Raw genomic sequence first — 144,179 nt, 5'->3', positions numbered from 1 at the left:
GTACTAGGTCAGTTCATTAAAAAAACAATGTTATAATACCTCAGTCAACAGTAACTCATCGGTAAAAACGACTTCTCCAGCAGATGACTTCAATGAGCAGCGCTACGTCAAACCTGAATCGCGAAAAAACGTTCAATTTGAAACCGGTGTTAGCTTTACTAAACGGTGTACTGAACATATCTATTTATAAATTACAAAATGTATTTGATAATATTTATTACCTTGGTATTTTTTTATTGTTACTTGTAATTGTATAATTAATGGACAAAGTGATGGAAGAAATCACGCAAATTTTCGTTTGTTCAAATCGGTCATAAATGTATTTCATACGTAAAACAACTTGATTTTATCTAGTGAGCTGAAAATTGTCAAAAGAAAGCGTATGGCTTTGGTAAGAAAGCCAATACGTTTCGTTTTGTTTTTGGGAAAAGTATGATGTATTTTTGCCGAGGCGGACTCGCTGGGATTTTACTACGGTTAAAAGCTGTCGGTTTTCCAGTGGCGCCTCGGAAGGAGTTCTTCGCTAATTCATCATTCCTACTAGAGCCGTCGCTGATCCTTTTCATAAAAATAAATTCGCCGTAAACGTGTGCGTGAGCGCCTCGAAATTTGGGTTGAAATCTCCCCCTCCCTTTGGTCCTCCGCGAATCCTTTGCTTCTCATGGCCCATCGCCTCTAACCCTAGCTTTACATTTCTCGTACCTGCAACGCGTATCGGGAAAAATCCCGTTTCCATGGAAACTAAAGTCATCAATCACCCACGCTTTAGCGAGCTGTGACAGTTTCGGTTTTGTTTATTTGCTAGGATATCTCGCACCCGGGGTTTAGTCACTCGCGAAAATGGCCCGCTGACCTTTAAAAAAAGGACTATAAATAATTGGTATCGTTTAAAAGAGTTGATTTAATACGGGTTTTTTTTGAGTGAATTCGGTACATCTGACTGTAATTCACAACTCTCTTAAATAGGTTTTACTCGAGGGGCGTCAAAATATGAAGAATTATACATTTTTAGAATTTTTATAGTTAATTAATTATTAATCGAGTATTTTGGGTTGACCTTTCTCGTGATATTAAATTAACTTTATTTCATCACACTGTCAATAGAATTCTATGAAATCTTAAACAAACATAGTCAAAGTCAAAAATTGCGATTCAATTTTATTATATAATTTTCTTTTTAAATGTGTATCTTCTGTGGACTGAATAAATTTTATTAATTGTAGTTCATGCATAGAAGTTTAAATTCCGCTGAGCAACTTTCATAAAACTAAGGTAAATTTATCTTTATTCTCTAATCTATCAAGTTATCTTAATTTTAGATTAAATTACAATCCCTAAATTAACTGTCTTGTCAAAATCAAAGGAAACACTGGAAAATTCGAATGCACGAATAATATAAAACATTCTTCCCTATTATTGGGAAATTTAATACTATTTTGAATAACTATGAATATTATCTATAAAGAACACTAGTTACAAGTCATTCCGGAATACATAAAAAAATAACCTTGCAGTCAGATATGACGACTCTACCCTTGCTATGTTACAGGTGAAATATGTTACCAAAAGACGAAGAAGCTTATAATTAAATTGAAAATGTTTTATATAAAATAATATTTTTAGTACAAATTACTTCAGTTTTATTTACGTTTCTCTAAATTTTTGTCCCAGAGTTATACAAAAATCTTTGTAACTGTATAACTTGATGACCTGCAGTGTCTAAGAATTTTATCCACCGAGTTGATGGCTTAATCTATTAAAGTAAAAAAATCGGTTAGTTTTTTGTAGTGTTGTTTATCTTCCGGAAAAATAAAATGCGGAAAAATTTCCGTGAATCGGAAAAATAAAAATTGAAACATAAATTACTTTTTAAGGGTTTTTAATGTCTTAAACTTTTTATGCGATATAAAATGTCTAATATCAGTAAATTTACTGCAAAACATTAATAGTGTTACATTCGAGGTTACATTGTTAATCCGTTTAAACAAGTCTAGAGGTTTAGATTTACTTTTAGATTTGAAAAAATTAGGCGAAAATTAAATTTGCCAACAATGTTAGACTAATTATGGAGTGAATTTTTTTTTTCTAAAAAAATACTTACAACACTAGTTTTTGAGTTTAAGTACTTACAAGTAAGTAGCGTGAACGGAAGGTAGTTAACTTAGTCAACCGTTTGTCTAACACCATACTATTTCGATAATTACAGCCGAACCATACCGGATTCAAGCTCTTCCAGTGGCGAGTATTCTGTGTCTATCATCGCGAGGTCCTTCAGTCGTGACATACTGGAACGATTACCTTCAGAATCAGTTTTTAACGTCTTTTTCTTTACCTCCAATCTGAAATACAAAATGCGGGCATCAATTACTACGTTGTTAGCAAATGCAGTAGATAAAATCGTCGTCAAAGTGAAATATAGAGTCAGTTTGGGTTACCATCACAAGACATACAACCGTTTTGTCTATGGCTTCTGAGAGTGTTATCTTTTCAAAGTTCTGACTGCTCGTAAGTGGTGCAAGACAATCGAGGATTATTTTACTGTAATGTGGGGTGGTGGAGTGGTTAGCACTTTCGCCTCGCAGCAAGAGGAGCCGGGTTCGATCCCAGCTTGTGTCACTGGATGAAAACTCGGAACAACTCCTTCTGCGTAGAGTTTGCAAGTTATCTCCCCCACTGGTTTAAGGGGGTTTCCCCCGAGACCTTCGGTTTCCCCTTCCACAAAAACTTATTGAGGTTAACGGTAATATTTAGTGTAGGGAGCTGTTGGCTCGAACGCGTGGCTTGCAGGGCTTGCCACCACCCTCCTGCGCATTGTAACCCGGCCACCTGAATTAATGGCTTCAAAAGTCACATGATGACTTAGGCCTATGGTATTGCCTTATTATTATTATTATTTTTATTAATGTCCATTAACGGAATTTTAAATTGATCTATCTATTGGACAAAAAAAATTAAGCCAAAAAGGCTAATAGATTGATCGATTATAGATTCGCTAATCCTTATGAGGTTGAATCCGAAATCAGTAGGAGGAAATTTCTTTCCTCTAATAGGAGGAAGGGGAATTTCACCCACTGGTCTTACGGAATAAACCTCTTCTGCCAATGGTCAGTAACGAAGAAAGGTTCGTAATAACCTGTAGGAACAACGTAACAAGTGTCAAACTTATAATTATTCTGGTACTAGTTTTGGAGTAATTTTTAGGAAATAGCGACCAACTTCAATATACAGTTTGGCTGTTATTGTATGGAAGAAGTTGGTAGTTTGGGGTAAAAGGTGTACTCTTTTCGTCCCAAAGCGAGCGAATAGTTTTGGCCTAATATTAACTTTACCTCGAGTCAGTTTAAGTTGGTAAAAAGCACTTTGAAATTAGATATGTTAGCGACATACTAAACAAACATGGAATATTTAATTTTTAGATAACGCAGCCATTACAGATAATTATTCCCAAAAATTTGAAATAATTAAAAATAATCTATATTTTTTAATATAAATTAGTTAATTTTTAAGATTAATATGCTACCTTTAAATTCGAACCAATTTGTTTTGAAGCAATGAAAAAATTTAGGGACCATGGCCCTAATGCAAACGTATCGTTATTTCTTTAAAGTGTACTATAAATATCAACGTAATATTTAAAACTGAAACTGACTTTACGGAGTAGTGGTAAATATTTTTTCTTATATTTTAAAATGACCACAATTTTAACACAAATAATATCATAAATACTAAAGGAATTACAAATACAATTTGGAAATTGAACAACCAAGCTTTTACAAAAATCATTTGCAGTACCTTACCTAATTCTATAATTTTTTTTAAAATGGGTGTGAATGAATTCTTCAGACATTTTAAACCCTTTTCCTATTTGATTTCGATTACTGTTTTATAGAAACGTTTAGTAAGAGAGTTAACATTTTAAAAACGTTAGCAATTATCAATTTAACATTCTAAAACTGTGAGGGGCTATCTTCATTTAACATTTCAATTTAACATTTAAATTTAATTAATTTTATTTTATTTCATTCCTTTTATTTTAATTAATTTGTTTTTACAGTTTGAAATTTTCCGCGAGGTGGTGTCGTAAACAACAAAATATTTGAAAAGGTTACGAGTAAAGAGTCAGCCTTCATTAGAGTTAATTTCGGTGCTTTTCCAACAGAAAATTATTCTCTGATGCTAATTTTTGAATAAATTTGGAGCTTGTTATTTTTTTGGGCAGATTTTGGGAGGGGTAAACTTTACGACGATGAATTTAAGAGTGTAAGGTCAGCGACGGGGCAGTCCCCGAGCATCGGTATGTCAGTTATGTCTCTATGGGTACATTTTTTCCCGTTAAGACTATTTATTGTAATTTTTTTTGGGTCGTGGCAAAAAATATCTGACCTAAGGGCTAACGTATAATTTCCATTAATTTACAAATAAGTAGATCTCGGTGAATTTATTAAGGGCGAGAGTCTCATCTACGGGTTTATTTCGAGTGTATTTGTTGTTTGTGTCTCTCGTTTTTGAAGGTGGAATTTCGGTATGGGACAAGCACCCGTTCCTAGTGAGGATTTGAAAAGAAGAATAATTTGTTTTCCCTCTCTGGTACCATTTACTCAAATTCCTGGCTCCTTAAACGGGACATTTATCCTTCTCGCGGAACTATTTTCGTCCCCTTTAAGTACTGTTAAACGCGCGGAACGATCAGAACCCGAAAACTCCAAATCATAGGACAGACAAAACGCCTAAGTTTAGGCTCAATTTTCTGTCATTAGAAGATGTTTTCTCTCTTTTTTTGGTGGTGGTGGATTGATGCTTAAGGTACTTCTCTGCCCCCTCATTCTAGGCCCGCTTTTACTAATTTACTCTCCCCCTCCGCGTTCCCCCCTCCCCCCGTGGGCGCGAAGGTAAAAGAGCGTAAAGCACCGAAGACAGCGCCCTTGGCTGACCCTCATGGAGGAGTCTGTTGCTTATAGAGTATCACCGGCGTATAACGAACGAGAATCAACTTAGCAGACTTTACCGGTGGCCCATTTCGTTTGACTTAACTACTAGGTGATGTCGTAGCTAGTTTAACGCTGTTATACGAAGTCTACGGATGGTAGATCTAATGTTTTTCAGCCCGGCCTTTACTAGGCTGTATTTTTTCCCGTCGATTTGGGAGAGAATTGTCTGGCAAATTCGCTCGCACCCGCATCATTTCCCTCAGGTGTTTTCTGGGAGCGGCCGCGCATCTATTGAAGGTACCCTCCCATTCCTCGAAGCTACGACTACGATATTTCTCCGACTAGTTTTAACTTCACCCCCCCCTCCACGTGACCCCCACTGGACTGAGTTCTCAGCGTCTTCCAGTAATTGTGGCCAAATTTTGTAATGGGTGCTTTTGCACTACGAAATAACAGAAATCGAAATTAAAAAATATACCAGATAATATTGTTATTAGTGAAGTAATATTAATTACCGAGTTTAATTTCCATTGACGTTTCGAGATTCGATAGAGATTATTTTCAGAATTTAGGTTTTCTTAAAAGAATATTTCCATTAAATAGATTAATTGGAGGAATTAGATTAATTGGAGGAATTAGTAATTGAAAATGGTATAGTAATTAGAAAAGGGTTGTTTAAAATTTTCCGGAAGTGATAATTTTTCTATAGAACTGTAATTAAAATCCCATTGAAAAATTTGCCACTATTTCCATAGAAAAATATGGAAATTTTCTGTACAATCTTAATCTATTTTTAGGTGTTAGGAAAAATTATAGAGAGCAGTTAATGATATACACATCCTTAGACATTATTTAAACTTCAATAAGAAAGTGTAAAGAAACCCAAAAATGCATCGCACAATCATCTAAATAAATTGCTTAGTTGTTTCTGAAGACATAAATTATCTACAGTCATTTTGTAAAGATATTTGCCATTAAGATTACGTAAACTCTATGAATAATATAATAAAATTAAGCCTAAGAAATTATTTGTAAAGCTCTAAAGGAGTGTTTAAAGATTATAAGAATCAAATAAATAAATGTTATTAAATTGTAAAAAAATATCTTAATAACTATTATTACTTTTTTTATAATTTTAAATTTTTTTAAAAAATAGTTTAAAAACCTGCGCTCACATCAGTGCATTGAGGAAATCACCTAGAAATCTTATTTTGTTATTTAATTTTTACAGTAACTATTCATTTTGTCATTTCGATATAAATGACGTCCGTGGTTTTAGAGAATAGGCAAGCTTCAAATGAAGTAAACGTTTATTAGCTTTAGCTATAGCAACAAGGCGCAGCAAGGTGGCTGGTATAGTTTTATTTTATAATTCGCCAAAGAGAAAGAATTAAAAAGAAATGTAGAAAGCATTATTAGATTAACCCTGGCGCTTATTATTTTCTCGTTAGCCCGGCAAAAATGTGTATAAAGTACAGCGCTGGAATGAATCAATTTTTTGGTCGCTTATTTTGAAACCGGCCCAGCGTAGAGTCGTTATAGCGAACGTGATCGGAAAACGCAAATTTCTATCTCCCTCTTTTGAAACCAGTCGCTATTGTTATCTGCCGAAACCAGAGGAGGGGGAAGAGCTTTTTTTCTTCCCAACTTGACATTAAGAACCAATCGGCTCTCATTTCTCTTTTATAATTTATGAAACCGGCTCCTCAACCATTCGATGGGCCAAATACGCCAGTTGAGGAGGTTTGATCAGGATAAACGACGATGTGCTTTAGTAGCTAATTTTGCGAATATAACGTAACCTTACTTTATTTTATTCCGTACAAAAAATACTCTATAGAAAAAAATCTATAGAATTGCTATCAAACATTTTTGTGCGGGTTCAAGGTGTTAAAAAACGTTCAATACAATATTTTTTAATGTAGAAAAAATTTATGAAATAACTTTATAATTTGTAGCATGTTCAAGGTGGCACAGCACTTTTCTAATAAACAACTTGCAATATTCTAAAGTTTTTTATTTGGACAATCTCTTTACAGAAAAACTATTTTATAAATGTATTTGTTTTAGAATACCTTCATTTCAATTATACTCTACAGAATAACTTTTAATATGAGCCAGGGAAACTCTTTATTTAATGAATTTCCTTTAGGGATATTTATTATTATTATTTTAAATTAATATTGTACTTATGATCCAAAATCAGGAATAAAACCGGGAGATCAAAAAATGTTGATTGACAGTGACCAAATATAATTTGACGTCACCTACAGCACTAACAAGCTTCCTCGTCCTAACGAAGGTTCAATTTTGGTTTTCGAATTCTAATCTGAGATATTCGAGGTCAACGTTCATAATGTAATAAGTCTACAGCAATTTAAGTCTACCAGTATTAAAAATAGCGTCTCAGGTTTTCGAATAAGATCCAACAGTAGTATTTGCAAAGGGAAAGTTGGTATAATATATTTTACCATATTTCAAAAAGCATTTACTTCCAAAAAATTAAATAGACCAAGCTTTAGTCGACTGAAATACTGAACTTTTCGGATTTGTTGATAATTCCAAAGGCAATTTAACCCAATTCACCGTTAATTTTTTTTTAATATTTGTATCCTTTTCTATAAATTTACAACAGTTAAATCTGTAATTTACTTTAATTTAATTAATTATTGAATTATCTATTTAGAAAATATTCCGTTACATTTACTTAGTTTCGTAAAACCTGCTGTTAATTTAGAAATTGTTAGCTTTATCTTTTGAAATATCGTGTAGGTAACACTTGTTTAATTTATGCAAAACGTATTTCGATAAAAAGCTCACGATAAATTCTACATTTCATCTGTTAATAATCGTTAATGAATTAAACATGTAGATATTTCCGCTACAATGTAGGGTTTCGTCCAAGCTATACAATTTTTATTAAAAATACATATTATTTTAATTAGAATACTAAAATGAAATATTGACGCATTTCGTTTTGGCGCATACCCTTCAGATGGCACTGGACTACGAAACGAGGGATTCCCAATTTAGTATTCGCCGTGTACGCGGCAAGCTGTGGCTTTTCGCCTTGTCTGCTAAATTTGAATTTCGTATGAGCATCGACCTCTCTTTCGAGTGTGTCTCGTTACGTAAAGATATTCATTTCCCCGAAACAAAATTAGAACTCAACCTTGAAATATTCGTCATACTTGAAGCCAAACAAATACTTTCTGGCCATTTACATATATCGTTTAAAGAGATAACCGCGTGATACGAATTGCGACACATTTTTGTTACGCTAACTTTGATTAAGAACAAAACGACGATAAAGTTTCTAATATTTAGTAGTCTAATTAAATCACGGAAGTTAACCGTTAACTGGTCATTAAAGGTGACTAGCAACGTGAAAACTAATTCAGTTTATTCACGGAAGCGATATTCCACTTGTACAAAGTAATAATTAGTACAACATATAATTTAATTTACGGATATTAAGTAGTTAATATGCCGCCTTCTTTTAATAACTAAACCTTACAAAAGATTCTATAGAATTTCAGTAGAATTTATTGAAATTTGGGACATATTCCTGAAGCTTTCAACGAAATATAAAAAAATGAGGTAGTTGCTGTAGAAATGTTTCTATAGAACTATCCCTTACCAAAGATTCTGTAGAATTTCTATTGAATTGATTGAAGTATGTTCCATTTTTCTAAAGACTGCTTAAACCTAGAGATTTCGAGGTATTTTCTGTAGACGTTTATATAATTTTCCATAGAAAGTCTATAGAAAATATTTTAAAGTTATTAGCTATAAAGGTAATTATACCCGGTTGAGTTAATTTCTACAATTAAATATTCTTTGATTACTCAAGAGTTTAGGTTTTAAGAAATGTGTGGTTAGAACTTTATCAGAAGTATGCATTCAGTCTACAATAATGAAACATCCCGTAAAACACTTCGTATCCAATCTCTACGCGATCGTTTAGAGCTCTATAGAGGGTGAATGGGGTTCTATAGTCTATAGAGTGCTCTATAGAAAAACTGGTTGTAAGGTCGGTAACAAATTTTACTAAGAATAGGTGATTATGAAAAAGAATTGCGCGGAGAGGCTCACGGGAGTTGGTTATTTTTTGACAAAGCGTCGGCTGCTTAAATTCGTCTGCCCCTACCGAGGCCCGCGGCCGTCCGCGTTTAGTAAAAAGCACCAACCATGGATTGATTGTTTGAAAAGTTAGTATTTTTTAAAATTATTTAAAATACATTAAGTTAACAAATTTATTATATATTTTTTTTATTTCTTATAGTTCTAGACCAAGTATTGATAAAGAAACAAGCCCAATTTTAATAGAAGACACAAGGTTATATTTACATACATGTTTCCATTATTCCTGAAAATGAATTAAAATCAATTTGGATAGAATTTAAAAATATTTCATTTAATAAATCAATTACCTTAATTTAACGACTTTGCAAACTTCTCTCAAAACGAAAAAGGAAAACTTGAACAATGAAACCCTTGCCCAACTAGCCAGACAAATTTACAAAAAGGGCCAATTTTGATACTTTCAACTTGGTAGTACTTAACCAAATCACGTGACCACCGATATTTTTCATAATCACCTATTAGCTTAAATTTTAAATAAAAAATCCGAAATTCTGAAAAAAGAGACTTTAAGAAAATATTACTTTAGAAATTAAGAAAAACCTACAAAAAATTAAAATAAAATGGCCTAAATGTTTATAGAAACTGTTCATTGCGGCCTAAATGTTTATAGAAACTGTTCTTTACGGCCTAAATGTTTATAGAAACTGTTCTTTACGGCCTAAATGTTTATAGAAACTGTTCTTTATGGCCTAAATGTTTATAGAAACTGTTCTTTATGGCCTAAATGTTTATAGAAACTGTTCTTTACGACCTATAGAAAACTTTCTAGATTTTAGAGAAACTATTTTTGGAATCTATACAAATATCTTAAGCTGTTCTAAAGAAATTCTAAAGTCATATTTCGGAAAAATGATACATATGCTAAAGACAATCTATGAAATCTTTACTAAATATTCTAAAGCCTTTTTTCACAATTTATATACTAATATTCTATAAAACCGCTTTATAGAAATCTCTAAAGAAAGGGTTTGTAAGGGATGTGCCTTCGTATAAGCCATCTTTTCCCGAAAGCCTGCGAAGTTATACACGTTTCGAGCTAATAAAATTAGCAGTAGAGGGAGATGGTTACTCTTAGTAAATAATATACGATTTACTTCTGTTTCTACGTAATACGGGTTTACAACGGGTCTTTGAACCGATAGCAGCCATTACCATAAGCCCTTAAAGGACAGAATGATCAAAAAATAGTCTTCAATTTAAAGCAAGAACTTGAAATTTGTTTTGGAAAGGGGCAGAAGACCTTCGTACGGCGCAAAAGGCTAAATTAGAAAGCTTGGATATTCCACAAAAAATGAATTAATAGAATCGTGATCGTGGCCATAAAGCACCCGAGACACTATCATAACCCGGACGATCTTTCGCCAAGTTCTCGAAACCATCCGCGATCTTTTAACTTCGCGCGTCGAACCTATAAACAGCAAAATTCCTGCACGATTATTGGACTCAACGTCTTCCTTCGCGTACACCTGCTAATTTCCAACTAAATTGAAAAGTATCGTTCGAAAACCGATCTTCGTTCAACACAATTAAGGGTTTAAGAAAAAGAAGTTCCTCCTTTTATGACTAACCAAACTACAATTATTTGTTCTTTCGATTCGAACTGAAAATGCAAATAATTTCCTTACCAAAATAACTTACAGAAATATTCTATAGAAATTAAAAAAAGATTCCTATTTTAAGATTCCTATATAATTTATAGAATTTTGCTTAATTTTTCTATAGACATTGAAAAATACCTAGAAATTCTATAAAACTGTGATCGAAATTCTAAAGATAAATGTACCAAATTGCTATAGAATCTAAAGAAGATATAATTATTTTACTAAAGACATTGAAAACACACAAATTCTATAGAAATAATCCTACATAATATTGTAAACTTTAAACAAAATGACAGTCAGATTAAGTTGATGTGGCTAAATGGAAGTAAAAACTCAAATTTCAAAATAATTATCTTTAGTCATTATTATGTTCCCGTTAAATTATTTATCATTATTTCATGAACTCCTGATTCTCGTTAGTTATACACAGCTCCAATTTCATTTTGCGTGTGTGTGAAATAGAAAATTCATGGTTTAGAGTCCCTTTAAAATGATCACCTTTTCGGGCGTTTATTTTTGTCGAAATTTTACAATAATTCAATATTAATGTAAAAGTATTTTCGACTTAAGCGTGTAAAGACCATTTAGGCACGTGTTTCTACATAATCTCACTTGGCAACATCAATTTTAAAATTATCATTCGGCAGCTTTGCGAATAAATTTTTTGCATGTCTTAACGTTCGTTTTATTGCCAAGTCTTGTTGATGACAGAATTTACCGTCCCAGGCTCCCGTTGATATTTGAGAAGGTATTTCGATAGATAAAATACTATGATTCATCACAAAAGTCATTACATCTTGAAAATATGATTGATAAATAAGTACAATCCCTAATAATAATCAGCTAGGCTAATACCCAAGGCACCACCTTAGGCCTAAGTCATCGAGCCACTTTTAAAGCCTTTAATTCAGGTGGCCGGGTTACAATGCGAGGAGGGTGGTGGCAAGCCCTGCAAGCCACGTGAGCCCACAGCTCCCTACACTAACTATTACTGTTAACCTCAACAAGTTTTTATGGAAGGTGAAACTGAAGAGCTCGGGGGAAAACCCCTTGAACCATTGGGGAGAGAACTTGCAAACTCAACGCGGAAGGAGTTGTTCCGAGCCACAAGCTAGCTGCGAGGTGAAAGTGCTAACCACTTCGCCACCCCACCTTATGTGTACTGGTTAAATTTTGCAACGTTAGCGTAGAATTAAAATACATACTAAGTTGCTCCTTCGAAAAATGGCCTAGATAGATACTTATTATATAGTATGCTATATACTTCTGTTGACATTGACTATTGAAACGGGTCATACATCAAAATATTTATTTTTTTATTCTCAATAATGTTTAGGTCTTATTTCCCTCGAAATATTAGATTTCCAAGTCATACGGATACCTATAAGACATGATTTGGCTGTCGTAAGGGCCTTTACCATCTATCAACTATACAGCGCGCCCTATCGATCAGATTCTGATTGACAGATTCGCGCGCAGAGCCAGAATTTTGCTGAGCGCGCTGAAACTATCCGCAAAGAAAAGCGATTCTGCGAAAGAGCCCAACAAAAGGTCATCGTCGATTCAGCACCATCCAAACACCCGGCCGCCTTTTTTCTATACTTAGCATTACGGTGACGTCGTTATTCAACTCTTTTCTATTTCATTTAGGATAATAATCAATTGCGCCTTTTCAAATATTTATGAAAAATCTTCAAATTTTTTTTATTTTTTAAACAAAAAAATTAGGTTAAAAGCTTATAGATGCTGATGTTATTGTAATCAAAGTTTGTACCATAAGTTACGTATGTAACACGTTCGTAACATAATTATTAGTATAACCATAAGTCTACAATATTGTTCCATTAGATTGTCACTTTGGGGAATATTTTATAATAATAATGATAATAATCAGCTATAGGCACCACCTTAGGCCTAAGTCATCATGAGACTTTAAAACCATTAATTCAGATGGCCGGGTTACAATGCGTAGGAGGGTGGTGACAAGCCCTTCATGTGAACAGCTCCCTACACTAACTATTACCGTTAACCTTTTTATGAAAGTGGAAACCGAAGAACTCGAGGGAAAACCCCTCGAACCAGTGGGGATAGAACTTGCAAACTCAACGCGGAAGGAGTTGTTCCGAGTTTTCACCCAGGGCCACAAGCTGGGATTGAATCCGGCTCTTCTTACTGCAAGGCGAAAGGGCTAACAACTCCGCACCCCACTATTACTGAGAGCTAGTAACGGACTGACGTCATCACAAGAAGAAAATCGCCCTCTAGTGAGGCGCTGTCAAGGGCAACGTGTGACGCAGAACGGCGACGAAGCCCGTAATGCAGTTTGTCTTGTGAATAGCTCTCAGTGAAACTTTTGCATGTGAAGAATAGGAAGTGTCACACTTATATATTACAAATTTTTACCCTTATAGTGTAACACGTTCTATTATGCAAACGATAATTTTTTTTTAACAATGAGAACGTATCATATCATATTTCAGTACGTACCATAAGTAACATAGTAAACATAAGTATGGCATTTTTTATTCTCCCAACGCTAACGTTTTAATGACGACCAAATCTCCAAAAAAAATTAATTTAGTTGAAATATTACAAATATTATTCCACAATACTTTTAAAAAAAATGGTAAAAACAATTATAGATTAGAAACTATCAAAACAAGTTGGAATTTTTTTTAGCTTTTGGAACTACTAGGTAACGATGCCTCGATAAATCTTCACTGTCACTGACGTAATCACTCTGCGACAGAGCACCATTAATTGAGTACTTTCATTGTCATACTTAGGTCTACTTACGTAAATTATGGTAATATTAAGATGAATGCTGAAATTTTTATATTCTTAAAGTGTACAACCACAGTTAAAAAAACTCCTGTAAAATGTACACTATTTGAAATTAAGGGTTTTGTAGAAACTCAAGATAAATGTGTCAAGACTTAAGTTTTAATTTTAATTAAAATTACAAAAACGGAAATTGCTATTCGGATATCACAAGGGTTTCATAAAATTAATTGAGACGTACCTTTCCTCGAGCGAAGTATGTACTGTTCACAGATCAAATATTGAGTTTCTTTGTTTTCAATAAAGTGCTTATCAATTATTAATAATATAATAATAATCACCTTTTCGTTCGTTAATTTTTGTTGAAATTTTTCATTTCAGGTTTTATTTAGTCAGATTCAATAATGTAAAAGTATTTTCAAGTTACGAGTGTACCACATAATCTCACGTGGCAACGGCAACATGAATTTTAAACTAACAATAAAATTATCATTTCGCCGCTTTGTGCACAAATATTATCCGTTCTATTGCCATGTCAAAAATTTAAACAAAATCCATTTTTATCTTCTAATATTCTTAATTAATTAATGTAATATTAAAACTGAAAGTTTTCAAATATTTTCCCTCTTAATATCGAAACTATCGGTTTCCCCAAATTTAGAATAATTTATTTGTAAATCTCATATTATTAAAGAACTTTATGAAATGGATTGATTATTTAGACCTTATAAAACATTAAAGAGGTTTTTCTATAAAAAGTTAGAAATTCCCATTTCGAATTTTCAGAGACTATTGAAACAACACCGTCGGAATTTTAATCGTTTTGCAAATTAATTTATTAAGTACCTAATTAATTGGCAAAGCGACTACTTAATAAGTAAAATTAAGGATTTTGAAAAAAAAATGATGTGTTGAGACCACTAGCCGTCGCTGGCTACTAGATCAACTACAAAAGAATGATTATGCAATTCTTTTTTAAGTTTTACACGAAAATTGCGATAAAAAATGTTTTCGGAGGGGGGAGGGTAAAAACAATTTTTTTCTTCCGTAGCGGCTATACTTCAACTTTGAAATGAAGACAGATGACCACCAATAAAACCCATGATAAACATTGGAGAAATTCCGCGGGGAACAGCAGGTGGTCAGATCGGACTTAGCACTCAAGCTCGCAAAGAAAAATGAAGCGTTGGCATACTCGTTGAATTGTCGAATCGGCTGTTGTAAAAGTCGATACTTTAAACTTCAAATTTGAAATTCAATAAAATGTTCTTAATATTTCAAAAATGCATTTAAGGTTTTAGTTCATAATAGTCTATCACAGTGTCAGATTAAAAAATAGGCTGATAGGCTTAAGTCTATGGGCCCTAAACTTGCCAAAAGGTAGGGGGCCACAGGCGAGGTGAGGGGCACCCTAACAAAGCTCATGCCTAGGGACCCAGAACTTGCCAAGAGGCAGGGGCCACATTCGAGGTGAGGGGCACCCTAACAAAGCTCATGCCTAGGGACCCAGAACTTGTCAAGAGGTAGGGGGCCACATTCGAGGTGAGGGGCGCCCTAACAAAGCTCATGCCGAGGGACCCAGAACAAGCCAAGAGGTAGAAGGCCACCGGCGATGTCAGGGGCACCCTAACAAAACTCATGCCTAGGGGCCCAGAACAAGCCAAGAGGTAGAGGGCCACCGGCGATGTCAGGGGCACCCTAACAAAACTCATGCCTAGGGGCCCAGAACAAGCCAAGAGGTAGAGGGCCACCGGCGATGTTAGGGGCACCCTAACAAAACTCATGCCTAGGGGCCCAGAACAAGCCAAGAGGTAGAGGGCCACCGGCGATGTCAGGGGCACCCTAACAAAACTCATGCCTAGGGGCCCAGAACAAGCCAAGAGGTAGAGGGCCACCGGCGAGGTCAGGGGCACCGTAACAAAGCTCATGCCTAGGGGCCCAGAACAAGCCAAGAGGTAGAGGGTCACCGGCGAGGTCAGGGGCACCCTAACAAAACTCATGCATAGGGGCCCAAGTTAAAGTTAATTAGCCACTAATCTCAGACAATAGACAGGTTAAGTCAGCACCACAAAACCTGTAAGGTCAAACTTATAGGGGGTGCAGGCTGTACACACAGAGGTACGTCTACACTCTTACAAGTTCACCCTACACGAATTCGGGGGCCGGCTTCACCTGTATCTCTAATCTAATATTACTTTAAGAACGTCCACTTTATTTAACGAAGGTCCAAAACATCGTTCTTTTGAAAGTAGTCGCGAGCACACTGATTTCGATCTCAAAGAAAATTTCCGCTCTGCGTCAAAATTTTTGCCGTTCGCCGTCATATTTTGTCGTCGAGTGCGAATCCAACTACGGAGAGTCCGAGAGGCGAAAAGCGTTATAAGGTAAAATAAGAAAATGTAAAAGTCCGCGAAAAGAAGCGACCAAAAGACCGATTAGTGATAATTATCGAAAAACGGAGGGACCGCGTCACGTGGTGTCAGAAGTACAGAAAACCAAAACGCAGGGGGGGGGGGGGAGGCTGCACACGGTTTGTGCCCGGAGGGGGGGGGGACTAAGTTTTACAGTTGTATCGTCGAAAAATTGTCGATTCCGAGCACGTATTTTCTAGCTACACCACCCGGCCGTCGCTCGCTATAGCGTGTGATTTTTCCTCCAATAAATCTACCCCAAAAAAATAAAGGCGGGGAGGGGGGGGGCGTCCGAATCTATCTACCCCCCCCCTTTACGATTTACACCGCGAAAGGCATCCGACTTATATAGAAGAAATACGTGGGGACTTAAATTGGGGCTCTAGAACCACGCGCGGGTGTGGTACCCCCCTCCCACTTCCATTTAATCTACCGCCCCCCCCCTTAGGCAGAGGTTGTAGGAGTTAATACGGGGTGAAAAAGGAAGGGGAGGGGAGAACTGGACTTTGGTCTTGGAACGGACACATCATGAAGCATTGGGGTCCTCCGACTGGCACGTACCTGGATCCCACTGAGACCAAAATCGCTAAAGACCTCCCCCCCCCCCCCACCCCGACCCCCGGGTAATCAAATATAAGGCTTGTGTGTCCCTTCAATCTATACGAGATTTACGATGCCCGTTTGTAAGCTGTTTATATTTATCGCAATTTAAACAATCTTTGGGTGTCATTAACGAATAAAATATGCAAATTTTATTTGGTCGAATGGGAAGGGATTAAAAAATCCAAGGTGGATGAGGTCAAGTATTCTTTGAAACGGAGTGTAACACGGAGAAAAAATTGCAATAGCGACGAAATGGTCTAATACACATTTTCATAGTTTCACTAAGAACGTATGCTTCTACCCTTTAAACACAATCAAAGCACCCAGGTAACTCGTTGGTTCCCTAAAACCGACGTCAACCGACTCGATTGAAGAGCATTCCGGTGCAGTTTTTACTTCCCCCCTCACTCGCGCCGGGGAGGGGGGGGGGGAATTCGACACTGTGGATCGTCCTAAATTTTTTTTCGAAGTTGCTAAACTTACATTAATGCACTTAAAACTTTATGCAAAATAAATATTATCATTTGAAATGTAGCCCTTTAAGGATCCAGTTAAAAAGTCGACCATCAAATTATGACGTAGAGTTAGTTAACGTACCATAAAATTTTGCTCATTGGTTTTCAAGGGTTTTCAAATTTAATTTTTGCCCAATATATCTACTAGTACTTGAGTATAAAAATAACGATTTAAAATGTGGAACCTAGCTTTGGTTGAAGCTTGTAAGAAATTCCAAATTCGGTAGTCCAACATAAACATGCAATTTTATACTCCCTTTCATACTCAGACCAATAAATATCATTGTTTTATTTTTATTATATTTTGCACAACAAATATAGTTGTATTAAAATGATTTTAATATTGTACACAACAAATACTGTGGTTTTTACATGTATATACATTTTGCACAACATAAACCATTGTTTTGGAATGTTTCTTATATTGTGCACAATAAAAATCATAGTTTTTGGATGTTTCTAATATTGTGAACAACAAAAACCCTTGTTTTTGTATTAAAATGCTTTTAATATTGTGCGCAACAAATTACATGTTTATAATATTTTGCACAACATAAACCATTGTTTAGGGATATTTTTAATATTGTGCACAATAAAAACCATAGTTTTTAGATGTTTCTAATATTGTGCACAATAAAAACCCTTGTTTTTGGATGTTTCTAATATATTGCACAACAAATACAGAGGTTTTTAGACTTTTAATTTTTATAATATTTTGTACAAAAATAACTATGGTTTTAAAATGTTTCTAATATTGTGCCCAATAAACACCATTGTTTTTGGATGTTTCTAATGTTGTGCACAACAAAAATCATTGTATCCAAACGTATTTAACATTGTGCGCAAAATATATCGTTATTTTCAAATATGTATAATATTGTGCACAACAAAAACAAATGTTTTCAAATGCTTCTAATATTGTGCACAACAAAATAATTGTTTTCAGATGTTTTTAATACTGTGCACGCTAGATATCGTTATGTTTAAGAATTTGTAAGCGTAATATCCAAATATAATTCCACTAAACCCGTTAAATTTTAGGAAAAGCTGGAAATGAGTGCTATTGACGTGATTGTGTAGGGATTCGGGAGAGCTCGGTTGTTATTATTATAGGCGTGCTGTACTTGTTGAATATATTCTTTCTGGGCTCAAGATGTGGCGCTGAATAAAAATCAGAAAAACCACACGTACGGAGAAAAACTTTTATTTTTTTTCTGTAATTTTCGAGCTAGCTAGAGAGAAAGTCGACGAGAGAAAAGTAAGCGTATTTTTGATCGCAAATTCCACTCACGTCGTCTTTGTGTCGCCTCCTTCGACGCCACCCCCCCCCAGACCCCCCCCCCTTTTTCTCATTTCAAATCCGTCAGCCCCCCCTGCCCGAAACCTTCCTCTTTTTTACCTTTTTGGCTTTTATCTTTATCGTATTTTAGGCCTATGCAGAGATCACCAGCCACCAATTACTGGCCGCTTTTCGTCTCAGCCATTTCACTTCGTGGATAATGTACATGAGAAAGCTGACCAAATCGGGATCATAATAACTGCTTCCGTTAGCTTTTGATTGGTTAGTATTGTCGATGATCTGTAAGACCGCCGAGATACAAGATGATATTGCTATTTTTTTTTCGTGCCGAAGCTAGTGGATTACGCATTTCAAAACTTTGATTTCTTATAGTTCTTCCATGTTTGGGATAGACTCGCGACCAATACTACAAAATTTTAAATTATTGACTAAAGACTTGATTTGCTCTGAATTTATTTCTAATTTGGGAGAATTACTATGTTGACACGATCCGAGGGCATCATGATCTTAAATATCATGAAAGTTGAAGGAAAAACGTCATCAACGAGTGCTTTACAAGCGTCCAATGAGATTATTGGATTTTGTTTAGGCGGAAGTAGCTTACTGTTATACATGTAGAGCATGAGGTGGTTTACGATCAACGCTAAAAATCATCTCAACATAGTAATTCTCTTTATTAAACATAATAAGAACAATAAATTTAACCTCCGTTACCAATGTCATGCACTAAAAGATATTTCAAATAAAATATCTATCATTGGATAGTTATATTGAAGGCTCAATTTAAAATGTTACCACTTATTTAACATTGCTTAGGAAATTGAACGGTACAGCGCGTGACGATACGAGGTAAAATCTAACTTCTTGCTTCTATTATTTTTGATCGGTTAATTTCTCTGTGATCGATTCCATTCTATGTGATCGGTTCTTTTCTCTCTGATTGATTCTATTATCTATGAGCGGTTCAATCCACGAAGAGAAATACAACTGGTGAATCTGTAATTAAATGAATTGTAATGTAATGTTTATCAATCGATAAGATCAGTATAGGAGTTAAATGACATTTTCTGATCGGTTTAATCGGCCATTTCAGGCTGGTAGTAATCAAGGATTGTATTTAATAATAATAATAATAATAATAATAGTAATAATAATAATCAGCTAGGCACCCTCTTAGAGGCCCAAGTCATCAGGCGAATTTTGAAGCCATTAATTCATGTGGCCGGGTTACAATGCGTAGGAGGGTGTTGGCAACCCTACATGCCACGCGAGCCAGTAGCTCCCTACACTAACTAATAAGAAAAATACCACCAACTCAAATTTACCATTATATCTTTGTATTATCGTAAAGGTAAAGGGTACTAAAGACGGACGGCCCTCAGAAATATTTACTACTTAGAAATTCCATAGAACTGCAATTGGAATAACAAAAATATTCCATAGAAGTGCAATTGGAATACCATAAATATTCCATAGAACTGCAATTGGAATACCATTAATATTCCATATATGTGCAATTGGAATCCTATAAATAAATTCCATATAAGGGCAATTGGAATCCAATAGAATTCCATAAAACTGAAATTGGAATCGTGTTGAAAAATCTCTTCTATAAAACCTTTCGAAATTAGCAAACATTTTATATAGCTGAAGAAGTCAACAGACTTTTATTAAATTCGAGAATATCCTTAAAAAACTATTCTTTAAACTTCCTAAAAAACGCTTATAGACAGTTTCAAGAACAGTTTAGAAATAGCCCCTCTATCGAAAGAAAATGGAGCTCTATAGCATACGTTAAACAATAATAGAGTTCTATTAAACCTTTTTGATACATTAAATAATCTATTAACGAAAGATAATTAGGGTGAAAAAAGTATATTGGTATTAGCGTTGCTACAGAGTCCCATGCATTTCAGTCAAATACGATACTTTAAAAATGCACTATAATAACTATAACTGTCCTTATATGGTTTAATTATGTATATGATGTAACCATTTGTATACTAATTGTACTTTTATTAAAATTGGTTGAGTAATAATATAGCTTAAAACAAATTTTTCGTCTTAAAATCAATTATAGTTATTTATACACGCTATGTTTTGGAGCGAAATCTGATTAACTCTTTAATTCGTCTTTTACCTTTTTTATCTTTTTACTAAATGGAATTGCATCGTTTTTGGGCGTTCCATTAGGCTGAATAAACATTATTTTCGGAATAAATCTTGATACATATAAAGCTGGTTTTTGTTTTCGTTCTCATTTCCATAAAGGTGGCATTAGAACGATCATTTGTAAATATGACGTTTGTAATTGAGTGACCATAAACGTCAACTGTGTGTTAAATACTTTGTAAATTTGATATTATTATTAAAATGACGAAATAACAAAAACGTATGTTGCAGTTGTTCATGACACTTTCACACGCGATTGATGCTGATTTGAAATATGATCAAAGTGATGTCTATAAAGCGTTATTTACATATAGTGCTAAGATTTTAACGAAACAACCGTCACACTTTGAGTAAGTACGTTAATGTTAAAACGCGAAATCTGTCTAACAACGACTACACGAAACCAATTTCACGTGAATTGATATAGAAAAATCTGTATTTTTCAGTCCAATTTAGAGTCATTATTGTAGTTTGCAGAATTTACACCGGCAAGCAATAACGCGTAACTCAGACTAAAATTTGAAATCTTCTGCAATTAAAATTAACATAGCGATATTCGGTCACTAAGTTTCTAATGAGATCTTTGTTAAACAAAAACAAGACGTACGACGGTCGGAATACACACAATCCTTCTAATGTGTTAAGTTTGTTTGAGCTATTCACAGCAACCTGCAACGCCGGTATCGCAACCAAAATATATCCACGGTCACACATATAAACATATTTACACTTATTTGTTACTTCTAGTCATACTTTGAAAGCATCGAAAATTTCTTCGATCAGTGTCACTTTTATTTTTTACTTCTGATCACACTTATTTGTTACTACTAGTCAGCCGTTGAGTGTCACACTTATTTCTTCTAGTAACTTATTAGTTACTTCTGATCACACTTAATTGTTACTTCTGATCACACTTAATTGTTACTTCTGATCACACTTATTTGTTACTTCTGGTCATACGCCGAAGACTAGTCCGTTCAGTGTCATACTTAATTGTTACTTCTGCTCATATGTTGAAAGCGCCTTGAAAAACGCCAGAGGGAAACGGGCGCGTAGACCTCTATAAACACGCGGATTTACAATGTTGGAAATTGCGGGGGTCCGTATACGCTGCCCAAAAAACCTTACTTAGAATTAAATTTAAGGAACGTATTTGCAATTCTAGGTTAAGTGTAAACCACAGCTATTCAAAAATATAACTTTCATGAAAATCGGACTTCAATTAAGGAACGTTATGTCGACTTTCAGGCGGAAATATAAAACCACGAACATTGGGGTCCGGTAAATAACCCCGAAAACTATACTTAAATTTAATATTTACTGATATAACCGAAGTTGTATTTCAAGTGAATCCTAACCTATCCAATAATATTTTTTTTAACGTTATCGGACTTAATTTTAAAGAAAATATCTACCACATAAAGGAAATCACCGAAAATAGTAAATTGGGCAAATGCCCAACTTCTTGGGCTCCGATTTGAAAACTTTATGAAAGGCTATCAATGGCGATGTCGGTAGATTCGAACGAGATATCATTGACTCTTCTAGCCCTAACCGTTGAAGAGGTAGGCGTGACACGGCGGCATCGGCGGCATCGGCAACGGCTACACTAATACACACAAATCCTTAGGATTGTGTGTAAAAAACGGTCTGCTTACACCAGATGGGCTATTCCCTTGAATGTTTGTTTACCTGCTATACAAATAGGGTAAAGGCCTCTAAGATAAAACTAGGATGCAGTTCTAAGGCTGAGCAAGGTTAGATGCAAACTACTTCAGTTATTCTTATATTTATCGTTAATTACCGTTTGATTGATACAAAAATTTCCAGGGACTCGTCTACATCTTGTTCAGAAACTACGTTGAAAATTTCAAAGCTTTATAGGTGAAACTACGAAGACTCACATAGTAACTCGGCCACCTCAAATAATAGGCACCAAAAGTCACTATAGGATAATCAAGTAGTAATCTGTTGATCTGTTACGTTTCTCTCACCCTGTAATCTGACCTTCAATTGTATCTGATTCATTATCCCAACTAATAAATCTGAATTGATCTGTTGTAATTAATCTCATCACATTCAGTTAGCTGAAAGGCTATCTGAACAGGCGAATCAGGTAGTGATTTTCAGATATCTGAAGATAATCAGTGCATCTGATCTTAGATTGTATCTTATTCATTACCCCAAGTAATCGATCTGAACTGATGGGCTATAATTAATTAAGCTGAACAGCTATCTGGGAGAATTACTATGTTGACACGATCCGAGGGCATCATGATCTTAAATATCATGAAAGTTGAAGGAAAAACGTCATCAACGAGTGCTTTACAAGCGGCCAATGAGATTATTGGATTTTGTTTAAGCGGAAGGTGCTTACTTTTATAGAGCATGAGGTGGTTTACCATCAACGCTAAAAATCATCTCAACATAGTAATTCTCTTTATTAAACATAATAAGAACAATAAATTTAACCTCCGTTACCAATGTCATCCACTAAAAGATATTTCAAATAAAATATCTATCATTGGAGAGTTATATTGAAGGCTGAATTTAAAATTTTACCACTTATTTAACATTGCTTAGGAAATTGAACCGTACAGCTGAAAAACAAATTAAAATTTCGAAAGGAATTTATTCGGCGGACATGTAAAATCTATTTTATAGGTGGAAAGCTGAGGTCCAGCAATAGAAAAGTCTGAGTTATTACAAGGCCAAAAAACAGCCAGCGAAAGAGGCTTGTTATGATGGTTCCTGGGGTACTGGCTTGGCTCTCCAGGCCCGTACAGGAGCTCTCCTTACAGGTGTCCGTAAGACTGAATTGTTGGGGCCTGATTCTCGTTCTCCGCTTTGCAAACTTTGTGGCCAGGTCGATGATGTACTGTTAGAATGCAGCAGCAGAATGAGAGCAGAGCATTTTGGTGAGCCAATCGAAAAGGTACTCGTTCTTACTGGTGAAAAGTGGCGTATCGATGATGTTAAGAAAACCCTTGACACTTGGCAAATAAAGAAAAAGCGCTGCAATATTAACTAGTCTAATATTTTGTACCTGAAAACTGAAATATCTGGAAGTATTTCCCAAAAGTGTCTTACCAACATTACCTTTATTATTTGTGATTTTGTATTTATTTTATCTTATTTTGTTTTATTTGATCATTACGAACTCGTTTTAAAATTGTAAACTATATCTGCTGTGCGCCTTTTGGAGCCGCCCTGTTCCAAAAGGTGTACATTTGTACGGCTTAATAATTAACCTTTAAACCTTTAAATAGTGATGCATCTAAATCTGTTCACATTCTATCTGTCAGCTTACAATGAATTTAGAGAAGTTTTGGGCGAAACTATCTGGTTGGCATTTTAACCCATAATAATAATAATAATAATCAGCTAAGCTAATACTCAAGGCACCACCATAATAATATCTGATAATATCTTAGCGTCAATGGGGATAATTTAATATTTGATTTATAGCAATAATTTCATCGGTTCAGATAACGCAACGGTTATATGAAAATCGGTTTGAAAGGACTAATTAAAGGTCACTCGCTGATTTCGGTACAAGGTGGGGTCTTGGGTATTTAGCCTAGCTGATTATAGCCTCCCTCGATTGATTTTAAATAAAACATTTTGTTGAGTCCTGGTTTAGATTTATCTAACTTGATCCTATGAAATTAAAAGTTCGGGTAATATGAACTATTTAGGCGTTCGTATTTAGAAAGAGATGACTAACAACTAGTGACGACTTTTCTTTTAGACACGGTGGAGCGTAAATTTTGTGTATAAAAATCAATAAACTATACAAGTAAGTCTTATTTCATACGTCAAAATAACAGCCACGATCACAGCTACAACGCCCTAGCTAGTTCGTAACCGATATCTGTCGTCGTGGGATCAAAACCAATGGTCAAGTTGCATGGTACAAACCGACCTGGTTCTCGAAGCAACTTGAAGAATGGTTAGCTACTATAGTTCTGCCAGATAAAGCCCTAACTCGCTAGCTTTTGTGACAAACCGGGACACACGAAGAAGAAAAAGGGGATTGAACGATACTACAGCAAAGGAAAAAGCCCGTGGGACTGTAGTCGACGCTTACTATTTCGTCGTCGTGTACCCTGCTGTAGTTAACAAATATTAAAAGGCCATCTCAAAGAATACTACTGGTTTTCTAAGGCTCTTGTTAACTACTTTGAATAAATTCATATTAACTAGTACAAACTAGTTATTCAATCGTTTAAAATAGCAATATCGAAACGTTAACCGCTCGTTGCTATCCCCTTAAGCTTAAATTCATCTTTAAACACGGTAGATGGTTTTTCGTATAACAAGTATTTCAAACTTATTTACTCAGCCTAAATTGCACCGTGACGAAATTGTTTAAAACATTGATATAGAAAGTGACGAAAACAAGAATACACAGTTTGAGCTTCAGCACCTGCACGCCACCAAAACATCGAAATTTTAAAGAGAGAGTTCTTTCAATCTGTTCCACGGTCTATTATACATTATTATTAGTCTGGGTAACGTGGAACTGCCGTGGCACAATGTAGACTGAAGTAGGCCCGTTCAGGGAGCGCTGGTTTCGTTGAAAATCCGCGCATTAATGCTAACCCGGGAGCACCTTCTATGCAAATGTCTATTTTTTTGGGAGGGCAACCTCTCGGTTACCATTTCGGCACCCCCAAAAAACGTCTCGATGGTTCGTTTTCTTCTGTCTTGAGAGGGCCCCATTTCGGAATAAATTTCGTCACGTAATCGCCCGTAACTAGAGAGGGGCCTTTCACGAGTGATAAGCAGGTAGGGCCTACTTTGCATTTTTGGGCTCTTCAGCCAGGTGTAACCCGCGCGGAAAGATTCCCCTCGTAGGGGTTTTGCCCCGGCCAACTCTAGTCTGGTATACTCTGCGCGCGTCTATATTTAGAGGTTTTGCTTAATATAATAAAAAATGTGTATATAATACCGCGCGGGAGCCCCTGTTAAGCTACCGTGGTTCTTTTAAATTCGTCGAGGTACATGTATAGCGTGCCTAAGGACTGCCAATTTGCTTCGTGATAATGCTTCGGCTCCTTTATACGACACACCTTTTTTTACCTCCGGAGGAAGTTTAATATTATGGACTTTTAAAAAATATTTTTGATCCGTTTGAAGTTTAATTTTGTTTGCACTATATCTCTAGGCCTATTTCTCCACGTGGACTTTATATATTGTTAAATTTTACCAGAGAAAATGATCTATCTAGGCTATTAAAATGTAATTCAATGGGAGATAATTTCCCGCAAAACCGCGAGTTTGTACGCGCTTCATGGGTCAAAATATACCGCCCGTATTTAGGGATGTTTACTAATTTATCAATCATATTTTTCATGTGTAATAGTTTAGATTAGATTATTTTAGTGGGAAAATCGTATTCTGTAATAGTTTAGATAGTTATGATGTAATCCCCGCTTTTTTTTCGATTCTTCAAACTATAACTTCAAAAGGTTATATTAGTTGATTCGCTTTCAATACTGTACGCATATTTTTAATTAGCAATTTATTTTTTGATAGCTTTATAAATCTTAACTTAGTTTAACTTAGCTTAAAAATAAATCCGCTTTAAATGAATAAGCTCATTTAATAGTTAAATTTAATATTTAGAAAATGGCTAAATTGTCAAATATATATTAATAAAAAATGAATTTTACGTTGTTTAAAAACCAAACCTATTTTGCCAGAAAGTAAATAGATTTTAATCATTAATTTTAAAGGTTTGATAAACCATGGCGTTAGAATTTAAAAATAAAAACAACAGTATTTTAAAAGACAAGATACTTCATGGTTAATTTTTTTTTGTTTATTTACATTGGCGAGCTTTCGGACCGCGGTCCCTTTTCAAGCCGAGAGTTACAAGTTATTTATTGTAACTCTCGACTTGAAAAGGGACCGCGGTCCGAAAGCTCGCCAATGTAAATAAACAAAAAAAATTTTAACCATGAAGTATCTTCGCTTTTAAAATACTGTTGTTTTTATTTTTAAATAGATTTTAAATGTTATATTTAAGATTGCGCTAGTTGATAGTTCAATTTACTATGTTTAAAAGTTAAGAAATTTCCAGGCATATATTAATTTTCTATATAATTTAAAAACCAAAGCTCTACTGACAATTCTTTAAAATTAAATAATGAGCGTAATTTTTCAATAAGCAATATAAGTAATTAATATTTAAATACAATATTTTCCAAGAAAGTAAATAAATTTTCAAATAATATATTTAAACACTAATTGATAATTAAATCTAATATTTATAAATTCCAAGATATTTAAGTTATTATTTGTTAAATCAATATATTTCAAAGAAAGTAAATTAATTTTCTAATAATATATTTAAACATTAATTGATAAGTTAAATCTAATGTTTATAAATTCGATGCATATTTTAATTTTCTATATAATTTAAAACCAAAGCCGTACATTTTAAATTAAAGAGTTAAGTTATTTTAGTAATTAATAGTTAAACGTAAACGAATACTGTATTTCAAAATAAAGTCTATAGCATATTCTTTCGAGCAATTTGTCAAATATGAGGTTCCTCTGGAACAAGTGCGAATACATTCTTTAGCCTAAAGGTCCATTCTCCGATTCTTCAGAGCCCCGCGATGTTTAATGGTATCGTTATGGCGTTTTTTCTATCATCCTTATAATGTATTCAAGAATAAATTATTCCGAGGGTTGTTCGTTATACGTCCATAAAGTATAGAGTATCTAGAGGGGTTCGGAAGCCGGCGGCCTTATACGCTGGCTCTAAATCTGCCGGCACAAAGCCGAAAATAATAATCATGAAATAGTTTGAGACAAGGCCAAGTTTACTCCGATGATAGAAAGTCGCTTTTGGCTCGTCGAAGAGCGGACACGCAAATAAGTATTTTTTCTTAATAAGTACTCCAGAAGAAAATAAGAACTACCGCGGTAATTGCGTGGTATCTTTCAAATTGCTAAACTAAAAGGTCCGCTTAAATTTAGCCTACATTTATTCTCGAAACTTGAGCGCTTTCTTATGCTAATACCTCGGAAAATGCCATTTATGGCGTAAAAAAACTTACGTTTGAGTTGAGTTGTTGTTGATGGTTCGAGATGGCGTGAGATAGGTCTACCATGAAGAATCCTGTTTATGGTTGTCAGTTTCTGAATCAACAAAGATCGTTTTCTGTCAATTTAAACATCCATTTTAAAAACGTAATATTATACTTTATTGAAAAAATGGGATTTAAATTTGTCTAACAATTGCTAATGGCGTTTTTATGTTACTCTCTCGAAGAATTGACAGATAACATTTCCCTTTTTAGTTTGTGATCTGAGACTGAGTTAAATTCGACGTTGATCGAATAGTGAGGTGCTATAACCACTGCCCAAAATTTTTTAATCCGATTAGAGTAATAGTTATTCTAAATCTGTAATCAGTTACTTAGTCACTTTAGTACGATCAAAACTTTTAGCTTGTTCATAAATTACTAGAAGTGATCAGCATCTCATTGGACAATTTCCTTTACAAAAAATATCTATAAACACTATAAATTCTTTTAAAAGTCTATAAAATATCTAAGATTTTCTATAACCTGTAGATTGTACTATAAATATTTATATTGAAAAATTATCAATGTCTACGTGAAAGTTATCACAAATTTCTAACTACAATTCTAAGTTTATATCCCTAACGTTTAAGCTATCCATAAAAGGAATGAATAAAAAATCAACAGATATCTAATTGAATATATATTTAAATAAACACTCACAGTAAACTCCTTTTCAAATGACAGTTCTTTTACCAAACGGTTGGAATTAAAGTTATCCATCAAGCACTTTATTTCGTTATCAGCATAGTTTCCAAATTAGTTGAGCGAATTACTTTGGGATAGCGTTCGCTGCCTGAAGACAAGATACCTAAAACACAAATATCTTTAATTACAAACATTGTGATGGGATAAAAACACCTGAACTTCTAAATGTCGTTTAATAACGCCATTATCAAAACTAATTTTAACTTCGAAAACTTCGCCAATTGCGGCGAACGAAATTCGGTATTTTGTGGTAAAATTCTCAAAACTATTTCAATTACACGGACGGACATTTTCCGTAACAAGAATGGACAAAGAATGAACTTCGAAAACAGAAAGACAAAGACTTTGTATATATACTCAATTATAAAAGTTTCTTACGTATTTTCTATTTAGTTTTATACGAGAAAGTCACCTAGGCCTAAGAGCTATAAGGTGCTGCTGGGTAGAAGAGTAGCTTCGCGAATGAGATTGAACTAGAAGAAAAGTCGTCAAAGTATTAAAATTACCATAAAACTATTTTCGCCGAGTTCTTCGGATTCCTCAAACCCTGGCAACTCTTCTCGGGTCGGGTTGCGCGAATATGGACGCCTCGCCAATGGATGGAGAGTTCGCGGTATTTCTCGACAAAGTGTTTCCGTAGTCATTTTGGGAACTCTCTGAGAGTCTACGGAGAACTTCTGGGTATCATTCACCGACACCTTGACATCTTACTTTGGCGGCACGCGCTGTAAAAGGTCGTACCTGAATATACATGAGAAAGAGACAATCTCGGAGCGATATAAAAGTTTCGTCGGTGGCGGACGCCGAAACGGTAAAATAAAAGTCGGTGGTCCAACGCGCATTTGGACGTGGCGGCAACGCGAAGATAAGAGCCTCAAATGGAAATCTTCTCATTTGAGTATTTCACCGAGAAAACCAGTTCGCGTTTACATACATACGTAATTGGTTTCTCTCGGCGAGGCTACCAGCATTAATATTCAAAACGCCATTCCCAGACTAAGTATTTTTGACGAATCTCCCGCCTAATATTATACGCGTATGCGTGGCTTCTTCTACGGCTGAAATAGAACGGCTGCCCATGGGCGATTACGAACGTTACCTATATAATGATACCCGAAAAATGCATTATGCGAAGAATTATTTCGAGTATACTCAAAATGACATTAATATTCCGGAATATCATTGCCACGATTTTTATTCGCGTACCTAATGCGCGAAGAATTCTACTACAAACGTGTTTCGCTTTTAAAAGATAACGCTTTCGCCCATTATAATAAAGGAAATATTTTTATTATTATTTGTCAGTTGTCAAATCGCGATTTCGATAACGATAAATCTATGACATTCAACGCTTAATTTGCTTGTTTATGGGACGATTTTCAGAAGAGACTGTTTATTTTCTAGAAATTTAAAATAACGTCGTAACGTTTATATTTCGACATCACTTTTTATATTTTATTTCATAAGGAAATTCTACACATTTTCCGAAGTAATGCTCGTCAAAATCGTGCCTGGTTTTTATATCGGCTGAAAGAATTAAGATTTGCATACGATATATTTCAAAATATTTACTATAATAGACAGGTCCAGCCAGTGCAATTGTAAAAAATATCTTAGAGTAGTAAATATTTCAGAGATTTAAGTGCGTATAGAAAATGCTTGGCGCGCTAGAAAATAGATGGATGTTGTTGTTCTGATTGCTCCTTTATTCGTTATGATATGAGACTATTTTAAGTGCCACCTTCAAAATGTAGAAGAAGTTAGCTTTGATTAAAAAATTTCTACGGACTTTCTATAAAATCTTATAAAAGTTTGAAGTAAATCTAAAGTTTTCTATATTCCTATAAAAGATCTAAATATTTCTATGATCCTCGTACCTTTTTCAATTAAAAATAAAATATAAAAATGTTTTATAGATTCTTTAGAAAAATGTGTTTTTTAATATACGATTCCGATTTCAATTATATTGAATGTCTATAGAAATATTTTATAAGGTGTATTGTTCGTGTTCGGTTAATCTCTCTAAAATACGGTGTCAAAACTATCTATTGGGTAAATATTTTTAATGGAAAGTTAATTGTACCACGACAAATAGTCGTCCTAAAACAGGAAGTTTAAATTTTGACTATAATTCAGTGGTTCACAAACGCACGCGTACAATTAAACGGAGAATATATTATAAACACGGGGGAAAAACGCGTATATTGGTATTTGACGTTTTACAAGGTTACAGCTGTTTATGCGAAATAAATTGCCCTATGAATATTCTATTTCAATATTTTGTCCCGTATAAATTACACTTAACAAATATTATACACATTTATTTACAGATAAATATTTATTTAGTGGAGCTTCGAATTATAAATTAATTACGTAAAAAATCACATATAAGTTAAAAAACATTAACCTGGTATCTATACAGTTTAATCACATTTATTATTTATTCCATTTTACTTATCAAACTTTGATCTCAACCTCTATAACCTCAATAAATACTTTATTCACGCAAGTTTAATAAAAGTGAACTTTATTATGGAACAAAATCTTAAAATATAAAATAAGTACGAAATCGGTAGATTGTTACGCCTTGGATTAGAATAAAAGCAGCTATTTCGAACGAATTTAACACGGCCAAAATTTTCAAACAATTTTCGACTCAATATCGCAAAAAAAAGAATATTACAAGTAACTATTAAAAGCAAATCACATAATACAACAAAATATGTCAATTTGCATTAAATAAAGATATTTAATTTTAAAATTGTCATTTAGTTTTGCTTAACAAAAGGATTTGTACGAAAAATATTTTATTTAAATATTCGAAGCTAAGCCTCGGTCATAAAAAAGACCGCTATTAAAAACATGACCAACAAAAGTGTTCGTGTGGTCCACACATTTTTTTCTCGGATCAATAGTGAACTAATAATAACAAAGGCCTAAAAGGTAAGAATCTAAATAAGGTATAACTCTTCTCTAAAAAATTATATTTTTATAACCTTCCAAACCACTAAAACTTTGTAAAAAATTATTTTGTGCATCCCTAATAGCGACTAATCGACAAATCGCCTTAATGATGTCTTGTTATTAGCATTTAGCAATAATATATTTCTTCACGCCATTGTCAGTAACCACCAACTTGTACTAAGTTCAAACTTTCTACAATAAATGGCGACTAAGATCCACCCATAAAATAAAAACAAAGCAATATTTAATTAGTGGCAAGTTATAACTTGCCACTAATTAAATATTGCTTGTTCTTATAAAACCTTATATTAGTTCTTGGTAAAAGGGTGAATAAAACAAATACATTTTGGAATTGTTTGTAAAAATCCAATTATAAGCGCAAAAATCAAAAGCTAGCCAAATTTAACAGGCAATGTTTTTATAGCTAATTCGTTCGTTATCCAGCATGAAGTTGTAAAAGAGGTAAATTAAATTACTCTCGGTAGACCGGTATATAATTTTTAACTCCGCACACTGTTATTTGCATACATAAAGCGAATTTTTCATACCCATAATTAAGTTTCATTTTAATAACAGCGTAAAACGCGATGTTTCTGTTTTTATATATAGGCAGTGTAATCTTTGTTGTTTCAATTTAGCGACGGTTTCAAATCTGTTACTCTTCACCCGTTTTAGAAATTGTTAACAATACTAGAACAATTTGTTTGGTATCTTTTCAATTGCATTTATGTACATATTTTGTTTAATTTTAATTTTAATGGTTAATAAAACTAGAACAAATTGTTTCAAATATTTTCTATTGTATTTATGTACATGTTTTGTTTAACTGTAAAATTTTATTTATTAATAAGATTAGAACTATTTGTTTGATATCTTTCATTAGTAACGATTTTTGATCGTTTTGACGCATGCTTTGTTCAAGACTAAAATCTTAATGTAAACTTGTAATTCTACGAAAATCTGTTGTATAACCTGTATTTACAGGTCAGGAAAACACAATTGAACAGAATCGAATTAGGGATGACAAGTTCCCGTTACTAAATCGTGTACGTCAATTTTCTTGTGCTTCGTGTCTCGATTGTCCTGATTATTAAAGTCCTGTTTTGGCTCATGATAAATCCATTGTATGGTATACGTTTGTGCATTAGCCTATAGTCTCACACTCGACGAAATTTTATTTTTGCAACTGACGATCAACATTGCACTTCTAATAACGAAACAGCTAACCATTGAACCTGATTCACTAACTATTCAATTGATATACTTTATGTATCGCTTTCCCGTAAGATAAAATATTATTCCAAAACTATAGCTATAGAATACCTTTAGAATAGGTTATTTTTTCCAAAATCATTGGCATGACAATATGAATACTTTTTAAAATAACAGATGTTATTTAAGAAACCCTTTTGGAGTGACTTTCTCTATAGATTATTCTAAAGTCTCTAGAGCCCCATAAACTCTCTTTAGAAATCTAAAGGATTCTATAGAATTTATATAAGAAAAAGGTTTTGTACGGGTTATACTTCCTAAAAGTTCGATCTTTTACAATTGTAATTACTTAAAATACCAACCAACACCCGTAGATTATTTAGATACTAGACTATCTGACTAGAGCTAGGCTGAAAGTTATATTCTAAGGATACCCGTAACTTAACTAATTTTAACTTTAAAAGTCTTCAATGTTAGTAAATTACGGCAACATTTTGTATTTTTGACGCCTTTTGACAAAAGCTTACGAAGGCCTTAAAAAGATCTTACCCAGAATCTATTTAGCTTTATAAAACTATCAAAGAATCAAACCTCAAGTCCAGCAGGTTGAGTAATATGTTCATCAACAAGCCCTCACCATTAAATTATGTTGCGGGACCATGACACTTTGACGAACAACCCGTTATCCGTTCCGTACGCAGACTTAAAGCAAAACGAACGTAATTTTTAAGAAGGTGTGAACACCGTTCTGGCCCAGTAATGCTCAGAGACGCAAATTGGAAAATTACCTTAATTCGTCGACGATATATCATTCACTTAACGTCAAACATTTGTCGCAAATATGATGCATCTTGTCTGGGCTAATGTTTAATTCATATACTGTATGAAAGCAGCGCAGTTGCCGGAATACCAAATGAACGCGTACCGTTTACAGTTGGTACCACGTCTTCCAACCGTCGAAAGGTTTTTCCGCATATATATAGTCCAATGGTCAGAGTTTGAATGCCAAAAATTTGAACGTATTCGCTGAAGCGCGACTTGAGCAGCCGTTGAATTCCAGGCTGCAGGCCGCCATTTTCTCCTGATAAACATCTCTTCACGAGTGTTTAAATTGGCGGCTGCCTTCGCTTCGTGAGTAACCATCTTTAATTCGGAAACCTACTAAGTGTATTATATCTATATTATTCATCGCGCATGATAACCAAATATACCATAATCTATTCGCTCATCAAATTTAAAGAGGGCTTTAGCGTACAACCGTGAAAGTAAAACACCCTTAATCTTATTAATTTAGGGAGCGCCTCCTATAGACGATTTATCAGCAATTTTGCCAAATTTATCGCGTATTCTATTTCCGTTATACAGTTAATTTGCTTGCGTCGAATTTTTCAACATGAACACTTGTCTATTTTTTGATCCCAAAACCGACTTTTATAAATCTGAGACTTATACGATTTCGTGGTTCTATTTTAAATTTTACAAATGGTTTTTTGAGATAACGTATTTTTTAATTATTAATTTAAGTTAAAGATTTCAAGATAGATTTTACATTTAATATCTTTTATTATTGGATAATTTATGAGCATGTACGACTTTTAGATTTATACTAAAATAATCACCCTTATGAAAATAACTTGATCCATTTTATGTCCAAATTTGGATCCAAATGGAATAAAGATACTCGAAATTCTGTTTGGAATCAAATATTTTTGATCAATTCAAAGTTGAAATCTACGCATTGTAATTGAATGAAATATAAAATATTTTTTGGATCCAAATGCCGATCAAAGACTAAATTGAATTTTTTTTTTCAAATTCAAATTATTTTATTATCTTTAGATAGTGCTTTAAACAAATTCATAGCGCGGTGACGCTTTATACTCGTTGGGGAAATTATTTTAAACGATTGATATTCACTATAGGGTCTAAATAATAATTCAGCAGGTGAAAAAAATCTATTGGTTTGTTCTGTCACAGCTGTATCCGAACCCGAAACCAGCTCTCCGTTTCAAAGGGTTACTACAGAAATCCACAGAAAGGGTTCAACAGAAGAATTTATGACTGTTAAAATGGATGGTTTCGCGCGGAAGGTGCCATCGCTGGCTAAAATCTAAAACAAAAAAAGCATATTTCATCTGGATATTTATAAAGTGGAATGACGCGCGCGGAAAATATATTCCACGTGGCTGATTGAGACGTTTCCAGTGATGGCTATATATTTATTTATACATAGGCGTAAATGACAACCTTCGCAGAATGAGCAAACATGGAATTTACATATATATCGCGAGTGGTAGCTATACGAATTTCAATTTCTCCTAACACCATTTGCTCTAATAACACATTCCACTTTTAAAACTGTAAGCTACTCGTTTCTTTTGTTTAGTGGTATAACGAATCGCTGTACATAAAGTTGGTTAACCACAATTGTCACCTAAATTGTATACAATATGGAAAGCAGACAATTGAGGCTCATTATTTGCATAGACTACCAACTGTACTAATACATCAAATAATATCAATTTGTTTGCAATATCAAACGCTTTCTATAGACTTCTATAACTACAATACAGTAAATACGAATCGAATATAGCCTTACAAACCTCTAAAATGCTTTTAAATGTTGTCATTAATTATTACCAGAAGTGCATAACATACTTCCTACGTGATAATTTTCCATTTAGGCTATGAAAATTTAAGTGGGATACATTTCCTCAGTAAATATCGGAATTTATCACTTGTATTAACAACCCCGTCTTACGATGTGAAATGTAAACAATGCACTGTATATGTATATTTTCTTAATTATATTTAACTTTTGGAAATGATTTTTCTGAAACATATTTTGAAAAATGACGGATACTTATCTCCTATGCGATTAATTATATAATTCTGCTATTACTTAAAATTTAAAACATTACGAGGAGTTTCTTAAAAGGAAAACGTTCTTAAGGTTTATATTCTAGAAATTCCCTCGTAAAAAGTTTCATTATAGATTTTCTATAAAACCATATAGAAAAATATAGAAAATATAAGATGTTTATACCCTTTACCTATTTCTATTGAAAACCCTAAAAATCTGTAACCTTTTCCAAAGTCTGTAGAAAAATTACACCAAATTGGCTATAGATTCAATTGAAATTTGCGTCTTTATTTTACGGGATTCCAATTAAAACTATAAAGAATATCTTTAGGGACATTTTGTCAGGGCTACAACCGAAAAACCCGTTACACGCTTTCATAATTTACCCTTTATGATACAATAAAAAATATTTCGACTTTCATCGTCCACCTCTCACAGATGGCGCCATATAAATTAAGCCCTCCAATCTCACCATTTTAACAATTTAATATTTTAGTGAAAAAATAATACAATCATACCTTCGCAACTTTCCTCTCCTTTTATTGGAACACACTATTTTTTTTTCTCCGCGTCGAAATGAACTGCTAGTTAAGCCTTGTCCGCCATCGCATTATCACCCCGTAAAGTCACGTGCACCGAACACCACGGCCTCGCGCGCGACAAAAAAATCCATCTCTCCAAGTCCCAACGTGGCTCGGGACCATACATCAACTCTCTCTCTCTCTCTCTCTCTCTCTCTCTCTCTCTCTCTCTCTCTCTCTCTCTCTCTCTCTCTCTCTCTCTCTCTCTCTCTCTCTCTAGATCTGTCTGCATACATTCAAAGGGTTACAGTCACGATTCTCGTTGGGGACACTCCCCGCGCTCGTAACGACAGTCGCCACTTTCGGTTCTCCTTTCTGCAGCGAAAAATGATCACCCGTAGCTTCCGGAACATGGTATTTCGATAGTATTAATACACTGACTTCGACAATCGTTAAATTTAACGATAATTAACGGTATATGGACGAACCCACGTTCGGTTTAAACGTTGTGAAAATTTCTTTCGTCCGGTATTTTTGGGGAACGAGTCAGCGTACGACGACCGTCTCCGACGAAATGCTGGTCGCTCTCTGGTGAAAAGGATAGCGGCGCGGTGGTCGTGGTGGTGGTAGTGGTGGTGGTTGGGCAGAGAGGAGGCAAATGTGTTCACTGCTTGCATGTTAACGAGGTAAAAACCTCGAGTCGAGCCGTATGTAAATGTTGTCCTATTCTATTATGCAAGCGCGCCTTTTTTAAGGATATCGCTTCAGCCCGCTGAGCTCTTCCCAAACGGGACACGGCGAAAGGGACGCGCTACGCTGAACAATGGGGCTTCTACGAATAAATTTTGACGCTCTTCCACTAACGGAGCCTTAAACCTAAAGACGGAGCGAGATAGAGAGAAAAAAATCCTCAATAACGAAATACACTATACCACCACCACCACCACCACCACCACCACCGCCTTTACAAATGTATATTAGCCATTCCTACTAAAGCGTATTTTTAAAACCCTACTTCATCTTTTTCCATCATTTCTATTCCTGGCTAGCTTCGCCAAAGGGAGGGGGCATAATCCCCTCGAACCGGCACCACTAGGAGGACATATCTTGCCCGGGATGGTACCGTGGGTAAGGCGACGGTGTTGTAAAAATATTGCCGCCGCGTCCCGAAGTTTTATGTAGATATGAAACGGCGGCGAGGAAGGGTCCCGGGCTACTTTGAAATTGTAATGCGAACGCGGGTTTCCGAAGCGGCCCGGTCAAGTATTAAAGCAGCGAAGCTCTTAATGCTTCTCGTCCCCATCCTCTCTCTCTCTCCGTGAATAAATGAATAATAGCTGCCGTATAATATTAACGATATATCCAGCCCCAATTTTAACCAATACAACCAGGCAGCGTATACCCCAGCCTGTCTCGGGTTTCGTCGGACCAAAAGACATCGCTTTCGTATTTCGGAATATCCCCAAGACCAAAAAAACCCACGAAATTTAAAATTTCCGTTTATATATTATCAGAAGTTAATAATATAACTCTAACGTGTGAAGTGGCCATCCGCGCCGTACAAATGAAATGGGAGAATATACCAGCATTACGGTTGAAATTTTACGGCAAAATAAACGATAAAAATCAACTGACTAAAAATATTTATATATTTAAAAATCATATTTTCATTCTCTAATAGTTTTGGAAAATCACAAGTTTGTTTTTTCCAAAAAATAAACGGGAACTAACGAAAGGGGCTTGTTTTAAGAAAATTAAATACTTATTTTGTAGGGTAAATAAATAAATAAATAAATAATAATCAGCTAGGCTAATACCCAAGGCACCACCTTAAGCCTAAGTCATCAAGTGACTTTTAAGGCCATTAATTCAGATGGCTGGGTTACATTGCGTAGGAGGGTGGTGGCAATCCTTTCATGCCACGCGAGCCAACAGCACCCTACACTAACTATTAACGTTATATCCTTCTGATATAAATAATGATACTATGATCTCAATTTCCTAACGGCAAAATTTCACTTTATTCTCCTTTATCTTTTTAAAGGTAAAGATTTCAATATGATACATGGTCATCAATAAAATTAGGACGCTCATTGCTGTTTAAAAGTAGCGAGTCTACGGCAGACATTGGAAGATCTAGAAACGGCCGATAAATTATGCTAAAGAATTCTATTAAGCTATACGAAAAAAAAGGGGCGGAATGCATTACGCAAATCCGGATAAATTTCTTCTCCGAAGCGTCAAGCAAGCAGCGCTACCACGTGTTGCTCCCCCATGCGGAAGATGTAAATATTATTTTATATATATAAAAAAAAACGTTATCCGTATCGTCAGAACTACCAAGTTCAATTCCATAAGTTACCCGCGCACCCCACTCAGCTAGTTTTGAAGAAAAAAATCTAAAAAACTGGGCGTATTTTATAAAATGATAATATACCGTATACTTAATCATCTCAATGATTTTTTAATGATTTGTTAAATTACGAATATAACTACGAGTCAGAAACGCTTTTGTGATGAAATTTAATTGTATGTGTGTGTATATTTCAAATAAAATAAAACAATTTAGTTTATTATTAGTCAACTATGTTATGTAAATATTGAAGAAACGAATTTGATCAATTTCTTTGTCGTTTTTTACCTGAGTTGTGTGGTCTCCTGCCACGCTTTTGTGTTCTCACGCAACGAGCTGTGAGTGGAATTAAAATTTTGGTCTATCCTTTCGTAAAGGAAAAAGCTCTTATTTTTTTTTCATTTTCCGCATCTCTGTGGTTTGATATTATATGTAAACTTACAAACTGGTGTTATGATGAGTTCTGGACTGTTCTCAATACCATATATTCTGATAAATATTTGGATTGTGCCTCAAAAGTTCACAATCTTTCTACTAAGGCTCAAAACATTTAAAACAGCCATAAAAATCCCAATTATTTTAATAGAATAGACAGTTTAAAATGTCTTTTATTAAGTAGTATACAGAAAGAGTAGAGTAAAGTTGACTATTTTCTATATGTTCTATAAATACCTCAAAATATTTAGATTTTTCATATTTATAGGAAAATCGCAAAATCTCTATAGCTTCTATGCAATTTTTGTATTAATAATCAGCTAGGCTTATACCCAAGGCACCAGCTTAGGCCTAAGTCATCAAGCGACTTTTATAGCCATTAATTTTTCTATAGGATTGCGATTGAATTTCTACAATATTCCTATAGAAATAGAATTTCTATATTTTTGTAAAGTTCGGCCTCTAGAATGAAAGAGAAAACACATCAGGAATTGAAACTGTTGCTAGCGTGAAAATTGTTAACGTAATTGTTTGGATGGGCCATTTGCATATTTTGTTCTCGGATAACACATATGGTGGAACCATCTGGAAGTCAAGCTGGGAGTAAATGTGATAAAAACCACCCAAAACAATACATAATGGTAAATGATAAGGACTTATTATTATTTTATTTTAGAATACAGGAAATGTAATATAAAAAAATATAATACAAGTATGACCTCGGATAAGATTAGCCACCAAAAAGAGAAATAACCTGTGTGGAAATTTAATTTTTAATCGTAAAACTAACAATTCGAGTACGCGGAAGATACGATTCGATTGGAACATATATTCACTACAAACCAATCCATATTCAAAGATCGTTTAACGTATTACAAAGTTTTTGAGATGGAGGAATGTATATGTTATAAAATAAATATTTGCTTGCAAATGTGTTTTTATTTCTTAATTAAAAAAAACTTTCATTACTTTAAAAATCCTGGAATTAAATTAAATTTTGATGGAAAATTAAATTTTGAAGAGATTCCATTGTTATTAATAATAATAATAATAATACCACCTTAGGCCTAAGTCATCAAGCGACTTTTAAAGCCATTAATTCAGGTGGCCGGGTTACAACCGATATAAATCGCTCCTTTTTGGTAGAACAAACGAGAATCTCATTTGAATACAACATCATACAGTTCTTAAAAAGACTTAGGGTTTAGCAAACCTTGAATATAATTTTCGAAACCTAATTCTGGTTGATGATTCCCGTTTGAACACTCGGATACAGCGGCGACCCTGAAAATATTTGTACCTCTCAGTGTCCCCCTTGACGAGAAGTCTCCCAAATAAAGCCGAGATTTTTCTTATGGTTCTTGCAGCGAGGAAAATTGCGGCCGGCGTCTAACCATGCGGCTCTACGTTGCGTGACCACTTTCTCTATTAGCCATCGCAGCGAGCCCAACCGACCGTGACCGGCTCTTATAGAAGGAGCGCTTACCAACTACCTCGACTTTCACCCTCTCTTTCAAAATTGACGGCCAAATACCCTAAAGACATAAATTCAAGATATAACTGAGACTTACCTTCAGTTTGCAGGCGTTCCGTGAGTCCGGCCGGAGTTGCTGGTCCGAGTACCTACTTTACCACGTGTCTTCACCCGACCGCCGAAACTAAAGGCGTAGAGATGCATTGTGTTTTCATTGCATTCGAAGGCAGGCATACGCCGTGTGTGTGATTGATATTTGACGGTAAAATCTGTTATTTTATTTTAACAATTTAAGGAATTTTACTTTAGAGTAAGCTCTTTGAACGTATATTTTAAATAATTTAATTTGAAATGGAAAATTACATGCAGGGAAGAGGCTAATGGACATCGATAGAAAATTGCAGGGAAGAGGCAAATAGACTTCGATAGAAAATTGCAGGGAAGAGGCAAATGGACTTCGACAGAAAATTGCAGGGAAAAGGCAAATGGACATCGACAGAAAATTGCAGGGAAAAGGCAAATGGACATCGACAGAAAAATGCAGAGAAGAGGCTAATGAACATCGATAGAAAATTGCAGGGAAGAGGCTAATAGACACCGTGAGAAAATTGCAGGGAAGAGGCTAATGGACATCGATAGAAAAATGCAGGGAAGAGGCAAATAGACATCGATAGAAAATTGCAGGGAAGAGGCTAATAGACACCGTGAGAAAATTGCAGGGAAGAGGCTAATGGACATCGATAGAAAAATGCAGGGAAGAGGCAAATAGACATCGATAGAAAAATGCAGGGAAGAGGCTAATGGACATCGATAGAAAATTGCAGGGAAGAGGCTAATGGACATCGATAGAAAAATGCAGGGAAGAGGCAAATAGACATCGATAGAAAAATGCAGGGAAGAGGCTAATGGACATCGATAGAAAATTGCAGGGAAGAGGCAAATGGACTTCGATAGAAAATTGCGGGGAAGAGGCAAATGGACTTCGATAGAAAATTAAAGGGAAGAGGCAAATGGACTTCGATAGAAAATTAAAGGGAAGAGGTAAATGGACAGCGATTGCAGGGAAGTAGCTAATGGACATCGAAAGAAAATTACAGGGAAGAAACTAACGACCATTGTTAAATCATTCTCGGAGTGACGTAATTTAATTAACAGCCAATGTATTAATTTAAGATTTAATTCCTTTGTATTTTATTATAATTCGTATGTAGTTTTACACCTAACCCTTTAATGATTATATTTTATTTCCTTGCCAAAAGAAACCTCCCTTATACATTGTTAAAATAATAATTTTCCATCGTGGCCCATATTGTGAAACTCCTGTAGGAATTCAACGCGGACCCTAACCATTTACGAGTTGACCACTTGTCACCCCGAATTGCAATTACAAATCTGAGGTATTAAAGGCCCGAGCTTTGTATTTTGTCATCTGTCCTTCAAGCGTCGTTTCTTTAAATTTCTTAAGTCTTGTTTATTTTAATTAGCGAGTGCAACTACACTTCGATTTTAGCTACGTAGTTCGGAAGTTCGTGATTTTAGAGAACTATTTTTTAAGTCAGTAGCCCCGTTTCTGCCACCCCCAGTTCTCCCAAGCTATTTACTGCACACCATCGATACAAAAATTCAGGGAAGAAACTAATGATCATCGATACAAAATTATTATGGAGAAAGCTAATGGTCATCGATAGAAAATTAGCATGGATAAACCTAACGGCCATCGATAGCAATTAGCATGGATAAACCTAATGGTCATCGATAGCAATTAGCATGGATAAACCTAATGGTCATCAATTGCAATTAGCATGGATAAACCTAATGGTCATCGATAGCAATTAGCATGGATAAACCTAATGGTCATCGATAGAAATTAGCATGGATAAACCTAATGGTCATCGATAGCAATTAGCATGGATAAACCTGATGGTCATCAATTGCAATTAGCATGGATAAACCTAATGGTCATCGATATCAATTAGCATGGATAAACCAAATGGTCATCGATAGCAATTAGCATGGATAAACCTAATGGTCATCGATAGCAATTAGCATGGATAAACCTAATGGTCATCGATAGCAATTATCATGGATAAACCTAATGGTCATCGATACCAATTAGCATGGATAAACCTAATGGTAATCGATACCAATTAGCATGGATAAACCTAATGGCAATCGATAGCAATTAGCATGGATAAACCTAATGGCAATCGACAGTAATTAGCATAGACAATCCTACTGACCATGGATGAAATTTTGCATGGGAAAAAATAGCTATAGCAGGGGAATAGCAAGAATAAAAACGCATGAACATCAAGCTCTGCACAAAATTAACGTTATTCACGAAAATGTATCTATTATGTTCAAATAGACCAAAATAAAAAATACATATTTTTCTGAAATATTTTAAAAACTGTTTTCGGGGTATACCCAAAACTTAATTAGAAATGTAAGTGCAATTAAAAAGATGGAACTATTTTTAATACACGTATGAAGTGGCATGTTTATTTCTCTTTCTGTACAAATTTGACCAAATATACGAAGAAATGATGTTTAGACAGAACTAAAATGAAATGTTTGAGCCGCGGGGAGTGCCGTTTTTAGTTTCTAAACAACGAATGAGGTTAAAAGCTGACCCCTCTCTGCGGCGTCCATTTTGATTTTTGTACTCTCACTTGATGAAAAACACCTCTTCCATCTTTGTCACCTGCAACGATAAAAGATAAATGTTTATTTACAAATGTTCAGTTCTTGGTGTGGGTAATAAAAAATATTTTTAATTAATTATTTTTCTTTTTAAACCAATCACATTTTCTACTCAATCTAAGTCTACCGAACTCCACTGCAAAAATACTTTATGTAAACAGAATCACTTAGAAAAAATTACCCAAATTACTGTAGTCTATAGAAATGTTATCATATTTATATAGATATTGAAAAAACCTAAAACGATATTTGATCTATAGATTAATAGAATATAGAACTTTATTGAATATTATGAACTATAGATATTCTATAGATTTCCATGCAAGTCTTTAAACGGTTTCCATTGGAAATCGTAGTACTTAATAACAAGTTTTATTTAATATTCTAGTTTAATTTTTGGAAAAGGTGCAGAATATTTTCTGCCTGTTTCGCTGCATTTTTCGGCTTGTTTATTGTGTCCAACTGCTGCATATTTCTCACCCGTTTTATTGAATAATAATTAACTGTTGCATATTTTTGCCCTGTTTTACTGAGTCTTAATAAACTGGCATATATTTGTCCTTGTTTATTGAATCCTAATAATATGCGGCATATTTCCGGCCGGTTTTATTGCGTCTAACGAAACAGCTGCATATATTAGCCGTGTTAAATTGAGTGCTACTAAACTGCTTCATATTTTCGACCTGTTTCAGTGAGTCCAGAAGTTCATAATAAACCCCTTCGGGGGAAGTATTCCACTTCGGTTTATTCATGATAAATCATTCCGCGGCACTCACGGGCTCTACTTTAACGCCGCGTAATACAAACGAGTCCTACTCGCGGATGGTAATAATCCTACACCATACGCGGGTTCGCCGCCCGTTGTCTGCGGTCGGCATACGTAAAGAGCTTTAAATAACGTGTCTTGGATGACGTTTAACATCGCTGATAAAATTATGAAAGGTATACTTTTTAATAAGTTAAAATAATAGAGGAAATTAAATATTTAATATCTTTGAAAATAAAAAAGAGTGTGAATGGAAAATGTATTTCAAAATATTGTTGAAATAATTTGGTTGTTTTTCTGAAAACTTCACCTTATGATGACATACAGTTTATAGGAATTCTACAAAGAATCATAAGTGAAAGAATTGACAAGGTAAATAATTCCAAGATTTCTAATGTGAATAAGTAACATCCAGGATTGAAAATGCATCTGAGAAAATTATATTAAATACGAGTTGAATTATATATTTAAAACTTAGTGTGTACAAACGTTTATTATCTTACTAGAACAACTGTGATAAAGATATAAACCTTAAATTTATTGGTTTATCTATTTGTTTAATAAAAATATTAAATTTATGTAACATAAAACAATGAAAAAAATGCCCATGGAAGTAACTTTAAACATAGGATTTCATGCCTTACATTAGTTGTTTTCTAATAAATTAGAAGTTATATTAAAAAATAAATTTTGGTTTTAAATAATTGTATTGAAAGTAAAATAGACTTAAATCATATACACTTCAAAATTATTTCCTATTTATTTTTAATTGGCTAGAGCTTCAGCATGATAATATCTATTTTTGTTCTTTACAGTTATGACTAAAATTTTCATAGCCTTCAAAAACAGCTCTATCATGATTATATTTTATAGAAAAACATTATCTAAAGCTTCACAATATTATACAATTAACTTATCATTTATGTGTTCAACATTTTTCCAACAAAATAACACTCCAATCATGGATTAATTAATCCATGCTCCAAATAATCGCTACATGAGAGGAAGGTAAGTGACTTTTGGAAAAAATTTGAAGAATACTTAAGTGTTTAGTTATTGACTTCATGCCATGTATAATATTTATACTATTTTAATTAATGTTTTTAAATATATATCCACTATTAGAGTATTATTGTCATTATTCTGGATAGAAAACAGAAACAGGTCTTAGTCAGACAGAAGACTTAGTCTCAGGTTGTGCAATATTGTTAATTTATTTCTCTTCAGTTGATGGTACTTTTTCGAAACAGTCTTCAACAATAATATTTATTTCTTAGACAATAAATTTATCGAATTTTATAATGAAAACCAATTAAAATTAGTAATATAATACATGCAGCCAAAGCTAAAAAATTACAAACTTTATCCTCAAGACTGCAGACTCAAGTTTATTTCTTACAAAGATTCCTGTCATTGTTTCATATTTATTTTTTAACTTAATTAGTTAAACAGCCTTTAACGTAAAAATTATATTACATTAAATTTAATTTATAAGGAAAAACAGTAAATCAATTTATAATTGTCGCCTCCAGCTCGGTCTAAAGACGCCATTTTATTTTTAAAGCCCTGAAGCCACCCGGTGACTACCTCTGGTACTACTTTTTTTTTTTTTACAAAATACGTCATAATACTAAGAACCAATGGAAAGCGCCCGCGGTTTTTGAACTGTCGCAGAATGATCTATCATCAAAGTAACATGCAGGGTTCAATGAGAAATGGAATACTTCCCCCGAAGGAGTTTATTATGAACCTCTGGTGAGTCTTAATAAATTGCGGCATATTTTCAACCTGTTTCAGTGAGTCTTAATAAACTGCGGCATGTTTCCAGCCTATTTTATAGCGTCTAACTAAACAGTTGTTTTAGGCCTGTTTAATTGAGTGCTACTAAACTGTGGCATATATCCGGCCTGTTTTATTGAGTGTTATTAAACTGTGGCATATATTCAACCTGTTTCATTGAGTCTTAACTAAGCTGCAAACATAAAAATACTGTAGCCAAAAAGCATAATTTTTCCCGTATCATTTGTTTGAGTAGATTTACGTACATATAAATTCGAAACTATGACGTAAGTATCACTTTAATCGTGCTAGTAAACCTTAAGCCGTTTAAAAGTTGTCCGAATTGGCTAATTTGTTATTTCTGCGGATGCGTTACTTCGTATACAAGGCGATATCATCTCATAAATTCGGGAGTCGAGGGTGTTTTTCCTCTTTCTCGCAAAGGTGGCCTGGGAGGTAGCCTGGGAGCTCGCCTGGGAACTCATCTGTCAGCCTGTCACTGAACCTGACAGCTTTTGGCGCTTCAACAGAAGCGTATAGCGGTAAATGGATCCTTCACGTGGAAAGTGAATCCAAATTGATGAGGTTTCTAGCTCCGAGTAAACAGTAAATATCTCTGCCGGTAATATTTCTCCTATTGTGACTGAGTGAGAAGCTAGCTCCGTTCCTCACCCACATACGACTCAATTTGGGCCCTGTATATCCGGAACCGAGTCAAACGGGTCTTATTTTAAATCCAAACTTCAAACAGGCTTTTTCTCTTTTATATTTATTTTTTTCACGGAAACGAATATTTACAACCGTAAGTCATTGTATAATCAGCTGCCTGGCGCGATAAAAATCTATAAAGTCGACGGATTTTGCACTTTATAATTTTCAAACTATTTTCAGGTAGGATATTCCAACTTTTTTGTAGTTGTGGGGCTAAATAATAAAACCATTGGTCAGAGGGAATAGGGAAAATTTAATACATCTCTTTCGACAGAAGCATTAATCTCCCTATTTTATTAACTAAATTTCGAAAGAAAAAATACTGCTCAACATATCACGTAATTATTTTCTAAAACTACTACAGAGGAAAAAATATGGTTTATAAATAAAAATACTAATGTTTAAAATTTTTTAGTTTATTAGACTAGTTTGGCGATAATCAAGTTTTAAAGCTTATGGGGTTTACTTTAATACTATTGAACTGTTCAATTTAAAATTGTCATTATTTTAAGCAATAGGGTCAATGGAGGTAAGTGTGATCACCCCTTATTATTTCCCCAAATATTATTATAACAAAATATTTGATGAATGGATATTGAAATATACTTAATTATACACATTTTGTATATTTACAATATGAATTTAAATTAAATTTAGTTTTTAAAAATTTTAGTTAAAAAAATGTCATACTCTTCTACTCGTGTTTAGAGATTTTATGCCCAAAGAAAAGTTCTGTAATTTTTTTTCTAAATGACGAACCGGTTTTACATTTTGGTATTTTGTAGCCTGCTTAACCTTTTACCTGCTAGGAAACTTTGGTGCTTTTGCTAATATTTTGAGCTTTTCAAAATTTAATCTGAAAAAGTCTTTCAAAATTTGCAGTGCGGGGTAAGTGTGACCACACGAAGATATTATTTTACAGCTACGAAAAAAATTAAGCTTTATTGGGACACCATTTTTAACCTCTGTATGCAAATTCATTGCGATTGGTCAAGGATTTCAAGTGATCACAATGACCCCACCCCCCTATCACACTGGCCCCGCATTTTAGGGGTAAGTGTGATCACTAACAGAGTTACATGAAATAATTAATATTTATATCACTATTTAATTGATAGTATATTTGATTGCGTGGTTGTGTAGGATAAAGTGGCCGTATTAATGGTACCAATTCTTAAGCGGGTGCTATTTTTAGTTTAAGAGTAATTTCAAGTAAACTCCCAAAGAAATATTTTGATCACACTTATACCTCCATTGACCCTATATTAAATACGTCCAAATAAGTTTTTAGAATTTAAAATATATTTTAAAAACACGAAAACGCGGTACTCGTACTGCAAATACAATAACCCCGTTTCAAAGAATATAAGTTCTCGTACGCCTGGCACCAATACGAACAACTTGGTTGATTGTCGCGGGTTCATTTGAAGCGTTTCCCTTGGCCGTTTCGCTTAGACTGAAATCAGATTTATCGCATATTTTCCAGATGAAAGCATTCGATAAATAAATTTAATCTTGATGAACATATTAACATTTTTTTCTTACACTCCTATCGTTAAAACGTAACGATAGCAAACAATCGATAACTTCATTTGAAATTTCGTAGTTTTCACCAATCTATTCCGATCGTTCATAAATGTAACGTCGTAAAACGATCAATGAAAGTTAAATACATTTAGTTAAAGATAAATTCCGGTTCTAAAGATAATTATACCATTATCCGCTAAACCAGGATCAACGAAACGGTACAAATGTTTTGGGCCCGTGCAGGCGGAGGGGCCCGGGATTTAAACCAATATCACCCCAATACGTATAGTTATCTTAAATAATGATCGCTCTCCTGGAGCCTGGAATTATTTTTAACCGGGGTTGCGCTACCTTTCATTCATATCACAGAACCCTTCTATCTTAACAGCGTTTCAAACCCATAAAAATTATAACTCATATCATAGTACTCTACTATCTTAAAAGCGTTTCATAGCCACGAACAGATCAACTCATATCACAGGTACCCTCCATTGTTAAAAGCGTGTCGAAGTCATAAAAAGATCAACTCATATCACAGTACTATCTTAACAGCGTTTCATAGCCACGAACAGATCAACTCATATCGCAGGTACCCTCCATTGTTAAAAGCGTTTCGAAGTCATAAAACGATTAACTCATATCACAGTACTGTACTATCTGAAAAGCGTTTCATAGCCACGAAATGTTCAACTCATATCACAGGTAAAAGCATTTCGAAGTCATATCACAGGTACCCTTCTATCTAAACAGCGTATCGAAACCACGAACAGATCAACCCTTATCAGAGTACACTTCTATCTTAACACAATTTCAAAATCACAAAAAGATCAGTTTATATCACCGGTACCCTCCACTTTAAAAAGCGTTTCGAAGTCATAAAAAGCTGAACTCATATCACAGGTACCCTCCTATCTTAACAGTGTTTTGAAACCCCGAATGGAAAAACCCTTTTCAGAGTACACTTCTATCTTAACACAATTTCAAACTCACAAAACGATCAATTCATATCACAGGTACTTTCCACTTTAAAAAGCGTTTCGAAGTCCTAAAAAGCTTAACTCATATCACAGGTACCCTCCACTTTTAACAACGTTTCGATGTCATAAAAAGCTGAACTCAGGTGACAGGTACCCTTCTATCTTAACAGCGTTTCGAAACCACAAAAAGATCAACTCAGATTCGGGCCAAAATAAGCGAAGTTTCTTAATAATTACGAGATAATAATCAGCAGAGCTAGTATTCGGGTGGATTGATTGGTCTTTGATATCAGGGGTTCTTTATCAATACAGGGAGGGGACACGGCGCGCAGATTAATAACGAGAGAGGGAGAATAGAAAAGGTGGTGGCCTGAATTGAATATTATTTTGGACCCTATCGGGAGCGAAGGACCCTCCAGGCGACCAAATGAATTATGATTTTTTAAACCCGCGAATTTCGTGGATAAAACTATTTATTTATGATTAGGCCCGCTGCGAGTTGCAGTCCCTTATCTCTGTCAGCGGTGCTTTGAACTTTACTCCTTCGAAATATAAATCAAAAGAAAAATGATTTGGTTCTCCTTAAAAATATACCTATATAGATAGCCATCTATAGATATAAAAGCTAGGCCTCGCGAAGCCTTTGCCGGTAAAGGGGGGGGGGGGCGGTGGGCCCCTACCTCACTGTATAATTATATTAGACATATTAATGTTTTTATCATTTTCCCCCCATCTTCGTGGAAATCTCAGATTTACCAAAAAGAAATGTCCAAAGGTTAAACCGCAAATCCGATTCGAGAATATTAGCGACTGATATCGAGGACTGTTTCGATATTTAGAAGACTAAATTGAGTTATTTCCGAAATGACTTCCAGATTCAATTAGCTCAGAATATACGTTTCAACTAGAGGTATTTAAGCTAGGTTGACAAGTGAAATGACTATAGTCTAAGCTAGCACTATATACATCGAAATGTACTCGTAACGTCACACTACTGTGGATTCATTTTGGTGGCGCCATCATTTGTCCGTTAACGTAAACTTTTAAGGGACCTTTTAAATATTATTATTATATTATAATATTATAGTAATAATTCATAATAATTCGTAAAATATTTAATATTTTAACTAAATATTAATTTAATATGAATCATCAAAAATCTTATTAACAAAAATTCCTAAATAGACTTATTTTTTAATTTCAAAGGTTTATTTACTATTCGTCAGTATGACGAATAGTAAATAAAAAAATGGGCTACTTACGTAACAATTTTTTTATATAAATGTTCCTTTAATTTATTATTTTAACTAATTACTACAATTCCTCTAAATAAAAATGTAATTTAATTTACAGTGATTAAATTCTCTCAATGAAATATCGATCTATAAACGTCGATAAACCAGCTAAATATCTATAAGAAAGCACTCTGCCTTTTGATGTAAGCCAACTATTAATTTTCAAAGCCAATATCTCTTTGTTCTATGTTACCTTTATGACCTTTTTTCGACCTTTACATAAAACCAATTTCCTACACTGTTTGTACCTAGATTTATTCCATCTTAAACTATATTACTTTTTTTATTTACCATATGTTTGCGAAAAAGCCCTGCGTGACTAACAAGGAAAGTACCCGAGGCGTTTCTCCCCGATTTTGTTTAAACTCGGGGGTTAAGTAGATCTTCATTTACCTTGAAAGCTCCTAAAGGGAAAAGTTTCAATGGTCATTCGTTTTGACCACCAAAAATGTTTTTCAAACTTTCTCTACGTAAAATAGCATGGCAAAATCACGAATTGTAATTTTAAAAAAAATATATTAAAATTTTTGGGAAAAACAATTGGGTAAAATCGATAAATTTGGGTAATTGATTTTACCCATATTTATCGATTTTGAAAAAGGAGCCTTACAAGCCGTGATTTTCCCATGCTATTTTACGTAGAGAAAGTTTAAATTGGAGTTGTGATAAACATTTTTGGTTGTCATGGCAAAACGAATGGCCATTGAAACTTTTCCCTTTATGAACATTCAAGGTAAATGAAGATCTACTTAACCCTCGAGTTTGAAAAAAATCGGGGATAAACAACTCGGGATGTCTCCTTGTAAGTAAACTTTATAAACCAACTAAATAAAATAAAAATATAAGTTGGACGAGATAAGGTCACCTTTTTTCAAAGCTAAAAAACAACTTAAAATTAAATATTTTACTATTTGGAAATTTTAAGAAAGTTAAGATAAAAAAATACAATAAATTAAGGTAAATTTCAGTAAATCTCAAGTATAGTTTTACATAAATGGTTATTCTAAAGACGCGCAGGAAGATCAAACTTTCGTAGTATGATTTGAACTCGTCAATTTGAAAATTTGTATGACCAAAATTTGGAGGGAGCAATTAGATCAGTCAATATTTTCCTACGCCCCTGCTTCACGCGTAAACCCGATTAATTTTGATTTTTTCCTTATCTCGCTAGTTGGGATAGACATTTGAAAAGTACCGGATACTCCGAAGTTTGACCCACTAAGACCAATTACGAAGCACGCTCGGCCATTAGGTAGAAGAAATAAGATTGGCTGATCCCATAATGAAGTAATTCGAAGCTATACAGAAATCTCAATTGTACCGTTCTTCCTATATTTACAACCAAACGAAATCTTTTTTTCCCCGTACGTCAAACTCGCCAAGCAACAGTTTCGCCTGTCTTCATATAAATGTAAATTGAGTTTTATTTTCCATGTAAATGCTTTATCCTCATTGAAATTCATTTTTCTAAATTGCAAAACTGTTCTGCCGTTCCTAACAAAAGAAGCCATATTCGGCGTTATAATAATAATGATTTTGTCCATTTTAAATTGCATTATCTAGTTTGTTAAACCAACCGATCGTTAGACCCTAATTAAGTTAGGGCCCCGATTAGGAAGTAATAATAATAATGAAAAAAATCTTAATAAACCGGGAAATAACGTAACAATCAAAATGGCCTTTATACTGAAATATGCAAGTTGATACGAATAAAGAAATGTAACAAATTATTTATTGTCTGTTAAGATATATTTTATGGTTTTTAAAGGTAAGATTTCGGATAAATGAAGTTGCCTCAATAAGCCTGAAAATCAGATTTTGGCAATAAAATTTCAATATTTTTTGAAAGCTTGAAATCTTACAAAGGAGACTACCCGAGGTGTAACACACCGATTTTGTTCAAACTCGGGGGTTAAGTAGGCCATAATGAATCGTGAAAATTCCCAAAAGGAAAAGTTTCAACGGGCAATAGTTTTGCCATGGCAACTGAAAATGTTTTTGACAACACAAAATGGAAAATTCCTTACCGAAAATAACATGGGATTTCCCAAAAAATTAAAAAATTTAAAATGCGAAAACTAGAAAAGATTTATCAAAATTGACGAAAAAATTAAATTGATCAAATTATCAAAATCCCATGGTTTTTTCGGTAAGGAATTTTCCATTTTGTGTTGTCAAAAACATTTTCGGTTTCCATGGCAAAACTAATGCTCGTTGAAACTTTTCCTTTTGGGAATTTTCATGATTCATTAAGGCCTACTTAAAAACCGAGTTTTAACAAAATCGGTGTGTTACACCTCGGATAGTCTCCTTGTTAGTTATATCCAGTAATAAACAGCTAGCTCTTATAGGGCCCGCGCTATCGGCGGTCTCGCGCTTTATTAACGGTCGGCTTGCATTTTCTTTTAAATTTTCGGGAAACAAACTTTAACCGAATTTTTAAAAAATGAAATATATTTTAGCTGGTTTTTTAAAAAAACAAAAAAAGTAAGTTTTCATGTACGAAGGAGTCAAGGTTCGTTTAAATAGATTTGTTAAATGGTTCCAGTAAATTTTCCTTCCTGGACGGTTATAAAATATGATAGTACGCGGTATTGCAACACAAAGAAACTATAGCGACTATACCAAAAGATATTTTTTTTTGCCTTTTATAGTCGGGAGAGTAATTCTTCACGAATTAAAGTGTATATAGTTCGTTTAGGGAATTTAATAGCGGCCACGCCTCGCTTCAACTTTAAATTTAGTTCTTTTCTCATGGCGAAATTCTCCTTTTTAATAATGCCATCCCTACCTACCGTCTGAACGATTTAAATATATTGTGGGTTTGCTCGATTGTGCGCTGTTCAGATTTCACCGCATAAATTTGCACACCAACATTCGGCTATTATCGCGCCATTGTTCGGCATATATGAATGAAAGGTATAAAAATTAGTCCAGATTGCCAATGAAAAAATTTCTCTTCGCGCATAAAGAAGGTTTTTTAAAGGTCATTTTTGCTTGCAAGCGGAATAATAGAAGCGAGATAATATTATTAACGTTTAGTTAATGCCGACATGCAAATTAAATCCGAGAAATAAATTAAAACTAAACCAAATGGGAATATAGAAAATATATAGCTAACGTTAAGAGTTTTTAAAGTATTGAATATCAATTCTTTATGGACTATAATATAAAAAGGTAAATTTTGAATACGTGTAATTTGAACGTAGTTAGCAGGGTTATTGAGCATAAATTCGCGATAAATTAGATTGAGAACTTATTAAAACCTTTATAACAGCTTATTTTAACTATTTAATTAAAATAATCTCAAAATAGTCGATAGATTATAAAATATTGTGTTAAGAAAAAATATTTAAATTTTCGAGCAAGTGGCTTCTGGCTTTTACAAATAGCTCGGATTCAGTTGATATACAATTAAGAAAGTTTTGATGTTTTAAGTTCACTAGTTAGAAGATAGTTCCGAGCGACTTCAGTCAGATGTCGCTTCATTAGCTCACGTTGTTTGGCTTTAAGTTTTAACAAATAAGCCTATCCCAACCTGTCATGGAAACTAGCTCGCGGCAGACGAAACAAATCCGTCATCCTCATATTCAATGATTAATTATTAATTAGCAAAGCTCTCAGGATTCTAGAAACTGTCATCTGCTAAATGATGGTTCATCCAAGAATCTAGACATGACGCTGGTATCATTACAAAATTTCGTCTGCTGTGACCGTTGGTGGAATCTTTATAACAATCAGCTAGGCTAATACCCAAGGGACCACCTTAGGCCCAAGTCATCGAGCGATAATTCAGGAGACCGGGTTACAATGCGTATAAGAGGGTAGTGGCGAGCCTTTAATGCCACGCGAGCCAACAGCTCCCTACACTAACTATTACCGTTAACCTCAAAAAGTTTTTATGGAAAGGGGAAATAGAAGAACTCAGGAAAAACCCAATAACCAGCGAATAGACAACTTGCAAACTCAACGCGGAAGGAGTTGTTCCGAGTTTCCACACAGTTCCACAAATTGAGATCGAACCCGGCTCCTCTAGCTGCGAGGTGAAAGTTCTAGCCACTTCGCCACCCCACCATTATATGCTTCTGGATATACTGAAAGAAGATTTGAAGTAGGCAAAATCTAGCGTGCATTCCCTCTTTAAAGCTACGAAGCGTTATTTTAGTTTGAAACGACGGAGAATTTTGGCTTCGTTAAATATAATGCCCCAAGATTTGGAAACAATGTAGTCATTGACATTTCCCAATACCAGAAGTGACGGCTACGGCCATTTCACATCGTACGAAGCGCGCACCGTGTCGTGCTCAGGGGGGCCAGGGTGCAACTCGGCCCTTTCGCTATAGCCAAAACCAAGAGAAATCAGCCCCTTCGTAAGTGGATGGTAGGGTGTGAAAAGTTACACCCGCCATTTACGACTTTTGCTCCGTGAGCTATCATTACGTACTTTCATGCCAAACATTACGGCGATCACCGAAAACTACCATTTCTTTTTCCGAACGTCATCTTCGACAAAATATACCGTGAGAAAAAAACCGTGAAAGACTTCGAAACGCGCCAGAAAGAGCGAACAAGAAATATCTTCCGCGTAAATTCTCGGAACTTATAAAGCTCCATCCGAAGGGAGGTACCTTCTTTTTGGGTAAAATGGTATTACCGGTATACTTAGAAGTTTGTCCTCTCTATGCCCCTAATTAGGAACCAGGAAACCCACGCCAAATTTGAGACGGTGTCTCCCTTTTTTTAGGGCTGACGTTCGCGACACTCGTTCCGTCGGTTTTGTCAAATTATCGCGTTTCTTTGCTAATTTTGATTCTCTTGATTTCCAAAAATTGACAATGTTGTCAGAATTTTTATATTTTCGGGAGCTAACAATTTGAAAAAGAATATTTCGAAACCTATCAAATTATTCTCGAAAAGATCTACTGACATTCTTAAGTGCACAAAGTAAAATCATTATTAAATACAGGATGTTTAAAAAGGTTACGCAATGATTTTAAGGAGTTATAGGGGGTGAGTTGAGAAGTATTCCTGTTTTTTTTTTTCATTTTCCTACGATGAGTGAAAAGAGCGCCAGAGAGATTCAAAGTGTGGCCTACTAGCCCCTGGAAGTAGGCTGCAACAAGCGCCAAACTATGCAGCAGGGACTTTAAATACTGTTTAAGTTTACCTTTTTACGCTGGTTACCTCGATTTTTTTACAAAGTCCCTTTTTTTCTAATCACACGAACTCAAACCATAATGTTCGCATTTCCCTGCTGCATGGTTTTGCGCATAATATTTTGAAAAACCCTGTATAATTGGGTTTAAAACTGCTATGCATTTTCAAAAACGTATCTGTTAAATAGGAGATTGGTCCTCATGTAAAAACGACTATAAAATGGGACAGTAATCGGTTGAATTTTAATATTAATTTACACTTAATTCTTAAAGAACGAGCTTGAGCGAACAGTTCCTAAATATTGAGGTCGTGCTAAACCAAAATAGCTAGTATCTGTGAAGTATACAATGAAGTAGTTTGTAGGTTTCTAACTTAATATTTACTATAATCTAAGCTCAAAATCTTTATTTTAATTATTCCTAGCAATCGTACAATATGATAATTATGCATTTAAAAACTAAATTTTTAATGATAATCTGTTACGCCAATAACCGTTTAAATTATAACCTGACTATGGAATGTGATTCTACACGAATTATTAGTACTGCCGTGCAAAGCACAAAAGCATAAACGACCAAATTTTCGATTTACAGATTTTGGTTTTATTTCTCCTTATTTTATACGTTCAGTTCAATCTTGAACTAATTTTCGAATTTAAAATTTTTGTTCTTAGAGAAATGACTTGTTGCAAAACGCATTATTTTAGGTTTTTGCATTATTTTCAAACCAAAAACGCATTATTGTGTTTATTTTCTTTAAAAGTCAAATCAAAACGCATTTTTTTCGCGTTTTAAGACATGGTTTTAATGATATTTTTGAAATATTGTTTGGCCTGTAAATTGTTTAGTACCAGAATATAATTTGAGTTGAAAAATCCAAGACTTCTATATAAACTTGAAAGAAGTAAGTTGCGGTATCTTAAGGCGAAGAAAGTTTGAATTTCGCGGGTTTTCTCCATATTTTGGTTTTGGTCGTTAATGCTTTTGTGCTTTGCACGGCAGAGTAGTCTAACCACGCTCGAGAAATCGACAAAGTCAGCCTTTGACAAGGCTTACAGAAGATTCAAAAGTAAAAATAACGCCACATAAATGATGAATTATGGAATCTGAACACCAAATTTACTAAGGAGACGACCCGAAGTTTAACACACCGATTTTGTTCAAACTCGGAGGTTTGGTAGACCTTCATGTTACTTCAAAAACCCTAAAGGGAAATGTCTCTATAGGCAACCGTTTTGCCATGGCAACCAAAAATGTTTTTCACAACACCAAATGGAAATTTTACCGTTGATTATAACATGGGAATCTGATCAATTTTAAGGGTACCACCCCCTATAAAAATTTAAAAATTATAATGCTAAAAACAAAAATGTAAATAAAAAAAAATTAAAAAGTTCGAAATTGATTAAAATTTTTACAGGGGGGGGTAACCCTTAAAATTGGACAGGTTCCAATGTTATATTCAAGGGGAAAATTTCCATTTGGTGTTGGGAAAATTTCCATTTGGTGTTGTCAAAAACATTTTTGGTTATCATGGCAAAACGATTGCCTATGGAGACCTTTCCCTTTAGGGTTTTTCAAGTTACATGAAAGTCTACAAAACACCCGAGTTTGAACAAAATCGGTGCGTTACACCTCGGGTCGTCTCCTTTTGTAAGTTAAACACTATCTTCACTTCAAAAGGTAGTAATTTTTTACATTTTAAACCTAAACGTGCTTTGAGTGATATCAAACTAACGTGCATGGCAGTGATTCCGCCCAACAGAGTTTGGAAGTGACGAATTTTCTGTTCGGAACTACCGTTTGTCATATTAACGATACTAAAATGTGTCCCACAAAAAAGCTGAAAAATATTTTCTACAGTTGAACAAAATCACGCTTGAAAACTAAAAGAAATAAAGATATTAAACGAATAATGAGTTTCAGGGGGATTGTCGATATGACGGACAGCGCCCAAAAAGCGCAATTTACACAAAAAAGCATTATGGAATTAGCACATTTCCATACGAGATTACAATAATCAGACAATGTACAAAAGGAAATTTGGCATACAACGTTTTTTTTTTAATTTACTTCGGACACGATTCCGTAAAGTCTCAGCGAAAAATGCTAATATTAATCAGCAAAATCGCGACTTAATTATATGGAACGTCTTTGATACGGAATGTCGCTATACGGATAATACCACGCGGTTAAGAATGATATGTCAGTAATTGATAAGCGCCTCGGATGTCGATTTCGTGAAAAGGTGTGGCTTATAAGTGAGCTTCTTTTTACGCCATCTCGTAGAATAATAAAAAAGGGATATAAAATGGATAGAATAAGGGGGGGGGGATTATATTTTTTTACGCCTTGCACTAACGACGCGAATGGATGACTGTCACGCCATTCGAGAACCGAGTGACGCGGTCCGGATTCCCGGGGGACAATATCGCCATCTCCGTCGACTGTGGTATCTTCGACGACACCATATACGGATGTATCAAATGCATATACGAACCATTAGATATTATCAGAGGTATATAATATATATATCATAGAGAAAAGTATCCATCATCCTATATTGTTAATAATATTTGCTTGTATACCTTCGCAGGCTACCGCTGATTTTACTAAAACTATTTCATCATGGTCTATAAGTAACTAATTATCCCTACGCATTTAAATTTCTACATTTTACATCATCAGGCGGAGTAATACAAATAGTGCTTCGTAAAATACTCCATATATTAATTTACTAAAACTATTTCATTGGTAAAATATGGTCTATAAGTAACTAAATATCCCTACTCAGTTTAATTTCTACATTTTACATCGTCAGGCGGAGTACTACAAATAGTGCTTCGTAAAATGCACCAAATACTCATTTACTAAAACTATTTCATCAGTAAAATATGGTCTATAAGGAAGTAAATATCCCTACGCAGTTTAATTTCTACATTTTACATCGTCAGGCGGAGTAATACAAATAGTGCTTCGTAAAATACTCCATATATTTATTTACTAAAACTATTTAATCAGTAAAATATGGTCTATAAGTTAGTAAATATCCCTATACTCACGACGTCAGTTTATTTTTTACATTAATAAGCGTTAAATTTTCAACCGGAATGCGTTATACAAATCAGCAGTTTAACATCGAAAATGCCTCTAGCCTATACTTAGGCTCTTTCGTAGTAAAGATATAATAGACTTCTGATATTAAATACATTAGAGACCATTAGATGTAATATACATTAGTCCGAGTGCGAGTACCCGACTTTCTTTTCGGGGTGTCGGGTTCGTTTGACGTCTCCGCCAATCGCGGGGGATATTATTAGTCGGGTTACCAAAATATCGTGACGCGTCCATTTGCTTGATAGAGACGCGCACTTTCCTGGTAGTGACACCGACGCGAGGATGGACGGATTCCGACGCGTCTAGGCAGACTGTCAGGGGCCGCGAGAATATAGGCGCGTCATTACAATGCCCGTCTCATCCTTTTAAGTAATTGATATGGCTTTAATTGAAATGCGCGCGCGTTTCTGACGTTAACTGGTTATTATTTCGTTTTTGCTGCCGCATCAATTAAGAAAATGTTTACGAGCCCATCCCCGCCGTGTTTGTTATGTCTGCGCTTTTATCAGCGCTTATTATTACGCAAACATCTTTTTTACGGGTACAATCGCCGTCCTGGGACCGCAACCGCGAGCCTAAATTAACGTAGTGGCTATTGAATAAAACGCTCATTTAGCGTTTTATTCATAAAGGGATTATTTAAAATTTCCACAAATTTAAACCTATTTTCAAGTTTTATCAAACCTTTAAAATATTTCTATAGGTTTTCTATGAAAATCTTTCAGATTGCTATAGAAAAACTAAGGGTTTCTTTAATATAAATTAAATTTATAAATTTTTCTATAGAAATATGAAATATAATTATCAACCACTTAATGGTTTTATATGTAAAATTTTGGTTAACAATTTTTATAGAAATTTTATAGAACTGTAATCCGAATGATATACTAAAAACCAAAATTTCTATATATTCCAAATATATGCCATTTTTTAAACAATTTTTCTATATAGAAATATGAAATATAAAACCATTATTTAAAAAATGGCATACATTTGGAATATATAGACATTTTTGTTTTCAGTATACCATTCTAGTTCTATAAAATTTCTATAAAAATTGTTTACCAAAGTTTTACATATAAAACTCAACCACTTAATGGTTTTCCAATTCTAGACCCAGATCTTAAACATTTACATCCAAATACTAAACATAAAACGTTTATCTAGTACTGTACTTAATAGTTTAGTTTATTAGGTAATACATTAAAACTAATTAACTATTGAAATTAGTTTTGAGGTCAGTTATTTCACATCATATCATCAGCAAATAAATATATAAATTAAAAATAATAATAATAATAATAATAATAATAATAATAATAATAATAATAATAATAATAATAATAATAATAATAATAATAATAATAATAATAATAATAATAATAATAATAATAATAAATTAATTATTATATTAATAAATAAAATAGATAGATTTGCAATAATACAATGTCAAAAAATTTCAATTAATTTTTCTCGATCACGATGAAACCTTTCGATTTCGAAGTGTTAAATTACATGTTAATGAATTATTTTACTTCGAGCGAGCCCTATATTTGACAATTCGTAGTTTTAACGAGTCTATTTAGATTGTTAAAAAATATCATTAATATTTAAATTATGGATAATATTTTGAGAAATTCTGTAAGTATATTTGAAACCGTGAATTTTCTAAATAAGCTTTTGAAAAATAGAATTAGTTTCTGTACTATAAAATTGCACAAAATGTCATTACTTAATAATTGAATGTTTTGCGAAGTCTGTATATCTAAAATCTTCGCAATATCGTTTCTATAATTTCTCGGAAACATTTCTATAGATTTCCCCGGCAACATTTCTATAGATTTCCCCGGCAACATTTCTATAGATTTCCCCGGCAACATTTCTATAGATTTCCCCGGCAACATTTCTATAGATTTCCCCGGCAACATTTCTATAGATTTCCCCGGCAACATTTCTATAGATTTCCCCGGCAACATTTCTATAGATTTCCCCGGCAACATTTCTATAGATTTCCCCGGCAACATTTCTATAGATTTCCCCGGCAACATTTCTATAGATTTCCCCGGTACATTTCTATAGATTTCCCCGCAATATTTCTATAGATTTCCCCGCAATATTTCTATAGATTTCTCGGCAATATTTCTATAAATATTTCGGCAATATTTATAAATATTTCGGCAATATTTATAAAGATTTCCCGGCAATATTTATAAAGATTTCCCGGCAATATTTATAAAGATTTCCCGGCAATATTTATAAAGATTTCCCGGCAATATTTATAAAGATTTCTCGGCAATATTTCTATAGATTTCTCGTCAATATTTCTATAGATTTCTCGGCAATATTTCTATAACTTTTTCGGCAATATTTCTATAGATTTCCCGGCAATATTTATAAAGATTTCCCGGCAATATTTATAAAGATTTCCCGGCAATATTTATAAAGATTTCTCGGCAATATTTATAAAGATTTCTCGGCAATATTTATAAAGATTTCTCGGCAATATTTCTATAGATTTCCCGGCAATATTTCTATAGATTTCCCGGCAATATTTCTATAGATTTCCCGGCAATATTTCTAAAGATTTCCCGGCAATATTTCTAAAGATTTTCCCGGCAATATTTCTATAGATTTCCCTGCAATATTTCTATACATTTCCCGGCAATAATTTTACGAGTTCCCTGAAATATTTCTACGATTTCCCCGAAATATTTCAATAATATCTATTATTTTAAAGCAATATTTCTGTGACATGACCCAATAATTTGGCTTTCCATTGGCTATATCCATGATTTTTTCCTTATCTTTTGGGTGATTTCCAGCGAATATGAAGTGCCTACCCCCGTCGGTATTAATTTTAAATTAACCGAACTGCTCAATCTTTCGGGTTTGGCGCGGTATGGCATTTATAAGGAGGAGAGGTGGATGAAGAACTGGCGAGAGGGAAAACTGGAAAGTCGGCGGCGGCCCCATCTTTCATCAGCGCGGGGAGACATTCTGCGGCTCGAAAAAAACACTCGGCTTCGAAAACTAGCTGATCTTCCATAATAGTTGTTTCTCTCCGCGGGCCTTAATTTGAGCGGGCCGTCCGCCGCGACCCCTTGGCCCCTCCCCCTTGCCAAGGTTATACCCAACGCTTTCTTATTATATCAAGAGAAATAACGCGCGCGTTCACTCCCCGACTTTTCTACCAAATTCGAACCCTAAAATATTTTGTTCGCCATCATCCGAACCGAGCAATTTTCTTTCTACACCTCCCAGACAAAAAATGCCAGGCCCATTATATCAGAAGACACTATAGCTATCACCGCTAACTCTCTAAGGTTTGGCTTGAGGAAAAACCAATTAAACTCGTCGAAAATTACCTTGGTTTGTATAGAAATTATAACTATGATATATTTCTATTGAACTATTTATATTCTATAAAATGATGTTCTATAAAACGTCCAGGCATTTTTATATATTATAAAATTCTCTATACATAAATTCTATAGAAGAAACTTTTTATTTCTATAGAACTGCGCGCAATTTTTATATAGGCGTTTATAGAATTGCGCGTCATTTTTCTATAGGCGTTTATAGAATTGCGCGTCATTTTCTATAGGCGTTTATAGAATTGCGCGTCATTTTTCTATAGGCGTTTATAGAAATGCGCGTCATTTTCCGTAGGATTTTATAGAATTGCGCGTCATTTTCTGTTGGATTTTACTGATATTATAGAATTTCTATAGAATGTTTTTGGTACGGTTGATCAAGTAGGACCGTGAGGTGTAATTTTATGGATATTTTTAGGATTCAAATCGTTCCTTTGACCCACAAAATATTCAAGTTGTAACGACAAATGTTGATAAGACAAACCGCAACCTTTAGATAAGTAGTGTGAACGGTCCATTCTAAAAATTGTTAAAATAATTTTTCTCAATATCAAAAGTCATAGCCCACATTTGGAATTTGTCAACATTTTTTTCGGTAAACGTTAATAACTTTCACCCTATCCAATTCGTCTCGCAACGAATTAAATTTGGGTGCACTATAGTGCAGAAGTATCGAACAACAAAGCGATAAACTTTCTCCGTAATGATACGGCTCATCCACTTTGCAGCCAAAGTAATATAATACCGTAACGTGGACACACCTTATCGACATCTTCCATCAAAAACAAGGCCCAAAAAAAAACAACAAAAAATATTTGGCAGACTGGGCTGGTCTGCGGTCCCACGCTATGGGAGTTGTTGGGGCCAGTCCATACGTTTCCCCTTCTTACACAATATGTTTTCTCCCATCAGTACCGCGGTTCTCAAAAAAAAAATTGTAAGTAATGATTTCTCTAGCCCATTGCCCACGCCCCTGCTATAGGCAAGCGAGAATTAGACGAACCTTAGCTTTTTTTCCAGTACGTGCATGATACGGATTTCGTCCTCGGGCCATCTTTGGTCATCCCACTCTCCCGAAAATATATCTGGACCCTCTTATCAGACCCGACTCACCTATTAATGTTTTTACGCGGGTCCAAAATGTTTCTTAAAAATCCCCGGTTAGAAAGCGAACGATATTTTTCCGAGGAAGACAGTGACACGTTAGAAGACAAAGCCACGAAACGAAAAATAAGTTTGACCCCTTAAGCTATTAAATCTACATGGAGAAGAGATCAAGAGAGTGGACTTATCCATCGCGGACCGCTCCCAAAATTTCGAGGTAGGGGCTGGGAACTTATAGAATCTATCTTACCGAGAAAGCTTGGGCCAGGTTGCATCTGCCCCGTTGTGATCTTGTATCGGGACAGCAAACAAGCCGGTGTGGATGACATTCCTCGCCTTTAATTGGGGATCCCGAGCTAGACTGAATGCTACTTTTCCGAACTTCATAATTGGCCTTATGCATAAATGCATGAATCTCCCTCGGATTTTTTCTCTTTTCTCGAACCGAAAACTGGGGCCATTAAGGCACGCATTGACGATTCAGCTGTCTGATATATATTACACGCCATACCTGATCCAGTTTCGACGATTTCCTCTTTATTTTTGCGACTTTCGGAAATATCAAATGTAGTTGGACTAAATTATACGCTTTCCCTTCGAGAAACTTCAAAAATAAACATTATAAATTTATTTCAATAATATTTTATGGCATCCCCCCTTCCCCGAAGTATAGTTATTAGTGTTTCGAAGTAGAGAGTTCGTATTCCTTAAAAACAAATTTCTATAGACTTTCTATATAATCTTATGGAAATTTTTAGAAAATATAAAGATTTGTATATACCGTAAACAATAAATATTTCTATAAAATAAAATCAGAATTTGTCGGGTGATTTCAATAACTATTGAATAATAACCTAATTTCTTATAGATTGACCTTAAAGTTTCAATTAGGTTTCCATATAAATATTTTTATAGATACCCTTACAATACGAAATTGGCTTTAGATTAAAACTTATCAAATATAAAAAACTATTTCAAACCAACATCACTGATGTGTTACAAAAATATGGTCACTCGAGCCAAATTTTTAGAATTTTTCTATGCACTTCAAAACATTAGTCTTATAATCGCATCGCAAAATCTATCGTCAGTTTGATCACTTATAAACTTATAAACATTTCAAAAATATATTCTATATAATCGGAATCCGATAGAAAAATTATCCCAAGGTTTAATGAATTCTATTAAAGAAAATGACCTAATAATTTCGAGGTTTTGCTATAGAAATATTAATACGGTACTGAATAGGACATGGAAAACCTTAAACCTTAAATTTACTTGATTACAAACGAGGTGAATTTTCTATAGAAATATTTTTTTAAGGAAAATTAGGCTGATTTATTTAGATCTTTCAACATAGCTTACGTGTAAACGATACCAAAATCGTTTTAGTAAAAATAAAATAGAAAAGGGTCTTTTTCTATAAAAAGGTTTGGTAAGTTAAATTTTCTATAGACTATTTTCGTAAGGGTTAATTTGGGTTTATTTCTTGACATATCTGTACGCGTAGTTTATATATAAAATTAAGCCGTATAATAAAAAGGGGTTTCAACAAAAATTAAATAGTATATTTTGCTATAGAAAGTTTTGTAAATTAAATTGTTATTAGAAAGTCTATAGAATCTTTTGGGTTGATTTCTTGATATCTTCGTACTTCTTCGTACGCGTAGTTTAGTTACCACCAAATCAAAGTCGTTTCAATAAGTGGTAACTTTCTATAGAAAGTTTTGTAAGTGATATTGTCTATAGAAAGTCTATAGAATATTTCGGTAAAAGGTAAATTGGGTTGATTTCTTGATATCTTCGTTCTTCTTCGTACGCGTAGCTTAGCTATAACCAAATCAAAGTCTTTTCAACAAAAATAAAATCAAAAAATGATCTTTCTGATAATAGGGAAATTGTTTTTGTATTGGCTCGAGTGAATAGAGGTAGAATACACCCATAGAGTAACAAAGTAGGACTTATTCTCCTCCCTGTTCGTCCTTTTCAATGCGAGGACACGATCTCGCAACCCTATCTCAGAGCCAACACAATGAATGTCCCCCACTGCCACTTTTTCACTCTCTCTCTCTACATTTTATAAGAATGATTAGAATAGCCGATAAAACTGCTAACCCTATGCTCCATAACTAAAGGCCCCGTCGGTATTATACACAAGCCGATCATTTGTTAGGGCCATCGCTAGGGGTCACCCTCTTCCTTCCGAGGAGAAAAAAAAATTTAAGTGGCCTAATTTTTTCCTAATCTCTGCGCGTTACAAAAAGAACTCTTTATATTTTATATACATAAGAATAGTATTTTTTATTGGAATTTTTTGAGGGCTAGCTTTATAATAAGGGGGTGATGGTAGGACCGTATATCTCCCGTGGTTCATGTCTGTGATTACGACTAAAGGATTATCAACCATACGTATATTTATGGACTTATTCAATCTCTAACATTTTCTTTTTTATTTATTTTAAATAACGCGAAAGTTCGTCAATGATGACTTCTAAAATAGCATTTAATTATTGGAATTATTAATTTAATAACAATTAATTCACTAGCAAGTCAGAATACGGCACCAAGTAGATTATTTCAATTAACTACGGATTTTAATCGTTAAAGGCTTAATTTGCCGTGTTCATTTAATCGTTAAAGGCTTAACTTGCTACGCTCTTTTAATCGTTAGAGGCTTAATATGCCACGCTCTTTTAATCGTTAGAGGCTTAATATGCCACGCTCTTTTAATCGTTAGAGGTTTAATTTACCGTGCTCTTTTCATCGTTAAAGACTTAATTTGTCTTGCTCTTTTAATCGTTAAAGGTTTACTTTGCCGTGCTCTTTTAATCGTTAAAGGCTTAATTTACGATGCTCTTTCTCATCATAGAAAAATGAAATATTTAAAATTCAAAATGTCTTAGGTCGTAATGATGTTAAACAGTATCTAATTAGAAACCAATAACTTTATCACTGAACTAATGTTTCCGACGGATATTGAGAATTATCCGCTTTTGTCAGTGCTAACCGGTAACGTTGATCTCGAAAACTATATTCTTATAAGCTTACTAGTATGGGATAGTTCATTCCTTAGATAAACAAATGATAATTTCATGTCACTTTCACCCGAGAGATGTCACCACATTCTCAATCTTTACCCGATTTCCCTCTAAATTTATGTAGTTCGATTTTTCTTACGTTATAGGCAAACGTTTTTTAACGTTTAATTAAATATTGATAACTTAAAGGAATGAAAAGATTTGAAAAAAAGCTTACTGTTAAATTGCGTTACATCCCAAAACAGACGTTACGGCCAATTCGTCCAATTCGAAATCTATTACGAAAACGTTTAATATTAGTATTGTAAACTAAATGGTAATTTAATGAAATAAAAACACAAAGTTATGTTATATCTCGTATAAAGCGAAGTGTCCATCTAGGCCATAAATACGAAACATGTACCTTTGCAGGTTTCAAACAGTTTCCAATGGCAGCGAATTTCCAGCCAAATCAAGGAAGTTTATACCGCATTACGACTCAATATTTCCCGCCAGTACTACTTTGACTAACAATTAAAATGTAGAAAGAAAACGATGTTGGTATATTTTATTTATAAATGAACCACATTTGTTATTCACTATTGTTCAGTTTTTATAAACGTATTTTGAAAATATTAGCGAACGTACACGTTATAAGCGAACGTACACGTTATAAGCGAACGTACACGTTATAAGCGAACGTACACGTTATAAGCGAACGTACACGTTATAAGCGAACGTACACGTTATAAGCGAACGTACACGTTATAAGCGAACGTACACGTTATAAGCGAACGTACACGTTATAAGCGAACGTACACGTTATAAGCGAACGTACACGTCATAAGCGAACGTACACGTCATAAGCGAACGTACACGTCATAAGCGAACGTACACGTCATAAGCGAACGTACACTTCATAAGCGAACGTACACGTCATAAGCGAACGTACACGTTATAAGCGAACGTACACGTTATAAGCGAACGTACACGTTATAAGCGAACGTACACGTTATAAGCGAACGTACACGTTATAAGCGAACGTACACGTTATAAGCGAACGTACACGTTATAAGCGAACGTACACGTTATAAGCGAACGTACACGTTATAAGCGAACGTACACGTTATAAGCGAACGTACACGTCATAAGCGAACGTACACGTCATAAGCGAACGTACACGTCATAAGCGAACGTACACGTCATAAGCGAACGTACACGTCATAAGCGAACGTACACGTTATAAGCGAACGTACACGTTATAAGCGAACGTACACGTTATAAGCGAACGTACACGTTATAAGCGAACGTACACGTTATAAGCGAACGTACACGTTATAAGCGAACGTACACGTTATAAGCGAACGTACACGTTATAAGCGAACGTACACGTTATAAGCGAACGTACACGTTATAAGCGAACGTACACGTTATAAGCGAACGTACACGTTATAAGCGAACGTACACGTTATAAGCGAACGTACACGTTATAAGCGAACGTACACGTTATAAGCGAACGTACACGTTATAAGCGAACGTACACGTTATAAGCGAACGTACACGTTATAAGCGAACGTACACGTTATAAGCGAACGTACACGTTATAAGCGAACGTACACGTTATAAGCGAACGTACACGTTATAAGCGAACGTACACGTGAGCACTATACGGATATGGATCCAGTATTCATATACTTCAGATTTTAATTTTGTTGTTGGGCAAGTGTTATATTTGTTTTATGTAAAAAAAAATCGAAAAAGCAAAATCTACCGTTTATATATGGCAAAACGCTAACAGGTTAATTTCCCGCGTCGATGTGACCAGAATAACATAACCAACTTCGAGATTCGTTTCAAAATTAATAACCTATATAATGCCTCCGCATCTGCCAAAAAACTGGGCGTCATTCGTCAAATTAGGCAACTTAAACGCGTTTTTACACATGACGAGGCGAAATCTACAGTTATATATAAGTGAGAAGATAATTTACATTTTTATCTCGACATGCACGCCCTCTACAATTCGTAATATAATAATGGCCGATACACGGCTACACAGAAATCCGACACGCGAGTCTACGAGTCAGCGATTCGAATCACAAGTGTTTCAAATAACCGACATGATGGGATATTTTACCATTAACAGCCTACGTACGTAATAATCCCAAAGTACACTTATACTCAAAATGGTCTACGACAGACTTTACAGTGTCTGTTAGTTGCTAACTTCATGCGAAAAAAATATTGTATAATATCAAGGATAATATCACTAAGCGCGAAATAAAATAATTCCATAAATTATTTATTTCCTTCTTTCAGAGATTTCATATTTATGATGGGCACATGCGATATGAGACCAGTATAAGTTACGCTAAAATGACTATATCGGTAACAAAATTACAGAATTGTTTACGATTACCAGACTGTCATACCATGCCAAATTTATTTTTGATAAATTACATATAATATCAGAAGTATAAGTGTAGCCAATCGATAAAATTTAAAAAGATTTATTCGACACGTGACAAATTAAACCGACGAAACAAATTGCAATATTTCGGGAATATAATATTACGTAATAGAACAAATACAAAACTAAAAAATCTTACGTAATGTTAACTTAACTTAACCGGAAGCGTACAAAGTATTTCAAATGTATAAATTATTCAAACTTCGTAACATATATAAACACGCCAATAATCACTACACGAGTTGTATACACTTGTTGAACGGTTTCGTAATAAGACGCGTGATAAACTGAATACATTAGAATAAAAATTCAATAATAATTGTAGTTACACGAAATTACACCAACATATTCTAGATAAATTATCTTATCTCTAGAATGAATACGTTTAAAAAACACACACAATTATTTTTGCGGCTTAATTAGCATAACCTCGTAAAAACATTATACGGATAATAAATTATTTAGGCGCGCGCGGTGACGCGATCACGAGTATCCATGGGGCTATTGGGAATTCCATCAGCATATGAGATTTCGCCACCTAATTAAGACTACGGCATTTGCATTTTTTAGCTCGAAGGCCGAAGAAAGCACGCGGATGATATTGAACTTGGGGTACAAACGCTTGGATTTTTATTTTCATTAAATCATTGACCCGATTACAATATTATTAAGCCATTATTTGAATTTTTTAAATTGCCTCCGCTTTATTGGAAAGACAAAATATTCTGTCAAAGATAAAACTTTGAGTATACGTTTCCCTATACTCGTTTCAATATTAGAAGTAACTTAATTCTAGTACAAATTATCTCTCACTCCCCCAATTTTGAATTTGGACGATATATTTATTAATTGTACCTAATCGTGGTATCTCATTACCAGTGAAAAATTGTTAATTACATAACATTTTAAAGTTATAAAAAATTATCGAATGGAAATATTTTGAAATATCATAAAAACAATATTACATTCAGAGTGCACATTTCCATATTTTGGATTAGATTTACACACCTGTTATCTAGCAACCTTGGATTCAGAGAACAGAACTTGAGCCTACATTTCTCTTTTAGGCCTAAAAATTACCCATTAATATTGATTGAAAATACTTATATTCACTGTTTTTATCACTTATTGGCTAATTTGTTTTCTATTGAACTGTAATTTGAACTCTGTATATTTTCTGAAGAACTGTAATTTGAACTCTATATTTTCTGAAGAACTGTAATTTGAACTCTGTATATTTTCTGAAGTACTGTAATTTGAACTCTGTATATTTTCTGAAGAACTAATTCTAACTCTATACATTTTCTATATTACTGTTAATTTGATTATATATTTTCTATTTAGAATTCTATATATTTTCTACAAATCTCCAATTCAAATTCTACACATTTTCTACAAATCTCCAATTCAAATTCTATACATTTTCTATAATACTGTAAATCGAATTATATTTTCTATAGATTTGTAATTGTAATTCTATATATTTCCTATAGATCTGTAATTGTAATTCTATATATTTCCTATAGATCTGTAATTGTAATTCTATATATTTCCTATAGATCTGTAATTGTAATTCTATATATTTCCTATAGATCTGTAATTGTAATTCTATATATTTCCTATAGATCTGTAATTGTAATTCTATATATTTCCTATATATCTGTAATTGTAATTCTATATATTTCCTATAGATCTGTAATTGTAATTCTATATATTTTCCTAATTTTTTTTGCATTTTTAAATACAAATTAAAAATATTAGACATTTCTAAAGAAAAACATGGTGCACTCTGTAGGATATAGAAAACCTAAGAAATTCTATACGATGTCATGAAAACTCAATAGATAATAATATTAATACAAAATAATAATAATCAGGTTAATTGAAACTTGTAGGATCATAGATTGTAGAGAATAAAGCCACGTCTACAATCACCCAAGTTCCCTGACACGCTTAACCTGTCCAATATCCACACGCTTATCACTACAATAACTTAACCCCTTCTAAGGCTACAACTGAGAATAGTTTCTCCTAACCTTCTCAACTTTCTCCCAAAACTCCTCATGCTTTGATACGAGGAGATTTCTATTTAGAAAACAGCGAAACATTTGACCTGGAAAACCTTCAACCTCTCTCGGTTCGTGTATCAAGTGCTCTTCCCTTATGAATAGTAAAATAAAAGTTTTATTTTCCAATGCAATCGGCGCGTTATCAGTTTGTGGGAATTAGCATTTCGCCGACTGATATGCAAAACAGTTCCTAGTTTTTCAACAAAAAAGCCACTACGGAGTTGCTGCTGTAAACAGTTATGAGAGCGCAAAAAAAAATAAAACAATATTAATTTGGCAGATAATATTCATTTAGGACGAGTACGTTCTCGCCGGCATCGAATGCTGACTAGCTGCGAAGGTTCAACAAACTATTGTGAAACCAGAGAGCAACCAATCAAAAATAAATTGTTTTTCACGCTTTTGCAAAAAGATGATTTTATTGGCAAAGTACGACGATTTTTTTCCAAAAATTACCATCTTCATCGTTTTGTTCAATCTGATGGAAATAATTATTTGTTCACCATTCACATTTTATTTCAATTTGAGCCTAGTAGCCAATAACAAGAACTTGTTCAAATGACTGAGAACATAGACGTCTTTCATTCCACTCTCGCTAACACGTTCTCCTACATCAGCTACTCTAGCAGAAACCATCACTTTTCCTAATCGTAAAGCGCCATCTTGTATCAATCTTAAAAACATCTTTCTAATAAAAGTTTTATAATTTATGAAGGAAAATATCAATTGGAATCTTAATTTAGTTCGTTCAAGTTTAATAAAAGCTAAATTAAAAAATTTATAAATCATAAATAAAAGAGTGGCTTTATTATCAATTATTGTGTCCAGAAAAAAATAATTTAAAACAAGTCCGCCAACAGATTTTCAGTCAAGATTAGGTATAGTACTTCTGTCCGCCCATTGCAGCACCTTCTGCTGGGTTGTGTGGCTCGCGTCATAGGTGCGACTATCAGTAGTAGGGTTCTTCTACCTGTTCTGGATTTGTCACCTGTCCGGGCTAGGTAGGGCACTATGATGATAGACCTCCAGTGGTATGGTCTTTGTTACTAGGTACACCGGGCTATAAATTCTGACACACTGTCCCATCCTCTATAACCTAAATACGTTCTTGCCAATAATATATCCGATTTTCGTTTTCCAGCTCTGAACCAATGACGTTTACTTGGATAAAGATAAAAATATCATCTAAGATAGCCAAGGACTCTTGAAAGTTGACAGCAGTGGCGTAGCCAGGGGGGGGGGGCACAGGGGGCACATGCCCCCCCGAAACGTATGGTCGTACGTACAAATATTTTTATTTTTTTACTTTATTTCAATGATGCCCCCCCCCCCCGAAACAAAATCCTGGCTACGCCACTGGTTGACAGTATTTGTTAGGACTAAGGATAAATATTCAATAGGCTATAGCATAAATTGTTTTGGTCTTAGCTAACTTGTTGAAATGTTCCCGGAAATTCTTCATAGCACTGCCAACTTTTGTAACGCCCTTCCGCGATCGAGGTTAGCCGTGCTCAAAACATATTAGTTACTGCTTCACTAAGCCTAGGTTAAAAAGTATTCTAGTCTAAAGGTCTAAGCAATTTTATAAACACATTACTATTTTTTAAAGGTTTTTACCGTTTGATGGCGCTCAAATGTTTCCCGAAAGAAATTTTACCCAGTATACTTCGCAATTTATGCTATACCCTATTCCATATATGTAATAACTATATGTATTTATTAGTACATATCGTAACGCAGTTAAATTTTTACATTCACATCGTTAGGTGAGGTAATTCACTTGATATTAAAATTGAAAATATTTGGTGAGGTACAAAAGTAAAATGAATATTTAAATCCATTTGTTAATATTGCTGTCGTCGTATACCCTACATTACCACTCAATACCTAAAAGGGATTAAATTGCTTTTGAGTTTTTCTCATTTACCCAGTTTAAGTCGAATATATTTTCAAAATTATAGACTAAAATTTTATTAAATATTTGGCAGTGCAATCTTGGAAGGAGGCACTAATAAGAGATGTTATAAACTTCTGTCTATACGCCTTTAACGGGTAGGCAATGTCACATAAAGGTTGTGTATTTTTTGACTAGACGATAACTTTTGAAATAACGGGATACGTTTCTCTGAACACGTGCATGGCAGTCCTGTAATTCACCCCTTTTTTGCTAGACATCAACATTCGTCTAGAACTCCGTCTGGTACCGTACATACTTCATATCAAAACGTATCTAAACAGCCCTAAGCATATTTCAGTCATAAAAACGTTCCAACATTTTGACCGTCTGCGCCCCCAAAATTTTTTCCCGTCGTGAAATTAAAAAGGAATTATTCCCCCCCCCCCCGTAAACAACGGGTCATGTTACTCCACAAAATTACACCGAATAAACTCCCTTAGTCAATCATGAGTTCATTTGATATTGCATACTGACTACGTAAAATTATATTGTCTATAAGTGCACGTATATTCTTAAACGGTAGACAATCGCTCTTTATCAGTGAAAACAAGAAAAATCGAGAGTTTATTGGGGTAGTTGAGCTTTCGCGGAGGGAACTTTTATCTCGAGGTGTGTCTATGTCATTTGTATCGAAATATGTCTACTGATAAGAAATGTTGACGTTTTTTTATCCCATCCGTATAGCAATGTCAGTGTCTTATACTGGGAAATGGTTATCGTAGATTTTATTCCCCAACGCGTGGTGTCTGAGTCTACATTTTCATGACGAAATAGTAATATCGCGTTCGTTATTAACCAATTTTTAATATTTATTTTTTTTCGCGGTCGCCGTGTTTTATTTTTATTTGTCGCGTCTGATTTGCATATCGTTATCGGTCGTTGGGAGAAATTGAATAGGACTGACTTTATAGTAACGTCTGGAAACGAGTGATATTGAAGTCGTTGGTAATGACAATGCACCCGTCCTAATCGGGTTACGAAATTGCCGTCTCCGAGATGTAAATGAACTTCTTTTTATAAACCGTCTTTCATAAGGCGAAACTTTACAAATTAAATTTTCCAATATAATCGTTAACGTTTTTCCGTTTTATTTATAGTCAAGGTTATTATATTAAAATTAAACAACATTAAGGTGGTCTACATTAATTTATGTTTATTTGTATAGCAGGCAATCAAACATTTAGGGTAATAGAGGTTATTTTGGTTCCTAAATTTATTTCAGTTTGCACAAGTTTCGAATACGTATATTTTAACACAGATTTTGCACGATACGTACGTAACACCCAAACTCACGAATCCGCGATAAGATCAATTGTACAAATGCTTTTTTTTTAAATAATAGTTCTTTTATTTAAAAAAATTTAATTAAAAAATCTTTAAATAATAGAAAACTATGAAATTTTGCACACTGATTATTTATCTTTGGAATAAAAGATATATTCATAATTAATAATTATTTATCAGGAAAAAAAGGAAATCTTTCTGGTTATCAAGACTACCCAAATTACAAATATTTAAAAAGAATCTAACAATTATTTAAAAATATTTAAATAAAACAAAACGAATTTAATAACAATTTAAAAATTAAATAAAACAAAAATAATTTGATAACAATTTAAAAAATATTTAAATAAAACCAAAAGAATTTGATAAGAATTTAAAAAATATTTAAAAATATTTAAAACCAAATAAGAGATTATCAAATAAATGTAAAACGTCCTAGGGAGCAGAAAGAGCTAAGGTCGAGCCGTCAGCGCCATCCAAAACGACAGGGTCTTTCTTTCCCTGAGCATTTAAGGGCGAGTAGGCATTATTTTTGCTTTTTAAAAAGTCGAGTCTCTTTCGAGAGAGAGCGGGTGGTGAGGAGTGGAGGCGGCAGTAAGGGATACGGTATAGACAACATTGCATGCGGGCACCTGCCACCTTCTTGGATCACGTACAACGCTCGTTCTTTCAGGCCAAGTCTGACTGTATAAGATAATAGCAGATGGGCCCGTTCCCATTAGCGTTAGCGGCCGTACTCCGTGACGTTATACGTCGCTTAGACGAACGCCCCTCTTCGAGTTTTGAAAAATGCGAACGAGTTCTCATTAACTCATAGGGCACGTGCTTTGTCTGTGTGTAATGGGCTCTAAGGACACGCTGAGGGCTACGATATCCTCGAGACCAGCCAGCCAGGCCTACGAAATTTGGTTTTCGTGCAGGTGACTTTGGCTGCGTGAGTTCCTGCCCTCGGTGTATAGCCCCTTATCGGGAAAGGTCTAGCTCCCTCCGCCAACCAAGAAATCGAGTTTTTCACCGAAGCCCATTTCCAACTCTTATTTTATTGCGCAACTTTTACAAAAATTGAAGAAAGTTTGCTTCTACGCTGGTTAATTGTTTTTATCAGATAGCCCGCAATATTTCAAACGTCGACTTTTTTTAAGTTTATTATTCAAAGTTATGAAAATTGTTGGAATTCAGAATAAAGGTGTATTTAATTAAAATCTAATTGTTACATATTTTAGTTTTGATCACATTATGATCCAAGTCTGTAAATTGGTATTTGGGTTGTAATTGTTGAATGGACGTGGCTTTAGTAGCCACCTGATTTCAAAGCATTAAAAGTCGCTAGATGACTTGGGCCTTAAGCCGCATTAAGCCGCATTTTCACTCTCACTAGTAGTGGGTAAAAATAGTTAAAATCCGCTTCCGCTGAAAGAATTTATTTTCCGCTTCCGCTTGGAAAACCCGTTAAATTTGAAATGGTCCACTACTTCGCCTAGTATTCTTACCCGCTACTAGCGAGTGTGAAAATGCGGCTTAAGGTGATTTTTGTCATCGTGTGACAAAACCAGTTGCCAAGTTACAAACAGATTCGCAAAAACCAGGATACACGCCAAGAATAAACTGATTGGACGATACTACAAAACCACTAGAGCTCCAGTTAATGCTTACATTGTTAGTATATTGTCTTCTAATACCCAAACCATTTTAGAAGGCCATTTTGAACAATATTATTTGTTATCAAGAATGTATTTATTTATTTTTAGGTGGATGACAATTTTTATGCAATTCCAGCGATACACGATCCCAATAGGCCTTTCTATGAAGTAACATTGACCTTCTTGTTTAAATGTATCGGGCGCGTCACTCGTGACGTAGAAGTGACGTTTCACTATGATAGCCAATAGACACTAGCATAACCTCGTTTTATGTCTCATTCAACTTGTTTAAAAGTTTCACGCGCGTCTTGATATTTTAGCGTAAATGGGCTTCGAGTGATTTCGCGCGTGCTCCTTGAAATAAAAAATGCGCGAGGCTTTTACGCTAAAATATTAAAGAGCGCGTGGAACATTTTAACAAGTTGAAAAAGACACGAATTAAAATTCGACGAGTTGCCCTTTAATAAAAATCTAGACTTCAAAACTGAACTAACTCCTACGTATATCGTGACGAAAGCGATACATTAAAACCAGTTCGACTAGGGTAATGACTTTATAGAAAAGCTCTTCCCCCTTAAAAATCAAATTAGTCATTCTTATTACTACTTAATGCATCATCATATGTAATATAATTACTCATAAGTATGCCACTAGCTCTATTTCACTAACGGTTTGTTTCACAAATATTGCGTCATCCGTACCGTATGTAATATTTGACGTCATATTCGATGTCATATTTTGACGTCATCGAATCTCAAATGCCGATTATGCCGTCGCACAATTAGCTCTACGTATGATAAACCGACGGCCATTATTTTAGTAAACAAACCTGATTGAACGACCAAGGCTTAGGAGCTAAAATGAACTACAATACACTGTCAAGTCAGTGGCGTATAACTGATGGTCCACAGGGCCCACAGCGTGGGGGGGGCGAGCTTCAAGGGGCCCCACTGACCATAAACAAAATTGAAAAGGGGCCCCCATAGAGATATTGGCGGGGAGGCCTTTGAGTTCTCAGCTACGTCACTGTGTCAAGTGCTGTTAATGCAACAAATTTGCAGATTAATGAAGTTTTCGGAGACTCAGGTTTAAAAATAAATTTGCATTGTAAAATAAAAGACACAGGTTTATTGGAAAAATAGTTTAAATTCAGGTTGAGCTTTTCTGGGGCATCTTCAAGGTTGGAGTCTTTGCGGATTCTTTAGATGCTAGGCTTAACTATTCTAGGCATGGGTTTAAATAACGCTGGTGGAATATCCCACTTCGACGACTTGTTCCATTTTCGGAAAGCGATCACTGAATCGAACCGTATTGGTCATTTTCCCCAACCTTTTCTTTTCTGAACTACTCATTATTTAGCTTCATCCGCACAAACCGAGCGAGTTTAGGAATTTCAATAAAGCTACATTGGGCTGACTAAAATTCCGACGCAAAAAACACCGTTAGTGAAGATTTTTTAATGGAATAAAGGTAGTGTCATAGTTATGTTCTATATGCTACCATTGATACCGTTTTCAATTTGTAACTTGTGATGTTGGCTACAGTATGGGTCCTACGTGGTTTAAATTCGCCCTGGAATATGAACAACCGCACTATTTCGGAGCAGATTCTACTGGACACCAGCTTCGGTGTCTGAACAATAAAACGTCTTTTCCTGCCCAGTCTGTAAATAAACACCAACAATGCGAGTCCAAGATCCCACGCTACCGCGTTTTGTAAAATTACCAAACCACGAAAAACGCTTTAAGTCGGGGAAGGCGTTCTCCGGTGGATTTAAAAGAAACGGGTACACGAACCGGCCCGTTAATTAAATACGTAACAATGAAAATATCCAAAAGCTCGTCGTCGAGTGGTATAATTTTAAACGCAGCGGCAGCAACGATTCATTAGCATAAATACCCGTCGTTGTAAGCGGCATAATATTATAGTAATTAAACGCCAATTGAAGAATAACCGTCGCGTTACGATATACAGGGGCATTTCCGAGAATCTAATTTGGAAAAATAACGCCTTATTTGCGCTTTACCAATGGCCGTGTAATAAGTCAGATGGAAAAAAAAACGCGCCACCACGCGGTAACGGTGTATTCGACTTCGATCCGCCTCTGTCTTCTTCGACTGGAATTGGAGGACACCACCACCATCAAGCGTAAACGGTAGCGAGCTCAACACCCGGAATTCCTATAATTAAGCCAAAGCCGAAGAACCATCAAGCGAATTCGTTTCTCGGAAAAATCTTATTCATAGGCGGCCACCATTGTAGTCGAGTTAATCGACAAATGAGGTAATTAATACCGCCGTGAATGGGAAAGCCAGTCCCTTAATGGTCAACGCCTCTCGATGGCGTCCGCGACGCTAATGGGAACGCGACCCTCAGTCTTTCCGGCCCATCTGGAAAATAAGATCGAAAGGGTTTCTGCTTGCTTTATTTCTTTCTACGCAGGCGTATCGAGACTTCGTTTGGTTTTTTTTCCTATTTCTCAACGTTGAAACGCTTTCCTTTCGCCGCGTTTCCGTTCCGACATATATAGGGTCTAAGGGACGCGGGACGAAATCGCATTCACGATTGCGATCTTGACCAAAAAACGTGCGGAATAATAAAACATTTATCGCGAGTATGCCTCTAGGACGCCCCGGGCTCACTTTATCAGATATCAATTTTCCGCTACTTTTACCACCAATAAACATTTCTGGATTCGATAGATGCCTCGAGCGCCATTTTTTATGACCTAGAGCGAGATGAGTAGCAAATGTTGTTCGCTAAAAATTATCGTCAGTTTGCTTAGAGATTATTAATCCCTAAGCAAACTGACACTTTCTCCAAATATTCTATAAAAATTCTATATATAATTTTCTAATAGAACTGTAATGGGATTCCGGTAAAAAGTACAAAAAGTTATTTTGATTCTATAGAATATTAGGTGATTTTTCTATGGAGATTGAAAATTTATAGATATCGAGATTTTCTATAGAGATATTTCAGAGAATTCTTTAATCTATATAAAAGCGTAGACATTCGATAGACTTCTATAAGTATTTCTAGAAAGTATTAAAAAAGGGAGAAAACTATTCGCTAGGGGTCTCTGTAGGAAATAAAATCTTCAACTAGATTCCTTAAATAATTTTGTCCTGACACTTTAATTATTTTATAGCTAATATTAAATTAATAAAAAAACTTGATTGGGATCAACAATTTTCCAGATGCGAACGGAGCTAAACGTAATGGTGAAAATATGATGATGAACTTTAACCCGTTTCTTTCTCTTCAGAACTCTCACTCTCTCTCTCTCTCGATCTTCTCTTTGGAGAATAGTCCATATTCAAATATACTTGTCGTGTTGCGCTGAATGGATCTAGTTTTCATGCAAATTAACATATGCAAAAGTAGGCCATGCTATATTTACGAGCTTTTTCGGTATAGAATTACCAAAACGTTTATTCCTATAGAGCGGATTATTTATACACTTTCGGAAGGTAATTTTAGTATGGTCTCATACGAACCAAAAAACTATATCGATTCTTGGGGCCATCCTGAACCAGAACGAAATTTTAACCGGGATTTTAAATTTACAGATTGACATTTTAAACCTTGGAGATTTTATTTCAAATTCTAAAAAAAAATCTAATCTTCTGTATAACCAAGAATTTATTTCTAGTTTTGGGAGAATGGGACTATGTTGAGATGATTTTGGTCGTTGCACCCATTTTAATTGATACTAATCAAAAAATAATATATAAATTACAAAAAAAACATCGCACTAGGATTCCGTAGCAACTCGATTGCCACTAACAAGGAGACTACCCGAGGTGGTTATCACCGATTGAAACGCGGGGGTTCGGTAGACCTTATGGTAGTATGACAATTGCCAAAGGGAAAAGTTGCAATGGGCTTTAGTTTTCCTATGGCAACCCAAAATGTGTTTGACCTCTCCATTTAAAAAAGCATGGGATTTTCTCGGTTACCCAAGTTTTGTTAAAATTTAACCCAAATTGATCAATTTTTATGGAAAGGGGGGGGAGACAATTTCCGAATTTTTCCCTTCCAACGGCAGCAGGCGCTAAAGCGTCAAGCCAATGAAAAATGTACGCAAGAAAATGCACGACTTCTGACGGCGCTGCGTTCTCCTTGTGTGGGGTGCTGTGTTTGTTGCTCCTAGGTGGCAAAAACACAAAATTCGCTGATCACGGTACGGGGGAAATTTAACTTCTAAAAATAACAATAATTTTCCCGGTATTTAGGGAAATATTTCCGCTTTTCTTTATCGGGCAGCCTTGTTACGTAGGAACTCGGGTGAAACTGATTAAGATCTCTCAAAACCGGAGGAGTCGATGAAGAAAGACTGTCGTTGGAAATTTTCCAATAACCCTGACGGCGTAACGTGATCTAAGAACTGTTCCCCCTTCTTTACGTAACAGTCGCTCTCTACAGTTTGTGATTTCAACGAAAGAGTCAGGATATAAAATTCTATCCGTTTAATTGGGTCTACAATTAAAAAAAGGAGAAAGATAGAGAAGGTTAAGAGATACCTTCCGAGATATTATTTCAACCTCGATCGTTTTGAGAAAAAAAAAGTAAATAAATGGACGTGTTTCGTTCGTAGCGAGAAAAGTGCCAGAGAGAGAGAGAGAGATAAAATAAAAGATTTTGCAAAAATCCTTGAAAACGAGAGGGTTTCTTTCTCTCGATTCGAAAAGATGACGTAGATTTCAGTCACTCCAAGAATGTACCCGGGTTAAAGGAGAATACGCTAGCAGCTAAGAGCAACAAACACAGCGCCCCACACAAGGAGAACGCAACCCGTCAAAAGTCGTGCATTTTCTTGCGTACATTTTTCATTGGTTAGACGCTATTGCTGCGGGCGGAAGGGGAAAATCCGGAAATTGTCTTCCCCCTTTCGGTAAAACGTTCAGCGTAAAGGTTCGTCCAATGAAATATGTACACAACACTGCGTTGGGGAGTTTAAGGCTAGCTGCGTTCCCCTTGTGTTTGTTGCTCCTAGTTGCCACTTGGAGCAACAGACACAAGGTGAACACAATCCGTCAAAAGTCATGCATTTTCTTGCGTACATTTTCCATTGGTTAGTCGCTTTAGCGCTTGCTGCCGTCGGAAGGGGAAAATTCGGAAATTGTCTTCCCCCTTTCCGTAAAACGTTCAGCGTAAAGGCTCGTCCAATGAAATTTGTACACAAAGTCTAGCTGCGTAGCATCTAGCTAGCAGCGATCAATTCGCCGCTTGATGCCCCGGAAGAAAACCACGCCCCTCCTTCGATCGCGTAATCTTTGCCTCTTTTCCACCGAAGACGAGTATGACACTCCCGGTACTATGACATACTCTGCCCGTGTAGGCGTAGAATATCTTCCGGAAATCACTAAAACAGAGTATAGTTGGTGCTTCATTCTCCATTCACCTGACTCACATTCTTGGTCAGTCGCGGAGAGACCAGTTTTTAAAAAATCTGGTAATTCTGTTTAAGAGTTTCGCTATGATTTGAAAGATGACTTTTTTCTCCGTTGCATTCGTCGGGTAAGCAGTGCCGCCATACAGGCACACGTGGCCTACATTCGTCGGGAACGACCCTTCACGCTTCGCCCTTGACATCGATACACGAACGCGAACAAGTGGATAAAAAATATTACCCATTTTATAATTTTTTGGTTCACCCGTATGTATACTTTTTACCTGATTCGTATTGAAACCAAAGTTTATCATAGCCAGAAATAATTTATCGTTTTTCCGGATTTTAAAGCGCGTTTAATGTAGTTTCTACGCGTTTAAGTATTTATTATATTCCCTTACAAAATGTGTCTATGGAGTTACTATAAAATTTTATAGAAGTCTATAGAAAACCATAATATTTTAGCACCATAAATATAGAAAACCTTATTTATATTTGAAAACACAACGTTATTCCAATGGCCATAGAAATTGCCGCAACCTTACCATAATTTCTTTGGAAATTGCCGCAACCTTACCATAATTTCTATAGAAATTGCCGCAACCTTACCATAATTTCTATAGAAATTGCCGCAACCTTACCATAATTTCTATAGAAATTGCCGCAACCTCACCATAATTTCTATAGAAATTGCCGCAACCTCACCATAATTTCTATAGAAATTGCCGCAACCTCACCATAATTTCTATAGAAATTGCCGCAACCTCACCATAATTTCTATAGAAATTGCCGCAACCTCACCATAATTTCTATAGAAATTGCCGCAACCTCACCATAATTTCTATAGAAATTGCCGCAACCTCACCATAATTTCTATAGAAATTGCCGCAACCTCACCATAATTTCTATAGAAATTGCCGCAACCTCACCATAATTTCTATAGAAATTGCCGCAACCTCACCATAATTTCTATAGAAATTGCCGCAACCTCACCATAATTTCTATAGAAATTGCCGCAACCTCACCATAATTTCTATAGAAATTGCCGCAACCTCACCATAATTTCTATAGAAATTGCCGCAACCTCACCATAATTTCTATAGAAATTGCCGCAACCTCACCATAATTTCTATAGAAATTGCCGCAACCTCACCATAATTTCTATAGAAATTGCCGCAACCTCACCATAATTTCTATAGAAATTGCCGCAACCTTACCATAATTTCTATAGAAATTGCCGCAACCTTACCATAATTTCTATAGAAATTGCCGCAACCTTACCATAATTTCTATAGAAATTGCCGCAACCTTACCATAATTTCTATAGAAATTGCCGCAACCTTACCATAATTTCTATAGAAATTGCCGCAACCTTACCATAATTTCTATAGAAATTGCCGCAACCTTACCATAATTTCTATAGAAATTGCCGCAACCTTACCATAATTTCTATAGAAATTGCCGCAACCTTACCATAATTTCTATAGAAATTGCCGCAACCTTACCATAATTTCTATAGAAATTGCCGCAACCTTACCATAATTTCTATAGAAATTGCCGCAACCTTACCATAATTTCTATAGAAATTGCCGCAACCTTACCATAATTTCTATAGAAATTGCCGCAACCTTACCATAATTTCTATAGAAATTGCCGCAACCTTACCATAATTTCTATAGAAATTGCCGCAACCTTACCATAATTTCTATAGAAATTGCCGCAACCTTACCATAATTTCTATAGAAATTGCCGCAACCTTACCATAATTTCTATAGAAATTGCCGCAACCTTACCATAATTTCTATAGAAATTGCCGCAACCTTACCATAATTTCTATAGAAATTGCCGCAACCTTACCATAATTTCTATAGAAATTGCCGCAACCTTTCCATAGGATTCCCCAAAGATTTATACATGTATAGAAGTTATATATAAACAACATTTATATATATATATATATATATATCTATCCATCAGCTTCCGTGGATCAATTCCAAAAACCGTTCAAGGTTGACCAACCATTCCATTTTATTTTATTTTTATCGATAAGGACTGGATTGACTTTTATTTCAGTGTTTCTAACTGGATTTCGAGGTAGTTTTTTTTTATAAATATTGAGAAAACGTTAAATTTAAACCTCGACTTTTTCGTAATGGAAAATGATAAACTCAAACTAAGAAATATACCCACGAGGTGATTTCATTTTCCGAAATAATTTTTCCACACAAAATTTCCCAAAACAGGGACGATATTTCTGGAAAACCATTTTAATAATTAAAAAATATATATATTTTTAAATGTAAACAAAAGTGTGATTGCAAAACATTTCGTTGCACTAAAACTCTGAAACACATGGGTTTAAACCGAAAGTGGGAAAGATTTCATTGAAAACTTCGCGAGAAAGAGGTGTTAGCTACAGCTAGAAATTTCGCTGAAAACTAACAATAAAATTGTCATTAAGCTAATTTCAATAAACGATTTGTGATAGATTTGAAATACAGGATGTACGTGATACGTCACTACTTTGGTATACAGATCCTCAAAATAACGAGACTGTGGTTAGTCATCCCATGGACCAAGAAGGCTATCGAAGGACGAGTCACCATTTTAACGACACGGTAGAGCGTGGGCTAGAAAACAGAAAAGCTGCTGTTCGTTGAACCCCTATTTGTTGGGCGTAACGCTTTCGTATTCAACTGCAACGCCGCCTCGTTTGTACGAAATAAACTAGAATCTGCTTAGTTTTTATCATTAGAGTAATTGCAGTCTCACGTGACTCGACGTCACAATAGAGAAATAAACAAGACTACGAAGTGAGCCTACTCTATAAATATAATTTTTCACGATGAGTCCCGTAACAAATATGGTCGTCCATTACTGGCCGCCGAAAATCTAAAAAAAAAGTGTTTAAAATAGAAAAATGACGTATCGAAAGACTTGACAAGTTGTTCCGCGTGTTTAGAAAACCAGAAACCGTCCGACGACGAAGCTGCACCAGTCCCTTCTTTCAAATAAATAAAAAAAAGAAACCTAACTTTTTCAAAGTCTCGTTTCACGATTTTCGGTAAGTTTTTGGGTACCTCAATATACCTCTATCTCATTGACTAAAAAGCACGCAAAATATTTAAAAAAAAAACCCGGCAAACTTTTCTTCTCCCAGTTCAATTTAGTTTTATTTTTTCGCGGCAGTCTTCTCTTAAAAGAGTGTTAGGCTAAGATTAACTATCGTCACCCCGCCTGCAAATTCCACTCCATTGAATATAGCGCGCGGCTAAAAAGCGAACGTTTTCCCCTAGCGGGAAAAGTCTCGAACCACGTCGGAACGTAACGTACCTGGGAACCTTAAGAGCTACTCACTTTCGCTCTGCACAGATTAGTTTGAACGAGGAAAAAGCCATCTTCACTCCGCGTAGTTTTTCAAATACACCCCTCCGCGAATATTTTTTATTATCTCCCTTTGAGAAGCTACTCTGGCGGTTTTGGAAGTGAAAAGAAGAACTACTCAGAAGTGAATTTTATCCCTCATTTAACATTTATCCTATTAAATAATGTTGCTCAAGCACAAAAAGTTCGCCTTTTTTATCGTCTATCCATTGACTGTTTCGACTCGCATGTGCCAATTTTAAATTGTCATTCAAAATGAAACTAACAACCTCTGACGGGGGATTTAAATATTGTTCTTAGCGCCATAATTGATAAGCTACCAACTATTAATTATTTATGGAATTTATTTAAATAAACTTTTAAATTAAAAGGAAGGTTATACTAATTAAATCGTGAAATTTCATTTATTAAAGTTGCAAAAACTAATTTAATAGTTAAATCCATTTTACTCGTTACTAATTATACACGTTCTCATAAAATATGGTGCTACGCAAATATAAAATTAGAGGGTTCACTCTTGAGGAATAGTGTAGGTAGTAGATCACGGTTCTAGAGCCTGGAAGGCAGACATATTCTCGTAGTAACCTAATTACGTTCTTGGTGGTAGTTAGCCGTTCAAATTTAAAACTCGCGTTATGCGAAATATTAAGTTTTCTAAGGCCGGCTTAATCTCTTATCTGCCACGAAAGCCTCAATTTGGAAAATATTTCAAAAGGAGTTCATCTTTCAATCTATTTTAAGACGTATCATTTCGGTAACATAATACAAAATGGGTTCGAAACACACTTTTAAATACCTTAAAAGTAATTGGAGATGCAATTTTCGTGTAATACGATATAATTTTGAATGCAAACACCTCATCAAAAATTGGATATACTTTATAATGTTTTCACGCAAATTCGTGGTTAAAAAATCTCCCCGGGGGTTTACGCGCTTGCTTTATCCACGTTTACCTCTTATAATTGACATTTCGGGAGGAATTTTATAGGGAAAATCATGGATGACGTCCTGTGACGTCACAGTGTCAGTACTATTAGTAGTGCGAAGTCCGTCAGTATGCTAGTTACAAACACAGTGTCAGTACTTTATATTACTAGTTGGTAGCTAGTCACAAATCGTAAAAGGCTTTCTGGAATTCGACGAAAAATAACCAATTCTTTCGAATTATTAAAATACTTTTATCTAAACTAGGACTCGCGATAAACCAAATTATTTTAGACAGTACTACACTAAATGACTGTAAAAATTGTCCATTTTTGCTGGCCAAAACGACAGGCCATCAGAAATATTACGATGGGCCAAATACCAATAAAAGTTAAGGGATTGTGTTTTAAGAATGCTTCTAAATCCAATTTCAACTTTTTCTTAAAAATAGTTAAAAAGTCATTTGTAAAATACGTTACCCGAATTGACGCACCATACCCTAAATAAAATAAGGAGCTTCAGCGTAATGAACAAAAAAGTGAATAAAGTAAGTGAAATTGGTTCCAAGAGACTCAAAGACTATCCACAATGAAGAGCGGGGTTGCTTTACACAGAGTACGCTTGGGTAATTAGCAGTCCAACGGCGAAGCCCTGCTGGTTAAAGAGAGAAAAAATCTACATTCGAATCACGAGCGCCTTTAGCTATTTGATGAGAGCCGAGATGAGATGACCCCGTGAGTTAAGGTACCGTAAAAGGGCAACACATGAAATAGCCGATCGTCGGATTTACGTTCTACGTTTTTAATAATATCGCGAAGACATTTGACAGGCGAGAGGAAGAGGAAGAAAACGCGTTACCAGCAGTATATAAAATATACTCTTACGACAAAAGTATCCATCTAGGATGGAAAACATTATGCGTGTTCTTTCGCGGGCTTTAAGCCATCCATTTTTTTTGCAAGGAATTTTTTTAATAAAATAACTAGAGTGGTTAATTTTCCTTAAAAAAATGCGGAAAAGTTTACGCAAATCGGAAAAATAAAAAATTTGTTTTAATGTTTTTAACTTTTTACGATATATAAAATGTTTTATAAAAGTAAACATACTACAAATAATTAAATAGTGTTACATTGTTAATAAGCTTAAACTAGTCTAGGGGTTTAGTTTTATTTTTAGATTCGAAAACATGAGGAGAAAATTCCGCTTTATTTAAATTTGCAAAAAATATTAGACTAAAAATACTGAAAATTTTCCAGAAAAAAAGGCCTCTAAAAATAACTATAATTAACGTCTAAAAATCAGCAGTAGCCTGCGCTTTACCATCTAATAGCAGTTAAAGGTCGATGCATACTTCCTTCAATAATACACTTCTGACATTATTACTTCCTCCGTCGTTTGACAACTAAGGGGTGTTTAGTTTCCACCTATCCGGGGGTTACCTGCCATTCTTTCCGAGTGAAAGAATCTTCAACCACCCCCCATTCCGGTGCCACCCCCCTGAGCCGTTGAGAGGTACTGATAATTAAAATCAAAGGGAATTAGAAATACTTCCGTTGGGATTTGCTAAATGGTCTTAATATTTTTATAATGATCCAGTGGTGTTAGTGAACTGGCATCTTAAACGCTTACTCTTGGACTGTGCTGAGGTTTCTGTTCTGTTTAGAGCAGCGGTTCCCAAAAGGTGTTCCACCGAACCCTGGGGTTCCGTGGAAAGGTCACAGGGGTTCCGAGAATTCGCAGCGCTGCCATCTTTGTTTGTGTCAAGAGTTTTTTAAGATAAGTAAAAACAATTAGTTGGGGTTCCGCCAGAATTAGGTGAATAATTTAGGGTTCCATAGCAACAAAAAAAATGGGAACCGCTGCTATTGAGTACCTATTGTAGTCATTTTACTCCAATTCTATTCGGAGTAAAAATTATTTGAAAAAATAACTGTATTCTCGGCAACGAAACATTTAATTTTGGTAGACCTATTGTAATAATTAATTTTTTCTGGAATGGTTTTAAGGTGAATACTATCGATAAAACAAACCAAACAGTAACTTACAGGTTGATGTTTGCTAAGTTTGTAGTTATAGTTTCCACAATGATCGAACTTTTCATAGAGATAAAATGGAGAAAAATGGCCCAAATTTGTCGTAAGTGTGGAATCGCGTGATGACTTGCTCGTGTTTAAATATGCAAATTAAGTTTATCGTTCAGCGTTTTATTTAGAAACAGTCTGATTTATTTTATTCCAGATATAATTTGCTTGACCAGCCCTTAAACAAACCGATAATTTCCTTATTTCGGAAAAATTAAGAGGCGTTGTTTTATTATAAACCCAACACATAATAATTACATTGACTTCCAATATCACACGCCTTCTTTTGTACGCGAATATAAACACGGCGCAATATGGAAAAAGGAATAGTTCATGCATAATTCATATCGAGTTAGCGTTTTAGTTACTAGCACCACGTTACTAAACTGTTAACACAAATCTTGACGGTTTCATTAGGCGTAATAATAATAATAAAAGTTAACCGTTTTATTATTCCACTAACGCTATATCGTTAGTTTAGTATTCAATTACGATATCAGACAACGCGACGAAAATGATCCATCTTAATTTCGCAGTTGAATATTTTATCTCTTACGAAATTTATCCGGGATTATTAAATTTCTTAAAGAGGAAACAAACGTAATATTAAACGCATTTTTTGTTCAAATTTAGAGATTATAAATGACAGTAAAAAATGCTTGATGACATTCGATAAATTAGCTTTAATTTATTTTTCATAAACATCAGATTTTATAGAAGGTAAAGAGATTTAAATAGAAAATTACTGGGCTATACAAATTGACAGCTGCTGAGATATTTCGCGGTTCAATTTAAATTTAAGAGAAAGACAACGTTTAAAAACTGTTCGCGTAAAGGCTAGAAAGACGCTATTAGTTGTTGGAAAACGCAATATTCTTGGTAAGAATAAAATACATTTTTGATGATTAGTAGTAAGTTGGTTGGTACTCTCACCTCGCAGCAAGAGGACCCGGGTTCGATCCCAGCTTATGCTTTAACCCGGTCACCGATAATTGGCTTCCTTAACTGATAATAATTATTACATAACCGATGTTTTACTATTAATCGTATTGAATAGGCATTTCAATATAACCATTTAAGAAATTTATAACGTTAATTTTAATACGCTGATAGACTTAAGCGTTAACCTTCGATCCTTGTTGACTTGGTTTCATTTGACCATGTATTCCAATTCGCTTCTTTGACTAGCCAGGCGAATCTAGTAGGGGTAGAGCTCAGATTGAAGTGACTATTGGAACAACTATTTAAAGAATAAAATTCTACTAATAATGTATTCATTTCAACTTAAGAAGAATGAGACAATTGTTAAAATTATACTCCCAATCACGCTAATGCTCGAACCAAATCAGCCTGTTTTCTTATTGGTGATTGTCGTTTATCAATACACTAGTGGTTTTACATTTATAAGGGATCCCTTTATTAAAGTTTCTGCCATTACTGGAAAATGTCGTAACTCGTGTTAGCAGACTATTTTTAGATTTAGTATATACCGCTTTTATTAATAAATAGAATAACCTACTCTATGCCCATTTTAATTGTACTGTACTGAAGAGAAAGGCTAGGAATTTCATATGCCCAATACAATTTAAAAATGACCTCAAAATGTACCCTTATAAAAAGTCTATAGAAGTCTAACGTTCATTGTGTTCTATAGAGTGCTTTATAAATATTTTTATAGAAAACAACTAGATTTCTGAGGTTTTTCAATGTCAACAGAAAATCTACACAAATTTCTATAGAAATTGGGATAATTTTTCGATAGGATTTCAATTTGAGAGTTCTATCAATATTTATAGAAAATGCTGGTGAGGAAAGTGTCGGCTGCTTAAAATAATTTTTGAAAACTATTTATAGGTTTACATAACGTTTGTAAGGGATGAAAAAGGTAGAATCCATCGGAATGGTCCAAGACCAGTTACTACTTGCAATTTCCGTGTCTAAATTTTCTTCAACGTGATAGTAGGATCATCAGGTTCCGGAAGACAGTTGCGGGCTCGCTAATAGCAGATGGGAAGTCAGAAAAGCCCAGCTGATCGACGGCTTCGAACCCTATTAAGGGTCTCGGAGGTGCTTAGTGCGCGCGCGCGCGCGGTGCCGGTCGCGGGGAACGGGAGTCGTTGCCCCCCCCCTGCAGACTTTTTTGGCTTTGCTGATACCTGGGTTATTACCTCGTCAAGGGGCTCGTAAGTTATCTGCCAGGGGGTGGGGGGAGCGAAACTAATAATTCTTGGGGTTTTTAATGGTCTCCGAGCCTTCACTAAGACGGAGGTAGCACCCCGTGTGTCTGGGTTTAAAGAATAAACCCAATTAGCGCCAATGTTTCGTTTACCATTTGATGGACTCAATTTACGTTTTCTAATTTTGGAACAGTTCCATTAACTATCTCTAAAACTCTCCTGGCAAATTTTAGCTTAGTTAAAAACCACCTATGGACTGCAATGCAAAGGATGAAAAAATTAGCGAATAAGTAGATTAGTCCATTATGAAAAGGGATAAAAAAGCTAAACCCTAAACAAATTTGAAGAACATTAAAAACTTACAAATAGCTCGTACCGATAGGTCTTCGAGCAAACAAAAAGACGCGAAACTCGGATCAAATAGATCTGAGTGAAGATCTTAAACTTTTTAGAAACACTTATAAAAGTCTATTGAATGTCTAAGCTTATAGAGTGCGCTATTTTGTTTTATAAAAAAGCCTTAAAATTCATTTTTTTTTAAATTTCTATACAAAAATTTCTTAATTTCTAGAGATTCTATAAAATCTGTAATTTTTCTATAGGATTCCAATTAAATTTAGCTTATATTCCTATAGAAATAGGACTAGTTTTTCAATATCCTTAGAAAAATTACCAAACTAAAGATTATATAGAAACTTTTCTAAAGAAAGGATTCTAGTTTTTTTTTAATGTATACAGAAAAATCACCAAAAATGTCTAGAGATTCAATTAAAAATATGGGAACTTTGCTACAGGATTACGATTACAATTCTGTAGTATATAAAAAATTCACAATTTGCTTTTTAAATGTCAGTAGAAAATATCCTAAATTTCTAAATATACTATAGAAATTTATATAATTTTTCAATCGGATTACGGGTGACCATCTGCAAAAACCACACATGTACACAAAATCAGTCTAATCCATCGAAAACGTGGGTTTCTATGACAGTACCATTACACTATCCATAAAAATTCCACGTAAAAAATTATCGCGTATCCATGAATATATTATTTGATAACACTTACGATTATCGAGAAAGTGAAAGGCAATAAAAAAGCTAATTTAATTCCTTTCAACAAGCGATTGTAAATTAGGTTAACATTCACGTTTTCCACAAATAGATTACGAGTAACGGCAGCTATTGGAAGGCATCAAATCTTAAAAAGTCGCGTCGAAATAGCCTTCAAAACCGCTTGACGGTATTTACAATCTCTCGAGATTGGCACAACCGCAAAACAAGCCGTTAAAGGTTACTTTCGCTCTCACTTCAAAAAACGCGCATAGATTACCGCCTTCAATTAGTGCATAAATTATAAATATATAAAGTCACTAAGTCTTTTAATCTTCAAGTTATTACAGTGCAGCGTGTACCTTCCATCGTTTAGTTTTGCTCGAGCTGACAACTGACACGGTATAAAATTCAACACAAGCCGCGGAATTGTCAATGTTACGATTTGGGAAAAATAGCCTTGTTATTTAAATTGAATAATAACTAGCTAACCAAATGCTCAGACACGAAATTATGTGGAAAAATTGGCACGTTACCTATAATAATAAAAGCAAACCGCTTTGTCCAGGAAGACACTTTAGATAACACCCCTAAGGAGGGGAGGGCTACATTTTGTTACCGTTTTCGGTGAAAATAATACCGCTGAAACATTTTTGACTGCAGAATACCTAAAGGGCGGTAAAAAAAAACCTTAAAACTTTCTACGGGTTTTTTCTAGTTCTTTTCATACGTGTCGCGCAGCCTAACATTATAGTTTTCGGCTGCTAAGACGTATTGGCAGGGAAGAAAATTAGAGCTTGCCTTTAAGCCAGAACTGATCGACGCTGATTCTACGTATATCTACCATATTCGCGCTGCCATTTTGAAGTACTGGGCGGATGGCAAATAACATGATATAGCCCAGACGAGTCTTTGCTAGATTTTTTTCTCTCCTAACTTTGGGGGGAAAATAAACGTAATAACAGACGTTTAAAATGATGTAGGGTGGGTATCCTTTTAAAGAGATATTGGAGATGCGCATCAAAAGTACGGTTTTACCAAGCGATTGTTGAATGGTGTATATATATATATATATATGGGAAACGTTCAACGTTTCGGACATTGAATTTTGTAACACGCAGCCCGCAGTGATGTGCCTTTAACATTACAATGAGGGTTCGGGTTCGTCTATTTGAACCATTAACAGTAGAATATATCTATTATTTTATTTCCAAATACAATTGCTGTTATAATAATACCGTTATAGTTAATTGAACGCGCTGCCAGTATAAGGGTGTGTTAAGCGCGGATAAATAAGTAGACGGTATAATTGGCAACCGATATTACAGAAAGTTGGAAGTTTCTACATGATGGTAGAGTTACGTCGATGAACGGTTCTTTAAACACCGAATGACCAGGTGTACAAATTCCTACTGAAATAGCTGAAAATCAGTGAGATATAATTGGAAATCTGAAAGAATTGAGAAGTTATTGGAAATCGCAAAATGTTATAAATCAGAAGAAAATTTATGAAATCGCAAAATGTTAAAAAACCCAAGAAAATTTACGAAATCACAAAATGTCATGACTCAAAAAATATATGAAACAACAAAAATGAGATAAATCACAAAAAAAAACTATTTAATCACAAAACTTAGAAATTACTTAAAACCCAGAAAAAATTAGATAAATCAAAGATAAATATTCTAAAATAAGCAAATGAAGTGTTCACGATTACTTCTCGATCTGATTACAAGTATTGTGAAAAAGTTACCTAGCAGTATCAATCGCCAAGAACAGAACCTACAATAAACCTACAGGCTTCAGCCAGAATGTTTTCCTCCTTTTGATTAGATTTCAAATACGATAAGACTTCGAATTTAAATTAAAAAAAACCAGTGAAATAATGGTATTTCACTGATTGTGTAAATAATATTCCTTTTAAAATAGTTAAATTTTGAAAATATACCCTCTTCACGTACGCTACATTATAGCTAAATACAAAAACATTATCTTCTGACGATTTAGTAAATAACAAATCAAAGAAGTAAATTGTGATTTTTTATAATTTTAATATTAATAACAATAATAATAAAAATAATACTAATAATCAGCTAGGCCCAAGGCACCACCCTAGGCCCAAGTCATCTAGCGACTTTATTGCTTACTAACAAATAACTAATGTTGTAAGTCGGAAAATTTCCCGCTCGGAAAATTTTCGGGAAAATGACCGAGGCCTTTTTCCGGAAAATTTTCCGCATTTTTCCGAAAAAAATAAAAAAAGGTTTCATTCCATGATTAGTCTAATATTGTTTGCAAATTTAAATAAAGCGGCTTTTTCGCCTCATTTTTTCGAATCTAAAAGTAAAACCTCTAGTAAAACTGATTACCAATGTAACACTTTTAATGTTTTGTAGTATGTGTACTGATATTAGACGTTTATATCGATAAAAACATTTAAAACCCTAAAAAGTAATTTGTTTCAATTTTTTATTTTTCCAATTTGCGGAAAATTTCTGGAAATTTTTCCGCATTTCATTTTTCCGCAAAATTAACAATACTACAAATAACCATGAAATCAAGTCATCGTAAGTTCAAAATGGCGGCGAACACATTTTGGGGTTAATTTATGTTTAAAAAAATGAGTTTTCAAGTCAAAATTCAGCAAAAGCCTTATTTTACTAGCGGTTGGAATTCTGTGAAAATGATTATATAGATATAAACACACCAGCATGGCATCAAGATTGATTGAACTCTAGTTGATCGTCTGTCTCAGTGGCAAAATATTTCTTTTGTATTCTTTTCAACTGGCGGCGGTTCCAGAATAAACACAAGGGTCTCCCGGCGAGGGGGCCGTTTACTCGCCTTCTATTAGAGACACAAAAAGATCATTTTTTGGGGGTCCTTTTATGTAATAAATAGGCGTTTATACGTACCGCGGGCTGCAACTATATAGACTTTTCTATAGGAGTTTAAAGCGAGCCTCTTTTCGCAAAAACGTTTTTGAATCGAATGCGCGGCTCACTTATGTACAGGGTGCTTGCCTTGTACTACCATTCCGTACTTCTGCGTATCGAGTGTCAAGTTCGATAATTTACTAAACTGTCAAATGCTAGGCTCATGCTCGATAATTTACTAAACTGTCAAATGCTAGGCTCATGCTCGATAATTTACTCAACTGTCAAATGTCAGGCTCATACTCGGTAATGCGATACACTGTCAACTGTCAGGTTAAGACTATAATGAGTTACACTGTCAACTGCCAGGCTCGATAATTTACCAAGTTGTCAACTGCCAGGCTCGATAATTTACCAAGTTGTCAACTGCCAGGCTCGATAATTTACCAAGTTGTCAACTGTCAGGCTCGATAAGTTACTAAGTTGTCAACTTCCAGCCTCGACAAGTTACTAAATTGTCAACTTCCAGCCTCGACAAGTTACTAAATTGTCAACTGCCAGACTAACTATTTAAAACGTCAGTTTTATCACAGTAAATATTTAAATTAAACCATTTAATTATAAGACTAGAAAATTAATAAAACTAAAAAATTATATTGATCTAAAACATTTAAATTAAAACTTTACTTATCCAACCTAAAAACTGAAATTACTCTACAAAAAATATGTTCCCGTTCATATCGTCGCCTTACACCACACAACGACCGATAACTAAGCAGCACTCTGTATTCAATATCAGCTACCTGGTCTGTTTTTATTTTTCTCTCTCGAACCGTCTCTCTCTTTGCCGAAGATCAGAGTAACCCACAACTAGTATCTATCTCTCGTGCCACGCAGAAGAAAATAGTGTATATGAAAGGTGGCCCCCTCTGTGGAAGCGGGCTCTTTTGCGCTTGACACTGACACGATTTATCTCCTTTTCGTGCCGAACTAAAATATTTAATTCAAACTATTTCGCGCAAAAAAAACGTATAACTGGAAACGAAAATGAAATTAAAACTGAGAAAAACACAAAAACAATTTTTTCTAAAGGAGAAAAAGAATATTACGAAGCCAAGGTGACCATATACAACAAGGAAAAATCTTATAGGAAAAATAGTTTGCAGTCGATTTATAGGATTGCATAGGAGGGATTGTTTTTCCAAATGAAGGAAAATAGAGGATAAATTCCAATAAAATTACAGGGAATTATACATTATAAGTGAAAATCCATCGTTTTATGGTGGAATTTAGTGTAATAATTGATTGAGCGAGTGAAAATTTCAAATATTTACAAAATTCTTTCTAACTTCGTAGATTTTGATATCAAAAGAGGAAAAATAAGAAAGTAGTGTAATTATAAATAGTTGAAAATGTAGTAAAAATTATAAAATATAGGTCTGATCACCCTGCGAAGCTCGTCAATTTTGTCAGAAATCTCGCGAGATTAGTAACTTTCTTATCGTTTCCAGAAATTAAGTTATTGATAGAATTCTTACCGACCCCTGGTCTATAGTGTGATGACTATTTATCAGCACCGAAAAATTCTACTTAATATAATTTTGTAAAATAAGGGGATATTTTTAAAGCCTTATCTACAGTTATGTAAAAATTATGAACGTTCTCTATCAAAATTTCTATAGAATTGTAATCTGAATACTATAAAAAATTATCAAAATTTCTATAGAATCTATAGACCTTAAGAGATAACACAAGAGTATAACAGTTCATTCTGAATGAAATCGGATATAGAAGCCAATTTAAACCATCATCGATTTGAGTCAAATAATGTACTTCAATAATAAATTTATTAAAATGTGCAAAATTATTATTAATATTAATAATAATAATAATCAGCTAGGCTAATACCCAAGGCACCACTTTAAGCCTAAGTCTTCAAGCAACGTTAAATTTTAGTGTATGTTAACAATTAGACAAGGGAAAAACAGCATCAAAATTAATTATCTCGAGAAATTATGAATTTCATAGTATGAAATGCATGGAGCCAATACAATAAAATTTTTACCCATGATTATAATACTTAAATTTAAATACGAAAAAATAACAGAATTGAAAATACCTAAACGCGATATGTGGTTTAGTTTCCTAATTTACCAAATTAACACCAAAAAAATACACGAAAAAAAGCCCCAAATCAATTCCTTTAAATTAAAATCTTTTTCTAACCTTGGATTCCCCGAGGATCGATTTCACTAAAATCATCCAATTAAATCCGTCACCCTTGGCTATGCTAATTTCTCACCCCAGATTTTAATTTTTAGATAAATTTATTTTCAGAGCCCGGATTTGCTCGATTGAATCGCGTATAGCACCGGTTTTAAAACTCCCGATCAGAAATAAAAAAATCCCCAACAATGTTACGTTAAGTCTCGAAAAGTCGGCCTAGTCCAAAATCGCTTATCGGCAAGCGGAAGAGATTCAGTTTCAGAAAACTTCGACTGTCTGATAAATCCTATAGTCGTCCTTCTCGTTATAATATATTCAGAGAATCTCCTTATAAAAGTTGAAGGCGGTAGAAAATGAACACCATCGGATCGTCTTTCGGGTCGTAAGAGATAAGCGACGTGGTTTTAAGGTTTCTTTATCGAGGTTTTCATTTTTTTCTGGTAACGGCCGCCATTTTTGATATTTTTGGTGAAATTCTCAAGGCCATCCTTCTATAATTTCCGATTCATTGTTATTATTGTAGGTATATATAGGATGTCGTGCGCGGCGGGCCTAAGTAGCTCTGAAGGTACGGCCCATTGCTCCCGCTTAAACGACGCTCGTGTGACATCCTCACGGACCCAGTTCGCGTTAAAAAAATCCTCTCTGCCCAAGAACCCGTAACCCTCTTTTTTTCAGCAATATACCCCCGAAGGCGGGGTTTAATGTTCACTTTGATTACTATTATAAAGCTATTGAAGCATATGGATGAAACTTAAAATGCTGAAAGAAAGCTTGCCTACTTTGACAGCGAAAAATAAAAAAAGCATTTAGCGGAGTACCTATGGGGGAGTGGAACCCGCTAATCACGTTTAAATTATAGCATTTAATTATTTTAATGATTTATTTTTTGTTGAGTTGAAATAATTTTCGATACACCGCCCATCTACGCGATAATGAACCGCGTGTGATGACAAAAATCCTCTAAAATGTAAAAATTATTTAAATTTTTGGCGGAGTATGATTTTATTGAGATTTCCCAATTGTAAATTATAAAAGTTGCCTAAGTGATTCCAGTTACCACCTCTGAATTATAATGTTTTTAGTAATGTCCTACCTTGAATTAAATTGGTTTTTAATTAAATTCAAACAATAAATTACTTCGCTTAAAGATCGAGCTGAAAAAGGCCATACTTGAAAGCCGATTTTCATCCGTTTGTTGAAAGGCTTTTTATATTAAATCATCTATAGAAATTCTATAGAATTTTAAGTATGGAAAATTTCTAAAATATTCTATAGAAATTTAGGTCTCTTTCTATAGCCATTTAAAAGTTTATAAATTTTATTGATTTTCATATGGAGCCTATATAGGTTATAGAAAAATATTACTTTCTATTCACCTCTATAGGAATTTTATATAGAGTAGAAACGTAGACTTACAAGCCCTTACATTTCTATAGAAATTTTATTGAGATGTAATCCGAATTCTGTATAAAAATTTCTATAAAATGTTTATAAATTTGGATAATTTTTCTAGGGACATTAGAAATCCTAAAAATTTTACTATATTAATATTTATAGTACACCAAAACCTGGAATTAAATTAGGGAAAAAAAGGACTTTTCGCGACCAAAATAGGCTACAATTATTGCAACTTAATTCCAAAACTCGGTCCTAGGATTTAATTATGTTTCCTAGTTTGTGGCGCCACCTTGTGTACTATGTTCGAAGAATTCCATCATTAAACCTCAGCATTGATTATTTTGTAAACTGTCATTGATCAGATTTATAAATATATTTTAAGATTTATGTTGGATTCCCTGGATTACATGAAAATAGGGTACTTTAGATTAGGGACCAAACCTCGATTTAAGGGTAGATTAGGGACATAGAAGAAAAATAGGGACTTCAGGTATTATAGGGACCTGGTGGGAGCCCTGATTGAATATGAAAAACGTTTGACTTTATAGAACATAATACTTGTGTAAGGATTATGAATAAAATTAACTAGCAAATCCATATTTAAACCCAAGTTCATTAATCTATAGACTTCCTTCACTAGTAAATTTTAAAAAAATCGGAGCATTTTAAAAGACTATAACGAGGGTTTGAATGTCACGCTTGATCTTGTAACGATTACTAACATAGAATGAGCGAGCTAGGAAGAGAAAGGTTATAAAAAAGAAGCGAAAATAAATTATGGAAATGTCCCGCCTTATCGGAGCACGGAATCGTAATACGAAACACACTCGCCAAATTCCACCTTTTGCAACTCCTCCCAAATACGCAAACACAATAGCCAGTCTAGAGGGTTCTGTTTGGAAAAGAGTTAAATAAGAACTTGAGTGACGGATCGAAATATTAACTCGACCGATTATATTTATAAACAGTAAAACCATAAAAGTTTCGTTTTTTCATAAGCTACCATTTGGTAAACAAAATTTAAGCGTTTCTAAATTGAACGGCCCTCACCTGACAACCAACTAAAAGGTAACGGCTCGAAGTAAAGTCCGCCTAATTGCCCGTTATAACGGTGGCAGCTGAGTGTCACGGCTTTGAATTTCAAAAAGTCACTAATTATAATGTTAATTCCGCCTGTGGAGGAGTGGAAATACAGTTATGAATTACCGCCGTAAATGTCGCCACTGAAGTAATTGATGTGGAATTGTAAAGGTTACTCTAATGGAATTATATCGGAGCCGTGCAAAATTAGTTTTTAATTATATATTTATGTAACTATATACGCGTAGTAAATTGAATTAAAATACGTAATATATTCAGGAAGAAGTCTTATAACAATATCATAAGTTCATCATTACGTTCCGTAAGTGTGTCAGTTACTATTCGAAATTTTAATATATAAATAGTCAGGGTGACGTAGAAAAATTTAAGTTTAAGACGCTAGGACGAAACCGAGAAATAATTATTAACTTATGATAACACGTAAAATTGAATAAATGAAATTACAACATAGCGCAATAATATCTATTAGATTTATCAATTCCAAATGCGTATAATTACTTATAAGTTCCTTAATTTAATCGCTATTTTTTTATTAATTCGTAATTTGAGGAAAACGTTAAAAATTTAACTTTTGTAGTTAAGCGGTAATTTCGAGGTGGATAAAATATTTCACGTACGTAAAATTGCCTTTCAATTCCTATTAACCGAAAAATAAAGCGGGTAAAAATGACCCTCAAAAGAGGTTCTAACACGTCTCGAAAATAGAATTTACCGAAAGAAAAAAATATATATAAGAGGTATAACGTAATAAAGGCCAATTTGGTGGTTATCGCGATCCGGCATCCGAGGTCACAACAAGCTTGAAACAGGAAATCGAACATTTCGCAATATAGAATATTTGTCCCTTTTCGAGGAGAGAAAAAAAATACCGGTACGTAATTAGTTTTAAGCCTAAAGCGCGCCAATTTTCTAGAAACTTTAATTCCAATACTACAAAAAAAAACACAACTTAAAAAGATTTTAGAAAAAAAAATGTTTCGATAATTGTTCGTATTAAAAATTAGCTATAAAAAATGTTAAGGAAAAATAACGAAATGTTATACCTTTAAGAGTGAGTTTAATATCTGATTTTTCAAGCTTTAATCTTGGGGGGTTAAAAGTATCGGTACTTAATAATCCCCCCTCCGAAAAGTCTATAATGTAGGGTCACGAGAAAGAAAGCCGGCGGTCTCAATTCTGTAATTCGGAAATATCGCGGAGGACCCCTTCAGACCCTCTCCGATGAACTCTTCAAAAACCTAAATGAAGTTCCGCCTGGCTTGACACGAAATACCCTCTTCGCTAATTCCAACAAGGAAAAATATTATAGTTTTTAAACAACTGACTTTCACATTAGAAAGTGTCTAGTATATAATTTATGGTTCTTCTTTGAAACATTAAACTTTTTTATTTATATTTACACGAAATCCAAAATCCAAATTTGACAAATTTTCTAAATTATAGTGCTTAGGTTTTCAGTGTGTATATTAAACTTTCACGTACAGTATGTAAAATAGTCTCGTTAATTTTAAGTTTATTAATTAATGATATGACTCGAAGCTGCAGTTACACGAATAAATTAGCTGTTGAATTTGAAAACATGATTTGCTTAAGTACCAAATGTCCAACTATCTCGTGAAATCTTATTCAGATGGCAACACTTACAAGTTGGTTCTTATAGCAAAATGTGCAAACTAAGTGTACAAATAGCTCCTGAAACCTTACAGCAAAAAGACCAAGGTAATGTCACCATTTGCTCTAGTGCCAAATGTCCAAATTTGTTCGTTAAAACTAATAGCAAAATGTCCAAGCTAAATATCACGAGTTGCTTAAGTACCAAATGTCAAAATTTCTTTTTAAATCTAATAGCCAATTATACAAGCTAAACAACCTTAATTTGTTCAAGAACCAGATGTCAAAATTCCTCTTTAAACCTTATATAGCAAAATGTTGAAGTTAAATATCACTAGTTGCTATAGTACCAAATATCCAAATTTATCCTGAAACCATATAGCAAAATATCCAAGCTAAATATCACCATTTGCTCAAATACCAAATGTTCAGCGAAACCTTATAGCCAAATATCCAAGCTAAATATCGCAATTTTCTCGAGTACCAAATGTTTAAATTTATCGCGAAACATTATCGCAAAATTTTCAAGCTAAATATCACAAGCTCCTCAACTATCAAATGTCTCAGTTTATCGCGGAATCTAATAGCCAATTATCCAAACTACACAACCTCAATAGAAAAGTATCACTCTGTAGTTTTGGGCTATGGCCGCCATTTTGAGGGCAGTTTTTATCTATAGAAAAAAAACATGGGTCACGTCGACATACGTCACGCCGATATTACTCTATTTGCTCAAGAACCAAATAACCAAATTTATAGTAAAATCTTATAGAAAAATATGACAAGCTGCTCAAGTACCAAATGTCCAATTTGTCGCGAAACCTTTTAGCTAAAAATCACAAGTTGATCAAGTATCAAATGTCCCAATTTGTCGCGAAACCTTTTAGCTAAAATTCACAAGTTGCTCAAGTACCAAATGTCCAAATTTGTCGCGAAACCTTTTAGCAATATATAAGTTGCTCAAGTACCAAATATCCAAATTTATCCTGAAACCTTAAAGCAAATTATCAAAAGTTGCTCAAGTACCAAATATCCAAATTTACCCTAAAACCTTAAAGCAAATTATCACAAGTTGCTCAAGTACCAAATATCCAAATTTGTCGCGAAACCTTATAGCAACATATCACAACGTGCTTGAATGCGAATGATTACATCATTCTTAAGAGATATTTAAGAAATCCAGATTTATTTTGTAAAAAGTCTATCCTACCTGGCGAAAATGTTCGTGGTTTTTAGCCTTATCTCCTATCACGTGGGCCTTTTTTTTTTTCATTCCTCTTCGCAGGTAAAAGTTTGAGGAAGGGGGGGGGGAGGGGCGAGAGACCGTCGTGGGCCAGAAAACCTCTCATTCGGGGTTTGAATCATGTTGCCCTTCGACATTTCAACCTTTGGAGGTTTTGTTCGTTTTTAAAACTCTTCGTCGTAAAGTAGAGAAGAAAATATAACAGTTAGCGTTACCCCCCTCCCCCGCCCCCCGTCTTTAACTTGGGTTAGAAAGAGGAACGTTTTACCATCGACAATAACCTTTTCCCCATTCAGCGAGTGCAGCCCCGTACAAAGCGCTGGAACCCCTCCACTTCTTCGGTATTATAGCCTCTCCACCTTAGCTAGGCCTAAGAGATTTTTCGCGTCTTTCAACCAGCATTTTCCCGGCTACGAAAAAAAAGTGACTCCCAGTTTTCCCTTAGGCTTTTGCGTGTTTTTTCGTTGGAGAGATGTCCGCTTCCTTTGGCGGGGATTCGAGCTTCCTTTGCCACCGACCCTACGCGCTCGAAATTACCGCTAGCGCTAAGCCTAAAGACGGGGCGAATACTGCTAATTTGCCAAGGCCTAATCGCTCTTTATACCCGCAGACACAAGCGGTTCTCTCGCTACGGAGTCTGTTTTCGTACCGGAGAGAGAATTACTTTTAACGTGAAAACCTCCAAGTTACGATTTTCCGCGATAGTTGGATTTAATTTTTCTATCGCCAGGAAGAAAATTTAGAAGCTTCGTACGCTGGTTAAAATCTAGAGGATTTTTTTTGTTTAAAGAGAATACTTGGAGGCCAAACATGTATTTTTTTTTGTTTCTACCTGTATACAGGTTTTTTTTTCTTAACGCGCCTGGCTTGCGTTCTCCCTAAAGTTCTTGAAAAATCTGGGTTCTTTAGCGCGGTTACCTCGCCCCCCCCCCTTGGTTTCCCCCCTGAAATTTTTGCTTTTTTTTAGCAGCGAACTGCCAGAAGCCTTCTGTTTCACCGTAGCAATCCCCCTCCCTCCCCCCTTTTCCAAACGGGTCAGGTTCCGAGAGGCTCGAATCTAGGTGAAATCAAACTCTATTCCAGAGAAAGTGTAAAAAAATATGCCTTTAAAAAAAACAGGAGAGAAATGTGCGAGTTTTTTTTTAGTTTAAGCGCTCCGGTGTTCTAAGGTGGTTTTTCGGATTTTTCCGGCCGTAAAATATCGGAAACTAAGTTACGGCCTAGAACGGAACGGCCCGTCTACTTGGCAAAGGAACTAAAGCTGCTATAGAACAAATAAGGGCCAGTATGCCCGTTAATAACCACCCATTAAACCACTGATGAGCAACAATTAAAATCGCGGTGAATAATTAATTAATTAAAAAAGCGTGGGTTTTTTGTTTACCTAATTCGTATTATTTAAGTAACACTGGATTTATATTCACCGCAAACGCGTCGGTTACAAAATGATGAACGGCTTTAAAACGATTAAAACGTATCCGATTTATAATAATTTTTTTTTCAATTAGTTCTCGAATTTAGGGGCGAATTATCAAGAATAGCTTTTTAGCTTTGGTAACACGGTCGAAAGTCATGGCCAGCTCTGGCTATTTGCAATTCAAATTGGAATTAAAATTCGAGCCGACTGGCTAAAGTCCAATTAAAAAAAATGTGTCAAGAAGCTAAATCTTTCTTCCGCCTAATATATGTAACAAATTAAAAGACTTGTTTATACGAGTTGAAATTGTCAGGGATACAGCGCTAACTAAATTGCGAAACATTTAACTATTCTAATTCAAAATTGAGAGAATATGTGAAAAATATGAATCTAAGTATTTCTATATCACAAAAACTGTTTTTATTTTTCATTCATTTAATAATGACTGATACTAATTGTCCTTTTTTATCAATAATATACAACTTTTTTTGTCCTATTTATAAATTTTAACATACACCAAGACTGGTTTTTCCTTCCAAAATCCGCACATACCTTCAACATTTACAGATAATTGAGATTGGTTTTTTTTTAAATATCGTTTTTGGTTTTTAAACCGAGAACAAAATTTTATACCAAATTAAGCTGTACAATTTTAATTTTTTTCACTTTTTTCATTATGGGCGAAATTATAAAAGGAAATTAGTAAACAATTAAAAATTTTAATTTCGGTAACAGCCCATGCGATATAAATACAAAATGAGATGGTAATAAGCTTCATTTTTTTAAATCCCCGAGTTAAAAATTGAAAACTGCTTTTTCTGGGTTAAATTGTACGTACGTAATAAACCAATAAATTATAAAAACGATACCTTTTTTAAGTATGGCACCAGTAGGTGAATCACCCTTTTATAAATTGACAATAAATGTAATCAAAACCTTTCGATAGTATTAGCACAATTAATTCGCTTCTACGAAGGGGGTATATGCGTTGACCATAATTTCGATACACTCATTTAAGTAAAACTGAAATTCAAAAATTTAAGAAAACTTACGATTGATTAATTTTAGTAGCGCGAAAAATGTCTATAACGCTTTTTGAAGTGTTAAACCAAGTGAAAACCAAGTAAATTGACGTAGAAGCCTATCTAACATCAAGAAGCCATAATTATCTGATAAGAACATTTGCATAAACTGCGGTTAGCCCCATCAACCAAATAATAAAGATTGCTTTTTGAATTATACTGGAATTTTTTTATCTCCACCGCAGTCTAATAATATTTCACTGACGAAATTATCAACCACCTTAGCATCAGATATTTACGGCTTATTGAAATCTCGAAACCTCAAACCTATCTTCGGACCACTCGTTATCAATTGCCAATGAAAGACGCGTTAAAATTTAAAGCAATTTTCAAATAGATAAATTACGAATACGCATAACGGTACGGTCCGAATTAGGCCTTAGGGTTATTTTGAATAACGTAAAACAATTGTTATAGAAATAGTGCCTAATTACGCGTGAATTAAATGGTCAATGTAATGAGTACATACCCAGGTTAGTTTGTGTCGCATATACCCCCGTCTTGGCTTCAAACCCGTAGAACGCACGAGGAACACGGTGAAGTAGCGTTGGTCTTACAATGTTTGGAATTTCGACGCGGGACGGCCCGCGAAATGGCCGCCGAACGGTCGGTCGAACAGTTTCGGAGTCGGTCGTTCTGGCGGCGGCCTGTTGTCAGCGTCGCTTCGTCCGCCTCTCGAAGCCGAGGCCGTTTGCGTCGCTCGAAATTATCTGTCGCGCGTTCTCGTTACGTTATATTATTTTACTCGAAGCCAAGTTCTTCTTCGCGGAATGATGTAGATTTTTGCCGTACTGCGCGTAAAACTGTCCGTCGGTTTTTCGTTAACTGTCTTTTGTCAATTTTAGGAGGTGAATTATTTTTTTAAGAGTTATTTCCAAAGTGTGACTAGGGTTTTTGGTCGGGTTGTAGCCGCGTTGAACTTTTTAAAAAACAAAACTTTTTTCGTAAAAGTTTAAATACATTTAACGTATTTTTCGTTTTAGTAAACAGATGGTGTTTTTTTTGTTTAAATCTAAATTAAAAAACCGATAACGTTGGAAATTAGAATAACGGCGGAATTCGAAATATAATGATATAACTTAAAAATAAAATCGTTTGCGGGTCCAAACATTCATTTGAAATCTGAATTTAAATACTTATTAGGGACTGTGATTTATTTATTACTATACATATCCACATTTTATGTTTCCTGTCTCCATTATTAAGGATTAATTATTTCGGCACTCCCTTTAACTTTCTCTCTTTTTTAAAAAACAAGATTTTTGTCGAAAAAACCTTTTACTCCTATATTTACAGATTCAACGGAAAAAATTATATTTTTTTATATATATATAGAACGAATTATGGCGAAATTTAATAATTTTTATACACCTTTGGAAACAAATAAAAAAACCTTTTTTTTTGTGCGAGAGCTCCATTTTATTTATAAACTATATTATATTAACTGCTCGCCTTTTTCCAAAATCGTCCGTTTCGTTTCGGATTTTATTTTGGTTGTGAACTTTTTCGACGCGCGCGCGAGATCTCCCGCGAAACAGGAGCGCGGGTTCTAGAATGTTGGCTGCTAAAAAAACTCCGCTTTTTCGCTTAATGTTTTCATTTTCTCCGTTTTTTTTTTGTGTATGTCCGGAAACAAACAACACGAAACTACCTGAGAGTCACAGTGGTTCCTTCGGGGTTCGGGACAGGTTGACGATGGCTATTTTTTCTCGCGAAAGCGGGGAGAGTTTGGGTTTTCTCGTTTATTTCCTACCTTCCGCGGGGGGTTTAGCCGGGTACGCCTCGGATGGGCGCGTTTTTACGCCGAAACGGATTTCCCCCGCACCCGGAGGGGTGATGTGGAACGCCGGCGATTGAGCGCCCGAGCCGTACCTAGGCCTAAGAGAGATAGCCCCCGCGGGAAGATAAGACACCCCAAACTCCGTTTAGAGTTATCCCCACGCGAAAGTATTTTTAACCGAGAGATCTTTTTTTGAGAAAAATAAAATATATAAAGGAAGATGTTACCTTTACGTATTATGTTTTATGGAACGATTTCTCGGTTAGTTTACTATAGTGGCGCCACCCACCGCCCAGAAGCCTTCACCCCGAATATTTTCGAAGGATTGTACCACGTGTCATAGTCCGTCGTCGGACCACTGTAGCTCCCAGGCGGTTAAGGGTCAATGGGCCGTTAACGATTGACCCACCGAATGCGAAGGCAAGGATGTATGCGGTGGCGGAGGAGAATGGAGCATAGGGGGGCTGTGAGAGTGGGCGTGCATCTGTCCCGGACTGCCGCCGTGCACCAGGCTCCCGTCGGGTCCCAACATCATGTCCCCGTTGCCGGGGCCCCCGGGCATCTGCCCTACCGGAGGGGTCATTCGCTTCTCTTTCTGCCGGCGATTGCAGAACCAAACGCGCACAACCTCTTTCTCTAGTTGCAGACTGTCCGCTAAACTGGTGATTTCTTGAGCCGAGGGCTTTGGCTGCTTGTGGAAATGGGTTTCGAGGGCACCCTTGACGGAAACCTCGATGCTGGTCCTTTTTTTCCGCTTCCGTCCCTGGGCGGCGATTTTGTCGATGCTAGTCGGCGAGCCCGTCGTACTGTCCGCTTCCTCGAGCCATTTGGCCAACAAGGGTTTCAGTTTGCACATGTTTTTAAAACTTAATTGTAACGCCTCGAATCGGCAGATGGTCGTCTGGCTGAAAACGTTCCCGTACAACGTTCCGAGGGCGAGCCCGACGTCCGCCTGCGTGAAGCCCAGTTTGATCCGCCTCTGCTTGAATTGCTTGGCGAAATGTTCCAAATCGTCCGAACTGGGCGCCTCGTCCTCTCCGCTTTCGGGTCCCGCCGACCCCGCGTGGTGCCTCTGCTCCTGCAGACTGGCCAGGCTGCGGCCCCCGTGGCCCGCGTCGCGCGTGGGGTCGTGGCCCAGATGGTGATGATGTTGTTCGTGCGGGTTGAGTTCTCTCATGGCGGGATGGTGGCCCGCGGCCCCTCCCCCGTGTGACAACATGCCGTTCATGCTCCCGTAGGCCGGATGCTGCAGCGGCGAGGTGCCGTTTGTCGGCGGGCCCATGCCCATGTGGGAAGAGGCCAGGGAGGATGGGTGCCACGGGTGGGAAGCCGTCATGTGCTGAGAAGGACGGTGATGCAAGGGTCCGCCGGCCGAGGAGTGCAGCTCAGCCGCCGAGTGCTGATGAGGCTTCATCTCCTGGCCGTGCAGGCTCGAAGGGGCCATGCTGGACGGCCAGGCGGGGTCGCCGTGGTGCGGTAAGCCCGACACCCACTGGTGGTGATGGTGATGGTGATGATGAGGCGCCGCCGCCGCCGCAGCGGCAGCCGCGGCTGCCGCGGCCAACGCGTGGCCGTTGTGGCCTCCCTGGTGGTGCTGTGGCGGCATGTACTTAATCTCCGGAGCTTCGCGGGCGTAACCAGCCTGCGAGGTGGCGACCTGCATGCCGCTGCTGTCGTCCTCGTGTGCGCTCGTCAGGGAAGACACCGTGCTTGTGGCCGCGTACGGTAGGGACGTGCTCGTAGCCATGAAGACGCCGACATTGAAAGGGGGATATACGCTGAGGGGGGCAGGACTCAGACTACGCAAAACGCCCTTTCGCCCCGTCGACGTAAACGCCGCCGTTCCACGCTCCTTCTCCGCCGGCGAAACGACCAAGCTGAACGACTCTTCTCTCTCTCTATCGCTCGCTCTGGCGAAACTCTCTTCTCTCTCGCTTTCTACGACGTCGTTCCTATCTTCCTCGGCGGAAAATTCGCCGCGAAAGCCGTCGGGAAAGAGGGAAAAGGCGGCTGCCGGGGGTGGTGGAGAAAACCAACTCGTAGGGGTCGCTTTTGGAACTTTTGGGAAAAAAGGGGAAAATCGTATCGACACTTTGCGAGAAGGCTCTCTCCTTCGACTGTTTTCGCTCGGCCACGCCAAGATCTATCAGCTGTGTGTGAGCGGACTTCGAAGCCGTCCTTTACGCGCGTGACGTTTCCCCACCCCCCCTACCACTAACCCTCCCTCCCCCTGGTTGCTAACGTCCTTTCCCTCCCCGCGTTTTTGGCGAGCCCCTATTTCGGATATTACTACGAGAGCTTCGCCGTCGACCACGAGGGGGTGCTGGTGCGCATTGGATAGCGCGCATATCGCTTCCCATTGGCTTCTGGCCGCGTCACTAAGCACCGCCTGACGGGGGAGGAGATCGCCGGTTTTCGCGTCAGTCGATCCTCTACTCCATTGGACGTCGGCGCTCGGTAACGGGGGTTGCGGCGCCCCCGAATGCGACACTACGGCGCCGAAAAACCTACGGCATCCCGGCACGTTCCTCTCTCTCTCTCTCTCTCTCTCTCTCTCTCTCTCTCTCTCTCTCTCTCTCTCTCTCTCTCTCTCTCTCTCTCTCTCTCTCTTTCTTTCTTTCTTTCTTTCCAGGCTGCCCGCTACTCGCGAGGCGCCCTGAGTCGCGCTCTGCCGCTGTATCGCGACACACAAGGTCAGAGAAACAGCGAGACAGACTCCCCCTGGAGGAATTATTTTATCTCCAAATTGGCGACTTTTAAGAAACTCTCTCTCTACCACGCTTTAAAATTGGAGAAAACGACAATTACTTTTTTTTTCTGCCTTCGTTGAATTCCGCTTAACGCCCATAAAAAAACATTTTCGAGTTTCTTGTCTCTTATTTTTGCGCCTTTGGAAGTCTGGCCCGCAGAAAAAGGGCCGGCTGAAATTGCCGGCTTACTGATATCGGGGAGGAGCAATTTCGGGGCGGGCACACCTGTATTCGCGACTCGCTCCGAAGACACCTACTCGCTTTCATCTCTTTTTCTTTTAAAAGTTTTTGTTTTTTTTTGGTGGGGAATTATAAAACCAGTAAGGGCCAATTATAAATGGACTCGGAAAAATGAAACGTACGAAATACGCGGGGCCCCCTTAAGACTGAAAACGCCGCGATAACAAAATTGGCAACACTGATGGGAGTCATTGTGGTATGCTCTAAATTAAAATAGTAAAATTAAATCCGTCATAGCGTAAATATGTGTTACAATTGTTAGTGTTAAAAGATTTACGGAGAACCGCTTGATTTGGAATGACAGATGTAACGCGAACGCTGAATTTAAATTGGGCGCCAATGTCTAGCCCTTTTTAGCGGCTTCTTGGGCCACTTGTGGAGCGATTCCTTCTTTGATTATGCTGATTAGCTAAACCGCTTAATGAATTCAAAGCTCTTTCTCTCTCATTCGCGCACTTATATGGCGGGCAAGGGCGCTTAAATTTATACCGGGAAGAGGGAGGAGAGGGTTTCTCTTTTTATTTGACGAGACCTCAAACACCCTTCTTGCTTGGCGTCAAATTGAATAATAAAATGAGGACCTTCTTTCAAGTTCAGCGCGATTCATTGCGCGGGCGAGACTCGAGAGTACTTTTTCCCTAGTCTCTCTTCCCTTCTCGCTCGCCCTCTCGACAGAAAACGCGTTTTATGTCGAATGCTTGAGACGCTACCGCCATCTACGGACAATTGCGGCTACTACTAGCGCGAAATTCGAAGGGGCTCTGTTCGTATTATAATTTTAGACGCGTTTTTGGTAGATTTCGTATTTTTCTTTCTCAGGAAAGAAATTTTAACGCACCCCTAATAGAACCAAAACATTTGCCGTGGAACGGTCATAAATTGATCATTTCGTTTCAATGGTAAAGAATAATTATAATTGCACATTTTAAATAAATAAAAAGTATGAAATAAATGAAATAAAATGAAATTAGATGAAATGGAATGAAGTTAAATAAAATTAAAAAAGAGGAAATGAATTGTAGTAAAATAAAATTAGATGAAATGGAATGAAGTTAAATAAAATTAAAAAAGAGGAAATGAATTGTAGTAAAATAAAATTAGATGAAATGAATTGAAGTGAAATAAAATTAAATAAGATGAAATGAATTGAAGTGAAATAAAATTAAATAAGAGGAAATTAATTTAAGTGAAATAAAATGAAATGAAATTAAATTAGATGAATTTAATTGAAGTGAGATGTAATGAAATAAAATAAAATGAAATTTAATTGAAGTGAAATGTAATGAAATAAAATAAAATGAAATTTAATTGAAGTGAAATGTAATGAAATAAAATAAAATGAAATTTAATTGAAGTGAAATGTAATGAAATAAAATGAAAATTAATTAGACTAAATGAATTGAAGTGAAATGACATGAAATAATAATTAATAAAATAAAATAAAATAAAATATATTAAATTATCTAGTTGTTTTAATAAATTTCAATTAAAATTAATGTGCTTCGTGAGTCCTCCGTAATTAAACCTTATTACTGTAAAACCATGACAAAAATCAGTGCCTCTATTATCTAGTTGTATATCGATTTGGATATCTATTTAATGAATCATCTATGTCTATTATTGTCATAAAAAAGGGATTTTGTTTGTAATTTCTAATATTCGTTGGTACAAATTCCGATATAAACTAGCGAGTAAAACTGTACATAAGCTTTCACAATAAATTGTTATAGAAATTCAACAGAATAATACAAATAATTTCGATAGAAACTTGCCTAATTTTTCTACAACCATTGGAATCTATATAGAAATATTTTTAGAATAGAGAAAAACCACAAATATTCAATAGACTATCTTCATAATTCTTGTAGAAATTTGATTGAGGAACATTATTTTCAAAAAATTAATACCTTAAGAATCTCACTTGGACATTCCCAGGTGTTTATACTTTACGTAATAAATATTGATATTTAAGTAACCTCAACCCTGTTCTATTAACGCTTCAAACCATCAACACACTACCAGTACTATAGTAAATAATTCATAAATCATTTTCGCAGCTAGTTCCTGATATTAATACGCGCTTTCAGAAGCGAAATAAAATGCGAGAAAAATAGTAGATACCCAGAGTTGAAAGACGCGTTTAGAATTAAACAATGGGTGAATGGGTTGGTAATTACCGCCTTGAAAGCTTCGCTGTTCGTAATAATAGCTATAGCCTTTCAAAACTGTTGAAGGGCATCCAAAGTGTCCTACCCGAAATGTGTCCATTATCCTTGACCATAAGCGTTGAGAAAGGTAAATTTCGCGCACCGTCGGAATTAAATTAAACACATTTAAATATATATCTTCTTCTACTTCTTCCAAACGATTGAATATCCCGACGGAAATTTCTACGATTATAACAATTGTTAACTTCCTCGTAAAGTTACGGCGGCTAGAACGTGAAGAACACCTCTTTACCACCTCAAGCATTACCAACGGGTTATGTCCGCGTCATTCCTCTTTCACACCACCGCGATGATACGCGAAGGCAGCCTTTGTGACACCTTTGATTATAGGTTTTTATTCTTTACCGCTTATTTCTCCAAAATCGCTTGAGAAAATTACACCTTTTGAGAAAGCTCTCTCGAGTGCGTCCTTTTTTTCTCTTCGAGAATGGAGCATTTTAACATACCTACGGAACTCTACCTCTAATAATATAAATTTTATATACATTATGATATAATGTACGGGTAAAGAAATATTTTATTTAACAATATTTCAAAAATAATATGAAAACCAGAAGTCATTTTCTTTTTCGTTCAATCTACGATACCAGCATTTGGGCGGATCGAGTATTTATCGTAAAGATCGATCTAATTTTAATTATCAATACACTTTTATCTTAAAATACGCGAATTAGTAAAATAGTCCAAAAAAAGCTGAACCCTAAACAAATTTGAAAAAATTTAAAAACTTACAAATTTCTTCAAATTTGTTTCATTATGGACTATTTTACTAATTATCGTACTTTATCATCCTTTGCAATGCAGTCCATAAGTGGTTCCTTTTAACTTAACTTTGATCTTAGGCAAATTACAAAGAAGCTTAATTAATAAATTTAAAAAATACTCCTTAATAAAAAGTTATCTGTTTACAAACCAGATCATTTTAGAGTGGCCTATCTACATTAAAATATTTCATTTAAGTTTTTCAAAAAGCATTTATCAGAATTACACGAAAGCGATCACAGAAAATATGGTGTATCAATTGATTTCCACCTTTTTGAAATTAGCTATCAAGTCAGCACAAAACTTATAAAATTATCTTGAGTTAAAAGCTAGGTTACTAACAATCATCGATGGATAGTTACACGAATGAAACTTATTGCGATCGATTCGAATTTGCACCATAGAAACGTGTCTATCGATGTAAATTTGCACATAAGAAACTAATAGCCATCGATGGAAAATGGCACTTAATAAACTAATAGCCATCGATGGAAAATGGCACTTAAGAAACTAATAGCCATCGATGGAAAATTGCACTTAAGAAACTAATTTCCATCGATGGAATTTTGCACTTAAGAAACTAATGGCCATCGATGGAAAATTGCACTTAAGAAACTAATGGCCATCGATGGAAATTTGTACATAAGAAACTAATGACCATCGAATGGAAATTGCACTTAAGAAACTAATGACCATCGATTGTAAATTTCACTTAAGAAACTAATTTCCATCGATGGAATTTTGCACTTAAGAAACTAATGGCCATCGATGGAAAATTGCACTTAAGAAACTAATGGCCATCGATGGAAATTTGTACATAAGAAACTAATGACCATCGAATGGAAATTGCACTTAAGAAACTAATGACCATCGATTGTAAATTTCACCTAAGAAACTAATGACCATCGATTGGAAATTACACCTAAGAAACTAATGGTCATCGATAGAAAATTGCACTTAAAAACTAATAGTCATAGATGGAAAATTGCTCTTAAGAAACAAATGGCCATCGATGGAAATTTGTACATAAGAAACTAATGACCATCGAATGGAAATTGCACTTAAGAAACTAATGACCATCGATTGTAAATTTCACCTAAGAAACTAATGACCATCGATTGGAAATTACACCTAAGAAACTAATGGTCATCGATAGAAAATTGCACTTAAAAACTAATAGTCATAGATAGAAAATTGCTCTTAAGAAACAAATGGCCATCGATGGAAATTTGTACATAAGAAACTAATGACCATCGAATGGAAATTGCACTTAAGAAACTAATGACCATCGATTGGAAATTTCACCTAAGAAACTAATTGTATTCAAATACAAAAGGATTAATTGGTATTGATCTAATTATGGCTCTAATTTTTGCCTTTGTAAACTGAATTATATAGTTTAATAACAGAAAAATTGCTCTTTAAATTATATTTTATGAATATAACAGATAACAGTCGTTGAAAACTTTCAATACATCGAAATATGATTTAAATAAGTTTCAAAACATTTTAAATACCATTTCTTAGTATTATATAAATAATTTCCTAGCTTAGAAGTTAAAATTAAAATGATAATTTACATTCGAAACAGTCGTTAAAGACTTTCAATATTTCGATTTATTTTTAAATACTATTTCCAAATAATATTTAAAAAATTCGTAGCTTAGAAATTAAAGTTAAAATGATAATAACATTGCGAAAAATCAAAATATTACCTAAATAGTATTTCAAAATATCATTTAAGTAATTTATCAAAAAATTACTCAAATAGTATTTCAAAATATCATTTAAGTAATTTATAAAAAAATTACACAAATAGTATTTCAAAATATCATTTAAGTGATATATCAAAATATTACTTAAATAGTATTTCGAAATATCAAAATATTACCTAAATAGTATTTCAAAATATCAAAATATTACCTAAATAGTATTTCAAAATATCAAAATATTACCTAAATAGTATTTCAAAATATCAAAATATTACCTAAATAGTATTTCAAAATATCAAAATATTACCTAAATAGTATTTCAAAATATCAAAATATTACCTAAATAGTATTTCAAAATTTCAAAATATTACCTAAATAGTATTTCAAAATATCAAAATATTACCTAAATAGTATTTCAAAATATGAAAATATTACCTAAATAGTATTTCAAAATATGAAAATATTACCTAAATAGTATTTCAAAATATCAAAATATTACCTAAATAGTATTTCAAAATATCAAAATATTACCTAAATAGTATTTCAAAATATTACCTAAATAGTATTTCAAAATATCAAAATATTACCTAAATAGTATTTCAAAATATCATTTAAGTAATTTATCAAAAAATTACTCAAATAGTATTTCAAAATATCATTTAAGTAATTTATAAAAAAATTACTCAAATAGTATTTCAAAATATAATTTAAGTGATATATCAAAATATTACTTAAATAGTATTTCAAAATATCATTTAAGTAATATATAAAAATATTGATAAAATACGCGAAAAAGTAGATTAGTCCATAATTAAAAGGGATAATATAGCTAAATCCTAAACAAATTTGAAGAAATTAAGAAAACTTACTAATAACTCGTATAAAAATATTACCTAATTAGTATTTTAAAATATCATTTAAGTAATATATCAAAATATTACTAGAATAATATTTCACATTATTACTAGAATAATATATCAAAATATTACTAGAATAATATTTCACATTATTACTAGAATAATATATCAAAATATTACTAGAATAATATTTCAAATTATTACTAGAATAATATTTCAAATTATTACTAGAATAATATTTCAAATTATTACTAGAATAGTATTTCAAATTATTACTAGAATAATATTTCAAATTATTACTAGAATAATATTTCAAATTATTACTAGAATAATATGTCAAATTATTACTAGAATAATATTTCAAATTATTATTTAATAAAGTTTCAAAATATTATTTAATAAAGTTTCAATATATTATTTAATAAAGTTTAAAAATATTATTTAATAAAGTTTAAAAATATTATTTCGAATAATGTCTAAATAGTATTTGCATAATATGTCTAAATAGTATTTGCATAATATGTCTAAATATTATTTGCATAATATGTCTAAATAGTATTTGCATAATATGTCTAAATAGTATTTGCATAATATGTCTAGATATTATTTAAATAACATTTCAAAATGTTATTGAAATAACAGTTCAAAATATTATTGAAAAAGCATTTCAAAATAATATTTAAATGATATTTTGTTGGACATTGATAGAACGTTAAACCAAAAACTGATAATTCCCAAATAGCTAAACATCTTTTTACGAAGATGAGTTGAGAGTTCTTTTCTTCGAAGGAGGGTTATTTTTCGGCGTCTGGTCTTCTTGAAGGGAAAAAAAACTATTAACAAAACTCCGTTAGAATACAAATCAGGGCACGGAGAAGGTAACGTATCCGAGAAAGAAAAAGGCCCACCAGGCACCCCTCTCTCGAGAAAGATACCCCCAGGACGATATTATAAGAGAAAAAGACACGTGGTCATTAGATCTTGACGGATTGACCATAATTTCCCCGCGTGTACCCTCGCTACGGACGCCGAACTCTACCCGCTTTCATAGATAAATAGCGGTAATAGAGAGGTTTCCAAGGGTACTAGGGTTGCGCCAAGGTGACGTTTCGTCACGCTAACTTGGAAGCGCGGTTGGTGAGTCGTTATTAAATTAATAAAAATAAAAATAAATAATATTTTACTTTCAAATCGGATTTTGGGATTTTATTGATTTAAATAATACGTACCCTTTTTTGTCATTGCTTGTAAGTAAATTAAGCCTAAGTTAAATTTAATTAATTAAATTAATAGTTACAAGTGAAAGTACAGTAATCAGCACTTATATTCCATAAGTTTGTCAGTTAAGTGAAATAATTACTGGTAGCTCAAAATAAATAAAATTTTAATTAAACCTAATCAAAGTACAATATTTGCATATTTGGCATTATAAAATATTCCTCGTATTTTAGAAAGAAGAGCTCAATTTCCACATGACAATGACATCACACCTCTAATATTATCAATAGAATGTTTTTTCTCTATGGTAAAATAACATGGGTGTCTTTAATTACTTGTAACTATTTTAAGTACACATGATCAGTTACAAAATATGATAGCTAAGACCAATAAAGGTGGATCATTTTCTAATATTTTTTTCTTAATTTTGTTCAATCGAAAAAATATTTCTCTCAATTTGCGAAAACGATTCTGTAGCTTAAGCCTCGGTCGAAAAACCACCACATCGCGAAAGAGAAAAACTGTACCATTGATACTAGTGGTCATTTTTAGGCCCTGTACGTCGTGTTTGGAAATCGTAACCAATCAGGCCTTGTTAGGTTAGACCAGAAGTATTAAATACCTTAAACGAGAGTAGTATCGATTTACCTATCCCGCTAATAATCAGCTGGGCTAATACCCAAGTCACCACCTTAGGCCCAAGTTACCTACTGACTTTTAATGCCTTAAATCAGGTGGCCGGGTTACAATGCGTAGGAGGGTGGTGGCAAACCCTTCATGCCACGCGAGCCAACAGCTACCCTACACGTACTAATACCATTAACCTCGGGGAAATATCCTTTGTATACTCAAAGCTGGAATCGAACCCGGATCCTCTTGCTGCAAGGCGACAGTGCTAACCGCACTGCAACCCCAACATTTCATTGAAAAAATAAATTTTTACCTCTTACAGCGATAGGTGGAGTAATAAATGTGGTACTTGAGCACTTGAAGTAGAAAGGTTTATTTAAATGCACTACTCTGTACACCTATTAGTGGTTAGCACTTTCGCCTCGCAGCAAGAGGAGCCGGGTTCGATCCCAGCTTGTGGCACTGGGCGAAAACTCGGAACAACTCCTTCTGCGTTGAGTTTGCAAGTTCTCTCCCCACTAATTTAAGGGGTTTTCCCCCGAGTACTTCGGTTTACCCTTCCATAAAAACTTGTCTAGGTTAACGGTAATAGTTAGTGTAGGGAGCTGTTGGCTCGATCGCGTGGCATGCAGGGCTTGCCACCACCCTCCTACGCATTGTAACCCGGCCACCTGAATTAAAGGCTTCAAAAGTCGCATGATGACTTAGGCCTAAGGTGGTGCCTTGGGTATTAGCCTAGCTGATTATTATTATTACTGTGATTACAGCCTTTAGTAATCAGACTCATTGTTGAGAACAACATATATTGATCCTTTTGTGTAATGCAGTAGAGCTGCTTATTTCTTTAAAACATAAGTAATATAATAACAATAAGTGTCACTTACTATTGTTTTAAAAGCAAACGAACTGTTTAATAACTTATCGTCTTTGGTAGTTGAATATTTTACTCTAAATTAAACTATTCAGCTTCCACACAGCAATATAGCAACTCCAAACTTGTTTTTAAGCTGACTGTTACAGACGTCCAAATAAAATACCATATTGAATCGAAGCTTATTTGGAAACCACTCGAAAATCTTTCAATGCAAATAACTTTGCATATAAGTTCGGTGATAGTTTTTGGCTAATTTTCATACGTATTAGTATGGCGCTACTTATAGTTAAAATCCGTATTCTTTCATTTTCCAGTTGATTTGAAAGTAGAGAGTGAAGCCAATATTGCGCGTCTATATGGCAAATATTCGTGTTCAACCAATTTGCGTTCGCCCGAGATTTCAGGCCGAGATAAATTTGGCGCGAGAAAATAATAATTCCTCGATCTCTCTCGGCGCGGCTCTGTGATGAGATTCGAACGTGCTTCGCCGAGTATTCCATCATCTTCGTATTCGACGGAGGGCGCCACTTGATTACCAATAATCCACAACTCTAATACTTCACGAAAGGATTGCGGAAACCCGAAAGAAGATCACGTTCAAATGCTCTCAGAGATGGTAAAAAAATCTTAGTTTACCATTTCAGTTTTTGGTCATTAACACCTTACTCCGTTGACCGCGGGGTCGGTTTCACCGAAAGCCCATTATCTACCGAGATCTGAGATTTCTCTCGTAATGTACTGAACAAAAACCAAGTTTCGATAATAGGCGGAATAGCCACGAATCGTAGGTGCTCACGGAAGAGCGAATGCAAACCCTAATGATGTTTTATTCGGAAATCACGCTGCCCGTGCCACAATCCTTATCTCTCTCAAATGTTACCACCAAATGATCGAATCCTTTTTTGCTGGTTTGTTTCTTCTAAAGATTATTAAGGAATATATAGGACTGATAGGGACTTTTTAAATTCAAATTACTTAAATGAACGACTGTTTTAGGGGGGAGTACGAAAAAACCTTACAACCCCAAATCTACGGCCGAAACATTACCACCCGAATTCTACGAGTGAAACATTATAACCCCAACCTTACGAAAAACCCTTACAACCCGAACTGTATGATCGAAACATTACCACCCGAATTCAACAACCGAAACATTACAACCTCAACTTTACGAAAAAACCTTACAACTCGAACACTACGACCGAAACATTACAACCCCAACTCTACGACCAAAACAATAAAACCCCAATTCTACGAAAAACATTACAACCCGAACTCTACGACCGAAACATTACAACCACAACTCTACAAAAACCAATTACAGCCCCAGTTCTACAAAAACCATTACAACCCTAACTCTACGAAAAACATTACAGCCCCAACTCTACGAAAAAAACCGTACAATCCGAATTCTACGACCGATATATTACAACCCCAAATCTACGGCCGAAACATTACCACCCGAATTCTACGAGCGAAACATTATAACCAACCCCAACCTTACGAAAAAACCTTACAACCCGAACTGTATGATCGAAACATTACCACCCGAATGCAACAACCGAAACATTACACTTCAACTCTACGAAACAACCTTACAACCCGAACACTACGACCAAAACAATAAAACCCCAATTCTACGAAAAACATTACAACCCGAACTCTACGACCGAAACATTACTTCACCAACTTTACGATCGAAACCGAACCACTCCTATTTTACGAAAGATAAGTTATTATTCATATTTAACGACCAAAACATTACTACCCCAACTTTACGATCGAAACCGAACCACCCCTATTTTACGAAAGATAAGTTATTATTCATATTTAACGACAAAAACATTACTACCCCAACTTTACGATCGAAACCGAACCACCCCTATTTTACGAAAGATAAGTTATTATTCATAATAAACGACAAAAATATTACTACCCCAACTTCACGATCGAAACCGAACCATCCCTATTTTACGAAAGATAAGTTATTATTCATATTTAACGACCAAAACATTACTACCCCAACTTTACGATCAAAACCGAATCACCCCTATTTTAGGACTGAAATTTTTTTACCAAACATTACCGACCGAAATATTCTATCCCAAACTTTCAACTAAAACATTATAAACCCAATTATACTACTGCAATGTTACTCCTCCAACTTAACTACTGAAACGATACTGCCGCCACTTTAATAGAACGGTTGACTAGTGAATAAAAATTTAAGCGTTTTCCTCAACGAAAAACTACGATCGCGACCTAGTCCACCTTGTTTGAGATGAAACCCGTTTATTTCGTCAGTGTTATTTCGGCGATGCCAATGCACTTAATAATTTATTATCGCTTTAAATTGAACGTTTCTCTGAAATTCATTCACGTTTTTTGCTTTGAGAATTGAATTTTGATCGCGGAATTGAGGAAGTCGTCTTCAACAGACGCCCCCGTTTACAGACACTGACTTGGACAACCTTTCACGCCTCCCCACTTACATTTTTAATAAAACCACGAAATTCAATTGACCAATTATAGATTTTCTTTCACAGGTTTACGCGGTATCGGAATTTTGTACATCGAAACGATATTTCCAAAAGTATAAAACCTTTTTTAGATATAATTAGTCTCCATTTTATGCTCTTAATGTTATTTTCTTGAAAATATACTTTAGCTTTTCGAAATACTAAAGAAAAATATCCATAATTAAATTAATTACTTTCTAAAATTATTACATCAGCAAAAAATATAAAAAAATATGTATTCATACCAAGTGTAAGTTTTGAAATTCGCGTCCGTTCAGGATGTATCCAAACTATCCATGGACGAACTACAGTAGTTCGTCCATGATATATCTATTACGATAGAATTATCCTTTATCACTTATTATAAAAAGTATTAATTATTTCTTACGCTAGCACTATCCATTGTGTCTTACCATAGCACTATCAAATTAACTCTTACGATAGCACTATCCATTATGTCTTACAATCAAGTATCCATTATGTTTTTCGATCAAATATCCATTATGTCTTTCGATCAAGTATCCATTATATCATTCGATCAAGTATCCATTATATCTTTCGATCAAGTATCCATTATATCATCGATCAATTATCCATTATGTATTTCGATCAAGTATCCATTATGTATTTCGATCAAGCATCCATTATGTCTTTCGATCAATAAAACTAAAATACCTTTCGATGGAAGTATCAATTATCTATTACGATAGAAATAAATAACAGATATAAAAATACTTCTAACCACATAGTTCAATAGATTATAGCGACAATTTAAATGCGAAAAGTAAGAAATCGTGTTGAAATTGCACATAAAATTAACATACAACTTTGTATTTATAAAACTATAAACCCAATTTTATCAAAGATGTTTACTGGACTTCTTGTCTGAAATCATTTGTACATTTTAATGTTACATATTATCTAACCTATAACACCATGCGTATATTAGCTTTCACGTGTGACTAAACAAAGCAACGGTTTCCAATTTTGATTCGTTCAAAGTAATTTTTCAAAGCAAAAGCAATATGAATTTAGTATTCTAATTTCTAACCTTAACTTAACCTAACCATAACCTAACCTAACCATATAATAACCTAACCTAACCATACTATAACCAAACCTAACCACAACCTAACTATAACCTAACCATAACCTAACCTAACCACACCACAACCTAACCTAACCTTAACTTAACTTAACCTTAAATTAACTAAATCTTAACTAACCGTTATCTAAAATTCACCTAACCTTAACTTACCTTGAATTAACCTAACCTGGACTTACCTTAAATTATCCAAAACTTTACTTACCTGAAATTAACCTAACATTAACTTACCTTAACCTTAAATTAACCTAACCTTAATTTCCCTAATCTTAAATTAACCTAACCTTAATTTACCTTAACCTAACTTAACCGTAAATTAACCTAACCTTTAAGTTAACTTAACTTACCCTAACCTAACTTAACATTAAAGTTAACTTAACTTAACCTAGCTTAACCTTAAAGTTAACTTGACTTACCTTAACCTAACTTAACCTTAAATTAACTTAACCTTAAAGTCAACTTAACTTAACTCTAACTTAACCTTAAATTAACCTAACCTTAAAGTCAACTTAACTTAACTCTAATTTAACCTTAAATTAACCTAACCTCAAAGTTAACATAACTCTAACCTAATATAAATTAAAAAAACCTGTGAAAAAACTAGGCCTAGCAATCGATCTGCGAACTTTATAGAAACCCGATGACGAAATGCGCATCTAATGAAATCGGGAACCCTTGCTACGTTTAGTCGCTTTTCACCTCTAAATTAATAAGTAACATTTTTTTTCAATTACCTAGGTAATTTCCGTAAACTGCGGAAAAAAACTAAGAAACATATAGTAACAACAGATATATTTACAAGCTTGTCTGGCAATATTTGTAATGGAAAAATGACCTTATTTTCAAAAAGCGCAAAGTTTTGTATTTTATATTCAAAACGCGTTCGGGGTGCGATAGTAGCTAGAGCCCCCTTCTCTAGAAAAAGAAAACCACTATTAATCAAAGAATTAAACGATTTTAATTCAAATTACTCGTTACGGGTAAAAAAATATAATATAATTGAAAGCCACTTTTCGCGGGAATAGTAATACTTTTTGATAAATTCGTACCACGAAACTGGAATATTTAATTTAAAGGCGCGTGCGTTCTTAGTCTACAAAAAAAACTGTCTAGTAGGGGGGAACGATTATAGTTAGGCGTTTTGATAAGCCCTATCTTAATCGGGTAAGTAGCGCGATCTAGTGGGCGATTATGGAATTAATTTTCATACTGATGAGTCACGATTTTACTCCGGGCTAGTTAAGAAGCGATTAGTCGGAACTGGGAAGCTGGGAGCTTTCGCTGGCCAACGAATGTAGGTGTCTAAAAGGATCCTCGGCTCGTGCCGAAGCTATTTGGAATACGAAACATCTTTGGTCACTCTGAAACGAATAGCCAAGAACGTATTTAGGTTATCTGAGAACTGAAGCGTTTACCTATGATTCCCTCTTCCCATGCTTAAATTAATTTGTATAAAATATCAAATACGTTTAGTTCATGACATATATATTCATAAATAATGGCGAATATGGCGTATTATAAGTTCATCATTCATCTTTCTCATTTTAATTAAAAAAAATTTCGATGGACCAAATTCAGGTAACTTAAGTGATAATAAACTCCTATTTTAATTCTGACGGGTAAAGCAAAATGTTGGCTGTCTTTCTTATTTTTATACCCCCATTTTTACAACCACTAGTCAGTGACTACTAAAATAAATTAAGGTAGGAGGCTCACTAGTCAGGCTGACTATTAAAAAAATATTCTTATGTCCAGCCCTGCCTGGGACTGCAGCTTATAGTTCCGGTTGATTTTAAAAATTGAGATCATCATTTTGAAAGATCGGGATTGATCATATGTATCGATCAGCTGTTTTAAACAATAAAAATGTGGTCAATACCGAAGTATGAAAAAATTAGCGAATAAGTAGATTAGTCCATTATGAAAAGGGATAAAAAAGCTAAACCCTAAACAAATTTGAAGAAAATTTAAAAACTTACATAGCTCGTACCGATAATTCTTCGAGCAAACAAAAGACGCGAAACTCGGACCAAATAGATCTTCGAGTTAAAAACTAAATAAAATTAAATAAAATAGCCAGAAATTCCAACGGTAGACCGGTTTCGTCCTATTTGGGACTCGTCAGTACCGTGCGGGAAATCTGGCTCGCGACTATTAAACCGAAAAGAGAAACTAAGCCTAAACAATAAAAATTTAAAAACGAGTTGCGTAGCAACGGAAAGCCGAATAGGGGGAGGGTGGTGGTGAATAGTATATACGAAATGTAACGTTAAAAGGAACCGCCTTTGGACTGCATTGCAAAGGATGAATAAATTAGCGAATAAGTAGATCTACTTATTCGCTAATTTTTTCATCCTTCGCAATGCAGTCCATAGGTACAAATACCGATACTGAAACCACGAAATGTGACCTTGACTCGACTGTCCATGTGGTGACGTGGGAGTATTTGCGGTCCAGGTTTTATGAGAAAAAGAAAACGTGAAATCGTGGTTTAAATTACCGCGGTACCGTAAAGGTGTAAAATATGGTGAAAATCTCCCGATGGATGGCGGTAATTAGCAATGAGAAAATTCCACAATCCCTCATATCTCATTACAAGTGAAACATTACCTTTGAAGTAATTACAAAATCTTTTAACCACCGAGAATGAGAGATAATTTAACAATAATAAATATATATATTTTTTGGAATCGTGAAAGAAGATTGCCAGATATAATATCACCGTAAAATTTATTTAAAAAGCAATTTTAAACGCGAAATTCTTGGAGGTCTTAGATACGGTTCTCATAAGTTCGACTCCCCCTCGTTGGGTATTTTTATTGGTAAGATCGCCGTCACCGCCGCCAGGGTTAATTCAATCTACGATAGGCGGCGTTACGATACCCCCTTATTATCAAGGCTGCGCGAGCTCGACTCAAATTTGAGCGCGAACGCCAGTTTGAGACTGAGTCCTTGAAAAACTAATCCACGATCTCCAACATTTTCTTAAATTGCCTGTGACAGAGCTAAAACGTGAAATATTTTGTCTACTTCAACAGCCAAAGCCGATAACCTCACTTTGGTAGATTTAGTTTTAATCATTTAATGAGCCTTGTGCTCGACAACATAGCAATTTAGTTCACTGAGACGAGCCCTAAGTCCCTTACCTCAAAGTATGAGGTGAGCTGAGGTCCTAGTCAGGGAAGTAGATACCCATCCGGTATCTACATCTATCTATCATACCCCTATATATAGCAACTGGAATTGGCGCGCGTGAAATGGAAAAGAGTAAAGTAACGTGGCTGTTGCCCCCTGTCTGTCACGACCGTCACGACGAGCCCTCGTGGAGGTTCACTCCCACGTCGCCCCAGGACCCAAGAACCCGGCGCCGCCATCGAGGTTCAATATTATTTCGCCCGATACGTTGTCTTTCAACTCGATACCTGTGTATTGGGAATTGTGTTCTCTCTCTCGTGGCCAAACAGGTGCCATGGCTGGCTGTGTCGAGTTAGATGGTCATGTATTTTGGTAATTATTTGGCCTCCTTTCTTAAACAGACATCTCTCGCAGCACCTGCGAGAAATACACGACTCTATGTGTTAGAAAATCCTTTTTCTTCCCCAAAAAAATATAAATATCTTTAAAAAAATATTTACGTCGTTCTTACAACGTAATCGATTAGAGCAAGAGCGTATTTAGGCTACCCGAGAATGAGCGAATCGACCGTTTACAGAAGCAAGAAGAACAAAAATATACAAGTTGGCAAGCCAAAATATACCTCTCCTCGGAAGAGTTTCTAATTTTCAGTGAAGTGTACAATGTATCCGTGGTTCTGTGGTAGAATGCTCACCTGACGTGCAGGAGGGCTCGGGTTCGAATCCCGCCCGGTACTAACGCAAATTGAAAAATATTTATACTACAACCAAAACGGGCCTTTTTGGAAAAACCTTTTCCCTGATTCTAAGAAACTGCGTACGCAGCGATTACCCTTTGCCCCGAAAATGCGAACGCGTTCGCAGGCCTGACAGACAGACCCACAGACAGACAGACAGACACGGTGGTTGTATAACCCCTCCTAGGGTACAAAGTCCCCTCGGAGAGGTAAAAATGTTAACGTAGCTAATATCGTGGTACTTTGGGAAGATATGTCATTAAGGAGGCTCAAAAATTAACGATTCTTTAAACAGTAACGCCATCTGTATGGGACTTGTTTTAAAATATTTTTTCTTTCCACAATAATTTAGAATCTACTAGTGTTATAAGTCGGAAAATTTTCCGGAAAATGACCGAGGCCTTTTCTCCGGAAAATTTTCCGTATTTTTCCGCAAAAAATCAAAAATGTTTTCATTCCATGATTTGTCTAATATTTTGTTTGCAAATTGAAATAAAGCAGCATTTTCGCCTCATTTTTTCGAATCTAAAAGTAAAACTAAACCTCTAGACTAGTTTAATACGATTAACAATGTAGCACTATTAATGTTTTTTAGTATGTTAACTAATATTAGACATTTTATATCGATAAAAAGTTAAAAACATTAAAAACCCTTAAAAAGTAATTTATGTTTCAATTTTTTATTTTTCCGATTTGCCGAAAATTTTCCGCATTTCATTTTTCCGGAAAAATAACAACACTAAAATCTACCAACATTTTGGTAACAAAGAAAACGTTCTTACGCCCGATTTAAATTTTGAGAAATGCGAGGTTTCCCCATTCGGGTGGCCCAAAACTCGGTTTTAAATTACACCTAAAAAACCTCCTCAAGCTAAATTACATGCTGCAAATTTTGTAAAAGTCTTAAAGATAAAAATGCTAGCCTATATCCCTTAAAATCTTGGCACCACCACTGGTTTCCGTTTGAGGGAGGAGCTTAGCTAGTAGATCATGCTAGCCGGTCTGGAAGGTAGACTCGTAAGGCCTCAGTAAACTAAATACGTTCTTGGTAAGAGGGCAGGTTTCTTCTGCATTGTGAATTTAAAATTTCGCTTTTACAAAGACAACAAATGATTCTACAAACTCTACAATTCGTTTGTCCAGGCTAGGTTTCTGGAATTCAATTTTCACAGCAGAATATACGGACTCTCGTAACAACTCTGCCCCTTTCTGCTAATTTCTTTGCAATATGTATGTATGTTGAAAGTTTAATTAACTAATAATCGGATAGGCTAATACCCATTAATTCAGGTGACCGGGTGTGGTGGCAAGCAGGGCCGGCGCTAGGATTTTCGGGCCCCAGGTAAGCGTTCTCAGGCCCCTGCCCCCCCCCCCAAATTTTTACTCAAAAATTTGGTTTTTTGGAAATAGTCAGAAAGTTTTAGTTAGGCACCCGGGCTGACCGGCCCCTTTCGGGGGCCCGGGCCCGGGGTACGTTTGCCCCGCTTACCCCCCTAACGCCGGCCCTGGTGGCTAGCCCTACATGCCACGCGAGCCAATAGCTCCCTACACTAACTATTACCGTTAACCTCAACAAGTTTTTATGGAAGGGGAAACCGAATAGCTCGGGAGGAAACACCTTAAACCAGTGGGGAGAGAACTTGCAAACTCAACGCAGAAACAGTTGTTCCGAGTTTTCACCTCAGTGCCACTAGTTGGGATCAAGCTCAGCTCATCTTGCTGCGAAGCGAAAGTGCTAACCACTCCGCTGAATTTAACTGTCCTACCTTAAAAGGTATTATCATACGTAATATAATTACTAAAGGTATTTTCTTTAATGAAACTTTATTCACGGGATATGACGAAAAATGCGTCAACAACTGTATATATGGGAAGCAGATTTTTAAAATGAGGTGAATTTCTACAGCCTTTCTAACTTTGACAATCTACTCGTGCTTCGTGATCACGAGATTTGGTTTCCATGGTAATAATCAGCTAAAATCAGCTAGCTAGGCTAATACCCAAGGCACCACCTTAGGCCCAAATCATCTAGCGACTTATAATGCCATTAAACAGGTGGCCGGGTTACAATGCGTAGGTGGCAAGCCCTTCATGCCACGCGAGCCAACAGCTCCCTACACTATATATTCAATAGATCAAAGAATATCAGAATATTTAATTTTTCTTTCCAACTACCGAAAACGTCATTTAAGTGTCAACCACATATTTCTCATGGAGTAAATCTTTTAAATTTTGTCACACTAATTAAGTTTCAAAAAAAATATTATTTTAAGTATATTTTTTGAACAAAACAAAATATTTGACAGTGCCTATTTAGACATAATTGTTTAGGTGTTTCAAAAAGTATATGTTACAGAATTGCACCAAAAACTACACAGCGAAGAATTGACGCATAACCTTTTTGGGAGTCTATACTTGCTTCACTTGCTCGAGCTTGAAGCTCAAACGTCTAACACTTCATCAATTAGCTCACGTATTTCCGCCGCTTCGTGGCGATAGAACAGAGTATTAATTTTGAAACTCATGGAACTATTCCGAATTAATGAATAAGCCGATCCCACGAATCAATTAATTAGAAAAGCTCTGGGGACTCTGGAATCTGTCGCCTGCTATATATTGGTTCAACAAAGAATCTAGAGACGGCGTTAGTGTAAGTGCAAAATTCGTCTGCTATGACAGGAATTTCAAGTAACATAGTTTAAGTAGAACTCGGCTGTTATTTATAAGCAGTTAGAGTTATGGTTAAGTTTCCTATTTGCAATATAATTAGATTCAGAGTTTTTTACAAAGTATCACCGTGGCTTTGATTTTCAGAGATAGTTTGTATGTTTAAATGGTTAAAAACCTCACAGGCACTCGTTAGAATCGCTTTCCAAAGATCGGATTTACATTAATTCATTTCGTATTTTGTTCTTGAAATATTTATAACTTCAAACCTTATTTTTAACAAAATTACGCGAACCGCCCGTAAGAATTCATTTTGCGGTTATTCTGCTTTCGTAAACTATCTTGCGCTAAAATGACATCATTTCCAAATTCGTTCTCATTGGCTTAAATAACTAAATCAGTCGTGTGGCGTGAAAATTGAATATTCATGGGTTAAATAGATTCATGGCAAAATATCGTTTGCTCACACAATTTACAGGTGGTTTTAAAATAACCCAAAGGAGATACTTGTGTGGTAGATCTTTCTTCATTGTTGGTTAGTTACGTGATTTCTACAATTTCATACTTCAATAAGTGATTATAGAAAACATGTAGTTGAAGTTTTTAAGAGAAATTACCTTATTATGAAATGGGCAAATAACAATGAGTGGTAATTTTTACTCAGACGGGGAAATCTAGGCATCGTTACCAGACATTGGAATTATTTCGCTTGAACGCTCTCATGTCCCTCAAAATTTAATTTCATTTATTTGCTTCATGGCTACTTATTAAATTTTACGTGACAAAATTGTTTATTGGCAGTTTTATTTCTGCCTTTGAAATTCCACAAATCTCATAAATTGATTTAAAATATGAATTTAATAAATGGATTTTAAGCATTTGATGTCCTTTGTTGGGTGTTTATTTGATTGTTAACCTGGTAAAATTATACATGATATTCAACTAATATCAACTAATTTTAAATATAACTTCTTATATTGTTTATTTATAATTAAATTAATATATGAAAATTATTTGCAACATAAATAATACATTAATGTATATTTTAAAGTTTAAATAGTAATTTAAATTATTTGAAAACAATTATGTTATTTAAAATAGGAATTTAATAAATTGATTTTTAAACATTAAATAGCATTTGTTTTGTGCTTATTCGATTAATAAAATTAATATCAATTAAATTTAAATAAAACTTCTTATATTGATTATTTTTCATAGAAATTAATATATAAGAACTATTTTCAACATTTTCCTAAATAATTCATTAAAGTATATTACAAGAATTAAATTGTAATTTAAATCAGCCAACCCTGGTCTTTTATCAATGAAAATGTTGAAATTACCGTCATAAGTAACATATTAAACGTAAGTATGACTCTAGGGTAAATTGTTTACTACAAAATTTTTCACAGTGGCACTACAAATGGCAAATAATGGGAATGGAATGCCTCAGATCGCTTATTTATATTTCAGAAAAAGCTTACTCTTATTGAATTATGGCATAAAGTTCACTAACAAGTAAGTTTAAACGATGTTTCCTATACTAAAGCGTAAAATCAAAATTTAAAAATATTCAACCAATGAATTAATTATTTTTAAACACTTTATGACATTTGACCTGAAATTACTCATGATAAAATTAATTTAAAATATATGGCTTTGTCACGACCAGAAGTTCATCATGATAGGAATATTCAACTTCGAACGGGTGACGTCATCGTTAAAAATTATAAATATTAAAATAAGCCAACATATTTAATTTCTGTTGCGGTGGATTGTGGGTAAAATTTAAAGTCACCGATACAATGTTAAGAGCGTATTTCTCTACCTTAGGTCCAAAATCATGTAACTCGACTTAAGTGAATTCACTTTTTGGCGTTTATCGAAAGGGTATTTAAAGCTTCATTTATATAAAAAATAACAAAAATAATGCCCATAAAGCTTTCAAGTTATCGAATTTTTTGCTATTCTTAATAAGCATTGCGTAATACCATTTTTTACTTAAATATTTATTTACTAAAACTAGCTTTTTCGAGGTACTCGATTTTGGAACTATGGTTGCGAATAGTCGATCTGAATTTATTTTCTTATATTTATCTAAATTTCGTCTCATCTTTACATGATAGGTAGAGTCATATTCATATTACAACTTTACAAATATATTTTAACTTCATAATTGTAATTCCAATAAGTACGACAATTATAAAAAATTACCGACGAGATGATTTTCAGAATTACTGACCAATCAGAGCTTAATTCAGCACAGAATCCCTAGTGTCGAAATACTCCCTAGCTGAAATAAACTACTAGCGAGTACGATAAAATACTAGACCCCGCCGCCGCCGACGCCGATCGTTTTTTTTGCGCCACTGTCAGTTTATAATATTGTTTTAACAGGGCTACCAGATTTTCCGTTGCAGCTTTAACAAAAATTTAGTTATTTCTCTGTCACATTTCAATTATTACCTTGTTTAGAGCAAATAATTTTAAAGTTTATTTTGTAGGTGTTTACGCGAACGTCTTGAACTCCTAGAAAAGGGATTGCTAAAACGTCCTACAATGAAAACTAAATTTCATTTAATCGCCACGCCACGCCACCGCCGCTGCTAAATTTTGGTTCAACGCCACCGCCGATGGAAAATCACTGGTAAAATTTGCTCAATTCTGTTGTTGCGAGTCCAAGTCGAAGCTGTGCGGGAGTGTCAGTGTCGAAAAAACTTTCGTTAAGAAAATAAGCATTAAAACAATATTCTGTGACATACCAGGGACGTCATTTGGGTAGGGCAAAAGGGGGCATTGCCCTTCCCCCTAAATTTTTACGAGCTTAAAAAGTTGTTTTGGCTTGAATTTTATTATTGCAATTATGCAATAACTATATCGATTGAAAATCCAAAAAATATTAAATTAGACACGTTTTTCCCTTTAAAAAAAACTGCTGTGTCATACTCATTGCTGTTGGCTCTCGTGGCATGAAGAGCTTTCCACCACCCTCCTACGCATTGTAACCCGGCCACCTGTTTCAGGCATTGAAATCGCTAGATAACTTAGGCCTAAGGTGGTGCCTTGGGTATTATCCTAGATGTTGATGATAATTATTATTTACGGTATCAACAAAAATATTCTTTAGAAATGATTACAATTCTAACGGAGAAAACACGTGAACGTTTCAAAAATCAGTTGAGCTTTCGACCCGTGGGTCTTTATGTCAAAGCTCACCTGATTTTTAAATTTGTAATAAATTTATTTTTAAAACATCCATGTGTTTCCTCTGTTAAAATAGTAATTGTTATTTTTACAATGGATCCTATTAAGACTTTTAATGTTTATTCTTTAGGAATCTTTTTAACCCCAGCTTCTTTACGCCAACTACTCTCCAGACCAGAGCCGGGGTAAAATGACGTCAAAGGGCTACGGTTACGGTAGTTACTTCATTAACTCTACCCCAAAATGGCGGAATAGGCGAAAAAATCCACCTCTTATAATACAGAACAAGAATGCATTTAATAATAATAACTACCTATAGGCTAATACTCAAGGCACCACCTTAGGCCTAAGTCATCAAGCGACTTTTAAAGCCATTAATTCAGGTGGCCGGGTTATAATGCGTAGGAGGGTGGTGGCATTTATTTATGTTGAGACGACCCGCGGTCATCATGTTTGAACTTTCTCTGCTAAGAAATGGGGGGGGGGGGAGTAAAAACGTCACCGTCGTATGCTTCAATCGCGCCTAAAAGCAACCAATGAGATTCCAGGCTGATTTGATTCTTTTACGAGGAAATAGCTTATTCTTCGAGCATGAAAGGGATTGGATTACCACGCTAAAAATGATAAAATAGATATAGAAATAAACGCATTCTTGACAGAGGTAACGGGAGAACAGGTCGAATCGAATGGAAAACGTTGTCGTCAATTAGCGCAGTTTGGGCGAAATTTCCATGGGAACAGCAGCGGGCCGTATCACTCGGGTTGAGAGAAAATAAACCGCGGAAAACAAAATGACCTCTAGCCATTGACCCCCGATACGTTTACACGTTGAAGAGTAAAATAGCGTACACACGCGTACCGAGAGGGTGGCGGGAATTAGTCATTGAGGGATTGGTACGCCATCTACTTGACGTTCGGAGGCCAACTACTAGGGGGCGTGCGACCGTATTATACGGATTCAATTGAGGGGAAAGAAGCGAGACAACGATTCCTCACACTGAACGAAAAAAATCACAGAAAGCGGAAAGAAAATTTATGCAAAAGTTCAAACTTCCGGAGTTACGCATTCACACACACAAAACAGGGATAAATTGACTGAGGGAGAATTGATTCGGCTTTAGACAACTCTAAATAGTTCAAACCAGAAGATTGTACATCGTTTTTCTTAGAGTGAAGTAATAATCAGCTAGGCTAATACCCAAGGCACCACCTTAGGCCTAAGTTACCTACTGACTTTCAATGCCTTTAAACAGGTGGCCGGGTTAAAATGCGTAGGAGGGTAGTGGAAAGCGAGGGGCTGATCACTCCGCGTAATCGGTGTACAGAGCCGTACCTTTGACTGTACTAATGGGATTTCACGTAATCTTTGTAGTCCCTGCCTTTGGCAGTACTAATCTAAGCGTAATCCGGTGTACAAACTTTCTAAGAGTGGTTAGCCCCTCGGTGGAAAGCCCTTCATGCCACGCGAGCCAACAGCTCCCTACGCTAACTATTACCATTAACCTCTACTATTTTTTAACCATCTAGGCTTTCAAAATGAAACGTGTATCTTTGCAGGTTTGACTCAGAATCCAATGAGCGCGAATTTCACGCCAAAAAAATGGATGTGTTCAAAATTTGTTTGACGTCAATAATTTTAAAACTTACGATTTATTTCGCCTAGCACTATTTTTACCTCTCCGAGGGGACAAAGTCCCCTAGGAGGGGTTATACAACGACCGTGTCTGTCTGTGGGTGGGTCTGTGGGTGGGTCTGTGGGTGGGTCTGTGGGTGGGTCTGTAGGTAGGTCTGTGGGTGGGTCTGTCTGTCTGTCAGGACTGCGAACGCGTTCGCATTTTCGGTGCAAAGTGTAATCACTGCGTACGCAGTTTCTCAAAGGGTTGGCAAAACCACCGTGTGACGGTGAGCGTTAACGGATGCATTTGCGGTTTGGTTTGGATGGTGTTTTTTCGCTCACCGTCGTGACGGTTTGGTGTATTACGTTTTTGTAATGTTTATGCGTAGGTTGTGAGTGTTGAATTTGTTGTGTTTGTGTTCTGATGTTTGTGCATGTTGAGTCTGTTGTGTTTATATGGGCGTTTTCTCTCCAACTTCTTCTTAATGACTTTGGGACGGACCGAGTGCTGAGTGTAATGCTACCTCTCAACGTCCAATGGCAGGGTTTCCACCAGTTGTACACTGTATTCGTCTTAGTATCAATTTGCGATCGCATCGGGCGGGATTTGAACCCGAGACCTCCTGATTGACAGTCGGACGTTCTACCACAGAACCACCGACAATTGTTACGCCTTATTGAAAATTAGACCTTCAGCTTTATCGGAAGCGTATTTAATAGAGTACGAAATTTTGGTTTAATTGAAATAGAATTGAAATTGAAATTATTGCATCGAAGAAATTCTAATTTAGCGTTTCTCTATTGATTAAAAACAAATGCGCCACCCAGGTTTCGAACCCAGACCATTCGGCTTGGCAGTCGAGCGCTCTACCACAGAACCACCGATAGCTGCTTAGATTCACTGAAGTTAAGACAGGCATCGTAAGCATAATAGGTAATAAAGTCTTTTTTTATTAATGAATTTATGAAGGCCTAATCTGGTATTTTTTAAAGGTTAAATCTTGTTTTAGCGCAGTCAGCCGAGATTAGAGGGTTAAAGGGTAGACCCTGTGGGTGGTCCACTTTTTTAACGACCTATATATAGTTCTGTTAATTCAAAGGAGATAATTTAACGTTAATTGCTTTAAGAGCTGGCGGTTAGTCAAGTGGCTCTCTGTGCTTTGTTGATGGTAAGGTTTTTGCTTCTTGTAAATACATTTGGTGTGGATATTTGGATATCTACGATTTCTAACGCAGTCAATGATTTCTTGGGTGTGCGAGTCATTATATGATATTGGAAATTGGACGGCATTGGTCTTTTTCATGTGGTATGCGTCACAACGTCAACAGGAAGTGAACGAGTCGTCCACTACCAGATATCTACGGTATCTTCATCAAGGGCGAGTGTTGAAATAAAATGAGCGTTAAAGATGCGGCAAGTATTTCGTAAGAGAGTAATTCCAAAAAGCCTCTGTAGATATTTCTTTCATTAAAATTTGCTTCGTATTATATTTAACTGATAAACTTGTTCTGTAAAAGGGTTTAATTCAATTGTGCATTGTTATAGTACGTCTAACTTACTGTTGTAACTACTTAACTTATGATATTCTGAATAAATTAAAATTGGTCGTTTCGTCTCAATTATTTTAATTATAATTAAAATTTTATACCGGGCGGGATAGAAATGGGTTAATATTTTTAACAAATAACTCTAAATTGCGGAGATATATCTTTAAGGGTTATCTCGAGAAATTAATACCACTAGGGACAATTCTTCCGAGGAGAGGTATATTTTGGCTTGCCAACTTGTTCTTTTCCGAATCGTCTTTTGAAAAATCAGTAAGACCCTACGAAGATATTTTAAGTGAATTACCTTAGCAGCATCGGGAGATGAATACTTCACTCGTAACGATATATTTTATATTCTTCTATTAAAACAGAAGTTAATTAAAGGAAGTAAATATTCAACAATAAAATAAAAGACTCAAAAATAAACTCAAAGATTCCAAAATAAACTCAAAAATAAACTCACAGATTCCAAAATAAACTCAAACCTCAAGAATTACACTCAAAAAATTTATATATTGTAAAATTTTATTTCAATTTTAGAAATTGTATCACAACCCTCGCGACAATAAAATTTTCTTATGACCAACTAAATTTGATGGGTGATTAAAATGTTTTTCATTAATTTATAAATTTTCCCCTAGATTTTGAAATTTTGAACTAATTGCCAAATTTTAATACTAATATTTTTTACGTGAATATTTTTGCAGTTTTAAAAAGATCTCTTCTTGATTTGGTATTGCTTTGAAATGTCTGTCAATTCTTTGCCGATATTCGATTCCCAAGGTCAGAGGGTTAAAATTAAGCTTGGGAGAATTTGACAGCCGACGACGGAACAGACGACGTTAATCATTCACTTTAAGTATTTCTGAAGTCATGAAGATTAAATATTTTAATGTACTTAATTAAATATTTTAATGTACTTAATTAAATATTTTAATGTACTTAATTAAATATTTTAATGTACTTAATTAAATATTTTAATGTACTTAATTAAATATTTTTAATGTACTTAATTAAATATTTTAATGTACTTCATTAAAAAAATTTATGTACTTAATTAAATATTTTTAATGTACTTAATTAAATATTTTTAATGTACTTAATTAAATATTTTTAATGTACTTAATTAAATATTTTTAATGTACTTAATTAAATAAATACTTGTTGAGGTTAACGGTAATAGTTAGTGTAGGGAGCTGTTGACTCGCGTGGCATGAAGGGCATGCCACCACCTTAGGCATGCCACCATCCTCCTACGCATTGTAACCCGGCCACCTGTTTAAGCCATTAAAAGCTGCTAGATGACTTGGGATAATTTTTTTGATTGTATAAGATAATAAAAGCGCCATCTGCTTTAATATTTATTAACTTATGAGTTTTCATGCTTTATGCTGGAGTTTCATTCAGTACATTGAATCCAAGGGCGTATCCAGGATTTTATTTCGGGTGGGGTTCTAAATTTCCCCCCTTTGAGATCTAAAATTATCTTAGGACTTGCAACCCCCCCCCCCTTGATAATGAAAATTATTGTTACTTTAAGCACCCCCTCTTGATCCATTAAAGGGGGGGGGGGGGGTAATACGCGCTTGATTGAATCCTAAACTTAGCCAGTAGATACACTTATAGGGAAATAGTGGGCTATAGTCCCTTTAAGACTGCCTACAAGTTACTTGTACCACGGCTATGGCGTCCTCCTGTAGATACACTTATGGGGGAATAGTGGGCTATAGTCCCTTTAAGACTGCCTACAAGTTACTTGTACCACGGCTATGGCGTCCTCCTGTAGATACAATTATAGGGAAATAGTGGGTTATAGTCTCTTTAACACTGCATACAAGTCATATGTACCACGTCTATGGCGTCCTCCTGTAGATACACTCATGGGGGAATAGTGGGTTATAGTCCCTTTGAGACGGCCTACAAGTTACATGTGACACGGCTATGGCGTCCTTCTGTAGATACACCTATGGGGGAATAGTGGGCTATAGTACCTTTAAGACTGCCTACAAGTTTTTTTAATACAGCTCTCAGAACTAAAACTTACGCGTAAATATTTAGTGTTTCAGTTCGAGGAATTAGCAATTTAACATTTCGAATTATTATTAATGGAATAAACATGAGTTTCCCAATAGTTTACCTCAGCAAATGAACAGCGGGAGACCAGTGCACTGGTAAAAAGGGGAATATATTTTGTTCCACAGCGAAAGAACCGGTTGCGCCATCCAGCGTCGATTTCACGTTTTTTTATTTCTTATTCTTAGTCGCATATTTTGGGCAATGCTTCGATCCCGCTGCTTTTTGAATATTCAAGACGGAAATAATAGCGCGGGAAAATTCAAAGAAACGTAATCGACGCCTAAAAGTAAAAACAAGGTAACGTGAATTACGGGGTTTTCCGCTATAAAATTTCAATCAAATTTCTACGATGCAGTCTGATGACAATTGGAGAAATTCACAAACTTCTATCACAAATTTTCCCGAAGAAACCAACTTCTGATTTCATGATTAAAAAATATGGTAAAATAGGAACCAAATTTGGCTAAAAGTAACCTAATTTCGAAAATTAGCACCAAATTTGGAAAATGGGAAAGAAATATTTCAAAGTAGGAGCCAATTTTGGTAAATATGAACGAAATTTTAGTAAATGAGAAACAAATTTTAGAAAATAAGAAAAAAAATTAGAAATAAAATTTTTTTATAAAATAGGAACTATTTTTTTGAAAATAGGAACTAACTTTTTTGAACATAGGAACCAAGTTCTTTGAAAATAGGAACCAATTTTGGAAAATACGAATGAAATTTTAGAAAATAAGAAACAAATTTTAGAAATACACCAATTTTATAAAATAGGAACCAATTTTTTTAACATAGCAACCAATTTCTTTGAAAATAGGAACTATTTTTTAAATTGGAACCAAACAGTAACCAATGTTAAACCAAATTAACAGTTAGTTATATAAATATTTTAAGTTGATTCTGCTTTTCTACTAAACCTTTTAGAAAATAGTGTATTTTAGGAACCAAGTGCCCATTTTAGGGTGGTTTATGGACCTTGAAGAAAAATAGGGACTTTTTAGGTATTGTACAGATCCCTGTAATTTTTATATACATTTTTATTGTACATATTATACAGAAATCAATAAACAGCAAATTTTCCATTAAAAAAGTTACGTGTATTTCGCTTTAAGACGGTCACTTTGCGATGCTAAATGTGATTTCCGATGCTGTCGAACAGGATGACGCCAATAAACGAACTTATACATATTCGTCCATTTTAATTTTTCACGTTATATTAAATATCACCTGCTACAATGGAATACACTTTAAAAATTTTGCCCGGATCTTAAGAGATAAAAAATTAAGCAATAACAATTGCCACAAATTAATTGTTTTGAGAAAGAAAACGTCATTAAAATGGAAAATTATTTCGATTCTCACGACCCTTTGATAGATACCGTGAAAAGAAAATAATTAATATATATATGAGTTCTTACATGAATTCGTGTAATTGACCGAGCGAAGCAAGCTCTTCTACTAGACTAAAAATTATTTGGGTTCGAGTGTCCGTGTGTGCTAGGGTGGTTCAAAAAAATGCAAATATCGAAATGTTTTGGTGCACATGGATTTTCTTGTTCATTTTGATGAGAACATGACTCACGAAAAATTTTAAGTAAATTCATTAATATTTAGGACTGCCTCAACGAGGTAAAGTTTTACCACTATGAACTAACCCATTTATAAGCAAAAATCAGTTTTGTCACTCATTTACTTTACTTGAACGAAAAATTTAATATTTATTACTTATTTAAGTTTTTACAAGGTTTATTATAGAAATAAGTACCGGTACACCATAAAATATTTGGCAGAAAGCCCCACTAAACCAGGTCATAACTGCTGAAAATCACAAGTTAGGACCTGGTTTTGTGGGGATTTCTGCCAATTATTTTATTGTGTACCGGTACTTATTACTATAATAAACCCTGTGTAAACTTAAGTAAGTAATAAATAGTAAATATTTCGTTCAGTTAAAGTATTTGAGTGACATAATTATTTTTTGCTTATAAATGGGTTTGTTTATAATGGTAAAACTTTAGCTCGTTGAGGCAGTCCTAAATATTAATGAATTTACGTAAAATTTTTCCTGGGTCATTTTCCGACCAAAATGAACAAGAAAATCAATGTGCACCAAAACATTTCGATATTTGCATTTTTTTTTAAACACCTACACTGTGTGCGTAAAAGTTTATTTATTTTGGAGACACGATAATTAACTCTAAAATCGATTGTTAACATTAAATTACCTTAGATTATTTGATTATTTAATACGATGATTTAATATCTCTGTTTTATGAGAGATAAAAATTAAATTGATATTTCAATGGACTTTTAATTTAAAATTTTTAGTCTTTGGTTTCATTTAATTGAATTGATTAAGACTATGGAGAATATCAGAACTATATAATATATCTCTTTTATAGTCACTATTGTCATTCGATTGAAACATGTAGCTTCGCAGTTTCCAGCTGATTTTTCAAAATGTGTTTCTGCAGAAAAAGACATCATGAAGAATTATAAATAGCTAAATATTCCTACACCTCGAGCTTGCGATGGCAGATGTTTCATTTTAATTTCCTAGATACTTTTCTCGTAACAGGTGAAATATATACTTCTGAGCATATTATAATTACTGGTGTAAACAGGGTGTTTCAAAGGTAATGCAAAATTTTTAAGAAGTTGTAGGGGGTGAGTTGAAAAGTATGCCTGTTTATTCTCATTTTCCTACGATGAGTTAAATGAGCGCCAGAGAGCTTCAAAGGGAAATGCGAACATTAAGGTTTGGGTTCGTGTGATAGGTAAAAAAGAACTTTGTAAAAAAATTGAGGTAACCAGCGTAAAAAAGTAAACTTAAACAGTATTTAAAGTCCCTGCTGCTTGGTTTTTCCAGAGGCTAGTCGGCCACACTTTGAAGCTCTCTGGCGCTCTTTTAACTCATCGTAGGAAAATGGGGAAAAAACAGGCATACTTCTCAACTCACCCCTATCAACTCCTTCAAATTTTTGCATAACCTTTTGAAACACCCGGTATTTAAATTTCCTGTACTTATCTTCGGTAAATAAACTGAGTCTATAGACCTAAAATTGTCTGGCGAACTGGATCTTTGCCAATTTCAACAATTGATTTATGAAGACGCGGTAAATGCGTGCGTTAATTGCCAAAAGCCAAACCGTGAACGCAGCCCGTCAACCCCAAAAAAAAACCAAATTAAGATTTTGGAAACAAATACGAAACACTAGACTCTGCGTGTAAGTAAACAATACGCCGAGAACCGTTCCTTTTCTCAGAAATAACCGTTTCCGCCGAAGAAACGATACATCAAACTTGTCACTCCCCTTTTAAATGTACTCCTGCAGAACACTCACTTCGACCAGAAGTATATAAAAACGGCTTACGAGAGATAAGTTTCCATTTTGGCTATAAAAATGAGACCAGTTACTTTTACAAGCACTAGGTGCTTGGTTTGGTTTTCAGGTCAAGCTCTAGCTGTTCAAAACATTTACCGTTTGTATAACTCAGCTTTACGGTAATTACATATAATAAATTAAAATATAATATAATAATAATTTAATTTGTTTAAAGCGAAGGCTTAAAACCTTATCTCTTTAAAAAAAATTAAAGTTACCAGAAAATTTAACGAAGTATTTTTATTATCTTTCAATTGTCAACACGCACAGAACTACAATCAAACCCTTACGATAGATATTAAACTACATAGGAGTATTTACTTACTTATAAATTATATTTTTTCGATGTAATGGTTCAACCTTGCACTATTTTTTCTTGCAAAACAAATTTAAAAATTTACGTAAATCTGCGAAAAGATAAATGATTTAAGCTTTCGAAATTTGCAGTATACTTCTCTAATTAGTCCTATATCATTTACTTCCGCTTCTACTTAACTTAACAAACTTCATAAACAACGTGAATCCGACACGGTGCCTAAATAAACCATACGTATGTTTTTAATTTCCAACGGTAGCGAAATGTTTCTCATTTTTGCTGGGATAAGTTTGAGCAGGAAATTGAAGCCCATTTTCAGAATAAGTATTTTGAAAGTATAATTTAGAATATGGAAAAACTACGTATACGTATACTTTAATATTAAAATAATTCATTCCTTCGACATTAATTTAAATAGATTTTAATTATACTTAATGCCAAAGATAAGGAGTTACGAGCAGTTCCGAGGCAGTCAATTCGTATAATTCGTCTTCATTTTGACTATATTACTAGCAGGCCATAAAACCAAGCCTGCCTGGCACGAGCTTTCTCGTACGTTTTATCCGCTTTCCAAACGTATTATCAAGGCGATGTTATTGAATATTATATTTCTCACTTATTTTTTATTCAGTTGCATAAACGCGATGAATACATACATGATCAATCTCTCGAAGAATATATTTTCCAAATTCAGTAGAGTAAATGAACATTCCATTACGGGACTGAACTCGGGACGCGATGGGCAGCCGCGAATATTTCGCTGCCAGTAACACTTTGCCACGGTACCGCGATACTTCATTTGGATTCAATTTAACTGAATTTCTACGAATAGAAACCGGGGTGTTGTTTTGGTGCGCGATTTTGGATAAATCGAACGAATGTGCGGTGTCAAAGTTGGATAACTTATCTTTTCTTGCAAAATAATCTAATTTGTCAACGATAAACTTAAAGGGAGTATGCAATCAATCGAAAAACTGTCTGTTAATACGCGTTACGGTTTGTTGTTAACGTAATTAGCGGAAATGTGGGGTTATGTGGTTCACTATAAATGTTTAACTTGATACTCCCTTTAAAAAGGCTGTAGATTTCATGGATTTATGCTCCCTCTAAAAGCACTATAAAGTTCATGGAACTTTATACTCCCTTTAAAGGGGCTATAAACATCATGCATGAAACTTCATACTCTCTTTAAAGGGGCTGTAGATCTCATGGATATAAATCTCAAGGAACTTTATACTACCTTTAAAGAGGCTATAAACATCATGCATGGAACTTTATACTCCTTTTAAAGGGGCTATTAATCTGAAGGAACTTTATACTCCCTTTAAAGGGGCTGTAGATCTCACCGATTTATGCTCCCTCTAAAAGCACTATAAATATCATGGAACTTTATACTCCCTTTAAAGGGGCTATAAACATCATGCATGGAGCTTTATACTCCTTTTAAAGGGAGCTATTAATCTCAAGAAACTTTATACTCCCTTTAAAAGGGCTATACGCATCATGCGTGGAATTTTATAATTCCTTTAAAGGGGCTGTAAACTCATAGAACTTTATACCCCTGTATAGATACTGTAATCTCATAGTTCTTTATACTCTTTTTATAGAGGCTATAAATCTCATGGAATTGTAAACTCCCTTTAAAGGAAAAATACACATCATGGTATTTTATACTCTATTTAAAGGGGGCTACAAGCTTCAATATATTGGAGAAATTATCTTGTTTCCGAATGTAATTGTTTTAAAATTTAAAATCCCAAACGGTTGGCTGCTTTTATTTGTAGCCATCAACGTCAACAATGAGATCCTTGATAGCCCCAGTACCTCGGATTTAGTTGTCTATGCAGACAAAGCTCAAAGCCCTTTTAATGAACATGACAAGCTACATAGCGGTTTCTATATTATCGTTACCTGAGAATAAAAACATTTTAACTAAATTTATCGTATTTCTGTTTCAAATAAGTATTTTTGCTGATCTTTCCCATAAGAATGCATTTTATTAAATCGAGATTTTTTTACGATAAAAATATAATTAATTTTCATTAATATTTTAAAATTCATCACGGTTTAATTTTCTATCGTTTCGGCTTTCGAAAACTGCCATAGAGGGCGGCATGATAAATACTGAAATGCCATATTACTACAAGATGGCACCGTGTAAAATATTTGGTTACACTAAATAATTTGATCGAATACCAAATCGAATTGACTTAAAATTTCGATAATATTCGTTTTCCAGATCAAATAGTGGAATATTCGTTTCTCCAGATCAAATAGTGGAATATTCGTTTCTCCAGATCAAATAGTGGAATATTCGTTTTTCCAGATCAAATAGTGGAATATTCGTTTCTCCAGATCAAATAGTGCAATATTCGTTTTTCCAGATCAAATAGTGGAATATTCGTTTCTCCAGATCAAATAATGGGAAAATATGTGTTTTTCCAGGTCAAATAGTGCAATATACGTTTCTCCAGATCAAATAGTGCAATATTCGTTTTTCCAGATCAAATAGTGGAATATTCGTTTCTCCAGATCAAATAGTGCAATATTCGTTTTTCCAGATCAAATAGTGGAATATTCGTTTCTCCAGATCAAATAGTGGAATATTCGTTTCTCCAGATCAAATAGTGCAATATACGTTTCTCCAGATCAAATAGTGCAATATTCGTTTTTCCAGATCAAATAGTGGAATATTCGTTTTTACAGGTCAAATAGTCGAATATTTGTTTTTCCTGATCAATTAATCGAATATATGAAAATATTTGGTAGTTCAGGTATAGTAGTAATAACAATAATCAGTTAGGCTAATATCCAAGGCACCACCTCAGGCCCAAGTCTTAATGCCTTTAAACAGGTGGCCGGGTTAGGAGGTTAGTGGCAAGCCTTTCATGCCACCCGAGCCAATTACAGCTCCCTACACTTTAGTTCGAAATGATACGGAAAAAGTAAAATTGTATGGCAACCCTGCAGTTTCCACTTGTTAAGTGATTAGATTAATTTCTAGTATGTTTCAAATGTATCGAAGGTAATTCTGAAATCCATCGATATTTACTTTATCCCTTTGATATTTCCATATTTAATTGTTAAGCTTTTGAGTAGAAAATTAAAAAATACAACGAAATCATTTTCCACTTGGTGATCTCAAATGCTGGGCGGCTCAGGCTATTAGCAGTTGAAAGTTTGTCCATAAAATTCGTCAAATCAATAGCTATGGAGGGGGCTTTAACTTTGCTTCATTGAAGAACTTGGCTCAAATTTTACCTGAAACAAATTTTTATTCCTTTTATAATAAGTTTGAAATAATTAAAGTGTTTTAATTATAAAAATGACTTAATAACATTAGAGGTATACGAATATAGATACTTACCTCTAAGATAGATGTACTTATGGTTGCAGCTACTTTGCTGGAAAATTTCAGCAGTAATTTTTGTCTAAATAATTGTTTACAATAGAGCAGAAATTTATTTTCAAGCAGAGAAAGTGATAATTGTAGTTGCACAAATACGGAAAACAGAATATAATTGGAGAAATTCAAAAAATAAATTAACGTAATAAAATAAAATTATGAAAACAACCTAATTTCTAAAAGTATTAATAATATCAAGTGATATATTACTAAAATCAGAAGTTCATAACATATCTCTTATGGGAGAAATGTCCCCGCCAAATCACGGATGTGTAAACCGCGTAAGGATTCAATAATAATCAGCTAGGCTAATACCCAAGGCACCACCCTAGGCCTAAGTCATCGAGCGACTTTTAAAGCCTTTAATTCAGGTGGCCGGGTTACAATGCGTAGAAGGGTGGTGTCAAGCCCTGCGAGCCACGCGAGCCAACAGCTCCCTACACTAACTATTACAACACGTATTTAAAAAGGGGTAAAGTGTATAAATTCCACTGCGTTGCGATATTTACTTATTGAATAAACCATATTTTCCCTATTAAATAGTTTTGAGAATCAATATATGACGGCTATCACCCTACAAAAAACAACAGGAACCTGGGAACGACGTATTTCAAGCGAATAACAATAAGAGGACAGAGAGATGAATAATTCTAGTAAGATATACCAAAAATAAATAGGGGGAGAAAGGCTGGCACTTGGGTCCAACCGCACGACGTCTTATTTGAGGGGTAAAATTTTTGGGCTTCGGAAATGACTTCCCCCTCGCCTCTTTACAGGGACACAAAGGTATCGGTTGTACTCCGCCACGATGAAAAATAATTCTCTATAAAATACGCGAATATTAAACTTTTGCTTTCGATAATTTGGTTAATTTAGTTCCTAAATAAAGTAGATATATGATAGAAACTAAAATGCGACATTTTAAAAATAATAACACGACTTTTGAAAAGAAATAAACCGTAACTAGAATAACGCTCACTTAAATCGTGGAGAGCGTGGCGCCATCTAAGAGTGGAGAATGGGACTAATTGGTTCAAAATTTTCATCTGGAGCGCGGATTGGAATACCACAAATGCACTACTTCGCGCGTAATGTGCTATCCTTATTGGTTATAAATATCACGTGATCACTAGCTCTTTAAAAAGGGTGTCAAGCATGGTGGAAGGTAAACTCTGAAGGCAGTGATAGACTTTCTCCCCCTATTTACTTTTGGAGATACATTATATACTTCTGATAAAATGTATCTTTTTTAGCGTGAGCTATGGCGTTTAGGCAAAACACGCGAACACGCAAAAACATTTCGAGTCAACTATAGAACTCCTAGATAGCTGAACTAAATACGCTTTTCCACAATAAATGTGTTCATTGCAATTATAAAATCTTAATACCAAAACAAAACAACAAAGTAATAAAAAACCATAAAAAAAGTAAACTCGTTCGTCCTACGCAAAAATGGCATCTGAAAGTCTATTGAAAACCAAAACTGTGATTTAGGCAGTTGTTGAGTTCGAAAGGGCACCCTTCTGCAATTACCCGTTAGATATCGGTGGGCCAGTCAAATGCACACAGGCAAACTCTCCCACTAGCGTATCTTTTCCTCACATTATATTTGGACCCCGAATGCAACACCCCAGGGGGACTCTGACCTCTCTCTCTCTCCTACGTTGACCCCGTTCGAAGGGCATTTCGTCGCTCAGCTGGAACGGGTTTCCAAAGAGACGATGACCACGAGGCTTATGAGTCACCTATAAGCCATTAACCAATTTCGGACGCTCGATCCTGGTCCCCAAACCCATAGGCTCAATTACTTCCTTCCCCTTCCGGGACGTATCAAGGCTGGATGCGCCTTTTAAATCCTTTCACTAAAAGAGTTAACGACTATCTATTATTGGCCCCAGATGCGCGCGGTGACCGTCCCAGGGTACCATCCTTTTGCGGAAATGAACATTTTACTAAAGGGTGACGATGGGTTTGTTGGTGTGTGAAATTTCACGACTATCGTACGTAACAAAATCCATCATAAATGTAACTCGGTACTCAATTTCTCAATTTGCGTTTATTAGTTTCGCCAATTTCTTTGTGGCGGATGTTTTTTTTTTTAATTCGTCGATATGTTTACACTAGGAGCAACAAACACAGCACCCCACACAAGGACAACGCAACCTGTCAAAAGTCGTGGATTTTCTTGTGTAGCAGTTTTCATTGGTTAAACGCTTTAGTGCCTGCTGCTGTCGGAAGGGGAAAATTCTGAAATTTTCTTCCCCGCCGCCCGTAAAACGTTCACCGTAAAGGGTTCGTCCAATGAAATTTGTACACAACTTTGCGTTAGCGTGTTTAAAGGCTAGCTGCGTTCTCCTTGTGTTTGTTGCTCCTAGGTTTACAGAATCAAGAAGTACGAGCTAGGTCTGACAG

General features: G+C 35.0%; 1 protein-coding gene and 1 long non-coding RNA gene across 6 annotated transcripts; both read right to left on the bottom strand.

The window, feature by feature from the left end:
• Positions 1–2,238: 2,238 nt before the first annotated feature.
• On the bottom strand, positions 2,239–36,033 carry LOC149933371 (uncharacterized). 3 transcript variants are annotated; one of them, XR_016473020.1, is made up of 4 exons: positions 28,772–29,125; positions 28,221–28,368; positions 27,531–27,634; positions 2,239–2,339 (listed from the first exon to the last, which is right to left on the bottom strand). It is a non-coding gene; the product is annotated as an uncharacterized LOC149933371 (long non-coding RNA). The 3 variants fall into 3 exon arrangements; XR_016473019.1 differs by lacking the exons at positions 2,239–2,339; positions 28,772–29,125 and adding exons at positions 19,069–19,281; positions 35,823–36,033; XR_016473018.1 differs by lacking the exon at positions 2,239–2,339 and adding an exon at positions 19,069–19,281.
• A 6,541-nt stretch (positions 36,034–42,574) lies between these two features.
• On the bottom strand, positions 42,575–106,915 carry LOC149933370 (POU domain, class 3, transcription factor 2-A-like). Of its 3 annotated transcripts, XM_090156268.1 has the most exons (3): positions 103,473–106,915; positions 65,852–65,909; positions 42,575–42,791 (listed from the first exon to the last, which is right to left on the bottom strand). In XM_090156268.1, exon 1 carries the CDS (start codon positions 106,528–106,530, stop codon positions 105,166–105,168), a length of 1,365 nt encoding a protein of 454 aa, XP_090012394.1. In that variant the 5' UTR covers positions 106,531–106,915; the 3' UTR covers positions 42,575–42,791; positions 65,852–65,909; positions 103,473–105,165. The 3 variants fall into 3 exon arrangements, with proteins under 3 accessions (XP_090012394.1, XP_090012395.1, XP_090012396.1); XM_090156269.1 differs by lacking the exon at positions 65,852–65,909; XM_090156270.1 differs by lacking the exons at positions 42,575–42,791; positions 65,852–65,909 and adding an exon at positions 82,998–83,058.
• Between the last annotated feature and the right edge of the window lie 37,264 nt (positions 106,916–144,179).

This window comes from Leiobunum rupestre, chromosome 8 (genome assembly GCF_980474605.1).
Source record: "Leiobunum rupestre chromosome 8, qqLeiRupe1.1.hap1, whole genome shotgun sequence".
Taxonomy (NCBI): Eukaryota; Metazoa; Arthropoda; class Arachnida; order Opiliones; family Sclerosomatidae; genus Leiobunum; species Leiobunum rupestre.
The sequence above is the reverse complement of the archived record's forward strand: the minus strand, read 5'-3'. Positions and strand labels throughout refer to the sequence as shown.

Bases quoted from the DNA above. Each gene is read 5' to 3' on its own strand.
- LOC149933370 (XM_090156268.1), bottom strand. From the start codon at position 106,530: ATGGCTACGAGCACGTCCCTACCGTACGCGGCCACAAGCACGGTGTCT.